At 31.1% G+C, this 144,179-nt stretch overlaps 2 protein-coding genes across 3 annotated transcripts; both read right to left on the bottom strand.

Moving 5' to 3' along the window:
• Positions 1-54,556: 54,556 nt before the first annotated feature.
• LOC111000972 (neuroligin-4, Y-linked) lies at positions 54,557-99,786 on the bottom strand. Of its 2 annotated transcripts, none has more exons than XM_022270601.2 (11): positions 99,600-99,786; positions 69,835-70,403; positions 69,329-69,546; positions 68,094-68,243; positions 66,840-67,040; positions 66,034-66,523; positions 65,584-65,674; positions 61,508-61,702; positions 57,439-57,590; positions 57,063-57,181; positions 54,557-55,507 (listed from the first exon to the last, which is right to left on the bottom strand). In XM_022270601.2, the coding sequence occupies exons 2-11, from the start codon at positions 70,329-70,331 to the stop codon at positions 54,627-54,629; spliced, it is 2,994 nt and encodes a 997-aa protein (XP_022126293.2). In that variant the 5' UTR covers positions 70,332-70,403; positions 99,600-99,786; the 3' UTR covers positions 54,557-54,626. The 2 variants fall into 2 exon arrangements, with proteins under 2 accessions (XP_022126293.2, XP_022126294.2); XM_022270602.2 differs by having other exon boundaries at positions 65,590-65,674.
• A 16,256-nt stretch (positions 99,787-116,042) lies between these two features.
• LOC111000970 (inactive ubiquitin carboxyl-terminal hydrolase MINDY-4B) lies at positions 116,043-131,360 on the bottom strand. The gene is made up of 11 exons (XM_045629848.1): positions 131,201-131,360; positions 127,217-127,305; positions 126,945-127,041; positions 126,476-126,608; positions 123,573-123,753; positions 119,845-119,915; positions 119,183-119,330; positions 118,703-118,840; positions 118,275-118,354; positions 117,786-117,920; positions 116,043-116,150 (listed from the first exon to the last, which is right to left on the bottom strand). Exons 1-11 carry the CDS (start codon positions 131,358-131,360, stop codon positions 116,087-116,089), a joined length of 1,296 nt encoding a protein of 431 aa, XP_045485804.1. The 3' UTR covers positions 116,043-116,086.
• Positions 131,361-144,179: the final 12,819 nt, after the last annotated feature.

Genomic DNA, 144,179 nt, shown 5'->3' with positions numbered 1-144,179 from the left:
AAACTGTCGTTAAGTTTTATCTATTGTTTCAATTGTGAACGTTGTGCTTTAATAAAAAGGGATGAAAAACTTAAACTTGTATTCTTTATTTAAACAAGCTGTCAGACAAAAGGCGGCAATTGTCAATAAACGGATTGGCTATATCAGTTGCTAGTCCTTGTAATGATACATTATTTGTAAATTAAAACAGGAGAGCCAGCGGCTAGTTGAAGTCAGAGTCAATTTGTTTTTTTTAAACCAAAACAGGTAATAGTAGAGAAGGATAAATAGTTAGTGTAACTTTCCGGTACCTAGGCTGCATCAAAGTCATAATATTGTGTGACACGTTGTTCCATATTTAAATTTTTGAAATAATGGTTACGTTTAAATAAATATTTGCTCTAAATTTAAAAAAATTGGACTTGGTTTTTATTTAAAAGGGTTCTCAATAAAAAAGGGTAAAATGCAGTTTCTGTAGTTTTCTGTCTCGTTATTATTACGAATATTTGCAATTTTTTACCAGCTAGTTTTATAGCCCCACTACGCCAATGTCCGAAGCCACTAGACGGATGTTCCGTACCACAGATTATTCCTCTATAAATATTCAGCATGTGAGCCGGCGCGAACAGCATTGTTCTATCTCTCTTACCTAATTTTGCGATGAATTCTTCACTGAAATATAGTAATTCTTCACTAATGATGATTATGATTCTATGGTCCAATATTTAAAGTCAAGGTTTATTAAAGTTTGAAGAGACTGTTTAAGACATGGTAACTTGGTAATGGAAATACCATAATGAAATTGGCTAAAACCACGCAAAAAAAGTACATTACGAATATAGTATAAAGCATAATACTAAATGCTTGCTTATTTGTATAGTGTTATTGTAAGCAGTTGCCAATCTGCGCATGAAATAATAATATTACTACGCAATACAATTATTGTTTCCAGTTGATAAAAAAATAAAACATATAACTTGATATCTGATATTTATATAGATATTGATAGATTATTTTTTTAATTATAACTCTGTGAGAAATCTTCATAAATTAGAAGGGCAGAGTTGCTGTTGTAAAAAAAAATATTTTACAAAAGCAACATTGCCCTTCCCAAGTTGGTTGCGCACGAGTGGAGTAAAATCGTATGGCGCTGCAAATATAAAACCTGCCGTATCTTGGCTTCTCCGAAAGTCAAGTGCCTTGTTTCTTAATTGTCATGATTTTGAAGCAGAACGAAAAAGGAATAAACATTTTCTCAGTCGTTATATAAAGGTTTTCTTACATTTCTGGAATTTCAAGTAAGTACCTACCATTTTATAAATACACTAGTGACCCGCCCCAACTTCGCACGGGTGCAATGCTGATGAAAAGCAGGTTTTTATTATGTATTGTTATTTCCGTCGCTGGAAAGCTCCGATAATATACGCGACACCATATAGACATATACACATATACATCACGACATATACATCAGGGACTTTTCTGTAGACCTTTTCAATGAGTACAATACTTAGTACATTATTTCGATAAAACTCGTAGGGTTCAGCCTGCGTTTGCAATGTAAGCGGAAAAAATGTAATTATTTACGACATCACATTAGAAACCTCAAAAATAACAGTACTTCTCCACTATTTAATGGATGTTATTATACATATAAACCTTTCTCTTGAATCACTCTATCTATTAAAAAACCGGATCAAAATCCGTTCTACTGTTTTTACTTTTAATATTTTAATATATTTCCAAATAAAGACAGGAATTAACGTGAACTTGAGAATATTATATACAATTTTTTTTTGGTATTTAAAATAAAATTCTTGAGTTTAATTTAAAAACTGCCATACGACTATTATATTTTCCATACTTTAAATTGCGGTCAACATCTAGTTAATAACTCGGTATGTTTTAATGTGGTTAAGCTAGTGTTACATAATTATACATTCAAACCCTTTCCCTACAGTTAAATAAGTTTATGAAAATGCGAAAATGTACCGTGACACCCGTTAGGGTTTTAAAGCAGTAAAGTTACGAATTTCGTTATGTTTTTGGTGAAACTTTTACATTCATTACTGCGTTGTACATTTCAAAATTATAAGTTTTAAGTACGTTCACTATTTATTCTAAAACTGTATAAAACAAAAACTATATTTCCGTATAATCTATCTCGAAACGACGATGCATGTTCTTTGTCAAAATGTTAAAAATGATTTGTTTAGTATATAAAACATTAAAAATTCGTAAAAACATATTTGTAGATCAATTAAAATAACATACAAATCTAATATAAACTTATAATTACAGGCAAAATTTCTTGGCTACGAAACATGCTAGAGTAGACATGGTTCATGGCAGCGGAACAATTGTTTAGATTGGCTATGAGCATGAATAGAATCACTAGCATAACCGCCGACAGTAATTGGAGAGGCACCACACGAGAGATAGAAAGGTATGCCACTAACTTACACCCAAAAATTTATAAGCCTCCCTTGAATCGTAGAAATAATATCGTAATAAATACGAACTACATACCAAGCCAGGCGACAAATTGCGTATACAAATTAATCTCAACATGGAAATTATTAGGTCAGAGACTCTGAAGATTTTCATTTCAACAACAATGCGTTCACATACGAATTAAGCAGCGGATGTGGGCATAGCGAAAATTCATTGTTGCTGCATGTGATTGTCCTCAAAACGTCGTCGCTCGGATTAAAATATGTATTATACAGTTGAGATTGCACTTTACGACCCAAATTTATAAATAGGGCTTAGCTAACTAGCTTTCGCGGCTGCTGTATATTTAAGACTAACAAATATATTTTATAGTCTCTCTCCCCTATTTTTAATCAATGACTTAAGTATAAATAAGATAATAAATATTCAAATGCCAGATTGCACCTGTGACATTATTAAATTAAAAACTTTCATAATTAATTTAAGACTTATCTTTATTGAATAGTCGGTAATTTATAGATCTAGAAACATTGTCAAATCAATATAATCATCAGTAGTAAATGTTTTAAACTAATTGGGTCAAAGAATGTTATTATTGCCATGTGTGTGTTCCAGTAAATTATTTCGTAATTCAGACATATCCTCCAATTCTGGCTATAGTTTTTAATTGTATTGACAGTTATAAATAAATAATACATGAATAAAAAAGCGACCAAGTTTGAGGAACGGATATATCAAACTCAAATCAAATATATTAACGCTTATTTAGTTTGCAATATCAATGAAAACATAATTTTCAATTATTTTACTAGACGAGACACTACGATGTTCAAGAAAATGAAATGCATTACTATTTTAGCATCGTTCACCAATATTTTATTGGTTAATATTTTTTCCTGTTACGCACGAATTCCGTATAAACAAAATACTATTGCGTTACAGATTACTATTGGCAATCTTGACGGAAAATACACAGAAATAGATTTTTTTGCTTTTCACACGTCCAACGTTTTTCACTTCAAGTCACTTTGGCTCACGTTCTTTCGACCGGATAACACTTCACGTCAACTCGGACGCTAAGTTATAGATAAAACACTTTTACCTATAAATCTCTAGTAAAGACATTTTTTAAACATTTATATACCATATATTGTTGTGACTGTTGAGTACTTGTTCTGCTGTGTATTACCTACGCAAAAATCTATTCGAAAAAAATACACTGTCTAAGCTATATCAATAAATCGTTTCAAATAAAAATTTCTAGGTTCCCCTACTGTTAGAAGAATGCAAATAAACGTTTGCTCGCTTAGGCTTTTACAATTACTCGCTTTCAGACACTTTTATCGATCAATGTATTCTTGTCTATTGTATTCTATTTGAATGCTTTAATATTCGTGCTATGGCACAATGGATTACCACGTTAAGTTATTCTATAGTAGTAGTTATAATACCCTGCTGTTTATTCATCAAATTATCATATTAAAATTTGCTTGTAAATTTTTATTTACTCATTTTCTCATCAAACTTATATTTAAATGATACGTTTCATTTACATAGTTAATAAGACATTTAAATGTAACATATATGTGTAACCTATTGTGGATGCATCCAGTGTGTTTTGTGTTTTATTTTTGACTTTGTTTTTATTATAAGGATGTTTCTGTTTGGTTTCCGAATAAATAAATAAATAAATAAAATATCTTTTTTTAAATCAACAGATTTGAACGTCAAAACTGTTGAAGATTTAACACTGAATTTTCCATCAGTATGTAGTATGTAAAGAGTTATTTGTGCTTATTCATCCTCGTTGCCATTATTACTGTCTAGTAAAGGATTCTCATAAGTTAATCTTCATAAAGACCCTAAAAACATAGCCGTATAAGCGATAGTGCCATGTGCCATCCAAAGTGTTACTTTTATAGGACATAATGAATAACTAAGTATTCATATAGAGTAAGAATGTTTTCGACTCACACACACAATGCACAACCTCTAATATTGTAATAAACATAATTAAACAAAGACTTTGTACGTTTTAATTATCTCGTGAACAACATTAATTAAGGCACAACCGCTGCACTACGACGATCGATATGTTTCGTTTAAATTATACTGACTTAGACCTGAAATTAAAATAGGTTAATTGCAAAGAGATAAGTAGAGATATTTTTGCTTTCGTCACTATTTTTCTTGAATCACAATGAATTTTTTTTTTCTATAGAATTCGTTCTACGACAGTTCTTGCAAATAAATACTAGACAACTAACTCTTTTAATCAGAGTTAATTGCCATGCAATGCCATTTCTGGCATTGCTTTAAATTAGTTCAAAGGTTTGATGTATTTAAGGATTCACTATTTTGTTGGTATAATTACAAAAGTAAATGAGAGAATCTTAGTTTTCGTAGCAATTTTATTAGCAAATCTTAGTGTTGATATTGAGATATAAGTTATTTTGATTGTGCAGTTATTTATATAAAAGTAATTATATAAGTAAAACACCTTTTTGAATCGTAATTGTTTAATGTTAATAAAAAGAACAAAAGGACACTTGACACTGAACTACTTCGATATCATTATTTACAACAAATGAATTGAAGAAATGTTAGTGTTGTATAAATTAAATTAATTACATAATTTGATTTAATTTATTCTGTATTCAGGTAAACCCAAAATATTCCACAAAGACATTTTCAGTCGTAATGAACATTCTTCGACTGAAACTTGGGCCTTTAATGAAGTGTAAGGCATAGTATGGGTTTTTATCTCGTCAAAATGTTTTTCTGTACCGCAAAAATAATTCAATAAATTGTTTGATACTGATAAATAATTCAAAGTCGCCATGGTTTGTATAATAGACCACACTAAATTATTAATAGGATTTTGAATCAATTTGTGTTTGTTGAACTGATAAATTATTCATGTTCAATTAACAACATCACCGAAACCGTTTTATGAATTAATTTTTGATTTTGTTAATAAACAGATTATTAGAAACAAATAATTACTAACAAAAATCAATGATTCTCAGTGATTTCGTAAGCTCCTTTATAAATTAACAAAACGATTGAACTAGTACATAAATATTATTGTGATAAGAATTCAAAAAGAAAGCCCTTAATTTTGTCCTAACCAACGACCATTTTCTTATAACAAAACCATTTTTTTATACTATTTATTACTTATATTTTAGAGAGGAAAGATTCGTATGAAAATATGTCTGTAAGGAATTTGCTCAAAAAGTACTAGACCTATTTTAAAATTATATAACAATATAGTTATATTATTTCACTTTTATATAATTTTCATTAATATAGTCTATTTTTAGTGTATGAGTTAATTTTCGCAATTAAACATTCATGTTATTTGCATTTTTTGTGTAAATCTACGCAATTTTTTTTCTTATAGAATAGTTTTAAGTTTTCAAACGATATACCGTAAATAAAAAGTGATCATATAATATAATCATCGCGTTCACATTAACATAAGGATCACATATGAACCTTATCAAATCTAATGGCGTATATTTTTCTTGTTTGGGTAGCAAGTACATAAAATAATAATATGAACTTGACACGTCACACAGGTCACCGATATTCGAATCGCCATTATTAATAATGATAAAATAATATTGTCCACTGTATCACTATCAGTACCACCAATTCTCTTCTATTAAAATTGCCCTCACATGTTTTATTAATTAATTTCTCAAAGAATCTATCTGAACAGAGAAACCATTTCCGTTAAGGATCTCACCTCGGGGCCACTTTAGCCGGTAAACAAAAAATATTTCTATCCTCATTGAATTTTATCGTCGAGGTACCTCGGGTTGCTTATAAAATATTCAAAACAGTTTTTGTGAAGTTGCTTACGATATTCTCTTTGATAGAACTTATAAAGAAAGATATTCGAAATATGCTGAATAATAAGGATATTTATATATATGTATTATACAATTATTATCATTCAAACTCTTGCTCGGAATTGAGAAAGGACTATTTATAACTTTTAATCTACTACCCACACTATAAAACACAATAAAATAATATGTGTCTGGGTCTCGGTTGAATATTATTTTAGAAATATTATTGCTAAAGAGAAATAATAATAGTATCGTTATTATAGCAGAATTTAATCGAAATATGTCCAATTGTTTTTGAACAAACATAAATATATGACATATATAACTCTTTTTTTTATTTTTTATATATTACTGTACTCCCCTGCCATCGTGTCATATATAACTTATTAACTTTTACTTTATAATCGTTTAAAGACTTGTTATATATTTTGCTAATCGCGTCATACCTTAAATAACTTACATTCTGTCCAATCATTGCCTGATTATAATGGGTCAAACATAAGGACGGAACGTATATATTTGTATCTGCGATTAGACTTGAGATGTTGATGACGAATTACAATTAAAATAAATTCGTCATTATTTTGTCATATTTCACTTTTGTAAATTTGTTCAAATGTGTATAAACTGATTTAATGTTGTTTGGTGTTGGTATATTGTATTTGAGTTATTTTATTAATACTTGAAAAACGCTCGCATTTCTTTAACTACATGTGCGTTTTTTTCAAAAACAAATAAGACACGAATTTTCTTCTTATAATATTCATCCATATAAAACTGTCAACAAGCATAAAAATAAAAAGGCAAACCATAGACAAAAGCTTCCATTATTTTTTACCGACCTTCGGAAACCGATCGTATTTCACCATTCCATTTGCATTTTCCTACATTTTCCAATATTTTCTCTTTTGATAAGTGCGGTCAAATTGTTGCTTGGAGATTCGGATCAACATAATACAGTTGTGATGATTTGACTCGTGAAGTAATATTTTAAGGCCGTATTAATTGCCTAAACAAAAATAATATACTACTTTACATTGTACTTCACTAGAAACAGCAACACAACAATGGCACTTTAAAGCTATACACCAAAGGAAAATGGCTTTAATGACATGCAGGATTATGCATTTTTGAGGCAAGTGATCCTTCCTTCTCACAAAAAAAAATATTTCGCCCGCTTATACGCAACCAACATTCGATCATAAATATGTTTTGATGATTTAACTACTATAAAATATTGAATAAAAAATTTATCAGTTCCCAAATCAATGACATCTAAGTATTATATATGTAAACTTAATTTAAATGTTAGAAAGAGAAACAATAAGAATACTTCTGCTCCTAATCTGTGAAGCTTGGTTACACGAGTTCTTTCAACGTGTGTGTATTGTTGCTATGGTTTGATTAATTTACTATAAAAGAGATGTTGAGAGAGATGAACTTATTATTACAAGTGTAACAAAACTTTAACTACTGCCAGAACTATGAGTATGACCTGAAGCATCAACGCGACAATCTCCCACAAATCACTGTGAAATTGTTATTTCCATAATTCGACTAACAGCTGACATGGGACAAGTAACACTCAATATTATATCCAAAACTTAAACTCTAGGACATCGCAATAAGGACTATAATCCCATACCCTCTATCAGATTTGTCCGAGTATAAACCTGGTAAATACATGTGTAGTTTCAGTAATTCGACTCTTAATGGTATGTTGGTGTGAACTCAAAATGGCCGCTACCAGTTTGCGTCGTATTTCATAGATTAGTTTGAAATTATACGAGTTAAGGCTGATAGCTTAATGTCCTATACCCCTAGATGGAGCAGGGCATCCACAGTGGGTCTCCACCACGTTCAGTCTTGAGCCTCGTATTTCACCTCGCTCCAAGTATTTCTCCAAGGCCTCTTCTGCAACTGTACGACACCAGATTTGCTTGGGACGTTCATGATTACGCTTGCAGATTCCAATCAAGCGCCTGCTTGGGAATATGATTGGGAACCCTTCGGAGTGTTTATGGCCTATACACTATTTGCGTCTTTTGATCTTCTGGCTGATCGGGGTTTCTCGGTAGCGCTCTCAAAGTTGCTCGTTAGAGGTTTTTTTCAGGCCAGTAGATCCCCAGAATAGCGCAAAGATAACGGTTGACGAATACTTGAAGTCGGTGCGAGATGTCTTTGGTGACCTTCCGCGTTTTGGATGCGAATATGACCTTGATTCGACTTGTTAATTTGGAAATATTATTATTTAGTTCTCCAAAATGTATATTATATAGCCCTGAAATACGTATATACATATGCATATGAAAGAGCAAGTAGAAATTAAGAAGCAACGATGTGTCGGCTCTGTATTCTTATAAAATAAGATAATTTAAAATAATAAGATAAAACTATCTGTGCATTGGAGAATATGGATATATATTTTGTGCTTCAACATGAAATGGTACTCAATCAATCAAGTTATCTATAATATTTCAAACTCTCACAAATAAGCTTAATTAAAGTTACAAATTTCGTTCACGAAATTCCTTTAAAGATAGATATTGTCCCGTAAAACTGTTCTATATTTCGTTCATAAATAACTCAAAATCTTTATAAAACCGAGCCTTCTATTTTCTCTATGGAGACAATAGAGTCAATCAGAGGCATACGCTTTATTTGCCAAACAATTTTGAAACATTGTTCAAAGCAGTAAAGTTGAAATTATTAACAACGCCGACATCGGATTAATTTTGGTATTGTTAAAATGTTCACTTTATAATTATGAAAGTTTAGCAATAATCGCCTTGTCGCAATTTCATGAATAATGGAATATTAATAAAGACGTAAATATTTATTAAGTAGCCTCACTGTATGACCGAGCTTAAATGGCTTTAGAATTTAAAGGAAAACTTTTAGAAAGCTTTTTAATCTGTAAAGTCACTGACAGAAACCATTACGAATATTATATCCATTTAATTTTTTATGCGTATAATATTATGTTTTAATTAGTTTGTAGAATTAGTAATATTGTAAAAAATAAATACGTCACCAACGTAGAGTATTTTTACTAAAGAATATTTCTTAAAAGATATTTTAAATTGTGTAGTTTAAATCAGTAAAAAACTCAGAAATTAAATGTGCAGTGGATCAAACGCAACAATGTCTACTAGTAGAGGTGCTACGCAGCATTCAATCCAATTAAATTAATTACTACGCCGTAGCCATGCTACGTTTTACGTCGCCGATAATAATGTTTCACCTACGACGGAACGCACTTAACTTGTGTCAATAATTTATGTGTTCCGAAAAATAAAAGGAAACAATTTATTACTGCCATATACAGACATTAATAATGGGATAACGTTCATTATTTTAAGCTATTTCATGCATTGATTGTCTTTTACTCCTGTACCGTACATTAGGACACGTAAATGAATTTTCAAGAATGCGCCTGCAAAACAAACCTTTGACAAAAAAAAAATTCATAAAGACAAAGAATAATCCATCTAACCCATTACGACGCATGATTTTAATTAGTTTTGAATCTTTCCTATTAAAACTCAACTTACATTTTGTACCTTATTATGACCTAAACTCATTCTAGTAAGTATTTTAAAATGGTAGCGAATTAATATATAACCTTCCCGACATCAATTCGCCGTATCGACATAAATAATTCAAATGTTAACTATTGTATTTATACATATCCTTATCTGATTCAATTGAGTCATATATATTTAATAATGCGAGAGTAGCTAGGAAGCATTGAAGAGCTCGCATAAACGAATTTCGATGTTTTCCAATAAGCTTAAGCCTATAAGGAATCGCAAAGAAATACATGTTTGTTTTGTTTTAACTTTATTTTGATGTATTTTCTGGTCAGATATATATTTGTAGTTAATATAACTTTTTCTTGGATATGTTTAAATCGGTTTTTTTATTACTGTAGCTCTTCAGGTTTTTAGGTTTACTAAGGTTATCAAGAAACCACTAACGCCCGAATCCAATAATTAATCCACAATCTCAGATTGAAAACAATCTGATCAGATTGTGACAGTAGATCGATCTTCTATCTGAATCCCAATAACCAAACCCTACGAAGACAGTCCATTTGGCGGCGGATAGATTGCAATCTCTTCGCTCTTTACACTCACATTTGATAATTATGATAAACCAAATAAAGTAAATAAAGCTGTACAAATAATATTAAAATAAACATGTCTATGTTTAAAGAATATCAAACAGCTTTTTGATTATTTTAAATACTGGTGTAGGTTAAAATATTTAAAATAGGATATAGGCACACTTTTATCAATATTTGGATTAAGATATCTATCTCAGATGGTCATAAATTTATTGAGATAGGTTATTGGGTTAAGGAGTAAACCCTTTAGGTGTAACCATTATTTATTATACCTATTCGTTAGAATATGTCGGAAGCTTTTTTCCTAATTAAATACAATGAATTGTAGAACTTTCAAAGCGTTAATAGATATTATTTCACTAATGGAATACTCTATTGCGATGAGAACAAACATCCTTTATTCATTATCCGATTCATTTAAAGCTTCGAGGAACATTTTGTTTTATATTTGAATGAATTAAGGCAAGTTATATAGCAACGGAAAAATATACAAATGCTATGAAATTATTAATTTGCTTTTATATTTTTATTATTTTGCTACAACATATTAAAAATATATAAAAGGAATGTTATAATCGCTTCGATTGATCGTTGATTTTTATTGTTGCCTTGGTTAGTAATATTTAATATTTTAAATATTTATGCTGCTTATTATAATATAACCTAAAGTGTCATTTGTACCTCTAGATCCTGTAAATCTAACATTACCTGCCCATATTGTATCCTTAACTTTCGTAATAATAAGAATTTAAGCAATGTTTTATTATTATATTTAATTTATTAATTAATATTTAATTAGTAGTAGTGTAGTGTAGATATTTTGATTATTTGTTTTTGTATGTGGAAGATATCCTGGTAATGGAAATTTCTATCACATTGTCTACTTATGCTAAGCGTTAAATATATCAAACGAAGCGTAGTCTCAATAGCTGCAGTTTATTACAATTTTATTGCAAACCAAAAAATTGGGCCATCAAAATGAGGAATGAAAGGTTTTATGCTACTTCTTCTAGCCTAGTATGAGAACAAACTATGTTTTTTTTTAATTTTGACGTTCATAAGTGTCCATAGTTCCCAATATAAAAAAAAAATTATACATCTCATTAAGCATGCATATTACAAACGTTTTGCATTACAAACTTTGTTTATTTCGAACATTCTGTAACTGAATGTGCTAGATGTAAAAAAGCCTAGCATTTATTACATACAGCCCTAACCTAGCTCTCCTATAAATCTGTAGCGATGTGGATAGGGTTTCTTCGCCACAAAGCCAATTAATTCCTGCCGCGGATCGAATTGGATTGGCTTTCAATCCTTTTAGCTATAACTTGATTAATTTAATATCAGATATTAAAATTGTTTTATAATATCTGGAGTAAAATGACGTTTTGATTTATTTATTAGTAGATATTAAAATGCCTGTTTATATACACTAATATTAATAGTAAACATTTGTTTCTTTGTATTAAATAGGCGTCACTAACTATATTAGAATTCTACATTATTTCTGAAGGTAGGAATCCCAATAAAAACTTCGAATAATAATCTATCTATATATGAGAAACTATTGCTAATAGAGAAAGGTATTGTAATACAGTTTTATATACGTAGAAGACGTTATCTACAATAAAATCCGTAGCACCGGCAAGGCGATATGTCTAATCTTGCCGTGCCAAGCCAGGACTGAACACTCGTTTGTAAAGTAAATATAGTTATTTCGTTTATTTATTAGCCGAACTGGGTATAAAGCATTAAATATGTTTTCCTTATGCCATAACGACAAATAATCATCATTTTCTACATTTGTCTTAATGCAAGTACTGCACTTAAATAAAACATGGTGATAAACAAGGGACACAAATGGTTGTTTTGTCCAGATGAATATTGCAAATACCAAATACGCATGCATTAATATGGCAATGTTTTAGTTAGTATCATAATAATAGCAATCAAATAGTATTACATGCCTATCTATGACTTGGGCTAACTTGTATATGTTTCTTTAATCATTTAGATTTTGTAGACGTAGTAGTAGTAAGTAGGTGATAAAGGCTTCTGTTTCCGTGACTCATCGATTTTCGATCGAGTAGGTGCTCGGTACATAGAAACAAAACCCCGTTGGGGCACGTTTAAGCTAGTTTTTTTACTTGAGGAAATGCATTTTACAAGTTCGAATTGATTGACGTGGAATAAGTGATACCTAGATGATCTTATGTTCCAAAATAAACGTATTTTATTTTTTTATTTATTTTATTTCATACCACGCGGCGCGTCTGCTTGGTGCGGAAGGGTTACGCTGGACTCCCGATTGTGCATAACTACCCCAGAAATCGCCATAGGCGGGATGCACTAACAGTAGAGCCTTATCCGCTTATCGATATGCGATGCGGCGGTTGCGTCCGCCTATCCATGCCCATAACTAGGGGAGATTAGGTCCAATACTTACAGGGATGTATCACCATCCCTTCTACACTTAAGCCACTGAACACACTAACACTACTTTACATTAGGTCTTAGCTAGATCTAATCCACAAAACAATTAATAACTTGATGTGACGTAACAATTAATAACTCGTTGTTGTTAAGCACTTTAAAGTTAAAGTTATATTTAAATCACAAGTTCTGTTATTAAAGATATACCATATACTATTATGTCTAAGCAATACCTGTAATTGACATTGCATGGGTATAAATTTAAAACAAAACATTTGGCAAGACGGGCAATAGCGGCCTTTGTCTCACGTTATGAGGACGATATATCTCATGCACTTGACAGGCCGCAAACCCGACTGTTCCCGCAGGCCATAGTTTACTAACACACAGTGATTAATCCTAGTAAAATAGGATAATGTCACATTGTCCTCACAATGCAAGAATGGAGATAGATAATATTTGATTAGAATATATTGTTAGTGCGTAGTAAGTGGTTTTTAGTTAACCTCGTAACATTGTATACTTAAAAATAACAATTAATAATCTTTTACTTTTAAATATTAATACGATTTCTGCACATTTTAGGTCTAGTCAACTTTTTCATGATCATTTGTTTTTTTTTCTAAGAGCCAAGTAGGTGATCAGCCTTCTGTGCCTGACACACACCGTCCACTTGATTCTATAACAATATTTTTGTTAACATGGAAATATTAACTGAGTTTCACCACTAAAAGTTCAATTAACATTAAGTTAACTCTAGCTCAGGGCTCACCTCAGTCTTAAATTGGGATATGGGGTGACATTTTCACGGCTTGTTTGTCGATAACTCCCGCCGTTAAACAACCGATATATGGCGGATATTACGCACAATTTATACGTAAATAAAGTCTTAACGTAGTTAATATTATAGAAAATTGTACTAAAATTTAAAAAAACAAACGAGGAAAAAATACTACGTATTGGGCAGAGGTTCTCATTAAACTTTTGAACGAACTATAAAATATTTTCATAAGTATCTGATCAAGAAAAAAATATAAAATGATTTAATATTTTTTTTAATGTAATGGTGTAACTGTAAACTTATAAGACTGCAATATCTAAAAATTACAACTAATAGATGCCATAAAAACAAAGAATAAAAACGTAGAAGTAACATATTTAATGTAAGAACTAATTAGAAAAAAAATCTAAAACGTAGTCTGGAGAATTGTTTTCGCTGATCCCTGCTGACCCGTTCCATTACTCTTACTCACACACTTATTCATTATACTATCTCAACTTTCCAAGTCGTAGTTTGCGAGGCCCATAAACTGATCCAATTCATTTTCTATCAAGTAGCAAAATTTTTAAGGATCGTTGCTTAAACCCATTAAGTACAGCAAACCAATAAAGTGTCAACCGTATGAGATACCGCGGTGCAAACGGTTCCCTGCCAACTGCACAAGATGGATCGCTCTTATAACTAAACTCTATTGAACTAGGGACACGAGGGGTTTTAAATAATAGCTTGTAATTTCCTCAATAATAAAAAAGAGTGTGTGTACTTATGTACACGCGTTAGAAGTTTGAAAAAAAAAAACTTAAATGCAGTAGTGATTAACGATAAATAATAAAATTAATCAAAAATATTTTATTTAAATAAATAAATAATTACTTAATACTACCGTCGTATATGAAATTGATTTAAAAACACCAAAATAATATTTATTAATTCACACTGCTTTATTGTACTGTTACGAAACATATGTTCAAAATATAAAAATACGAGAACATAGAACTTGAACATAGTTATCGATTTTCATGCCACCTAGACCTAACTTGACGATGTCGAATTCAGGTGTCGGCATGCGCGCGCATCGTAAAAATTCACTCATCACATCATTTTTCTCCATCGCCCCAAAAGGAGTATAACTTCAAAAGTTATGTACTAATAACAAGGAATATTCATAATATCGCAACGATTGTCATTTTACGGCATCGATCTCGCACCGACCTCAAGTCTTCGACAGTGTCAACTGTCCCACATACTCTGGGTACCTATTGGCCCAAGAAGATCTGCAACGTCCCACTCTTTGATGCCTTTGCCCCATTAAGTCAAGATTGTCCAATTACGTGCTGGAATTATTACTATATTCATTTTATTTTATGATCGTGGAACAAACTAGCCTACAAAACAAAATGGGTGCGCTGTTGACCTTTCAGAGAAGAAGATGCTCTTTTTTAAATCTTGAAAGGTTAGAAGAGACTTCCACAGGAAGTCTATTCCACAGCTCGTCAGTTCGCAAAAGGAAATCCCTAGAAGCGGACTTTGAGTTGCAATCACCGAGGTGGTACCGATAATACCTGGAATTGTTTCAGCTCGCGCAGTAATGAAACGAGCCAGCATGGATCAGCCAAAACAATTCTTCAGATAACTCTGCAGTACACTTTGTAATTAAGCCAGGAATGCTGCTGCGTTGTACGTTATTCGTGTAATCCACATAGCCAAAAGCAGATGTATGCTTTGCTACAATTTGGTTATTATAGGATTAATTATTTATTTTACACATTCGTAAGTAATTTTATTAATATGTCTAATTATGTAAATTAAAAGTATGTATTCTAAAATACTGCCTCGTAAAGATTATGGATAAAAAAAATTCAAGAGATTTTTCTAAATATTTGTAATTGAATATATTCTTTATAATTATTAGCGTTGTCCACATCATTTCTAGAAGCAACCTCTATGAAATTTTTATAAAAACCTTTTTAATAACATTTACTTCAACGTTGATTTATTATACCAAGCAAAATCCTTTTAAAGATATAAAAAACATGTCTTATGTAACATGACATGCTGAAAATCAAGAAATATTTCGTAGCAAACATTCTCGTTGTAAGATGACACTTAGCCAGCTAAGGAAGATTCTGGAAGGTTCTTGTTATCCATTACCAACGAAACGTACGCTAGGATTAAGACATGATAAATTGTATACTTATTTTAGTATTGTTTTTATTAATATACCTAAGTGAAAAACAAAATATAGTATCTAGTAAAACCTGATCTGTCGTGTTTTGTTATTTTTAAATAAAAGTTTAAAAACATTAATCCACAATAATAGCGACCTCATTAGATTTACAGTTGTAAAATAAACTTGAAGTATTATGAAAACAGGAAATTCGTTCGTTTGTATAAACAATAATAAATGGCCATTATGCGTTCCACTTAAATAATACACATTGAAATGCCCTCGCGTTACTATGCAAATATGAACAATAACATTATTATTTCACTTTGAAAGTAACTAATTGTAAAAATTAAACTTTAATGTTACGTGAATTAATTTAGATAACTTTTTTAATAAGAACCGAAGAAGTTTTAACATTTAAAAATCTAAGTTGTTTGTTATTTAGGACATATTTAAATTAGAAATGATAATTCAAAATGTTTCACAAATGATTGTTTACTTGTAGTCTCATTAGGGACAGTTAAATAATACTTTGACTATTGAAAAACGTAAAAAACTTAAGTTAAATCTGACTAAAAAATATTTAATAACAGTGCTAGTTGATTAAATGATACTACTTATTAATATAATAATGTAGGTTGTGCTGGCGGTGGATATCGTGCCAAGGTTGTCTGACATGAAATGTGGAAACGTGCCAACTATGATAATAGCATAAAATATTTTGTTTTGAATTGATCTACCTCAAGCATCGTAGCCCATACTAATATGAAAGAAAGTTTCATTTGTAAGTTGTTTCAGTTGTTATGCGTGCATTATTCATTCTCTGGAGTTCGCATACTGTAATACCTAATTTATCACAAATTCCTAAACACAACTAGTCTTAAATAAACATCAATCATACGCTGATCACTTACTGGCATGTTTCGTGTACGGTGGGAAACATTACATGCAGAAATCTGAAGTAAAAAGGCCTGAGTGCCATATTTTTATATGTAGGCACATAATAGTGCACTAAATGTTGTTAAGTACTAAACGACACGTTTCAGATAATTTTGAGTAAGCAATAATATTTTATCTCTCGTTCTTATGGACTAACAGCATTGTAGTTAGGTATTTGTGATCCACGTTTCTCCGTTTTAGTGTAATAGATTCTATTATGTGATGATTATGCTTTATCTAGTAGGTTTAAATTCCGCCGAAGCATGCTATAAATATGATTTAAAATAATGTAATAATAATATAAAATAAAATAATATAAATAAATATATAGGCCTTGAAAATCAGAATAAATTTACAAGGCCTATATATTTGCCAGTATATTTAGCATAAAATACTCTCCACTCAACTCTTTCATCAGGGATCAACTTAAAAAAAAGGAAATTACAAAAAAAATATATATACAGAAGTAAAATAAACTAATAGAACCCATTAGAACGAAGTATCAATAAAAATAATTTCATAACAATGTAATATAAAAAAGAAAACAATACAATACAAAGGATATTACCGTGTAAATGTGCTATTTGAAACTCATTGAGGTGTATCCTTTACAAACAGGTGCCAGAGGCAATTTACATAGATCATTAGTGGCCACGTCCTTTGATATCCTAATGATCATTCGGTAACAAAGAGCAGGTTTGAACTCATTGGTTTGAAGCTGTATTTGTGTAATGCACCCAAAAATCTACGAAATGTATCAGTCTTTCTAAAGTTTAAGCATTGGTGGAATCAATAAAAGCTGACAGCTTATAGCTGGCGAACCTTATAATAATAAGTGACGAACGACATATGATGTATTCCGAGATAACAGTCTAAAATTTGCTATATAAATTTTCAAATTCTTAAAAGCACGGCAACGCACTCGCGAGCCCTCTAGCATCGAGAGTGTCCATGGGCGGCGGTATCATTTAACATCAGGTGTGCCTCCTGTCCGTTTCCCCCTGTTGTATAAAAAAAAATGCGAAATTACGAAATCAATGTCTTTACAATTTACAAAGGAAATTACAAAAACATTGGTTTTGCTTTGGAATAATACAACATGTTCTTTATCCCTTATGTGTGTCCAGGGTAACTCTCTAGTTTTTCCATTAATTCACGTTTATGATGGAACATACCAAACGTTGGCCATAACAAGCTTACAAACGGAATATTTATGAAACGTTATTTTGCTTCCTTTGCCACTCTTTTACAAAAGCGTCTATCAAAGTACTATTTACATTTCGATACAGGTGGTTGATAAATACAAGCAATTAATCTTTAGTTAACAACTAGAGGTACACTGACATGCGAGAATTAATTGTTATATGTATGACGTATTGTATTCGTAAAATGAAGCCAAAATACTTGACGAAAAAGCTATGTCAATCCTAAAACTTAGAACGTTTTTTAGAAATAGAATAATGACCTATAAAGAAAAAACAAGTCTTAAATACGTATGTATCTGACATACCCGTTTCAGAAATAGGTAGTCGAACTCATAAATTTCTTGTAAAAACGTAACCCTTTGTTTACAACAAAAAAGGAAAATACTGGAAAATCTACCGATTAAGCCTACCTTTCAAGGCTACCTCAGCATAAAAGGACAATAAACCTTTCCGCTAAAAATTGTAAAGAAATGGCATTCTTGAAAGGAAAATGAAGGATTTATTAGTATCGGGGTCACAATGGGAGGAAAGTATGGGATAGTTTATCAAAGGCTCTATTATAGAGGAGGCTTGTATTATGTGGTGCAATGCGTGACGGCTTACACACTAAACTTTTACTACAAAACATAAATTTTAATAAACAATATTTATAAAAAAATATTATATATATTTTATAGATCAGGAGGCAAACGGGCAGGAGGATCTGGTGTTAGTTGTTACCATCGCCCATGGACGCGACGATTGGTTGGATGGACGATTCATTGTCGCAGAGCTCGCGAGTGCGTTGCCAGCCTTTTCAGAACTGGGCCGTTCTTTTCCTGTATGACCTTAAATCTATATCTATAATATTCCATAGCCTACCATACTATACTGAACCATATATCAGTATTTACGAACCAATTTGGGTTTTCAAGAAATTAGGGTTTCCTTTTTAAAAGGCCGTCAATGTATATACCCCGTGAGCTCATTGGCTTCTTGTTCAATAAAAAAACTTACTTGAATACATTTTGGTTTAATCGAGAATTGATCTCATAAACTCTAGTAGGTCTTGGAGGATACCTACAATTGAATTCAATCACAACATATATGTAATATTTAGTCGATTTTTGTCTAGCGGTGAAATTATAGACGTTTCTATAAAAACATCTACTGAATTGAATAGCCCATTGAAACTTATGACTTCACAGACAAATCTTGAAGGCCTTGATATATATTTAGAATTAATAAAGATGCATAGTGTGTAAACATCTGAGTGGACATCACGCGCTCAGTGATATGGGAATAATAAAATTTTATATTTACGAAATTGTTCGCTCGCTCGTAGAAATTTATTGGGTGGAGGAATCATATCCATTGCTCTGAGAATATATTTTATTATTGTAAGTACACTACAGTGAAGAGTAGAGACATTCCAAATTACAATTTGGAATGTCTCTATCTAGAAACTTAATGTCATGTGTACATGCCTCAATTTTATTGCCATATAAGTAATATATATGATGGTGTGAGCGATAGGAATAGATTACAGACCGATTAGAGAAGATTCACAAAATGAGGGCAACACCTAAATAATAAGTAAATGTACGAAATATTACAAATTTAAAACTTCCATAGCAAGCGAAACAACTTGTATTAGGCCGTTCACATGTTAAAATTGAAGGCTTCATTTCTAACAATTGGAAATTCTTACATTAACAAATATTGTTTCAAATCAAATTTACAGCATTTATGTTAGCTATTGACACTCTAATATATAACTATCTACTCTAGTAATTCGTGATTGTAGTCAATCCATAAAAATACTTCTTCAATTCGCATAGTAGTTATATACAACTATAATCAAATAACATCAAAAAGTTCACAAAGACAGGCATTTTAGGCTTAGGAAGCAATCACGTACTACGCACTTTTCCCGAGAACAGTGCGCTTAGTAAAGGATAATGATGAGATATTGTTGCGGCTTGTCACACTAATATTGCGATGGAATAGGGTCTCTTAAGATGTTAGCCTTCGTAAAGCTAAACTATGGCTTAATAACATTTTTATGTAAAATATTTAAATAGTAGAAACGTTTAATATTGGAGATTTATGAAGTAACTTTACTATTGAGTCGCTACTAATAAATAATTGCACATCTCTATTACATTACAACTATAGTACTCGTAGCACTAAAAATGTTGTCGTAGCCGTCCTGCTACAAACTTACACGTCTTGCCGCTGCACCACACATATATAAATTATTCTTGTAGTTTTTAAATTACTGTTCTTGCTAAGTTATCTTTTCTCATTATAAGTTAAAAACAGTTTGCCGAAGAGAGCTACCTTCAAAAAAGTAGAAGAAAAGAAAGAAAAGTAGCGAATTAAACGATACTATGAGTGTTTCTTATTAAGTTTCAAGCCAAATATGTAGCAAACGAAATTAGGATGAATTCATAATATACAAAGGTGTTTAAAATGTTATTATATTCCAAATATAAACTATTCAATTTCATGTATTCATTTACAATTCTATTTATATCCATTTTTTACTAAAGAAAAATAATTCAATAGTATCATTGACTAAGTAGGCCTCTGTTTTACATTAATGTATGTAAAATAGGATAGCTTTTAAAACTATGCAATGATAATGGTTCGCTTCCATTAGATGTAACCTTAATGTTTCTCGTATTATTGTCAAAGTAATATCCAACGAAGCCATTGTTTACTTCAATTAATTAATTCCCCAGCGGCTGTCTTGCCAACAATGATATTTCAATTTCTATTTTAAAAACATAGACTTTTAATACAGCATACATTATCCAGTTGTTGTTAATACAATACATTTAACAAGGAGACTAGATAGAGCGAGCGTATTTTTTATTGTTTTTAACTGTTCTAAGCAAATTTTTAAGGTTATGTTATTACACCACAGTTTTAGATTAAACTGAACTGTTAAGTCTTCCACTGCATAATATTCTGTTTACACTCACATAAAAGCTAACACAAACTTTAAAAATACCTAAAACTTTTATTTTTAGCATAGTGAACACATCTTTACTATTGCAATTTCTTCATCAGTTTTATAATATAATGATTTGGTATAATATATATATATATAGATATATATATATAGTATAGTATAGTATAGTATATATATACTAGCTGTCCCTGCGAACTTCGTTTCTCCTTAATGAGATTTGACTGAGCCTACCTGTTTAGTACATACCAACATAGAAATTTTGCTATGCTACCCCAGAGACTGTCCGGTTTTCCGGAATGAAATCTTTTTAGATTATTCTGTGAATTTTTCTCTATATAAACCTCAGAGTTCTCATCATAAGTTTTTAATTAAAAAATCAAAATAGGGGTTAATCGTAGAGAGTTGAAAATTAGGGGTTGTATGTATTTTTAATGCTGTATCATAAAAAAATAAAAAAAAGGTGAACTACCCTAAACATTTAGGGGGATGAAAAATAGATATTGTCGATTCTTAGACATACCCAACATGCACACAAAATTTCATGAGAATCAGTCAAATTGTTTCTGGAGGAGTTTAACTACAAACACCGTGACACGAGAATTTTATATATTAGATTTTAGAAGCGTATAATAATAAAATTTTACGTACTTCACAGACAATATTATTATTTTTAGAATTATGAGACAAAAATGCGTATCAAAAACTAAATGTTTAAAACCTTGCCTGTAGAATCGCAAATAAAGAATCTAAACAAGCTTTGTGGCTCGCAGGATAAGCTCACTTTGTACTTCCAAATCCTCTTACAGCTTGAGGTTACAGTTCGAGTTTTTGCACAAATAAATCTATTTATTGGGCGGATACAAAAGAATTCCGTTTTCAGCGGTCTTTGTGAAGTATTTACTTACACTCACAGTACGTCGGGCTGAAATTAACAACGTTGTGTATGCTGATTGGAAGCTATATTATCAAAATCAAGCAAGTTTTACCCTCCCTCTACATAACAATAATTCAAAGACAATAGTGAAAGCGATTGAGCCTTGGGTGTGTAAAACAGTATTTTTCTTTCTATCTGAGTCTTAAGTATATCATGAAGTAAACAATTGTGACGGAACTGGCATGTGTTAGACTCAATAACCCTTTGATTATTAAGTTGGTTTGTGTTTTGTTTCAAGTACACAAAGTTAAATATAAACAACGAACTATGTTTATTTATATGATAGATAATAATTAATTGAATAAAATTCTTACATTTTTTTCTATACAACATTTGAAACAAAGAATTTGATTACAGTTAAGAAGGTATTTGGAGACTGTTTTATAAGCAAGATAAAAACCTGTGATATAATCAAATCAAATCAAAATATCTTTATTCATATAGGTAAACTTTTACACTTATGAACGTCAAGAAAAATTTACATTTACATTTTCAACCAGTTCGCAAGTCAAAGGCGTAGAGCGGGTAAGAAGAACTGGCAAGAAACTTTCCGTCACTCTTTTCAATCGCCAAGTTTTTAATACAAATTGTTTGAACTGGAGCAAATCAATCCCAAGGATTAGGATCATATAAGTATTCGTCACATTTATAAAAGGCTTTATTAATTAATTTACTTTTAACAATGGCTTTGAATTTATTTAGTGACAGTTCTCTAATTTCACTTGGGAGTTTGTTGTAAAAACGAATACAATTTCCATATAAGGAGTGGTTTATCTTCTGGAGCCTGGTTGGTCGCACACTCAAATTATTTCTGTTACGCGTATTATACTGGTGAAAGTCAACATTTGTTTTAAAGTCGTTTAAGTTTTTTTTACATACAACAAGGCTTCAAGAATATATTGACCGGATAATGTCATAATATTTAGTTATAGGTGACCAGCAAATTCATACTAAGTCAGAACAAAAAGTACATACTTACATACATACATGGTGAGTAGACAAACAATTTTAAACCTTAAAAAGAACAAAAAACTATAAATATCATTGTAATAAAATAATTTGTATGTAACTTTGTCTTTATATGTACAGTAAATAATTTTGTATTTAAATAAATTCTGCTAGAAAATTTTCTCGCTGACTACGACGGCAGCAAATCACTTGAAACGTTTGGTAAATAAAGTAATAAATTCGTTAATATCCATTACAATATATATATAAATACACTAAAATGTTATAATAATTATTGTGTTTATATTTAAGTAGTTGATAGATGATTGTTTCGTATGTACTGACGGTAAAAAAGTTATACATTGTTTTAGCAGATTACATTTTCAAATACTTCCTACGGATAGAGAAATGTGAAAAACTATTTCATTTAATCAATCAAACCTCTAACTGGGACATCGCTACTTCAATAGAAAACTTTTCAAGTCACATCCGCCCGTATGCATTTGAGAGCTCTTGCCAAGAATCATGTTTGCTTTTATTATGTAAACCTAGTTTTTACTATATTTTCTGTGATATTACAAGTTAGACATTGTAAATGATGTTTCGTTATAAATGGAAGATATATACCAACATATATTGAATTTTAAATAAATATACTTAGTGGAAAGTAAAAGTGGTACATTCATATTGATTTACTATAAATAAATACTGCACAATCAGCCAAAAAGTAAACAATTAATTATCATGACGTCATAATAATAAGAGCACCTAATTATAATTGTTCTCAAAACTTATGGTCTAAATACTCATCCTACTACAACTACTTTAGCCACCACCACTGAGGTATATTTATTACATGTTATCATTTTTGTATGATTAGCAAATTAAGATCTAGCTTAGAATAATCATTACAATACAATATAATGTGAAGAAAATTGATGATATGAACTTGTCAAATATTATTCATTTCCGTCTATAATTTAGAATTGAGGTAGTTTTTAAAGATTGATAATGTATAATTTAGGCGTGGCGGCACAGTCGCAGACGTACGCGTTGGTGAATTTGTTAAAGTTAACAGTACGAGTATTTACTTCTCGTTCCTACATCGATCCGACGCGACATAAAACTAGGATAAGAGAAAATAATAAATAATTAAACTAGGCCCATGGAAAAAAAAAAGTTAATAGCTGTAAAACTATAATGTATTTGGCTGGGTTATGCCCATTTAATTATTTAATAGTATAAAACAAAGTCGCTTTCTCTGTCCCTATGTCCGTTTGTATACTTAAATCTTTGAAAATACACAACGGATTTTAATGCGGTTTTTTTAATAGATAGAGTGATTCAAGAGGAAGGTTTATATGTATAATAACATCCATTAAATAGCAGATAAGTGCTGTAATTTTTGAGGTTTCTAATGTGATGTCGTAAATAATAACAATTTTTTCCGCTTACATTGCAAACGCAGGCTGAACCCAACGAATTTTATCAAAATAATGTACTAAGTATTGTACACATTGAAAAGGTCCACAGAAAAGTCCGTGATGGTATATGTCTATATGGTATATGTCGCGTATATTATCGCGTATATATCGCGTATATTATATTATCTTCCCAGCGACGGAAATATCAATACATAATAAAAACCTGCTATTCATCAGCATTGCACCCGTGCGAAGCTGGGGCGGGTCACTAGTTTAATTATATATTTTACTTCCATTTTTAATAAGATTCGTGTCAAACATAATTACCAGTCACTAACGATGATTGCGGCATAAAACGACAAACTAATTTCATTCTAAGTATTATGTAAATATGGTAACAGTTGCTACTGAAGGCTTAGTAAGTACGACAGGGAGCGTGTTTTTATATTATGTAATGAAACGAAACGGATTTTATATGGGTTATAGTGTTTGTTTGGGCGCTAATGGGATTAAAGCAATTTTATATACGTAGTCTTAATTGGCTTTTTTGTTTGAATTTCGATCAAATACATTGTTTTGTGCGTATCAGGATTTTTAAAAATATATTGATATTTCTAACATGTTATTGTTATATGTTAGAAATATCAAATTTAGTTCAATGCCTTATGCGACTTGATATATTTTTTTTTATAGAACAGGGGGCAAACGGGCAGGAGGCTCACCCGATGTTAAGTGATACCGCCTATATATCGTAATCTTTGTTTATTTACCTTCATTTCTCGTGTATTATATCGTGTAGGTAAATGATACAGGTCACGATGCTTTCGTCGGGAATTATATTGTACTTTTTCATTGCTATCGCTAGTGCTGTGTTGCTGTGATCATCAACGTATAATGTAGATACTGTTACCAAATATTTTAGAAACTCCCAGTTAACGAACATTAATGAAATAACAAAATGCATGATTTCTACAAGGATTAAGTACAAATACAACTAAAATTAATAATAGTCACGATACAACAAAAAAATGGTACATGAACAATAAAAATTATGATTTTTTTTCACTCTAAAATTAGTCCCTTATTATATTTGATACCAATCACTAAAAGTTCGTGAGTCACTAATTTAGCTGGTATTTTATATAGCTTTCTTGTTATCTTTCGCATTAATATTTTAAAAAGCCGTAATTATAGGATGGATTAGTTATGCCCAAACTTAATTTAAACGTTACATTTGAATTTATTTGGTCAATTTTAACACTTTGTAAATCAATTAAAATACAGCCTCTACCCGCCAGTTAACACATGTGGATATTTTTATCTGGCTTTCAGTAACAGCCGACCCAAACTATTTTAATAAAACTTTACTATTGACTAACAGAACATTCGACGAGTTTAATTATTCACAAACGGTTCTTGTTTTCACCAATGATTGTTTTGTACTGCAAGGGACTGTGTAACTTATAGATGTAAATATAGAGTCGAGAATCATGTGTTAATCTTAATAATAACATGGTGTAAGTTGAGGAAAATATATGAAAGACCATTAAAAGTTTTGCTTGCAATATGGTGGCGACTTAAAACGTTGAGTGTATTACTGACTATGTTTTTAAATTATTTACCGATATTATTTAAAGTAAGAATAATTTATTGTTATTGAAATTGAAACTAGTATATGTAAAAGATTTTTATTATAACAATTATACGTAATTATCTTTTACGTGTTATAGTGACGGTTCTGGTATAAAAAACATACACACTACTAATATAAAATTCAATCGGTTTTAAAAGTGGTAGATACTTGTGTAATATTTTTACATGCCATGCGACGTGCTGAATATAATCAACAATAAAATTATTTTAATTTATATAGGTCTCTCAATTCCTATGATGTTTTTCTATTATTTTTGCGTTTAAGTCATATAGATAATTCTTCAATTTAAATCACGAAAATTAGCGCATTCAATCGTACTAAAGCTTTATTACAAGTATAGATGGTACTTAGCCGGCTAAAGTGAATGTGTATGGTTTTTATTTCCGTTATTACGGAAACAATGTACACAATAATTACATTTTCTAAATATGTTCCTAATAATAAACACACAATTTCGCGAAATGAAAATTATCTGTAAATAAGGTTAAAAAACTTGCGAATTAAAATTGATTATCGATATAAGCAAGCATCTGCAATTTAAAACTGTTTTCTCGTTAGGAAATGCAGAAATGCCGTCTGCATTTAGGAGTTTAGTTTACCGCCATTGTTGTATCTAGATTAATATCAGACAGGCTGCTTTTATAAACAGGAAGTAAACTACCACCGCTAAACAATAAAGCTAATTAATGCTAACCGAACAAGCTAACTTTAAAATTGTTTCTTTTAAAAAAATATCATGTTACAGATGCGTATGATGCGTATCTAAATTTATAGACTTTGTGTTTTTTTTCAAGATTTTAAAATTCTAGTTTCTTTATAAATAGTCCTATTACCATCAAGTTTAGATCTAATAATAGGATCTTGGATAAATTGTAAGAAGTGATACTTCATAATTTCAGTATTCATTATGATCCTCGGTGCATTAATTGTTTTCGGTAAGTGCAAGTTGTCAATGTCTAATGCTAGGACTATACTAATTCTTGTGCACAAAAGTGTAAATAAAGATCCATTTCTTGTTAATATAGGTTCATACGGAAATTTACAACATCAGCTTATAGTTCTTAATGGCCTACCATTTTGTCTATATATTTAAAACAATACCAAACAAAAAAAATTTGTGCGTATTTAACCATAGGTAATATATTCTATTGTAATGTATATTAATTGAATACTGATAGACATACACACTGTGCTTAAAAAGAATAAATTTAAATATATTGTTTTTAGGCACAGTGAGTGAGCCGGGAAGATAGTGGCAAGTGGCGGGAAATAACGAGTAGGTAACGCTTGGTTACACTTTGTGAGTTCATAGCGACTACATGCGAAACTTTGACCTGCGATACATCGTCTGTTAGCTCCACCCAACTACGGCGAAGCTTAGCTTGGTTTCAGCTATGTATTTTATGTTCGCTACTAACTCAGCATGAAACTCACTAAAGAATTGATAACAGGTTTAATATATTTTGTGTATACATTGCTACTTTTATCCCCCTGTACTAGGTGGCATCGCGAAATAAAAAAATATTTTTTTATTCATAATTTATTTTTAAACCTTAATGTGTAAAGGTTACTACACAGTTAATGACCATCTAGAAGATAAAAACACTTGGCAATAGTTCTAATTTTATTGTCATAATAATTTGTTTAGTTATCTTGGAAGTGTTGTGAATATGTATGTAATGGTGAATGTGGTAAATCACAGAACAGATTTTTATTTTATTTTTTACTTATGTAACTTAAATGACGTTGTGGTTTATGACAATTATTGTTATGTAGAGGGAGGGTAAAACAAGGCCTCCTCGTAGTTTTGCGAACGGACGGCGTAGTTTTGCTCTTTCGCGAATTTTGTAAATGTTTTTGATATTCATAAGCATGCCCTAAGACGCATCTAAATTGAATTAATGAATTTTCAATTTGATTTGATTTAAAAGATTATTGTTTAAAATTAAATTATTATAATATTTAAGGGTCATGATTTCACGTGAAATTATTATCGGGTTATTTATAACACACTGTATAGTTTAACGTGGTTTCTACTTCTTGAATATGGATATATTAACCATTTAGTAAAGCTGAATGTAATAATTTAATGCCGAGTGCTAAGCTCAGCGTTATTTTGCTCTCTTGTCACTTATCTATCCGTGCGTTGTCCTGTGTTGTTAACAGTCAATCGAAAGTATAGTTATATTTGTTTGTATATAAAAACTATTTATCTAATTGTGACAGCAAAAACATATTAAATGTTGTTCAGTCTAGAGATATTTTACAGTTAGAAATAACAAAATACTTCTACAATTTAAACATAAAAAGACTATATATATAACAATAAATCGAGGTATGAAAGAGACCGTAAGAATTCTTTCTAATTATAATTTCTCTGCCAGTTCTAATCGTTATTTAAATACTTTTTGCTTTAATGTTAGAAGCCTTTGCTCTACCCTTTTTGCAATTACCCCGTAGTTCTCAGAGGTTTTTTATGTTCAAGAAATACTTAAATTAATTTATTAGCTATAATAACGTCAGAGAAGTCCTTTGAGCCTCGGAATATAGCGTTTTTAAATAGACATCCTTTGCCAAATGGGATTAAAATGAAGTTTCCTTTAGAAAGTTATAAATAGTGACATACCGTAGTGTTGCATGAGTTTTTGTTTAGAATTCCGAAATACTTTATGTGCCATGGTGCGGCAATGACTAGTTAATCATATGTTTTATGGCGTAACATGGAAAGGAAGAATTATAAGATTCTTACTTACTTACTTACATAAAATACTTACTTACTTATCACTGATAAGTAAGTAAGTATCTTACTTATCAGTAGTAAGTAGTAGTGATAGTGCAAGTTTTTGAAGTCGTATTAGATATAAAAAATAATAAGGATATACACACAAAGCTTTAAGATTATTTACATAATTTAAAACCTTAATGTTTATCGTACAATGTGTAATAGAAGCTTTAATAAATTAACCACTAGCCTTAATAGATTAACTTACATCCACACAATCTTTATAATTTCGTAGAAATTAAGGAAAATAAATATTAATTTTTTGAACCGGTTAGGTTCTCGGGGCAGGATTTGAAAAGTCTACATACAGTATACGAAAATACGTTTATGATTTTGGCGAATCTGTTCTTATTACTCTGTTTATATAGAAAACGGTGAACTAATTAGATGCAGTTTAGCAAAGAAACGAAGCGTGTCTCAAAGCTTCACATGTTCATTAATTAGCGTTGCAGAGATCAGCTGTGTCTTTTGAGCTCAACTTCGCTTCAGTTATATATTCCTAGTAGCTATTGTTCACGACTCAAATAAAATATTTATCTGTAAAGTTGTTCAGAATGAGTTAGAACAATGTATATGTCTTGTTACCGAGGAACGTTTAGGAAACTCATTAAACGTTTTGTTCACTCACTTGTCTGACGGAACTTTAGCGAATTAATTAAATATAGGTCTTCAATTAACTGTCTAGAGATTTAATTAACTCTCTGTTTTAATTACTTTACTGCGACATATACTAAATTCTTGCTTGTCAGAAGATATGATAGAATGCGTAAGTAAAAACAAATGGGCACGGATGAAAACCGATGGAAGAAACATGGAAGTCAATGGAAAAATGAAAACATTTCACTTAGATGGATACATATTGACAAAAGAATCTGAAGTGAGTTGAATGTGAGTTCATTTCCTTTAACCTTCTGTCGTTTGCCATTTGGTGCACATATCATTAATTGAGCCTGTTCCATTTTATGAATTGGAATATGTTAGCGTCATCAAGGAAAGTACAAAGTTCTTAATTGTACAGAATACGCCAAACAATGATCTCGTAAACAGAGCCAAAGATTTTTCAAAGAATCTTACGCTCTAAAAGGAGAGCAAGCTTATGACTAAGGCCCCAGGTTTCAGAACTGTTAGTGAGCATTGGTCGCAGCACAGTTTTGTACAAAGTCGCGGTCGAAAATATCTACTAAGGCCAAAGTAGCAGCGATTTGCTATAATAATGCGTCTGCTTAAATCTGGACTGGGATGATAATGACTAAAATAAAATTAATAGAAAATTATTTTTAATATTTAAATTGAAAATATTTTTTATTTTAACGTAGATAGGAATTTTCCCAGTATAATGCAATATTTCGTGGAAAAACTTGAACTTGGAATTGTAATTAAAATAACCGGTTTATCGGCTCGAAATATAAGCTCTTTGCTCGTTAAAAATTATTTACCGTTCAGAATTGTGAATATACGAACGTCCTTGAGGCATAACATTAATATATTAAACCATTATACGATCGAGTATCGTATATACTAATCTTGGATTATGACAACATAAATTTTATAGGGTTGGACATTAAATTGCCAAATGGGTATGATAAGAGTACTGAGCATACTCTAGAGAGTCAAATTGGTATTTTTGCTTAGAAAAGCAAACTTAAATTAGCGTCAGTATGAACTCATAAAATTTATGATCTTATGTTGTTCTTTATTTACTTCTTTAAAGATATAGCACGCAAAAATATTGGGTCCACCATATCGTTTGTTAATTTTTAATATAATTATTTATTAAGACAAACATAATATGCTTTTTTTAATAGAATTAAAAATAGGAAATAAAATAAAAAGTTATTAAAAATAAGGAATTTTTGATGTATCCTAGAACAGTTTCAAGTACAAATAATATTAGGTATAAATGAAACTGGCCACTTTGACTTCAAATATTATATCTTTGTTTAAGAACTCCTTATTCAATTTTCCTCCAGCTCGTGAAGTTATTTTTCGAAAACCGTGATCCCTTTTTTTCCGTTTTAATATTATTTATTTGTGTCACTCTATTTATACAATGGATAATATGAAATATCGCATTATTTACGAGTACGAATTCCGTGACACCAGAGCTGCAAAAACGGCTCAAAGGATTATTGTATATGTATGGCGAAGCTTTCGCAAAAGAAAACATAGTGTGTTTTTGGATCCAACGTTTTCGTCCTGGAAATTGCATACAAGCCCCGTAGAGCGCCGGTGAACAAAGTTGATAACGAGGAATTGAAGGCTATTGTGGAAATGGATCAAACTACGTCTGAGTTAGCTGCAGGCTGCGTTGTTAGTGATAAAACTGTATTAATACAAATGCAGCATATTGGGAGGTAAAAAAGCTTGAAAGGGTAGCTCACGAATTCAGTAAAACAAATCAACAAACGCTCGTCGACTGCTGCATTACATTACTCAACCGGCACAATAATGAGGGGGCTTTAACTCGGATTATTACCTGTGATGAAAAGTGGATTCCGTGCGATAATCAGAACCCGCTTGAACCAGCCAAATCGTGGCCTAAGCGAAAATTCCATAAAAGTTTCTTGTGAGTTTTTTTTTAAATCTACTCATATAAGTTTAGTAACTGTTTTAATTTATTTTTGAATGCAGTAGAAAACGAAAACAGGTCGACATCAATGTTAGTATCAAGTGAAGTGTTAGTGTGTTCATGTCATGAGCATTGAATCATAGGAACTCCAGAAGTTTTAAAAAGTTATTTCATGCCATATTTCTCTTTACGTGACACAATCTAAATAAATTAACTTAAAGGTGCGCGTAAGGCGAACACCATATAAAAATATTTTCTAAGCTACTTCTTCAGGTCTTAAGTATGTATATTAAAGTTGAAAGTTTACACCGAAGAAACAAAGTTAATGAACAAAAAGAATTGAAAACACAGTTAGAGAAAAGAAAGCGTTTAGAGAAGAATAAATCTCAATATATATATAAATCTCCTGTCACGATGTGGCACACCGTGAGCAGTTTGGTCCAACTTAAGAGATAGGATAGCTGAGATCCTTAATAATAGTGGCAATTTTATTTTATTGCAAATTATTTGATATAATTCTAACTGATGGCGCTGTGTTAAAAGTACCAACGGTTCACATAAGCTATCTACATTTCACATCAGTTCTCCTACAGTTTCCCTTGAATAGCTTACTACTATGTAATATAACAAAAACCTTAGCCACAGCAACGCTTGGCCGAGTCTGCTAGTAAATTATAAAGGGAGAATTCGTAATTCGCGCGCACAGGTTTTAATTTCAAGGGTTCTAATTGTACTGTCCGCTGCTGACGCTGCCACTGGTCCAATAATCGCGTCTATGTCCACCGTAAAACCACCGACACGGTGGTAAAGAGGAGCGGTATTATTTGGTCGCCACAAAATAATTTTAAAAAAATTATTATTTGAATTTGGATAACCTTCTCGACATCACAAGCATGTGTCTGATACACAAATCAGGGAATTATATGATTTTCGGAAGAGATATAGAGATGTAGCCGCTTATTGATTTTAATACATTCCTAAAAACGTCTAATAGTGCACTCGCATGTACACGTCTTTAGTGACCTTGAAAGTGGGCCTTTCGACCACTTTCGCATCACACGGATGCATGGATTTTCTTTATGTGCGTGCGCAATTAACACCCGCTCGTACTGACCAGGAAAGTATCCGTAGGACCATGCCTTACACCCAAAAATCGACGGTTATGATATAATATATATAATAACGAATGTAGCGTCACTGGTAGTTTTTTGATATAGAAATTTACACATTTTATTCAAGTACGGTTAAGGTTTGTAAGGCATTTTATTGACTTTAAAATGTAGTTGAAACAACTGTGATTGGAGTTAAATTCAATTTAAAATTTTGCTATCGCCGACAACAACAAATTTAGCATCTACAAGTGAAACCTAAATTGCTTAATTTAATCACTTTTACAGCTAAAAAATATTCATCTATTGCTATTAAGTTCATAATGTGGACGTGTCAATTCTCAAACTTCTAAACAGACATTATGTGAAACCGAAAACGGTGACATTTTAGTCAGTTTTTTCACGTCCGTTCTATGGCCTTAATTTTATTTTTGTGTACATTATTAATAAAAAATATGAACTTTTTAAACACTGCAAAATAATGCAAATAACAGAAAAAGTTGCATCACGTCGGGGTCACCATTTATGGGATGTTCTATATTTATAAATCACAACCAATTTTATCTTTGTTAAATTGATATATTTCTTCACAAACAACGGTAATTAATTTATATTCTAATAGAAACGCTCAAAGGAAAAAATACATGCTCACTCATCTTAAAAGTCTGTTCTGAGTGACGTCTGTTTTCTTCTTTTCTAAGTGTCCTGTATTTATATTGCCACATACATCAAAATCGTATAGAAAATACTACACCATATAGTATGTATATTTTAGTGCGTATCTACGATACGCTACAAAGTCAATAAATGTCTTCTAGTCGAGTACTTATTTTCGAGATGACATAAAAAAACATGTGCAGCGCGACGTACAGACTGTACATCGAGAGCAAACAACGTACATATATGGCGAGAAAACGTTGCGGTATTTGCTACCACGGCTAATAAATAGTCTACCCAATCAGATAATAGATAGCCTAACACTAACCAATATAAACTCTTAATTAAAAATCTACTTTTACATGCATTTGTCGCGCTCCTAAACAGAACTACTATGGTTACATTAATACAAACCACCGCGGTTTTCTAAAGTAACATTTTGTGATATACTATATTATTTTGTAAAATAAAGAGAAAAAAATGTTATTAATAAATTATATATCAATCATACCAACCAAAATGATATACCACTGAAAGTCAAATATTTCTAGTGATACTATAAGTATAAAATATTTTTTTTATTAAAAAATCATAATTTAGAAAAACATAAAAAATATTTTCATTTCTACAAGAAGTTGAATGGATTTGGACAATATTCTCAATCAAGAAGGTTTAATTGTGGTTGGGGCGAGTTACTTAGAGTTTCCGGTCACGTCTGTAACGACCTCTCCAGATACGCTGCAATGACTAGTAAACTCTTTTACACTATGCTGTACGATAGTCGTATAAATAAGTCGTACATGTTAAGCTTTTGCATCATTCAAAATTTAATAGAAATAGACAACTATAAGTAATATTTTGTACTAACGAAAAAATGCACCCTAAAACGCATAATATTTCTTTATTCTGAGATTTTTAGCCTTATCTCTTGGTTGTGTCTGTAAAAAAATATAATATATGTTTGTATGAAAGAAAAAAAAATACTCGAAAATATAGGTTTTATTTTGATTATTCTATTATTAATAGAATAATATTCATCTTATATTTCTTATACTTTATTGTCTATGTATCACAAAGAACGGTTCGGTGGCCGTGGATACACAATTTTATACCAGAATAATAAGAAGAAAGCTACACAATTGCCAGTCGTAAAGTTTTCGAAATTATATTAGTTTAGAAACAAAGAGAGGTTAGACTGATACTGATACCTTGCCTCATAATAGTTTACAGTTTCATCAGCATCATAAAATTTTATTTAACAGTATATTTATTTCGAACAATCTAAATATTATAATTATATTATAATAAAAACAAAATGTAACCCTTGGTTATAAGACTAAAACAATATCTTGATTAGAGTTATAGGCATTAATTACATTTTCGTTTTTTAGTAGTTTTTATTTCATAATCGTAATATGTAAATGATCGATTTCATTTTAAGGAGGAGCGGACACTGATGTATTGAGATATATTCGCACAAAATTCGATTCGAATTCGAGTTAAATTCGCAGTTGAATAATGATTCCATTCGATTGTAACAGGTGCAAAAACTTATACAATAATGCTTTGGTTTAATTAATTACAATCAAACAACTGTCAAAAGGTACAATTTTGGGAGCAAAACATTGTGAACATTAGAGTTGTATAACTTTAGTTTTGGTTTATTTTTTTTTTCAAATAGTTATATTTTAGGGATATTATTAGTTGCGTGATTTATATTAGTACGTATTGATTAAGCCAAAGTAGAACATTATTATTAATTAGATTATATATACAGATACATTAATTAGATTTGGGAGGAATATTTCTAGATTGGCATTCATGCTTTTCGATGGCCTAAAACAAACCGATCGTTGTAATTTAGTTTAAAAAAATCATGAAGTAAAAATTTGTCTTCTGATATTTGGCATTATGTATGAGCAATATAACATTTAAAACAAATATGAAAATTCTTTTCTGTATCAAAAGCACTGATCAAATAATACAGACTTTATTTATTCGGCTGGTCATTTTCTTCATATAAAATCGAAAATTGGAACTCAATTATATCAGTGTAACGAAAGCTTTTTGCTTTTGTACGATTATTTGCTCAGATGATATTAAATATCATCGATAAGGGTATTTGGCTTCATACCTGTATAAGTTCATTGCACTTTTCAATACAATAAATAAGTCGCCAAAGCACTTATAAGACTTGACTTTGATTTTATTATATTAATTGCTGTTATTGCGTATTTCATTAATTACTGTTTATGTATGATTATAATTTAAAATACTAAATAGTGGCGCTACAACCATTTAGATCTGGTCCACAGAGAATTTGTATTTTCTAACTCTCTCTCTCTCTCTCTTGAGAATTCTCGTCAAGAACAGGTTTCTTGCATCGGCCATGTATGAAGCGGCGGTGTTTCGATTGTTTTAGTGCGTTGTTTGTGCAATTTTTGAGGGTAAAGGTGTTTTGTTATATATTATTATGTCCTGGTGGACAGAAAAACTGTGTCCAGTTTATGTTTCCACCATACAAACTTCTACAATTTAAGATTATTTATACAATAAATAAATAAATAAATAAAAATAACAGCAATTCGGCCTCAGCAGCTAGTCAGTCTTCCGCGTGAATGCCGACGCGTTTTGGGTCTAAGGTTACATATTTATTTACGATGATTTACTTCCCTGTTCGAGCAAGTGTTAGATGCGCACATAACTGAAAGTTCATTGATGTTCAACACAGGGATGAGAATCACACGCTGTAGCTACTAGACCAATACTATTTGCCATTGTAATATTAAGGTGTGTAGTGTGTACATTACAAATTAATTTAGGGTGTGATACGATTTCCTCACAACTTCCTTTTCGCTGTAAGTTTAATTCATCCATAGAAAAATTTATCTCTGCAAAGTCGGGATGATAGGATGTTATTAAAGACTTGAGTGAAATCAAAAGCGATAAATCGCTTAACATCGAAATACTCCAATACCATATTCAGAGAATTAACACGCCACACAAGAAATATCGTTTCATAAAGTTCGTTGAACTGATCATAATGAATTTATTACTTTCCCATATCAAACCCAATTTATTTTTCTTTCGCCTCAGTGTTTTTTTGTTGATGTAATTCGAACTGCCTTATGATTGGTACAGAGTTGACTCAGCATATTTAAAATAATATGAAATACACGTAAAAATGTTACTAATGGATGTGTAGAATTCTTAAAAGGCCGGCAACGCACTCGCGAGCCCTCTAGCATTGAGAGTGTCCATGGGCGGCGGTATCCCTTAACATCAGGTGAGCCTCCTACCTGTTTGCTGTTTGTTCTATAAAAAAAAGACAAATAAGAATTAATTCTGAAATCTGAGATGGTTCACATATAAAACAAAGCAAAGTTACGGCGAATTTAAATAAAATACTTTTTTTACCGGATTGAAGCTATGTATCATTGTAAACTTTTAGTTATTTAACATAATTTTAAATTTATCCGACGTTTCGCGTGCTTTACAGCGTGCGTGGTCAAGGTGACTTAAAAGTTACGGCAACTTCATCAAAAATAAGACGGTATATTAATTAAATGTGGTATGTAAAATGATATATTTTGTTACTAATGGCGACGTAAATATTTACGTAATTTAATAATATTCATATTATGTGAATTAGAGAGCGTGGTTAAGCTCTTAGCGGGGACTGCTAATGTGAGGTCGCTAAGTTTTGGCTTGTGGCCAAAAACACTCATTTAACAGCTTGTGGTATACACGTAGCATTTTCATAATAAACAGTAGCATAAAGCGTGTCTGAAGCACATATTGTCGTCCAAATTTAACGTCTACGTAGGCAAATCATTCAATATGCTTAGAACAGAGTTTCGAAATTTAGAGTAGGCATAAACATTATTTATTTTTTTTATTTAATAATTACGTTTAAAATCGACATAAAAAAATTATATTATCCTGCATAGACGTATAGAAAACCTGTAGTACAACAATTGATTCTATGTTGGAATAGGGTGAGTTTTAAATACTTAAAATATTTTTAAAATGCTATATTACCTTTTTTTGAAATATATGAAAAACCTGTTTTAATTTAAACGTTTCACATTTGAAAATAAATGTCACGAACAAAATCATCGCCTCTGCAAAATGAAACCATAACTTAGTTCGTGGACATAATTTAGTTCCCGTTGTACCACAAACTTAGCGGCGACAAATTGATGAGACTGCTCATGTATTCTCCTGCTATTTAAACTTGTTTCCACACTATTAACATGTTACTAACACTGTGTGTACTGTTTTGACAGCATATTATTTGTATAAAATGACCTAAAGTAACTTGCACATGTACACTATATAATTCAAATATAACTTACAAATTATATAATATAAACTACTCTGATATGAAAAAAATATCACACTCAAACGTTAGAAACCATTTATATGTAGGCAACTTACCAATGTAACCTAGGCATACGATCGACAAAGGAATAGCTGAGGCGTAATTACTATATTTGGTCTCGAAAACTGTATCATTTGGAACGATTATCTATTTAATCCACCGAAGCGCACAAATAAATTATTTTTATTAAAATCAGCACGCCGACTAGGAATCGGAAGATATCTTATAAATATATACTAGGGTTGCTTATTAAAACCGGCCTGTGATTTTCTTGTTAAAACCTATTCTAAGTAGCGAAGGTGCAGACAGTCGATACGAGATAATGATTGTTTATGGATTCGTAATATATCTAAATCAATTTAAATATTTTTATCTTTCAATTATTTTTTAAATTAAATACAACGTAAAAAGTAGCTGGAAGTAAGTTCAAATCAAAGCGAAAAAAACAGAATACAATTCTTTTTCAATTACACGGCTAGCTGTATTAAGTTTTAGAAGACAATGCGGAAACATCCTGCAAATAAAGCCTCCAGCACAAACGATGCCAGCGAGGCTACTTAAGTGCCTCAACTTAGACTAAATTAAACAAGTCTGAACTGCTGCCTGTGTGGCCTAATTGAAAATGCATATTTTATTCATTAACATTTCATATCCAGGCCTATACAATGTTAAATCCATTAACATCTCTAATAACAACTGTTCTATATTCTGCTCAATTGAGTTCTCTAAAACTAAGAAGTGACATGTCAAAATCTTCTTCATATATATAAATCTCGTGTCACAATGTTTGTCCTCAATGGACTCCTAAACCACTTAACCGATTATAATAAAATCGCACACCATGTGCAGTTCGATACAACTTGAGAGATAGGATAGGTAAGATCTTTAATTATAGTCGCAATTTTATTTTATTGCAAATTATTTGTTTATTATTTGATACAATTCTAACAGATGGCGCTGAGTTAAAAGTTAAAGGTAGTTTAGTTTAGGTCTGTGTCGTGGTACCAACGTTTCAGATATGTTCTCCTACGGTTTCCCTTGATTAATTTACTACTCTGTAATGTAACAGAAACCTTAGCCACAGCAACGCTTGGCCGAGTCTGCTAGTATTGTATAATGTTCATACGTAAAAGAGATGCGCAAAAGAACCTATGCATATTGTGGATGTATTGTCATGTTTTACCAGGATGCACGAATAATCTAGATGTTTAATTAATTCCGGCTGACAGTCTGTTCATTACAAGCTGAATAATTATAAAATGTCATTTATTTATTATATATAACAGTTTAGTTAGAAAATATGTAGTACTTAGTTTTACTAAAAACGTTCTAACTTACTTCGCAAAGACCAGAAATATTGTTATACGGTTTTATATTGTAAAACACCCGATTCAGGGTTACCCATTTTAAAACCACTACATATTATAAAACAAAGTCGCTTTCTCTGTCCCTATGTCCCTTTGTATGCTTAAATCTTTGAAACTACGCAGCGGATTTTGATGCGGATTTTTTTAATAGATAGAGTGATTCAAGAGGAAGGTTTAAATGTATAATAACATCCATTAAATAGTGGAGAAGTACTGTTATTTTTGAGGTTTCTAATGTGATGTCGTAAATAATTACATTTTTTTCCGCTTACATTGCAAACGCAGGCTGAACCCTACGAGTTTTATAAAAATAATGCACTAAGTATTGTACACATTGAAAAGGTCTACAGAAAAGTCCATGATGGTATATGTCTGTCTCTTATGGATAACCCACATTTTTATATACAACGTTCACAGATTTTCTGTAGTGTATTTAGTATCAGCATTGCACCCGTGCGAAGCCGGGGCGGGTCGCTAGTATATTATAAAGAGGAAATATTTAAAAAATCATTCTAATCAATCAAATTCAGGTTAATTTTGTTGCAAGAAGAATAAAACTACAATAATGGCTGCGAAAACTATTGCATAGAATACAATAATGTTCGACAATATTAAAGAACATATTACACATGACTAAAAAAAAATGTCCAACCGGGACATGCCACTAGTATATTATAAATTTTGAAGTGATGATAAAATTAAAATGTCAACCTCCTTAGTTATAAATGTTATTTCCACTCTTTCAGCTAGTCTATTTTTTATAATTTCTTGTCCAATTGTGTCACAACTCGCACTGTGATAAAAGAAGATACATGGACACTTCATTCATGTTTGAAAGTTTTTTTTATAAATAAAGTGATAACGATAGTATATGAAAGCGATATCAGCAATTATTATAAATATTAGTATCCTCTGATTAATCACCTCGCCATAGTCTTTAACGTAGACCACAATTACATAGATTCGTTGTGACCTGGCTTTGTGAAGGGGCTATGTTCAACCTGCTTCGAAACTTCGAGTCCATCTCAATTGCAATATTAATTTCGAGTTTTGGAGATTCTCAACAGGCTGCCTTTGAGCGGTGGGCATGAGCCCTTGTACAGTTACGCTTATTTGGATTATGAAGTTACTAATTAGGCAACTGTATGTACGTTTTAGTTTCAATATTCAATTTATTTATTTTATTTATTTAATACAAAAACACATACATTATCCTTACAGACTATGCCAATACGATAATGTCGAGAATAATTTAATAAAATATAATAAGTGCATATACATATAATATTAAACACATAATATACAGTACATGGATGACCGAGCCTTGCTCGGTATTTTTTTTTATAAATTGTTTTTTGGAAATTGTATTTAAGTACGAATTACATACGAATAAAATGATGAAATATGAATAATATTTTTCGATCTTACAAAAAAAGTAAAAGAGTAAGTTTAAGTTTTAGTTGATAAAACACGAATAAAATAACATTTTCTAGAAATGATTCCTAGCTAGAATGATTTATCGCCCCCCCGAAACCTCCCGTATACTAAATTTCATGAAAATCGTTGGATTGAATTCTTGTATGTATATATATACATACAAGAATTGCTCGTTTAAAGATATAAGATAATATCGCTACTGTGAATTCACTGTGCGAACATACAAATATGTCGATAGTGTCGGAGACAGCATTCAGTAGGCTATGTTCCTTTAGATATTCGAAAAAAATATTGAAACTATAATGACCCTTAACAATCTTGCAACCGGATTATGTTAAATTGCTGCTCTATGTGTATTTCGTATTGAGTATATATTACAAAGATGATGTAAAACTGTAGGTGATGGTGAACCTTTCAGACCACGATTTTCGCTCTTTTAGACAGATATTGGTAAAGTCGTTCTCTCTAGTAATATTTTAATTTCATACATGTAGCAATTTTACCTTTTTATTACTTTGCAGCTATAGGTATGCTAGGCTATGGTAAAAAAATACAATTTATTTAACTACAAAAAAATTTGATTTATGTATTATAAGTAATGCATAGTGTAAGGTAAGAAAACGTACCATACGTACTTATGAACGTCAATAAAAAAGCAATGCTTCCAAATTTACTTTGTACTATTGAACTGGCGGAGTTGTTAAAGGCGTAAATTGAACGAGAAATCCAATAAACTTTTTTTAAATCGCCATGGTTTTTTGTTAAAAAAAACATTATATTTGTAAACATCTGCAACTATAACATATATGTATCTTTATATATAGATAGGTGGTACGGCGGACACATTTGTGAACTGACACAAAAAAGCGTTATATTCTGCCGGGTATTGATATAATTAAACACGACCGTCGGTATAAATAGTATATTACTATGTATACCATAAACCTTTTTTCGTATTTAAATAGGATTTGGTATCGGTTATTCGAACTAGCGTAACCAACTAAATAAGTATAAGTAAGAAAATTTAATAATCATTTAAAAATTGTTGTGATTACGATCAATAACATTTTCACGAATACACCAAAAGTACATTTTATTGTCTACCGAAGCATAAAAATGAAATAAGAGTCTCCCTACGCATACATCGTACGTAGTACCCTTTTCAACTCAACTGGAATTCGAGCATTTCATATTCGCAAAATTTGCTAACGTCTCCTGATCGTTCCGACACCGAATCTACACTATTTCACCCAGACGTGAAATGGCCCCTCGATATTTTGCCTCTTACACAAGAATTATACTCTAAATTCGTCGACAGTTATCGAAAAGCGCTCGAATAAATTGAATTTTCGCGTAAGTTTATTTTAATACTCTAGACGGTTTGCTGAATTCATATCATCAAGAAAACACAGAATATTTTTATCAATAGACGAGCAATGTCCTCCAGAATTTTTTTCTCTTAATTCTCTTTACAGATCCTCTACAATCTGATTATGTTAATATTTTTAAATAACATTTTAACTTTTTATATTTTTTCAAACGGGCAGGAGGCTCACTTGATGTTAAGTGATACCGCCGCCCATGGACACTCTCGATGCCAAAGGGCTCGCGAGTCCGTTGCCAGCCTTTTAAGAATTTGTACGCTCTTTTCTTGAAGGAGGACCCTAAGTCGAATTGGTTCGGAATGACTTATACATGTTATATTTGCTACAGGTAGTGTAAAATCAATACATGTGTACATATTAATATTGAATATACATTACCCGAGTGTTGGAGATAGCAACAGAAAGACTATTCAGCATATACACTAATAATAATTGACTTTGGTATTATCAGTTGTGTATAAACAAAGGAAAACATAAAAACGTTACGATGACATTATATTTATTAAGCTTTTATTATTTTTTCCTCTCACTAGAGACATTACCAACTAACCGTAATATATTTATCCCAGTGAATTATCCCGTATATACATTACATCCTCAAATTATCCGCAGGGCAACCAAAGATTTAGAGGTCGGCGCGTCCTAGTGGAATAATTCGGATTAGAATAGTGACGAGATCGCTCACGTGGAAATCTCGCCCTCCGAAAGGTTTTGTTTACTAAAAATGATTTTACTGGTAACGATCTGTGTAATATTTGCTTTGCTTACAATTTAATTGAAAGTGCATTAGTAATAGTTTAACATACTACTTCTTCTTCTTCAAGTGCCTCTCCATAACTGCAGGTTGGCCGTCATAAAGCGTGTTGGTCTTCGGCCTTATAATATTATTCAAAACTTAAATTATTGTCCGTTTTGCCCATTCACTCATAAATAAAACAAAATCTTAAATATTTTCAACATCATTCTGAAACCTTGTTTTAGATTATCTATAGATAACAGATGTAATAATTATCTAATAATAAAAGTAAAGTTTAACGAATATCTCTCTCTCTTCATTCGGCAGCTCATGTCTGAGCGTCGTGGTCAGCAACGAAGCATCTAGAGCGGACTATCTGCTTCCATCGGTTTCTGTCCAGCGCTTCCCTTACGACACTGTATAGCTTTGAAGACGATGAGTCCTTCACTTGATGGGTCCATCTGGTTGGTGAACGGCCACGTGATCTTTTGCCTTCTGTGTTACCAACTACGATCTCCAAGTTCTCATCTTAACGAATATAAATGGGTATTTAATTATATATATTTCTAGGTTGTATTACTAATGCAGCCTGTGAATATTACACACGATGAACTTAATATAATTTCTGAGAAGCGCCTTATCATATTTGAATTTTAATAAAAAAGGTAGTAGCCGTTTCAAATTTGAATTTCAAAACTAATTATTCATAAATGCAGCTATGTGATGCAGATTGGGTGTCCCAGTTTGTTTTTAGTAATTTTTGCTTCAAATTAAAGATATAGGTCGACAGCACATCTATTAATTTATGTCACATGTCACCTACGTTCATTAATTTTTCTCACTCCATATTTTTAATAAACTTACCTTAATTTTGAAATGAAACGCTTTAAAAAAGTGTTATTTTTTTAAAACCCTAAGTGCTTTTTAAGCGTGACCCTTGCGGAAAATAATTTATACAGAAGCTAAAAATATTTTTTAACATTTGCATAAATTCCGATTAAACATAATATATATGAGGTAGATTAACAGAGTCACCATCATCCTCTTTATTTTGTCCATTTTTGGATGCAGGCCTCCTCCGTTTTTCTCCATTACGCCCTGCACTAGCCTTTTTGAATCCAGTGGGAGCTAACCTTCTTCATTCCATTTTGACGGCCGCTTTTGTACATTCGAGGAGACTGCCGGTCTATCGCTTCTTTTTCATGCGGCTTGCCCACCGCCATTCACATGTTGCGACAGACCTAAGGCCTCGTGATGGGCCTCGCGATCTCGAAGGGTGATGCGAAGCATTACACGCTCCACTGAGCGTTGTATGAGCGTTATGGTTTCGGCTCCATAAGTAACGACAGACGTATGTAGTGATTTCTTTTGAGTGAAATAAAAAAGGGCTCCAAATTGTCTCATTATTCGCTCCAAAAGCTGCATATTTTTACTTAAATATTTCCTGATCATAATCAATCTTTTTGTTCGTAATTAAAGTTATGAGCCATAATGCGTAATTAAGATCGCATGTCCTATATTCAGTTTGATAAAGACAGCTCGCCACTTAGGACTTTTATAGATATAAACAAAGCAAAAATTGATTTTCTTATGAGCAGAGAGACTGGAATGAGCTTTCTAATGGCAATGATACAAACATTTCACGAACTAATAAAAAATTATGAATCTCATAAGTACGTTCCACGGATCAGTTTCCTTCAAGTATAGTTGTCCTTTTAAGATGTAAAACCCGGAACATGTTCTTACAGATAATAGGCGGATGCCAGAGGGTATAAACTAACGATAGCCTGTCTTAGAGCTTAACGGCAGTCATTTATTGGACCCAACTGTAAGCTACTACCATTAATATGTGACTGGAAAAATTTGTTCCGTATACCCTTAGCAGAATATTTTAGTGGAACGTCCGGCCTTTTTGTTTGTGTATAAACTTTCTCTATCCTGAAAGTTACACAAAATTTGACAATTTACTTTATTCTGTAACATTAGCAAAATTTAAACATCAGACTTATCTAAGATCACACGCCCAGTTTTTGTGCAAATATTTCTACAAATCTACCTTTTTCAATGGAAATTATAATTAAAGTGCTTAGTCAATTAAGTCAGGTAAGCAACCTGCCCGTTTGCCTCCTGTATTAAAAAAAAATCGGTTGTCTGTAAAGTCGGTTTTCTGACGATAGTTGAACGTGACAACGTCATAAAAAAATACTGATGCATTTTTTAAATGAAAATTTTAATTCTATTTCTTTGATAGATATTTTGTATGGATATAAAGACGGAGGTAAATGGAAATCACAATTGAATTGATCAAGTTACATTTATTTGTACGCAAAAAAACACTTGCACTTCAAGCTTTAAATGGAATGCATCAGAGATAACGCCGCGCCGCGAGTTAACGCTGCATGAGTCATGTTTTTTCGTTTTCTTAGGCAGTTTTTGCCACGCACCACCAGTATGTGGGCAACTCACTGAAGTATTTCCTTACCAATTCTTGAAAGGCCGGCAACGAACTTGCGAGCCTTCTGGCAATAGTTCATGGGCGGCGGTATCACTTAACATCAGCTGAGCCTCTAAATGATCTCTTTTTTTAGATTTCTACATGTTTCCATTTACATTATACGTGATCCCATTAAAAGATATTACGAACATATGGAGGACAAGTAAGATCCCGTGTGAAACCCCATTACCTCTGTCATCCTTGAATCATACTGCTAATCGGCTCAGAACTTGTAACACCTACGATGCGCACGGTACCTGTCAAACTTTAACTTTCCCTTGAATTATACATGAGCCCCGGGCGTAACTTAAAAGAGTTTCGCGATATTCAGATATTAGTTTTACTATGTACGGATCATTTGACAGGCAAAAGGTCAGCCGATTACGGTTGAGATATATTAAGAATAAGGTATTACTCAATTTATAAAATTACGGCTACTATATACACACTAATAATAATAATAATAAAGCCTTTATTGTTGTAACAAGTTCTACACAGAGTAGTTTCGTGTGCCTAAAATTAATTTACTTTTAACTACTATCTAAAAAAACATTTTGACTATTAACTAGAGTTTAACTAATATACTAACAGTTTTAATATCTATTGATTTTTATCGGCAAACTGTAGTTCGGTTACAACTTGTCTTCCGACAATTCAGTATTTATACGCACTAAACATTCGTATAAATACTTGATCTGATTTTCTTTATGATATTTTTACGCTAAAAACGCAGAAAAGGTTTAAAGACTAAATGTTAAATAAAATCTTAGGTTCTTCGCTTCTACATTATAACTTAGAGAACCAATAGAGAGGTATGAAAGACTCATTTGCATTTTATTACGGCTTAATTCTCGACACTTGTTTGTGTGGATTTTCTTTATGCTTCACACGAATAGAGGAATAAAGCTTCAGGTAAAAGGGAAGATCATTGTGTACAAAAGATTTCTGTTGCTTTGAATTTTCATAACATTTCTCGATAAAAAGACTAAAATAATAAAATTATAAAAGATCTTTTTATGTTGTAGTGTGTTTATTTTTATACTTTTTAATTTTAATATAATATATAAAATACGCGTTACGTTGTTTGAATAACATAATGCAGGACGTCTGTCGGGTCCGGTAGTTAAATATAGTTTATACTTGTCGACTCTTAACATCAACATTATTTTTTCGTTATATTTTTAATTTATCTATTTTTAATCACTTAATAAATTAATATCTTAATATATATATTTCTTGTGTGCGTGAGTATGTGACTGAACTCCTCCTAAACGACTGGACCGATTTTGACGAAATTTTTTGTGTGTGTTCAAGGGGATCTGGGAATGGTTTAGATTCACAATTTTGTCCGCTGGGCAATGTTTTTTTAATTAATTTTTAATTTATTAGTAGTTGTTGATTTTGGAATGTTTTACATTGGATCCGACAGACGGCGCTACCATCGCAGTGTCAAATTTTAAATAATATTCGAATTTTAGTCTGTCCCGACAGTTAGCGCTGCGATCAAATTAAAAAAAAGTTTTGTTATCATTGTGTTATTGTAGACCATGGGCTGGATCGTTAGATATTGTCATAACATTTGAATTATAATTTTCATCAAAATGGTCCAGAATGTTTTAGCTTATTAAAAAAAGTTTCAAATTTTCAAATTAAAGACGTGTAGACAGGACAACGTCTGTCAGGTCCGCTAGTATGTATAAATATATATAAGTACTTGTTACAAATATGAATTATCGTATGATTATTATTGTTAGTTCATAAACCAGTGCGAATTTATATAAATAAAAGTACAAGTAGGGCTTGTCAAAATCAATAGTAAATAGTATAACAAAAACCCTAGGGCTTTGATACAATTCCAGAATTTACAGAATTCCAGTATTCTACTTTTATTATAAAATTTTTGACAACGGTTTAAATGAATAGAAAATATAAACGTCTAAATAATAATTTTTTTTCTCTAGTAATAACCAATTTTAATCATATTTTGTAAGCTGCAGCCCTGTTAACTTCACTTAAACTAGGTCAAATTCGTTGGCAAATGGGTAAATTTATAAAGTATACAATAATCTACCTTCGGAAGCTATAAAAGGTAATGTTGATGTAATGAAGACAGCGAGATAACATAATTTGAGTCTTAAAATATATAAAACTAAAAGTAAAAGTTTTAAGACGAGATTTTATACAGAAAGTATATAAATTTAATTTACACTTCTTCTTCTTCTTCAAGTGCCACTCCATTACTGGAGGTTGGCCGTCAGTTCTCTGAACCGCGTCTTATCCTGCGCCAGATGCAGCAACCCCTCCGCACTCGCAATACCTGTCCACTCCCTGACGTTGCGAAGCCATGACTTCTTCCTTCGGCCAACACGCCGTTTTCCCTTGATTTTACCCATTATTATTAGCTGAAGGAGGTGGTAGCGGTCATGGCGCAACACGTGGCCCAGGTACGCAACTTTTCGCTGCTTAATGTTTCGCATAAGTTTATTTACACTTACTACAATTTAATACATGCTTGTGTCAGTTAATAAGCAGCTACACACGATGCAGAAGTCGTGTTTTTACAAATAAATACTTACTTCATTATTTTAAGCATTTCATAAACTGAGATACTATAAATTTCGAACAAAAATGTATAATTGCATATTACAAACAATAAATATTTAATAATAGATTTCAAATGACAAGAGAACTCTGTTCTTTTTGGCGTGGCTGCGAAACATTTACAACTTATTACAACATAATTGTCGTCGTTTTGTGATAAACCATAACGTTCTTAAAAATGTCTAATTGAATTCTGACCTATTATTTCAAAACCTCTTTGACTAAACCAATCCGTAAAGGGAATTAGCAAATGCCACTATAAATCAAAATCAAAACGTATTGAAGTGAAGCCGAGCTAAAGTTTCATCAGCAATAAATCATTCAAAGCGAATATCGTTAAAACGTTGCATTCGGTGATTAGACGATATTTTAGATTTATTCTACCGATATTGCACTCAATCCTATTACTGTAATGGTCGCCATTAGCACTTGCCTGATTAATAAATGCGAATCTAATATAATATATAAACACGGGGCTGAATAGAATATATGACTAAAAAATACGCCCCTTTTTAATGATTAACCGCACAAGTGTGCGTTGAGATTTATATTACAGACAACATAATAGATCGTTAGCGGTGTATTTGGTAAAAAATTACTTTAATTATTTAAACGTCTTTGATCCACCAATTCATAAAATCTATTTCATTTAAATTACATCCATAATCATATTTAATACTTTCCCTTAGATAAGTATTTATTGACGTCACACGTGACGTCATACATTTGTTCTGAAGTGTAAATTGATTATTTGCTAGCTCTTTCCACAACAGATCCTTTACTTTACTGTAAAGTAAAGCATAGACAATAATAAATTATCGTAATGTCAGATTAAATATTTATTTATAGCCTTCGATACAATATATATTATTTAATTATTTATTGATTCCGATAATTCGTCTTGGATTAAATCATTGCAAAGTCAATTGTCATAATTTTTCGATTATTACTTGCCTACTAAACTGCCGCCAATGGAATTTATATTACAATGACATAACTTTACGCTTTGTCACGTGACTATTTCCATACAAATTCGTCAGGCGATAAAATTGATTTTTTTCTCTAGCCCTGTTCTCTGATTGTGAATCTCTTTTTAACGAAACGCCCGTATTCTAGAACGACAATTGACGGACGAATGAAGGTAACGAACGTATTCCCTGAAATCTGTTTCAAGAGATGTCAAACATTTTTTTTCTGCATGATGTTTGACTTATTTGTCAGCGCTAGAGTTATTATTATTATTTGTAAAAGGGTTTAATTCCTATCCAATAAATCTAATAATGCACTTTCTAACTTACATGGCTGACGCACAAACCATTCAGGCCAAGAAAGGAAAAAAAGGGTTTAAATGTAAAATGTGATAAAAATACATACAATATATTCACAAGCAAATTCCTAAGTTTAAAAAACCTTATCATGAAACATGAATGATGAATAAAAGATAATAATTTTTAGCCCTGAATGGATACACTTATAGTACTTATATTGTCTATTTATTTAACAATGTGATAATCTTTGTTTACAGACTAAAAGTGAATAGATTAAAGTAATAACTGTAAAGTCTATAAACGTAACATTTACTATACATCACGGTACGCTGAAGAAAAACATTGTTGAAACTTGCAGGCGTATCGTCCCATTTATGTATAGTACAGTTGTAAAGTCTTTTGTATCGATAAGACCTATATACAGAAGCTGGATATACATATGAAGCTAACTACAATATCCGTATGTAAATTGAAACCGCAAGCTGAATGTCGAAATAATGGTTAACAATATTCTCAGTAATAACCAGTGTACTGCTTAACCTACTTTCGAAATTATGTTTCGCGAGGGATGTTTTAAATTGGACGGATTACTCTGGGTGAAAATAACGAGGTTATAATGGGGAAATGCTGGATCACGCAGTATTTACAGGTGCTAGAGGCTTGTGATAAGTTATTAATATATTTTTTTTACATATCATTGCTATGTGGCATTATTTGGATATACTAACGACTATCTACTATAAATAGAGATTAGACTCTCTACTATTAATTATTATAAGTAATATAATTGTAGTCGTAGCGACGATGTCCTTTCAGCCTTTATCTAGTTTTTTTTTAAGTACGTCATTGACGACGATTTATTAATAATCCAATAACTTTAAACGCCATATGAGTATAAAATATTTCTTATAGACAAATAATCAGTCATGTTAGATCATCGATTTCTGGCTTTGCGCGATGCCCGTTTTCTCATAATGTTTACCTTCAATGTGCTATTTGCACACATACAAAGAAAAGTGTATAAGAGCACAGACGTAATTCAAACGCATGAATTCAGGGTCACACGCATATCGCAGGTCAACACAGCGCAATTAACGTATCAATAGACGTTATTATAACATGTAAATTGAATTAAGCTATTGGCATAAATAAATTAAAATATTTCTTCTTTCGGCGCAATATAATGGTTCTGCAAATAATAGAATTTGGATTCTATTATTTGCAGAACTATTGTTATCTAAATGTACTCACAATTCATTTTTATAGTTGGCACTGACTCACGTTATTAGGAAAAATCTCTAGCTTCAAATACAGTAAGAAAATATTCCACATGCTACGTATATGTTCAGTAATTTTTAAATACAGAATTATCTATGCATCTTACAAGATTAGCAGCATCATGTTTAAAAAAATAACACTGATGTTAGATAAAATCTTATCAACACTGTTAATTTTATTAGTTAGTTTTCTATACTTATTTTCATTCACATAAAAAAAGATTCTATATTTTTTTAAATTCGAATTTAGAATCCCAAAATCAGAGCCCATACCTAGAATAACCTAGGATATTTATACCGCTCAAAACGATTATTTGTCATATTATACGTACAAATTCAACTCTGCCAGTCATGGGCGATACTGCCTATGCAATTTAACGAATTGTTATAATGAAACAAACCATAAGATTATAATATTTTAGTCGTGAATTGTACCTTAATTGTTATTTTTATGATTCATGAGTAATTTTGTTTATTAGTACTAAAAATTTATATGTAATTGGTCGGTGAACCAATAAATTTAATACTAACCATTTAACTAATAATTGTTTGGTTTGGTCTTTTATACCACAAATTATAAATTGAAATACGACATTGTATTGTTAGAAAAAAATCTATTTGGTATTATTATATAAATATAAAATCAATATACATCAATACCTTTTATTATCTCGACTTAGAGAACTTCGTAAATTCTGGCCATCCCACTTAAGTCTGAATAAACATTGCTACAAAGAAAACACTTAGATAGTTCCTTTGAGGCCATCTCATGGAGCAATAAAGAAAAGTAGGAATGTACGGGCAGGGATTGCTCTTTTCCTTGAGGGATTAAATAGCCTTTTATCCTAATATACGTGAAAGTAAATAGAACTGCGAATTATTTTTGATGTTTATTTTACAATACTTTACACATGCAATGAAGACCTGCAATTATAAGCTAATTGTATTGATTAAAATGTTTTTTTTACGATTCGAAGAGATACCTATATTACCGGTTTAGTTCTAGGATGTATATATGTTAATGGAAAAGGTAGGAATTTACAAAAGGTAATACTTTCAGCATCATTATCGAGTACATGCAGTACTTTTAAGTTTACAAAGTGGTTCCTACAAAGGAAGAAAATCACACCAATCACAATCAAAAAATCGTAATTTCATTACGATTTTTAAAAGAAAGGTACCTATGTTAAAATGTCATCACAAATATTAAAATATTCTTTCTGAATAATTATTATGCAAAAATCCAATATTGCGGAATACGTAATAGGTATTATAATTCAATTATTCAGAAAGATTATGTTTTGTAACAGTAGGTTTTTATATTTTTAGTCCTTCATAATCGAATTATCATAAAATGAAATAAAGTTTAAATATTATTAAAGAATTGGCGCTATAACAATACTTAGTGGACTCAGACGATGTGCTTCTTTCTTAATAGGTAATAAGTAATCGTAATCCACATAAATATATGTATTTTCCTGAATTACGCCTTAGATTTTAATATCTATTGCATATTTTAAATAAAATACCATTAGTATGCATTCGTACAAAAACCTTAAGGCTAAAGGAAACGTGGCTGCCCAAAACATTTGCCACCAAAAAGCTTGGTGTACTTAGCAAGGTACTTCACTCCGAGCTACCACTTGCAACTGTATAAGCCGAAAATTTGGCCGCCACCTCTAACGCCCAATAAGCGAACACTTTTCTATATTTTTTTTATGTTTAGGTAAATTTTGCTATTTGTAGTACAACCCTAAAATCTAAACTATATAATGTAATGTACACGAGAGTATTTATTGCTTTATTATATATTGTAATCTCTCTCATCTTGCGTCTCAATTTATGAAGCGAGATCCTCAGTGTCACTTAATCTTGCCAGAGATTGTGATATGAAGACGACCGATACACGAGGTAGGGTTGGAATTACTTTTATACTGTATCGATAGTTGTGTGATTTTAGGCATGGTTATAAATTATATATAATTGTGATAAGGATAAAGTTTTATCATTTCACTTACGAGTATGTTATTAAATGATATAAGAGTAATACGTTCGCTTTCGTACCTACGAATAACATACCTACTATAAATAATACATATACATAATATATGCAATGAAACTGACCTGGCTTACCTGCAGTGGATAAAAGGAATCAGTGAATCGCTCGGCAATGATGCTCCCAACGAGCTTGGGAAGAGAGATTCCGGAATAATGTAGGCTGGCCCGTTTCCGCTCCTTCATGCCCTTACGCCAGATTAAATTGTATTCCAATTTATTAAGTTTAATTACTGAGAGGAAATTAATGTATAATTCTCTCATTTTTAGCCAATGGTTCTTTACATACATATATAAATTTTAGTTGTATATTAGTATATCAGAGATTACTTGTATATAAAAGTTATTGTTTCGTATAATTTAATACAAATGTAAATATATCTATATATGAAAATTTAATTATCGCTGTACAGTAATTATAAATATCGCATTTTCACTAAAGTTCATACCACAAATTCAATACTTCACGTTAACGTTAAGAAATAGGTCTGTACAAAGTTGTTTGTCCATAAAATCTGTCATAATACGCCAAACATTTTAGCGCGCCATAAATTTCTTATCGGATCATAAAATTGTTGACGTCTCATATATCGATAACTCGGAACTATTTTTTGTTGACACCAAGCAATGAGTTCGATAATCGTAGAGAATTTATAAAAGTTCTCTCAAGTTTAATATGATGTTTTGACATTGAGAAGTTTTTGAGAAATGATTCGTATGCCGGGATGAGTATTGCGAACGATCCGGTTATTGGAAAAGTTAGGTTATGAACGAATATATGAAAAATGTTTATGTAAGTCGATATAATATTTAAAATAAGCGTCTGAGCAACGCCAACAGTAGAGATGGAATAGCCCTGCAAATTATAGACCCTTACATACAGCAGAATCTTCAAATCAAATCTTCAACATAATCGATAATATGCAAACATAGTTCATATAAATTGTTTCATTTTTAATATAAAAGTGTTGCTCTAACCAAAGCAGCCAGAGCCATGTAGCGGCTAGGAGTTAATAAATTATGTATTAAGTTCGTATCCAACTAAGCTGATGGCGCTAAAAAATAAAAAGACAAACAATAAAGTGATAGTGGAGTGCCACATTGCACTGGAGGCAATAACCCTAACAAACAAATTTACCCAGCAATCCTTCGACAATGATGCAACCCGACAGCTTGTGACGAGAGGTTCTGGAATGACGGCTGGCCTGGCATTCCGCAGATAAGATTGTATTCCAATTTATTAAGTTTCAATATTGTATGCTAAATAATATGTTAAATAATTTAAAAAACCTGATCATGCAATTGCATTACAAATATATATTTCATATACTAATTATGAGATATTCAATATTTAACTTAACTTACGATAAAAAGTTACTAGTTGCTTGATTTCACTTTTTATTTAGTTTCGTTATTTAGTCGTAAATATCAAAATAGGTGTACATAAACGATCCCTTGATATATGATAAATAAAATAAATATTCATTCTATTAATAAATTATAAGCGGTACGCGTTAATAATCTTCCACTTAAGTGAGTGTAAAACGTGTTGGAATCATAAATTCCCGTTTGACGAAGCACACGATGAACGATATTACAGCAGTATATATTAATTGTCACATCACTATATACTTCGATTTAAACAGCGGCTTACGTTGTTTATCGTGGCCACAAGGTATTGTACGCAATATCCTACCGCCTCCAGTTAGGTTACAAAATTAATTGCAATAAGGTTGAATATCCTTTGAAAGTTGTCTACGTGACCTACGCCCGTACAATGTGATAATTTCAGTAAGCCGAGTTCGTATAGAGGTTGTGTCGAAATCTGTACCAGATTGTGAGAAACTAGAAATTCTGTGGCGTTTTCTGAATAAATTTATTGTTGTTAAACATACGTACAGATTTATGTTGAATTGTTTGTGCGTAAAAAATATTATTTATTTTTTTTATTCCATGGTAGATGGACCAGGTGCTGGTATGGGATGCAACCTATTCAAACACGCTGGCCCTTTCCCATCTACGTGGAACCAACAATAGAGTGGGTGCGGCTTGTGAGCCGGCTGAAAAAGCTTAAGAATCTAGGCTCCGAATATGATTTTGTCCCATTCGGTGTTCAGACCCTTAGTATGCTAGCGCTATAAGGATTTTTAAGAAAATATCAAAAGATACAGTCGATACCAAAGGTGACCGAAAAGCTGGCATCTACCTCGGATAAAAAATAGTCTAGTTATCCAAAGAACGCTGCCAGTCTCTTCGGAACCTTGCGAAAAGGGACTACTTTTAATAATAATATTTTAGTAATTATTCGTTAATTTCGTTAGTAAGCTTCGTTATTGGTTTTTGTTATATTAATATAAGTTAGCTAAAGGATTCCTTTATATACGTTAATGTTATTTAACTATATTAAAATATTAATAAACTAGATAGATTAACAGATGTTATATAAAAGTTAATTTTTAGTAGAGAGATGTACTAAAAATAAATAGAAAAATTGGATTTAACTCAACAAAATCATCTTAACGCGCCGTAAGAAATATTTATTTACGAATGTGTAAATAAAACCAAATCCTCATCTCTCATCGTTTAATAATCGTAATACAGATTAATAAAATCTTTAATTATTTACAATGTTTACACTGTCACACCCTCATTTCATCAATCGCTGCTTGTGGTAAGTTCTGGGGATGTATATTTTTGCCTCGTCTCAAGGTGGCATGAGAAACTCTTTCTTCTCTCGGTGAACCAGAACCATTACCGAAATGGCTGTGTCCAATATTTTTTGGCAACGTCGCATAACCTTGATAAGCATTTGGCAGCCGAAAACTACTAGCCCTGCTTCCTAATTTACTGGGCAACATCATATTATCTATGCTCAAAGTTGGACTAGGAGACTTTGCATCTAAAGGGCCCTTAAAATTCAAGTTGGACATGCTCTGGTCTATTTTCTTTCTACTTTGACGTTCAACATCCACGACCAGGCTCGGTGCAAGGGTCGGATCGATATGGTAATGTGAATGTTTACCGGATATTGTTTCGAAATGTTTTTCATTAAACCGCTGTTGTTTTCCTCGCGACCTCGACTTATCTCGTTGATAATACACTCCAGCAAAGATTAAAACATTGAGGATTAGCAAGGAGCACCCGATTGCTATGGTTACACTTAGTGCTGTAGAGTAAGCTGCGTAGCCAGCAGCTTCTAAGCTTGCAAGAGAGTTATCACTGCTATTAAATGGCTGAAGATCTTTGCTTGGTGCCATTGGGACACAAGTTGCAATAATTGTATCAACTGTTGTCAAAGCTGTATCAGGAGATGTGAAGTTGCGTTTGATTTCATTATCCGTACGAGCCAATGGGTCTGGTCGAACGATGCCTTCATATAATTCTTGATCGTTGTGATTTCGAAACAAATTATGACGCGTCGCGACATCTTCCATTCCCGCACGATGTAGTTCCGGTATAAGACGAAGCCAGACAGAGAGCTGATGTGCTCTGTAGTGATTTTTAAGACGTGGTTTTACACCTGCGAACGAAAAGAGTAATTGATAATTTATAAAAAGAAAAATAATAATGGTACGATTTTTGAGACGTTTTTGTTTCTTTTAATAGTAAATAAATGTAAGGATTGATTGCTTTTTATTTATTGCATAAATTATAAACACATATTCTTAATAAATATTCAAGAGTATAATTTCTTTATTTATAAAATATATATAAATTAGCAAACCTAGGTAATAATATTTTGAAATATGCTAAATTTCAGTAACATTTAGATGAAAATTGGTTTATTCCGTTGGATCATTGTTTACAAAGTAGAAGAATTAAAATAATGTTTTTCAATACATAAACAAAACGCGTAGTAAAAATATCTAAAATTTACAAATTCTAATCCTTAGAAATTTTTGTGAATTCAAGAGACGCCCTAATAATTCTAAAGTTCTTAGAGATTCAACTCATTAAAGATGAGAAAGTGGTGTTTCATTTATGAGGAAGCACGTTCAATTCGAGTGCATCAATCCGAAAGCCTTTTAGAATCGCTGACCTATTTCTAGATACTTGGAGTCAAGCTTCCTAATTTATTCTTGGAGTCGAGCCCTTACAATTTAATTGAAATGCACAAAATGAAAGTTCAGCTTGAGTTGACAGATTATGATTAAATAGTCTTTAAAAGCAGATTAATTATAAATACTAGTGAGTTCATGTACACAGTATATAATACAAGTATGAATTATTTAAGAAGGTAAAGGCGGTCAAAGTCTTTCCTAAGTAGCTCTAATGATAATAAATCAAATGACTTCTTTAAAAATGTGACTTCTCTAGTGTGTTTATAATATATATATACTTTTTTTTAGCTTAAAAAAATAAAATACGTTTATTTTGGAACATAAAATCATCAAGGTATCTCTTATTCCACGTCATTAAATTTGAACCTATAGGCATCCCTACTCATCGGCAAAGAAGACAGAGGGTGTAGGCCAAGAGAAAAAGCCGGCGTAAAAAACTCTCGGTACTCTTTTAAAAAAGGAACTCATCAAACAACACATATTTTAAAACCAATATAGGAAATTAATTAGAAGTAGGCCTTTTATCAACTAGATAATCACTAAAGTATGTTTTTTTACGCAGCTTTTCTTTATTACATTTTTTTAATTTATTAAAATGCAGAGATAAAAGAGCCTCTGGGATTTTATTAAAGAAGAGTATCCCTTTTCCCAAAAATGAAATACTAACTTTAGATAGTCTAGTACGGGGAAATTGCAGCCTGCGTTTGTTCCGAGTCTTAACATTGTGTGTATGTTCTATTCTAGTATACTTATCACTATTTGTGTATAGATATATCATTCATAAATATATTGCGAGGGAAACGTTAAGATCAAATCATAACCGTCATAGTTTGGTCTCTTCTTAAATGAGAGTTCTACCTACAGTCTCTTCGATCCTGGTACTTGTCGCGGGTAGCTGGTTATAAGTGAAGTAGAGTAAAAGAATAAAGTATATCTATGCTAACGAGATCTTAAATAAAAACTGTATAGCAGTGGAACAATACATGTTTTAATAGGTTTTGTTGTTATACTGACCTATTTCTAAGTACTTTTGATGCGTAGAATCGTATTCCTCCCAATTAATCCCCCGGAACTTGTTTCTCTCTCGGGAGGCCGGTAACAATGCCTCTTGCCGAGTGTTGTCGTTCGGGTTCCTATTATTTAATGGAATATTGAATAAATTTATCGATTTTAATATGCTTTGGACTGTAGTCCTGAATCAGCAAATGGTTATGGTATATAATCTAATAAGTCTTTGCATTTATATGCCGTTAATAAGGATCTACAATTGATGGCAACACTAGTTGTTTAGTCAACGGCTCATTTAAAAAAAAAACATTTAACGTTTTTTTTATTACAGTACTTAAAGGTATATTAATTATAGTAAATGACTTTTTATAAACAAACTTACCCATTTTTCACGAAGCTGGCGATAAACAACATCATAGACTCAGATAATGCTACTTCAGACTTGGTATAATTTTGCGGAAAATGCCCAAATCCCTGAACTATGGGAGCACCGAAGATATAAGGCAACTCTTCGCCATGAACTGCGCCCATTCTCTAAAAATAATAATATAACGTTATAAGTTTAGAATGGATTATATGTAAAATCTATAAGAAAACAAACATTATATTGAAAACATAGTATACAAATATTGCAAAATGTTTGTTTACGTAATTTAAATCTACAACTGTGGCGATATCCTATTAAGAGCTACAATTATTTAATCTGCTTTTAATAATAAATAATATACTTTACTACTATTATCCTTTACTACTTTTTAATATAAAATTCAAAGCACCATTTGAATGCGTTTACTTAGCAACGTATTTCTTTAGAGTAATTATAGGTATCAGTCTTGTCTAAATTTCAATAGGCGATTCAAAATAATTAAATATTTAGCTTGCACGAGCTTGTAATTGTTTTCTTTTCTATAAAGGCTAAAAAAGTCCCTATTATATAGACAAAGCCACTGGCATTACGTCGCCACCAATATTTATTTATGATATTACTATTTAAGTGGTATTAACAATATTATGTATTTTACAATAACATTTAACCTTCAGTGACATGTTTTCAGTATAATACTCAGAGTAAATTATAGTATAAAACATTCCACAACCGCTTTGACGGCATGTTTACATACATTTCCCACTTTCTTAGCTTTGCCTTGAGGCAGAGACTCTAGCTTTAGATAATATTGTAATGGTTGAGTTTGGTTTATGAACACGAATGACTGAGAGATTCAGTAAATATAAAAAAAATGTGAAATGAGAGACATTTTAATAAATCGGTATAAGTTTAGATAAATTAACAAGAAAAACACTAAATTAATAAGACACTACTCGTGTGGTACAGAGTACGGTCAGTATTCCTAAATATATAAAAAAGAGTGTGTGTCCTTATGTACCCGCATTAGAAGGATAGGATGTCGAATTTAGGTGTTGGTGTGCGGGCGCATCTTAAAAATTCACTCTCATAATTTTTCTCCATCGCGCCAAAAGAAGTATAACTTCAAAAAAAAACGTATCATACTATTAAAGTTCAAATATAGATTCATCAAAATTTATCTCTTGTCTGCGCACAAATATACACAGTAAGTAAAACCGTTTTTACTCGTAAACTACACCTAGCGAAACCTCCTCACAACTGAAATGACGTGATAAATTGAAAATGTGCTACTTTATTATTACAAATACTAACATTGCCAATATAGTAATAATATTAATACAAATGTTGATAAGTACAAAACTTAAATAAATATATAAACTTTGGTCCCTGGGGCAGTGTACCGTTAATGTTGGATACTTTTCTTCGCTGCATTGCGCTACTCAATCGTTCAGCCAAGTAAGGAGCTCTGGGAAGACCGGTACTAAGAATTTTTTTTTCAGACAGCAATAGGCAAGTTTAATATATTCACGTAAGTAATGTTAGGGAATACGATAATTGTTTTAAGCTAAACATTTAAATATTACAATTATTCAATTTATGAGCGTGGTTTGTGGTGAATTAAATGTAATAAAATTCCTAACATAGATTGAAAATTACTAATGTAGTTGTTGGTAATATTAATAAAATATTAGTCATTAGATTTAATCTGAAAACAAAGTTTGTGTCATTTTATACGTATTTGTAGACTGTTAAATTGTATGCTTTTGTCTTTTTTGTGTCAACGTGATTTGTCAGAAATGTATGTAATGTAATGACGTGTAATACTTATGTACACTACCTTGAAAGTTTAGCCTTAGTTACAATCAGTATTAATAATGTTACCAACAATTTTCTGTAAAGTAGGTATGTTTAAGCAAATAAATAACTTTTGTTTGATGTAACAGCACTTCGTGTAAATTGGAACAAGCATCAATGGTTCTATCCAAGAGCTTTTATAAATTAGCTCTATAAACTTACAACAGTACCAGCCATTTGTACTTTGGACCTTTGATTATACAAAAAATCAATTATGGTTAATTATGGTTTTAATTAGACACGTTTCACCTTTTAGAAACTCAAAGTTATAAAGGTGACATTGCAGTAACTTCTCACTAGCGTTTTCACTTCATATTATTATAAACTGAAAAGATATTTGTATAAATTTTATTTGTTCATGGTGAGCAAAAGCGAGGTGTTTTAAAACTTGATTAAAAGGCTTTCCAAGTGACATTACTTTGGTAATTAGAAATTGAGCCTTTTATTAATAATCTGATCTTTTTTAAAAATATATGTACTTTGAAATAAGATTACATTGTAAAGCCTCAAGTAGCTATTGAGTGTTTTTCCTATTAACTATCATAACATGTATTATTTCGTAGGTTTTTAGTTAGTTGGCAAAATGAGAATAACATACATTATACATATTTTTAGTTTTATTTGGAAAATAAATGTTAAAATAAACGATATGATTCTAAAATTTAAAATAATAAAACAGACTTGTATAAAAAGGGATATCCCTTTTTAAAAAATACATTGAACCAAAGGCTAAAATAAATATGATTAAATGAATTATGAATGCCAATGAATTTTCAATAATTTACATACAGTAAAATAATCATAAAATGTGGTTTACATTTTAATTCTATTAGACACGAAAACACGTGTTTACTATTTCGTTTAATTTCGAAATGAGACAATCAAAATGCAAAGCAAAGCCAGACATTAAAATTAATCCGAACGCCGTTAACGCTTTTAAATTAGTTTCAACAACCACTGTACAACGAAATGCAAGTTTTGTCTAACTTTACAACCAATTACGCAATTTTGTATGTTCAAAGCATTGGGTATATGATTTAATCAGTTTATAAATGTTTTTGTAAACATATTATTTCACTCCATGACATGTGGAACAGGGTGTCATAAGACCCTCACAATATCTGTTAAAATAAAATGGCGATTAAACAAAATGACGAAGAGCTTCTTGCATCTTTTGTTCTTGTATATTAAAAAAATATTAATCATAAGATGAATAAATATTTGGCTTGATATGGATAAATTAATGATTCGAAGAACAATCGAAGAACATCGTAATTTGGTTTGATATATATGAATTGGATTATTTAGCAGCTAGTAAGAATACGAGGGAAGTAAAAACAATAGACTCTTAAGTTAGTAAAGAGACTTTCATGGACGGCTTAACCTTGCAATATAATATTAAAAAAACATTTTTCTTTTCTTCAACATTGCAGCGTATGTGTGTGTTTATAACGTAGTTCTATTCATAAATTCATTGATATAAGAGGAACCTGTTGTAAAAAGAAACAAAAAGTACACTTAAAAAATCATATTAAGAGTTTTGTTAAATCTACTTTTACTTGAAGTTACATGTTAAAAAACAATAAACAGTAGTAAAAAAAATAGTAATAAAAAAACAAAATAAGTTTATTTATTAATATTTATTAAATTAGTACAGAATTTAAGAATGAATTACTGTAATATCAAAACGTAATGAACTGTAAAAGCGAATTGCAAAATAAGAGTTTAATATCAGTTGTTTCAGAGCTGGTTGAATTTTCATTAGCCTCTTAAGAATTAATTTATTTTTACAGCCTGTAAGCTCATTAAATATTTTTTCTTCCACTTAGCCTGAAATTGAGCGATACACAATATTTTTTGTGATGACAGAGAAATTATTTTGGATTATTTTCTTAATACACAAAGAGATATTCTTTTTCCTGTACTTGATTGTGTTTAGTAGATTTTTTCTTACTATTAAAATTGGAAAGATCAGTGTTGGCCTAGTGGTTTTAGCGTGCGACTCTCATACCTGAGTTCGTAGATTCGATCCCCGGCTGTGCACCAATGGAGTTACCTTCTTAGACCCAAAAAGTCGACGACGTGTGTCAGGCACTGGAAGCCGGTCATCTACTTGCATATTAGATTTAAAAAATGATCATGAAACAGATTCAGAAATCTGAGGCCAAGACCTAAAGAGGTTGTAGCGCCACTGATTTATTTTATTAAAATTGGATTACTTAATCCTCACCTGGGGATAGTAACCTTCCTTCGTCTGATAGTCAAAAACGTAGAAGTATGTTTTCGTAGGTCTGCGTGGGCCGTCTTCATCGCTTGGTGAAGGCTTGGGTCCTCCGCTGAGCAGGTCTCCGCTCTGCACAAGTGGTGCCACGTACTGTGCATCAGATAACGCTGATACAGTGGCATCGCGAGTGTTTATTGGATTCTGTAAATATGACGCGAATTTTGTCCATTTATCACAACTTAATAAATTATCTACTTTCAACCAGCATAGTAAAGAGTAAGTAAGAGAGTTGGTTCTTTAATTGCGATATTATATCTGTACCAGATTTCTTATTTAGCACAGTAGGCATTTCCATTGAATCATTTTATTCAAGTTCAATCAATATTTGAATAGTAATAGAGAAATACTATGGTGTACCAAACGCGCTCAACTTGCGTGGAGAGCTATACCCATTACGATGTTTCTTGTTATTAAATAATAAAAAATCACAACTATTTAGCTTTGCACATCCTCAATAAACATAAGAATCACGTAGTTAACTATAAAACATAACTAAAACATCTATTGTTTACAAAATAGAGAGATTCTGTAAGCACTTTGATATTCTCAAAGAATGTTTATTCAAGAAAAAGCGTGTTTATTTTTTTTGCCTTAACTGAATGTGAATGAAAATTAGATGCCATTTCAGCTGGTCGTTGGGAAGTGGCCGTAATATTTTGGAGCTAATACTGAAATAGTAAGGTAATTTATGATGGTTTGTTGCTTTAACAGCTAATTGGTATAGAAACAAATACATTTCCAAACATTATGACTGCTCTGAATTCACTCAAATTACACTAAAAAGAGAAAAGCTATTTGTAATTTTATTTCACAGTGAGTAAATTTAAAATGTCATGAAAAAATATAAAAGACGTTTTAATCAGCAAGTGATACAAAATAGAAATGTCAAAGAATATGTTGTAAAAATAACATACATAGCATACTTTGAAATGCGAAAAAATCTATCTATCAATATCGTTTCGCACATATCTATAAAATATTAGATATTATGATTATTATTAGATATGATTATTTCTGTGAAAATAAATAAATATCAAGAAATAAATCTTCTTAACTTTTCATTAAAAGAAATACATAATTCTTGTATTTTACTGTCAAATAAAACTGTCAAAAAATATTTTTTTTTATATTTATTTATTAACACTGCGTTACATTACAATATAAAAATTGAACATAGTTATATGAAAAAGAGAGTAACTGGCGGCCTTATCGCATTCAAGCGATCTCTTCCAGGCAACCACTGTGAGTGAAGGAAAAAAATATATATTTCATAAAATTATGTCTTTATACATTTTTGAAGTAAATTAAATCCGTGCTACCAATTCGTAAGATAAAATTAACAACCTTCTCGTACCTTACGGCAAATCTCAATAGAATTTGATAATTTTAACTATTTTACAAGTGGCTACGCTATATCTAACAACTAATTCTATTTTTTTATAGCCCCCTGGGCAAACGGGCAGGAGGCTAACCTGATGTTAAGTGATACCGCCGCCCATGGACACTCTCAATGCCAGAGGACTCGCGAGTGCATTGCCGGCTTTTTAAGAATTGGTACTTTAAATTAGCCCATTACTAATTCACTTCCATGGAAAAAGGTGTTACTACAACATATATGTACTAAAATAAAGAAATCTTGTAAACATTCAGATACTATCACAGATTATATTTGATCGAGGAAAATCCCGTTTATTTTTTACGGTGAATGTGAGGGAAAATTGGACTGGGCTTCAGCAGGTATTAAGGCTCGGATATTAATGGTGGCCGTATGAGCGGCGATAGATGGGAATGAATGTGTCATCTGTGCTACGTAAATTGTTTTTGTTTTTCTGCCCTCGCAAGCTATGTAAGGCGATGGTCGTCGTATTGTTATGAAAAATAGAATTAAGGAATATTCTCCACTAATTAAACTAAGAAAAAACAAAAGAAGACACATTTTGTTTGACTGTAATTGATGCAATCGCAGAAACCATTTTTCTGTAAAACCAATCACAATTAAAGGGAAGATTCGGAAGAACATTCGTTTACGTTTCCGACCTTATGTTATATACATTCTTATTTTACACCAATTTGCCAACTAAAATTAATACCATAACGGCTTTAGTTCATGCTGTAACATGAGAAAGTTCGAGAAGTCTTCTTCATGTCAAAACAGGATATCTACTTGAATATGATACGAGATGTATCGTACGTGGAGAATAGTATGTTTACTAAATTTTAAAATTATTTTACTTGGGTTACTACTTTACGTTTGGATATACGTAAGGATATATAATAATGATTTATTATAAGCGAGTTTTTTAAATCAATTTGATTTAAAATCCGAACAATCGCCATTTCATTAAATTCTAAATACAACGCTGCTAGCTATCCAAACTAAAGCTGAAATATTTGAAAGTTCAACACGATGGAGCTTTTAAGTATATTTGTTAAGTTCAACATGAAATAAGTTTGACCTATATTTCACGCAAAATTAAGCTTCAGTTACGAAGAAATAGCGAAGTTTTTACCGCATTTCTACGCGGAAATTATTAATTTCTTGTAATAATATTACGACTAACAGCTCGCGATCACTGACTAATTACTCTTAATTAACCGAAAGTCTCAATTTTCTTGTAAACAACTGTAAACTCTCTTAATGAGGTAATTAAAATATTACAGAGGGAAATACAGAAATGCTTCAAAATTTATCAAGACAAGACTATGGGACGGGATTACATTCATTCATCTCTTATAATTCGTCTCTGGGCTGTTCATAACAGCTTCATAGATATTGATGGCCTTTCACGGCTGTGAATTTTAATTCAGACTGTAATTAAGGTTTGCTTAAATCTGTCATTTTATATTGAACAGAATTTTAAACATTTTCGCTTGCTGAAGTTTCAGATATTGGTGGTGTTATTAAATAACGCTGACATTCTCTGTTTCAATAAGTTTTGTTAAGTTATGGTGTAACAGATGTAAATAATATTTTTCTTCAGACTGACAAATCTCAAACCCATAATGACATATGCCTAAGTATACGCTGCTATAACACGATTCCTAGTGAAATATTGGAACTGCCTATCAACAGATTCAAAACACATATTAAAAAACCTTAATGTGTAAAGGTTACTACACAGTTAATGACTACCTAGAAGATAAAAACGCTTGGCAATAGTTCTAATTATATTGTTATAATTTGTTATGTTATCTTGAAAGTATTGTGAATATGTATGTAATGGTGAATGTGGTAAATCACAGAACAGACTTTTATTTTATTAACGGTATGGTTTACTTATGTAACTTAAATGACGTTTTGGTTTATGACATTCTCCTTTGAATTATTGTTATGTAGAGGGAGAGTAAAACTTGCTGAGTTTCTTGCCCATTCTTCTCAGAACAAGGCCTCCTGGTAGTTTAGCGAACGGATGGCGTAGTTTTGCTCTTTCGCGAATTTTGTAAACGTTTTTGACATTCATAAGCATGCCCTAACACGCATATCAACTGAATAAATGAATTTTGATTTGATTTGACATTAGGGACCAAAATTCAAATTTCTAATATGTTGGCAGTTTTGGCTCCTTGGTGATGGAAAAGTCACGATATTTTTACGCATAATAAATATAACACCAACAAGATTAAAATAAATCGTGACAATGCCTTCTTTTGAATTTTAAATTACCTGCAAAAATCTCATATTGTTCGTTTGAATATGTATGTTTCTATAAAATCAGTTGTATTATAGTAAACAAGCCGCAAATGGGTATTGTATGTTTATCACCCTCGCGTCAGTTTAAAGGTAAATAGACATGAAAATCTCTTTTCGGGCCTGGTTTATAAATAAGATCGGACAGAGTACTTTAACAAATAAAATAACGTAGCCTTTGTGCATCCGTTGATTGATTTTAAGTAGACACAGGTAATTGATTCTTGTGTATATTTGAGGTCTACGAGAGTTCTACCAATCAGTACCAAATCGATTGCAAAGTGATTACGTATTCCTAATGCACTATACACTTTGCGTCTACAAATAAACAAACCTCTACCGTTCGTTCCCAGTCTGTGTACTCGTTCACTATTGTATAGAAGATTTCGCTCAAATGATATGTGTAGGAGTTTCTCACGTATGTCCTGTAAAGAGGAATTGAGTTTATTGATCGTCCTATTATACTATTTATCTTAATTTCAGATTCAAGAGAGTACCCAACATTAAAAATAACAAAACTTCAATTTGGCAGACTTGTTAGTCCATCCAACTTTTACTGATTATAAGAAGTAGAAAATGCAAAGGGATTATTTTACTGATTAACTAGATTTATAGTGCATACGAAAGTATGTAAACTGCACTTTTGATTTTAATAAAATTATAGAGTGATATCTTGGACGGGATCCAAGCGGGAAAATCTTATATTATCCGAACTGTCTCGTGAATCGAAAATAGGTAACTAGGAGAATACTGTGGGAAAACCGTAATAAAATTAAATATTTACCTCAGCATTCGATCCCTTTTTTCCGGTTCAATACCGTTCTGAATATCATTCGTTGAAAACTTCCATAACGCCTCACAAGTGACCACTCCAAACATCAAATCATATTTGTTTTGAAAGAGCCTTCTTCCACTATCACTTCTCTTACTATGCACGTTAGGAAACATGTTATTGAGCGGGCCAAAACTAGGGAAATCGCCTGAACCATGCACAGTTAGAAAATCTTTGGAAAAATCTGTCTTTATAACAACGCCATCTACCGATGGTCCAAACGCCGTGAGGAAATTTGGTGCTGATATGTCTATTGATAAGAGATCTTCTATAGGCGCTTCTCGTAAACAATCTACGATGATTTCGTGATCTCTTGCAAGATCTTCTGGTATGGAACAATTCATGTATTTAGCTAGTTTTAGGGAATAGTAGACTGGATCATCGACAATTGCCCAAGAACTTAATGCGGATCCAGAGAGAAGTATTGCACGGTGAAATAAACCTGTCGGTGAAAAAAAAAAGGCTTAATTCTCTATTTGTTGTTGCGAATTTTGATGTTTGTATGTTTTAGACTAGGGACTACTCAAATAATTCGGCGCTATAATATAATGATATCAATAGTTAAATAATTATAAACTATTAATTAAATACTCTTAAAATGAAATCTTAGAAAAAAACCGATAAATAAAAATATTTTACAAACATTTCATTAATACTTTCAGATTACTAGGTTAGAAGTTTATTTGTCTACCAAAAAATACAATTAGGTCGCAACGAGACTTTACATAGACAACAAAGATTCGAATAAAACGACAAACCTGGCATCACAGTTGGTGAAATCATCAGAAAGTTAATACAAGCTGCGCCTGACCCGTGACCCATTAGTGTAATGTTGGTCGGGTCACCGCCAAACAATGCGATGTTTTGTTGGACCCAGTGCAACGCTGCTATTTGGTCCATTAGCCCGTAGTTGGCGACCCGCGCCTTCAGGTGCGGAGCAGGGTTCGCATTTAGGAAACCTGTAATGTGTTCTTGCATTACAAAAGTAGTTTCATATTCTACTTTAGTGAAATTCTCAAAGAGATTTTATTTTCATTAACTAAACAAATATGAGTGTAATGCAACGCCTCGGCTACTCTTTGTCGCGTTAATTGACATTCTAACTACGTATTTATTGTCTCATGACACCGAACTCATATATCAAACATATATTAAGCAATAATATTTAAATTCCGTGTTAAACGCATTTCTCTCATATTCAACGAAAATCACTTAGGAGTCGCTAGCTATACGCTTCGATCGATCGATACCTAACGTAATACTTTCTGGGGTATTGGGAATCCTGCCAACTTAACTGATCCCGCAAATCGCGTATTATAACTATACTTCTATACTTAGACGTAGATAAATCTTACTGAAAGGACGTAAGTAATGGTAAATAGTTTGGACAATCTTGTGATAGTTAACGCGTTTGTAAGTTTTGTTTTTTTCCTATTCGTTTCTTGATCTGGATATTGTAAGCTATTTGGTGAAATTGTTTGTCACAACATCAATGATGTTTTTACGGTATTGTTAATTTTACTGACTTAATAGCATATAACTAGGTAAGTCTTCTGTATAAAGTTTCATAAAGTTCAAATTTTGTTTATGCTTTTCACATGGTATGGAGACGGCTGTGGGTGATTTGATATTGTATAGAATTATACCAGGCTGGCTCCATTATTAGGTAGTAGTTATTGTAATAAATAAAAATAAATAAAACATCGCTTGCTCTAATTTTGTTCGATAATGAAAATTTAATTAGGCAGCAGATAGTTCACTTCATTGATGTTTTATCTGGTAATAATGGACAATAATTTAATAAAAAAAGGTAATTTGATTAAATAAAACAGTTTTTAATCAAGCCAGCTATAAAAAAGGTATATATTCCTACGTAACATGGCTAATAAAGGAAACAAAATGCATTAATTATCGTTGAGAATGGATTTATTAATTTATCAATCAATTCCATATTTAACATGTCAGTGAGTTGATTGTTGAATAAAAATTTAAGCTTACAATTACCAACTTACCAAGAACTCCGAGTCTATAGTTAAGTGTAACAACAACAAGATCGGTATAACTGGCCAGAACTGCGCCATCATAGGGATTACTTGAGCTCCAAGAATAACTCTCTCCGTGTATATACACTAGAACTGGCAGTGCTAATTTTGTTTCGTCCACTAAAACAATAAACGTACGAATATAATGAATGTTTTATGCAATAACCATTTAGTGAAGTTGAAAGAAGCAAACATTATTTAGACCCAAAAATGTGTGTGTCAGATACAAAATTCTAAAAGTATACGGGTATGAAAAATACATAAAAGTGTGTCTACATGTTCACTTTAAATTTTAAAATATAGGTAATATTTACCGTTATTACCGTTATATAGAAATTACATAATGTTTTCTACCGTACATTTTAAAAGCTGATTTAAAAGACCCTTTCATAAACTAATTTACTTTATGTAGCTTTTAATATAGTATTGAAGATACACAAATTTTAACATACGATAAAGCACACAAAGATATAATACTTTACACTTAAAAGTAATTACGAGATTTTAAATTTGTTGAACTACATAATAAAAGCTATATTTTACGAGATTTTCATGTATGAAATACATGAACAAAGTTTAAAAATTATGTTTAAAACAGGTTAGGTCACTTTAATTAATAAATGTTAGATGATATGAAAAATACTGAAAAGTTTAATTAATCTGCACGTACGAGCTATTTGAAAAAAAAAAATTACTTTCAACATATTTGTATAACATTTTTTAAATTTTTCTTTAGTTAGTATAAAACGGAATTTTTTACTCAATTTTCGCTAATTTAAAAGGTTCATCAGATTTATAATATATGAAAAACTAATTAAATTGTGGTGACACTTCGAGTTTTGAATCTCTGAATAAGAATATTTTAAACTACCTAGTAGACTACTAGTGGATTTATAAAACCACGCAAAATAATATAATCAATATAATTTGAAAGTCAACGTATTGTAAAAAAAAATATTCCCCCAGACTGTACGCTTAGGGTAAGATTCAGAAGCGAGATTTAACGCTAAGTTTGATTCCAGTAGGTACATAAAAGTGAATTGGATTTGACATTAGGGGTCTTAGCTCACGCTAAGTCATGGTACTAAATCAAACAAACACAATTCCTACATATATAACTACTAGAAATCCTTCTCGTATGTGTATTATAATTTCAACATGAGATTGTGTTTATGTTGTGTGAGTTTCAGCGTGGGAGTACTTACTTTGTAATGGGGCAAATATATTTAAATAAAGACAATCTTCACTTTGGTTCTTAAGATACGGCATCAGTCTTTTAATATATTCTAGTCTCCCCTTTGGCATCTTCTCTAAGAGAATTCTTTCATCATCGAAGTCGGGCAACTTCTGTGGGCACGCCGCCCCTGGCCTGTCAGAGACACGGACCCCCTCCCAGGGAGACGGCGTTCTTGTTGGACTAAACCTGATAAACATTAATGGGTTGTTAATTATTAAGAAGGCTATATTAAGAAGGATTAATAGGAAGGAAACTTGGACCTTCTTCAATCGTTAAGCCTTCGATAAATATCTAAGTTTTAATCTAAGTTTTAAGTTTGTGTGATATGCTCGTTTTGTGATGATGTTTTAGTATGTAAGTAAGTTTTCTCTTGTCAAGAGAAAAAGTAGTACTTTATTTTAAAATATGGAATTTGATTGATTTTTTATGGCTTAATTAAAATCTTAAAAATGAAAACCTTAATATTAGACTTACCGATTTGAACCCACTGGTGGAGTAGCGTAGGGAACACCTAAGAAAACTTCAAGTGGACTCAAATATCTGTGTTCATCCATTGCAAGCACTATGCCCTGTAACTTTCCGTATTTAGTCTGAACTATTCTACTACTAATTTTAAACTTAACTTTCGTTTTAGGAATCGGGTTTGATGGATTTAAGTAATACCGTTTATAATCACCATAATTGCTATACGAATTTTCGTGCCCATAAAATTTATCTAGGAAGTCTTCACTATTGTAATATGGATTATCAAAATTGACTTTATACATTGTTTGATCGTAATCACTCGGTGCGTCGTTTTGTTCACCTTGATCGTTCATATTTGTTGTATTTGAATTAACCGATTGTATTAGAAATATGATAATGAGGTAATAGGTATTGAAGAGTTCTGTTCTTGTCTTAGTTTGTTTTTTATCACTACACATTTCACTAAATTTAGTCCGCGCCCTGTGAAACGGTCTTGGCGGGAACATATTTTGTCATATTTTCATTTTTTGTATTTGTTTTGCCACTAGAGTTGCTATTGATTCAGCTGTCGCCGTCATCTGAAACAAATGAATATTTTCAATGATTTTGTTCGGGAATGAATAAATTGTGAACAAAATTGTATGAAAAGCCATTATATTTTTGGTTCAAGTATTCGTTTCGTTAACTGAAAATAATGAGGTTTAAATTTTTGGTTTCTTCAAACATATTGTTCGTTGAAATAATAGTCGTTGAAAATACAATATTTCATGAATGGTACATTTTCAGATTCAATAATATTTAACTATATTTGTAAAAACTTCAATTTAATTACGTTAACCTCAAAGAAGTATCTGAAAATGTAAACAGTATAAAATTAAGTCAAATTTCGGTTAGTTATTTAACCTTGAATAATAATACAAAACAAATGTTAGTTTAAACCAAAAGGAAAGGTGTCTCATTACGCAAATCCTTCAGTACTGCTTAGTAGAGATCTTGGGTCAAATATTTTAGGATCTTCAACTGTGTAACGTGATCCCACTTCAGGTCTGAGAATCGTTAGTTAGGGTAAAATATGTACTTGTTATTTAATATAATAAATATAATTTTTATATATGTAACATAAATTGTAATAACTAAGGGTGTCTTCTTATTTTTCCACTATCAAATCTTTAAATTAATTACGTACTTAAAAGCCGATAATGTAGTTCCTCGCCAAGCATATGATAATGATCATTTTCCTATTTATTCAATAATCAAAGTCGTGTAATAAATATCTAACTCAACAAAAGCTTAGTGGCAAAGCGTCCCCAGTTCAAGTTAATACAAATATTTTAGGCAATACAAGAATAAGTTAGAGAATCACTCTTCCAGTGTTCTTTTTATGTCACTTTGCAGGAAAATCTAAATGGAATGAAGTCAATTTGTTGAAAATTTTCTTTGAAACAATTTCAACACTAAAATGTTGCCGTAAAATTCTTGTCATTGTTATTATGTCTTTATATTCTCTTACGTTCCAGTAAATATTTTACTTGATCTTAAATAAAATAAGTGCTTCGAACTATATAAACCCCAATTAAGGCACCGGACGAACATTAATATTTCTGATAATTTTTTTGTTTTAGGTTTAATTTGTAATAACATATTTTAATTGTGTTAGGTTTAGGATTATTTATCTTAATAAATCGATCACGTATAAAAGTTTAATGGTTATTTATTTAATATATGTTATTTCAATCAAATTTACACACCGTGTGTAGTTTGATCTAACTTAAAAGATAGCTTATGTATAACTACATATATATTTTCCGACCGACAGCGCCATTTGTTTATTTTTTTTATAGCTATGCATAAAAGACGTTGAACTACATATGTAGTCGAACTGGGTTTGGTCGGGGAAGGAGTACAAGAAATGTCACGGGACTTTATAATCACAAATTCGGGTATACAGGCACGGGTGGGTGCGGTCTTCAGTTCGATTAAACATTCGACCGTTCGACCGACCAGGCTTTACAAAATAGACTGACCAATTTATCATAACAAGTTTTAATAATATTGTGGTCGTAATTTCTAGTCATATTTAGATTCTCGTTTGCTGTTTCAATAATCTGTTCACTCGTCTGCATTCCGCCTTGAGACGTCATTATTAATATAATTAATCTGCATTCTGCCATACAGTTTGTACTCATTATTAAGGTGCTGCTCTATGCCTGTTTTACTTAAATGTATCACGCATAAGTTTCATAAAATGTATCATAGTATTAAGATAAAAGTTTTAATTCTTTTCTTGTCTTGGCTATGACTGAATAAGCTCGCCGAGTCATAAATGCGTTGATTTTTCTAAGTCTTACTTGTCTATTAGACAATAGCATCTAATTCTACGTAATAAATATAATATGCTTTTATATTATGCAGTATATATTATAGAATATTAATTTTAATACTCAGAATTTAATGGCCCATTAATTTCTCATTAACCCACTAATATAATAATTTTCATTTTAAACGGAAATGCAGTAATGTTGCTAAATGTATTTCGAAATTATATAAATAATGTTTTTTGAAGGGCAGTAAGTTTGAAAATAACTTATAACAATAATACTTAAGATTTTTATAACAAGAGTATTTTGTTAGTAATTTTCAAAGATCTGACATGAAAGATTTTTTATTTATGTGTATAAGAGTCGATCTCTGTACAAGACTGGACCAATAGAAAACTAATCTTAGAACGTAATATATTGCCCGAGCATTGGCACGTAGGAGGTAATTTAATATAAACCAGTAGATTTTATTTTTCCAATATAAATTTGCGAGACAAGTTTATGTCAATGTTACCACTATATATTTTTTTTAAATATCTTAAGGATATAAGGGCGTATTGGAAAGTGTTTTTATTTATAACCTACACGATTATCTAAGTGGCAGGGACTTTAAATTAAATATTATCTTTCTTATTTTATAAGAAAATCACCAATGTAACCTATATTGTTTATGCACAAAGAAAATACAATCTACCGAATTAAATACGATTATCTGCATTTTCCAAAATTTAGCTATAACAGCCACCTTAAAAAAAGCACGCGTTAGCAACACATACTTAAACTCTCTCATAGTTTTTTTTAATTACAAAATAAACATAATTAATTAATAAATTGTATAACTAGTAATTCTATGAAGAACAAAAACGATAAATAATAATGTCTCTTTTTATATGATAAGCGGGAAATCGACCCTAAGGAGAGGCTATAAAAGGCAGCTGCCGCATCCCAAGAAGACTTAAGGTACCGGGTGCGTTGCAGGCCTTTATTTTATATAATTAGAGAGGCCTCTTATACCCTTTAAACATATACACGATATTTTCCTTCACCGTTCGAGCAAATGTTAAATGCGCACATAGATAGAAAGTCCATTGGTGCACAGCAGGGGATCGAACCTACGAACTCAGGTATGAGAGTCGCACGCTGAAGCCACTAGGCCAACACTGCTCTCTAAACATAAATCAAAAATATATTTTTGAATTGTAAGTCACGCTAGTTTAAATTTATGCCACACCTATGAATTATCATAGAAAAAATACAGCTATAGCCAACCCATTTCCCATCTTTACATCATTTTACGCGTTAATATATTGGATACTGATTTAATACTTAACGTGTGTCAAAGTTTATTTTTTAAGCAATAAATTTCAAGTGACATCACAATCTTTGCAATTTCAGGACGTATTTGGAACTGACGTCACATCATCTATTATGTAAGCGTTATCACGATTTTCCCTTCATTTGTATGCATAATACAGCGTAATATCTTGACAGAATCTACATAGCTGAGTAATACCATAAATAATTCTAAGTATTTCAATTTATTGAAATGTACAACCATTATTTGACTGTTGAATACTTCTTTGGCAATTAGCAGTCAGATGATGACACGGTAAAGAAATATAACTCTTCCAGCAATTATGAATCGGGCTCAAATCTTTGATCTCACATCATAATCGTAGCCTCAGAAAAACTATCTTGAACTAAATTCCCTAATTTTACGTAGGCGTTTGAATTCCATGACAAAAATGCCTTGACGCGGAATCGGAAAATTTGTTTATGATACTATTTGCGGTGCCGATAGCATGTGGAAAACCATTTTCAATCTCTAATAAGTTAAAAGAAGACTGGCTTCTAAATTTCCATGTAACGAACCATACAATTTGTCTTTCAAATATAATTACTACAAATTCATATAAACATTGAAAGTCCCTCCCTCGCTAACCTTCCTCGGGCGATTCATATATATGTGAATAGAGATACGTTTTTCAATACGAGTGACATATGTGAATTATTAATATGGGCCGTCAATATTCTATACAGTACAGAGTTAGTCAATAATTTCGCTATGGACTAGCTATGTGTGTACTGACACAGATAATTACGAAAAAGATTTCATTTTATTACTTAAAGGTCACTAACCTGTTTGCAGGTATATTAGAAAATGTATTAAACATCGTTTTAATGAGCTCTAAAGAAATGTGGAAAAGCCAGATTATTACAAATTATTATACGAGCCGTAAGCTTACTGTCATTTATATATTATACTTTCCAGTGTATTATTATTAGATTAAGGTACGTAAGATAACAATTGAAAAGTCTCAAATCTATTTTCAATATCGCAAACTTTTGTTTGTAATTTCCACTGCAAATGACGGTCTGAGATACAAAAGAAATATGTAAATTCCAGAAGAAGTGTTTTGTTTGTCTCAATGCGAAAAACTTGAAAATAATTATTAAAGAAATGCATTGGTATCGCACTCAGTGATACTAACAATTACTGAGATTTATCATTTATAATATATTTAACATTTACATTAATACCCAAAGCCAACCTATAAAATAATAGTTTGGCTATGGGTATATATCGTATAAATTTAATAAAATAAATCTATTCTCATAAGAAAGCAAGGCTATAATTATTTTATTAAAACCGACAAAATTATATTGGTAGTAATAATAAAAAGGTAATAATAGTAGGTAAGGCATTCGAACTTATAATGTAAAGTATGCTTAGGAAATAGCACTCAAATATGAGTATATTTGCGTTAGTATTCGGAGCCCGTACTGGCCAAGTCCCGGATATTATACCGTCATTGTACAATTTGTGAAACGTGGTAGCGTATAATTTTGTCGAGTTTGCACACTGATATTAAGAATAGGTATTTAACTAATAACCATAAGTTCTAAGTGTTATTTTACTCAACTATTACTAGGCTCTCTAAACACGGAATAAAACGCACTTATTAATTAAACCTGTGACGTATAAGAATTACGAATTTATATAAATACAAATACATATATGATACAAAAGTAAGCATTTGGAGGTAATACATTTTAGCCACATTGCCCGTAACCCTGATAACTTAAATGCCAGAAAAAATAGAATGAAAGGGCGACGCAGTTTAATACGAGAAACCTCTCACAAAACCCAGGCACTAAAGTCTTTGACGACATGTACCAGGGAGCAGTTTGCTAAAGCAGATGAATTAAAATCTGTTTCAACAGAGTACGGAGCAATCAAGTGTTCTGGGGAGGTATAGGCAGTGTTTATACATTGAAACATTATACTTTTTGAATAGGAAACAAAAAGAAAAAAAAAGACTTTTCTATAATAATTAGTTCGAGCTAGGCTCATATGTAAAAAGTACAAAAAGTTGCGTACGCTAAAATAACTTCAAATATTCCAAAACTTTCTGAAATGCATTTATTCGTAGCACGTTGCTACGGGAAATTTACGTTACAAGTTAGTAAGTAAAAGTTAGTTTTAAACATGTTACCATGCACTTTGCGTGGATCATAAATCAAAATGTGCGGGTTTCTTTTTCTATCTCACATTAAACGAAGTATTTTTATAATCTATGCCTATATAAGTAAATGTAACTAAAAATGAGCTACAACCTCAAAATGTTGGAATTACCTTATAAATTATTTAATTTTGGTTTTGTTAATGACATGACACATTGTTGGTCGTTGATTTTTGGGAAAATACTGATTTTTTCCTCGCCTATTTCAAGGTCAAGTGTACAAAGGTGAAGGTGAAATCACACCTAGCAACTATTCACATTGCTCTTGTAACCCATATCTAACAGAACATTTGGTTTTCTTGGCCATAAAGTCAATCCAATATTTTTTATATTTTATTTCCTACGTGTGAATTAATAACTGCCGGTTACGTGTAGATTGTATAGAAGTAAAACGGATACATTCTATTGTTTCCAAAATATGTCTAAACGATGACATAATTAAAAGCACCGTAAAAAATCTTTGTAGTTAAATTGTTTTGAACTAGCTCCATAATTAAAGCAATCTTCTCAATACAGACCAATTTCCGAGCTACAAAGAAAACATAATTTTCAAATGAAATTAACTTAATTACAAGAACCCTTGGAAGGTCTCCAATGGTATTTGGTGTTGAGCCAGACGCTAAAACTGCTGATGCTAACTACTGTCATTAATTCTTCTATTTTACATTAATTAGGGTTACAGAAAACAGCTTTGCTTTATTTATCACATAATTTAACTTGTTTCTTCGATAATTATTTTGTCCTAGATTCATTAATATTTAGTTAATGTTTAAAACTAATGAAGTCTGTTAAGATATTTGCATTTATTGTTGTAATGATAATGAATATTAAAATTCAACATATTCAAGGTTTCATCACGATGGCTGAAATCCTGAGGACGAGATTCCCTGCGAGATACGACGATAATACTCATAGTGAACAAAAAATTATACTAGTAAAAGGCCGGTAACGCAACCACTAACATAACTGTCCAAGAGCTAACTACCTCTTATGGCTATATTTGCCTACCATATAACAGAACGTAATGTTAAATAATTTTTAATTAGAAAACGTACGTCCATTCCCTGGAAAAATCAACGGTTATCAAGCAAACTTATATCCTATAATGTGCAAAAAGTATAATAACTTTACATATAAAACTTTATTTATACGAAAAAACCATACAATTTCATATCAAAATCAATATTAAAACTTATATATAATTATATCTCGGTTTGGGTATAGACCATCACGTACATACCCACACTTTTATACACCATCACACAACACAACCAGTTAAATGTATTAAATACTTTTTGTTTGTTTGTCCCCTTTTGTAAACCATTTTGTAGTAAAATGTATCATGTATTCCATCTTTGGCTATATTTTCAGTGTAAATACACTTATACTACAAACAAATGTTTGTTATTATACATAATTTATGTTAGCTGTAGGATTACGAAATAAATAAATAAAGAGGCCTGCATTCCTCTTTAAAAATAAACGCATGATGCAAAATGTTATGTATTTAATACAATTAGAGTAAAAAATTCTTTTAAAGTCATTTTTGAATGACGACAATGTGGAAGATTTCTTTATACAAATTTACTAAAGACTGATTGATCTCCGTAACTCTACACTGTATCATTATTGTAAAGCTTCACTCACGAATATCTCAATATAAGGGAACACGTATCCCATACATCGTATTAACTGAGTAAACAATGGATCGTGTTTGCGATTAATTCCCTGACACACTCCTAAGACCCCATCTATGTAATGTGTCCGTTATATAATCGTTTTTATATTTACAAGACTGATATTCCGTAATTAGACATTTCTAATATGAAATTTAAAAAAATACAGGCTACACCAAACGTCACAATTGTATTAATTAATCATAAAAATCGAAACCATTATAACTTAAAACCCTTAAAGTATTAAAATAACATAATAAGTCATCCTTTTGTAGTTTAGACTAATTGTACCCAGTAGGTGTTTTAGAAGATCTACAGCAGTAGGGTCTGATATTAAACCCAGCAAGTGCTGGGAAACGGCACAGGAAGCGTTGGAAGTTTGTCGTAGTTTCTAAGGACGTTTATATTTAGATATTTTATAATAATATAATTTATTCTTCTATTACCAATAGAGACTCAACTCAATCTATCATCAATATCGAAGAAATTGTTTGTATGAACAGTGTAATAGTTGGGGAGTTATGTACAACCATAGCTCTCTGTGTTTGTAACCAAACTCTTCAAAATTGTATGTTTTTGATCTGGGAATAGCCCGTTTTTTGGTCAGATTTTATGACTAAGTTACATATTTCTATGGAGTCGGCTGCACGCATGAAAAAACATGACGTATGCGGTGTTACGCTCTGAGGCGTTCTATTTTATGCTTGTAGTGCAAGCGAGAGCGCGGAACGAGCGACAAAGAGGCACAATCTGCCTCCGAGATAGGCGGCATTCGACATCTGTCTCGCTCCTACTTGGCGGCCAAGCACCTAAACTCGGTACATGTAACTTGATGATGATGATTTAAAATTTTCTTTCGAAAAATGCAACCATTCCATCAGTATTTTCGTATGATGTTGTCACGTTTAGCTATCGTCAGTGAACAGACAACCGATTTTTTTCTGCTATCCGAATATAAAACTATTTATTTTCACCCTTCAACAACATACTTCATTTATTACAGTCATATTAATTATATATTAAAATAACATGTGTTTGACATTACAGCTAGATATAGATAGATATACAACCAGCTATATAGAACCGACAACAACCAATGTTTCATTATGATAAAATCTCTGTATAGGCCTTAGTATCACACCGCAGTCTTACGAAGTCAGCGCTTAGATGCCGCATTTTAATCAAAGGCTCTATTTTGTTACCAATAAAGACCTATTATGTACTAAGACGGCAATTAATATTATTTAGTAACAGGATTATACGGGTTAAGCTTCTGATTAATTGAGATGCCTTATATTTGTACAAAGGAATACATAATATATCATACTATATAGCAATGTCGTTTGACATTAGTAACACGTCCGCAGCTTCGACTATGGTAATAAAATCTATAGTTTTATTTTTAGCTTGTTTAAATGCAATAAGATGACATCATTATACTTTGTATCGGCACACACAAAATTGTTGTTTTTTTTGACGTAGTATTCTTATTATTAATGTAATGAAATGAAATACGTTTATTTGGAACATAGGATCATGATGGTGTAACTTATTCCACGTTATTAAATTCGAGCCCGTTAGCATACCTACTCATCGGCAAAGAAGACAGAGGGTGTTGGCCGAGAGAAAAAGCCGGCGTAAAAAACTCTCGGTACTCTTTTTACAATTAAACCAGAGATAAAATAATGTAAAATGTATCTGAATAAAGGCTATTATTATTATTATTATTATGGAATAAAATATGCGCTTATAAACAAACTAAACATATAGCTAAAAATAATCTCTTACATTTAATTACGATCAGAAATTTATGGCATACACAGTAGAATTTTTTTAAGAAGATATCTTTTTTTAATATACCCTACAATAGGATAACCTATTATTATAATAAATAATTATTTAATAATATTTTACTGATAACATTTCTTGGAACTTACGTCAAAAAAAATCAGTGGCACTACAATCTCTTTAGGTCTTGGCCTCTAATTTCTGAATCTGTTTCATGATCAATTTTTAAATCTAATAGGCAAGTAGGCGATCAGCCTGCAGTGCCTGACACGTCGTCGACTTTTTGGGTCTAAGACATGTCGGTTTCCTCACGATGTTTTCCTTCACCGTTCGAGCAAATGTTAAACTGAAGTCAAAAGTAGAACAAAAAGTAATTTAAATGAATCTTTAAACGATCTCATAAAAGATAAAGTTGAGGACCTTCATAATTAATGTACGTCTTAATAGTCAATAAATGATTATGATTATCTGCAAAGGCTCAATTCTAAGTTGCTATCTTTTGAAAACAGGCGCTACCTTAGTAAAGTGGCTTATTATGATTATGTTTATATACTTAATAATGTCTCATCCTTGCAATATTCAGCTTAACAACCGCAAACAAGCTCTAATACCACCATCATATAAGATAGATATTCTGCGTAATTAAGAACGTATGTCATATCGAGTTACAGTACCACGTCATTCCAAGTTGCCAATATTAGATCAACTTATATTGAAACTACAATATTATTTAGTTTAAATATATATACGCATATGTGGCTTACAGGGTGCTCATGGCGTATAAATTGAGGTAATTTAAGAATTCAATTTAAGTCGAAACCGTAATATGTATCAAAGATTGTTCTACTAATGTAAACTTTCAAACTTTTAATCAAACTTACTCCTAAATAATAATTGTCCAATATCAGTTTAAAAATTATCCCTCAGGGTGTTGTACCTTTTATGAGTAGCAGTTTTATTTCTCGCTGTATTACGACACGTATTCATTAAAATAGATTATATTTTTACTAAAGTAATAAATATAAATCAAATCAGTGTTTTTTAATATTGCAAGAGAAAATACTACTCTTTATTATTTCCACGCGGCAGCTGATAAATTCAATTGGAAGAAAATCTACGATTTTCTATAGTAAATTATCATTTATGAGCAGCGTTTGAATACTAATAGGAAAGATTTTAATTTTATATTCCGAAGTCGGAGTTATGAATGCATTCAAGTAATGGCTGCTTTAATTGATAGTGCGCGGTTCAAATTTGTTTTATGCGAGCAACGTGCATAATCTAATGCACTTTAATAGAATTTTTAATAAGATGAGAAATAATTTTTTGCGCTAATCAAGTAATATTTGGGAGTAAAATTATTGCCTGAAATGTATGTAAGCATGGACTTTGAATAATAATAAATTAAACCGTATTTTGAAAAGGGAATGGAAATGGTTCACAATTGTTAGTGATAAATACGAAAGCCTACAACAATGTTTTTTGTGTGTTCATAACTATGTTTTTAAAAGCGTTCTGAAGAAAGTATTACAATTAATATAAAATCGTCAAATAAAAAAACTCTTAATATCTCATGTAATATGTAAGTTTGTTTATTTAAACCCACTAACCTGCAGCACCAAATGTAAAAATATATGTTTGTAAGCGTTGTTGCGGTTGTAAATTTATCGAGAAAGGCATGACCGAATTTGGCAGCAAACTGAGGGTGTCAAAGTCTTCATTCCTAAGGATGTAAGTTTTTCGCACAAATCTTAGCACTAGTTGATCCACCAACAATAGTGTGAAAAATAAAAAGATATTTAAGAAAACCAATTTGGATAAAACAAATACAATATTAAAACCCCTTATAAATCAATAGCGAAATCAGACCGTTGTTACGAAACTGTAAAAGAATATCCGCTGAGCGGTAGCAAAAATTGTATTTGTATGCAAATATCCCGGCTTCGATGCCATTGGGACCAACTGCATTTCCAATATGAATCGATTCTTGCAATACTTTCTTATATTTTCAACATGTTTCTCCTTTGACTAATGAGCACCTGAACTGAACTTCTGGAAAGTTCAAGAACGCAGTTGTTCGTTTTCCTCTTGATTAAACTTGCGCAATTTTTATCACCAAGATTTGAAAAATTTGTATAAAAAAAATGTTTTTATTTTTTATGATACAGCATACAGAAATACATATAAACCATCATATTCAAGAGTTTTTGTTGTTCTTTTTTACTTGTTAATTATAAACCTATGCCTTGAACTCTGAGGTTATAGAGAAAAATTTACAGAAAAACCTAAAAGTTTTCCTTCCGGAAAATCAAATAGCCTCTGAGGTAGTATAGCAAAATGTTCCATGTTGGTATGTACTAAAGATTGGCTTAATAAAATCACATTAAGGAGAAATGAACTTCCCGGGGGCAGCTAGTATAATATAATATATACAACTACATGATTTGAAGTTTCGCGAAGAAGGGTGCTACCATCAAATCAGTACGATTTTATGTTTCCAATGTTTCATAGTGATTGATAGTAGATTGATCTGGTGTTTTCCGATTTACTCACTTTTTTTACCGCTACTCATTGTGTATGTGTTACTAATATTTTCCATCTAAAATTATTCTTTTTATCACTTAGAATACGTTTATATTTTTGATGATATTATGAAGGTTTGCTATAATTAAGAGCAGTGTCAATGGTTAGCATAAGAAAGCCTTACCTTTAACAATATAATTAAGAAAATACTAGGAAACTTATGTAAACTATACAATGATACTTGGTATATTCCAAGTATGAACAAGGAGTTGTGTTCGGTCGTTACCTTATTATGTATGGTCGAGGTTATAAAACTTCAAGAACACTTAGCTAAAACTACAAACTTATTTCATAACAGTACAAACTTCAAAATACGTACAATTTATCCAGTTTTGTAAAGCGTAAAAAGAATAAAAAAAAATATAAAGTTAAAAAATTCAGAAGAAAACTGGAGTTCGTAAAAGTTGGACGTAAAGTTCTCCACTCAGAGCCGAATTAAAATTTCAGCAAAAAAACTAAACAATTTGAGGCTAACCGAGGGAATTTGGACGAGTTTTATTTTCGCATTACTTTGACATTGAACTAATATTGTCGCTGTTAAAATGCTTGAGGGAATAACTTTATGTATTATCTATTTTTAATATGTATTTTTAGGAACAAAATTTTTATCAGAGTGATAAATAGGATTTTAGAACGTTTTATATTCTATCGTAAACATGATTCATCGTTTGATCATTTGTAACATAATCTTCTATTAGCTATTGTATAGACATTCAGAATTGTATTTTGACGTGTGGTAAACATAATAAAGTAAACAGTCACTGTAACTTGACTGGTACGTTATTATAGTCAAATCAAATCAAAATTCATTTATTCAATTTAGTTGCGTCTTAGGATATGCTTATGAATGTCAAAAACGTTTACAAAATTCGCGAAAGAGCAAAACTCCGCCATCCGTTCGCAAAACTACTAGGAGGCCCTGTTCTGAGAAGAACGGGCAAGAAACTCAGCAAGTTTAACCCTCCCTCTACATAACAATAATTCAAAGAAAAATGTTATAAACCACAACGTCATTTAAGTTACATAAGTAAAAAATAAAATAAAAATCTGTTCTGTGATTTACCATATTCACCATTCTCTCTCTTTAGTCGGCAGCTCATTTCTGAGCGTCGTGGTCAGCAACGAAACATTTAGCGCGGACTATCTGCTTCCACCGGTTTCTGTCCAGCGCTTCTCTTATAACATTGTATAGCTTTGAAGACGATGAGTCTTTCACTTGATCGGTCCATCTGGTTGGTGAACGGCCACGTGATCTTTTGCCTTCTGTGTTACCAACCACGATCAGCTTCTCCAAGTTCTCATCGCCTTTGCGCATTGTGTGGCCGAAATACGATACGATTCGCTGTAGGCATACGGTAGACAAGCGAGTTCGTATGCGAAGTTGGGTCAGGATTGATGTGTTGGTGCGCTTTCTATATATATTCACCATTACATAAGTCATATTCACAACACTTCCAAGATAACTAAACAAATTATAACAATATATTTAGAACTATTGCCAAGAGTTTTTATCTTCAAGGTAGTCATTAACTGTGTCGTAACCTTTACACATTAAGGTTTTTTTAATATATGTTTTGAATCTGTTGAAAGGCAGTTCCAATATATCACTAGGAACTTAAGTTACAAACGAGTGTTTATCGGTTAGAATGAGTAGGGAATTGGATATGTTAAATTTATGTTGCTCTATTTTTAGATATATTTTTTTTAACAAAATATGATTACATTACCATTAAGTTCCGGAGAAAACTGTCACAAAACTGCTAAATCATCGTCGAAATTGAAAGTGGCCCAAAATTGCGGAGAAAAAACGTTTTCAAGCGGTTAAGTGAAACTGAAAAAGGGTAATGGGGTGAATGGGAAGTGGGAATTTATTCACCGTTAACCTCCCAGAGGTCACCGAATCGTTGGATGGGTCATTGGATGAGCACAAACGATGTCGCAATAGTGCGACGTAGGTATTAAGAGATTTTATACCAATAACAACTCTTAATACCTACTCATAGCAAAGAGATATGAAGTAAACATAGAGAACGGGTTGATAAATTGAATTTGAACAATATTTTATTGTAAAATTGTAATATATTTTAAAGACATTATATGACAGGCTGTAATTTATTTTTGAACGACATTCTTTATCGCGCGTTGCGAAAGAGGGGTTGAAGGTAAAAAATAAGACGAAAAGTTGTAACCACGAAGCTAGCGACATCTCTATGATGGAACGGAACTTTTTTGTAAAAAAAATTACATAGGTGTCAATAGAAGTCAAGTCACTAAGTAAGTCAATTACTAAATTGAGCCTACTGATTAAGTTTATATTAAATTTTATTTGTAAATAATAAAAAAAAATATTATAAATTTAAAAAAATATTACAATTCCTCCCTTGACACCTCTCAGGTTTTATTTTATTTCTATATTTAATAGTAACCTTTTTCAAAACCTTATCAAAAATACAATATATGTATATATATAAATTGTTTTTGATATAGATAGATGTCTCACACAATAAACGCAATGTATAATATGAAAAAAAATTAATTCAAACATGACAAAAGCGCTCTAAGCGTAGTCTTAAGTGCGCATTAAATAAATAAACATAATCTTCAACCACACGAATAACATTGTCCATCTAGATTGCGATTGTTGATTGTTCTACTTGAAAACAACCTATTCACGTTCTTAAATTATTACTATCAGAATAAATCAGTATAAATCATTTTTGTAAAATAATCAAGCATAAATAAACCTTTAAAATGTGATTTTCAGTGTATAAAATATTTTATGTATCAGAGGGCCATTGATTTCCGTCATTTTCGGACGCACCAATAAAGTTACAATGGCGTGGACTTTCAATAAATGCTTTATGTTTTAATTCTTCAAAGGTCATGAAGAGAACATTTTTAATCGGTTTTCCACAGATCATAATAAATGTAAAGGTATTATAAAATTCACTTCCTATAAATAAAGTTAAGGTCATCTCAATATTGAAATAAGTGGCAAAATGAAATTATTATCGTTTCATTACATTTAAATACAGGATGTTTTAACGGTACATTATTCTAATTTGAATTGAGGTTTTAGCCAATAATGCCCTAGAGGACAAAGGGTAAATGAAGATGAAACAATAAAAAAGGTAACGAAGATGTACGATTATATAATTAAAGGGAGCCGTCAAACCCCTCGGACGATGGGCAATTTTCAGGAGTGCCTCAGGGGACTACTACGGCCCGGATAGCTTAATTCGTTTTCAAGTTAATGTAATACGTAATGTTATGCACTATACCTGCTATACTACATTTATAAAGTACATATATAAACTAAGCTGATTGCTTGTATTTTTCTTTTCTATTATTATACAGCTATTACAATTGGTACAGTTGCGATATTCAAGTATTATTAATATATAGCAAACAAAATGTAACTGCGCAGAAAAATACATCCTATATCTAATGTTTTATGGTTTCCTGGCTCGTTGAACGGAAATAATATTCTGAATAAAAACACAATTTTATGAAATGTTATTTTATTAACATGATGGGTGAATGCCCTGAAAATATTTTACCAATGAATTGAGCTTTCGACTTCATCATATTATGATTATTGTACTTTAGTAAATCCTAAATAAAATATGCTAATCAAATTCACTACATACACAATAATATAAACTAACTTATCTTACTGTCTTAATATTTAACTCAAACTTAACTAGTTAACATAATAAATAAATATATCTAATATATATAAATCCCCTGTCATGATGTTTGTCCGCGATGGACTCCTAAACTACTTAACCGATTTTAAATTAAATTGGCACACCGTGAGCAGTCTGGTCCAACTTAGATCTTTAATTATAGTCGCAATTTTATTTTATTGCAAATTATTTGTCTATAATTAATTGACAGTCACAATTATCTGTAACCCCAAAAGATTCTAACAGATGTGTTATTGAGCCTAAAGTATAAATTAAATTTATTTTGTGAAACGAAGTAGAAACGAATTTCGCGGGGGCAGCTAGTATAATCTATGCATATATTTATAATAATAAGAAAACTAAAATAAATTAAAATACGAAGCAGCGTATCTTTAATGCTGGCAGAATTTATCAGTGATTCCTAATTACCCGAGCAATTTTATATGAATGTATACGTCATACTGAAAGTAATTCGTTTTGTAAAGGTTAATGAAACTCCAATCAACGAGAAATTTATAAGCACACACATACAAATATATGTATATAATACACAAATATTTGTTTTAATTATTTCTTTGCAATTCAAATATTATGTGTTTAAAATAAAAGTCACTCGATAACAGACATTGCATAAAAATTGTTTTACTTCTACCTATATGTAAGATATGGTAATTTGTAAAAATAATAATACTGTTTTCAAGAGAAAAAAAGCGCAAGTAATGGTGTAAGCTATACTACATTTTACAACAAACATAAAAAAAATTGCATTGATCTCTGAAGTTTTTTTAATACCAGGTCGGCTTTTGGTATAAAAACAGAGATTTATGGCAAATCCGTGACACATATAAAACACCGGCGGTTTTACGACAACACGGCACGGGATTTTATCGTAAACAATGCCAGAGTATTGGGAACAGTTTCGAGTTTAATCTTAAAAACATCAGATTTAGAGTTCGACAAGTATTATTTGTAAACATATAACTGCTAAGGACCAACAATATTCTTATTCTCCCTTTTTTTCATTTCAGCAGAGAAATGTGAGATATAAAACCCGTTATAATCTTGTAGATAGTTTTCATTTACTGAAATGCCTCGGAAAGCATTACTTTTAAATTTTATTAGTATAATAAATATAATTTATATCTTCACTATCTAGAAATAATGTTTACATTATCATAGCATCAAACAAAATTACAACAAACAATATAATGTGAAAAACGGATAATAGGTGTTCATCTCGTTCGGGTCCCTGTTTACTGTTTCTGGTATCCTGTGGTAGATAGGCTCCAAATGTGTCGTGTAAACTTGATTGATGCTTTTCCGTGACCACATCAGGGCCAGGGCATACCTTTAAATCTCATTTTATGGAGTCTTAGCTGAGGTTTTGAGTTATAACTTTTTGATTGGGTCATTTCGTCAAATTTAAATTTATTCGCCGTATAGCAAAGCTTAAACGTATAATTTGTTTTCCATTTTGTATAGCATAATTTAATCACTAAATTCATATACGATTTTGTAACAAGATATTTCGACAAAGTGAACATAACAATAAAATAAACACCTTTGCCCTTTTCCAATTTTAGAGGCTTAAAATGGTATTTGGATTGAATATTTTTCGGTTCGCAGGTGTTTGTGACACAAGAGTTCGGCATTCGATTTTATTATTTTCAGGGCTTACAGACGGGCCCTTCGGAATTTATTACCTGACAGGAACATTTGACAGGCCTTGAGTTGCAATAAGATTAAATTCATATATATTTCCTTTTATTCATACTTAGTACGTAAAATTATCTCCCTTTAAAACATATAATTATGTAGACAAACTGTAACTTAAAAATAATAAGCCGAATTAGTTAATAAGTACTGCTTATTGCTTCTATAACAACTCTTTGTGAAGGATTTTTATTTATTTCGTTTCGTATTCGTTACCTTAAACATAATCATATATGAAAACAAAAACAGGTTACAAACATTATCGGTAACAAGGAATATCTTATATGTTTAGGGTACAAGTTCATAGATTCTAAGTAATGTTGTATGTGAAACTTTATAAATTAATAAGGCAAATATTATGAGCCTCTGAGAGCTTTATCTTTGTAATATTTGTGGTTTGAATGTACAGAATAAATATATATATTAGAGAAATTGTAATCGGGTATGATATAAATAAACCTGTAGTGGTTGCTTCAGCGCCTGACTTAGGATTATATATTATGTACGAAGCAAACATTTGTAGTAGTGCATTATGTGTCATGAAACTTTACGATATTTATTTACATATACATTCTAACATAATGTGTATGCATAAAAAATACAAGAAAATATGACATCACAAATTTAATACACATAAAAATCAATTACATTAGATCTTAAGCAATATATCAAAGGAAAAAAACTAAAGAATCGACCACGTTGGTAGAATGTTTTAGAACAGAACAATATTTCATCAATTTTCTAATAAAGTTGTAAGAGAGAGATAATATATAAGCTTATTAGTAGAGCTATCTCGCTCTCTATATATAATATAAATAACACAAGTGTGCAATTACAACCTATACTAATGCTATAAAACTAAGAAGTTTTTCGATTGAATGCGCTGAAATAAAGAAAAATAAATTTGTTTTCAACAATGTAAAAACAAAAGAAATTATATTTATCTAATTTTTAGTGATATATAATCATCCCGTTATGGCATTAAAACCAATCGACAGGATATTGGGACAATCAATGAACATTTACTTCCAAATAAAATGTATTTTTAGCAATCCTTTCAATTTTCAGTTTATTAACTTTATTGAGTTTAAAAATAGGACGTATCTTAAGCAGGCGAAGAAAATTGTCAATTATAATAATACCAGGGCGAAATCCCCGAGACAATGTCTTTGTCACAAAAGCTATTACTCAGAAATTCGAAGCGTTAGCTGAATAAGTAGAGATACTCCTTACAAATACAGTATATCTTGGTTTCTTAGTTTGGTTTTGGACATCTAAGTAAAGTTTGGAGACGGACATAGTTGCTAAGATATATATACATATATATAAAAGGTATATAATATATTTCTTTATAATGATGTTTTTATTGCTCATTGAATAGTTCTACTATCTGATAGTCAAAAATGGATTGAGATGGGGTTTGGGCGTTAGTAAACGGCAAAAACACGAAATGATTAACTATTACGATGAATTTTGTAATGGCAATCAGATTTTATTTCATATAGAGCTATGTTACATAAAAATATAAATACCGCAATATAAAATTATATAAAAGAATCCATTGAAAGGTTGATAATGATTATAAATATACAATGTTTGCGTATTACGTAGTACGATTTTTATTTCTCTAAAAAGTTTTAAAAACAGAAAATCTCTAATTAAAATAATTGTTTCAAAAACATTGTTCTGTATTAATTATGTACCAAATAACTTGGCACGAAGTCCTTTCGTGGTTTGGGTATTGTTTATTTGCTTTGTTAGGCTTTTACTGTTTGGATAAACAAAAGTCTGCCATTAGCTATATGTTACAATAAATTATCGCCAAATGTCACTAGTTTGTATTTCTAGTTGTTAAAGTCCTTTGTTAAGTTTGTATACTGTTTCACGTACCATTTATCACCAATATTGTTGAAGCGAACTTCAAACGCGTGATATTTTAATAACTGATGTATATAACATTGCTTTGGGATTCTCTGTTGTTTTATATAATAATTGCGGCCTATCATAGCTTAGCAACATACAATTGTATTTACATAAATAAAAAAATATTAACAATCTTTTCAACCTACATGGTAATTATAAAATAATCAAAAATTAATTAAAAAAATTAAAACAAATTGAAAGAACCCCCCTGTTATTGATGTGTGACCGAATAAGTTTTGGTATTGTAGCCATTGCTTAGGGTAAAACGCATTCTAATGGCAAATTAATTTTTATAATTATTACGTTTTTTGTTTTGACGTACTAATCCTACTATCATAAACATATTATGCACACAAGCGATATAATATTCCAATAATGAAGGATCTTTAAAGTTCGATAATGAACTAAACGCTATTGTAAAATACATCGGTGTTATAATAACTTAATGACAAATCTAACATTGCATTTGATACGCATCCGTCAAATTAGAATATTGTTTTGGGTTGTGTCAAAAAGTTTCCTCCGTATTTAGGTGATGTAACAGACTTTGAGACTAGATTTGAGTGATACAAATGAGCTTTTGGAGGTCTCTAGATTTCCATACTAAAGCTTCGAGATTTTAAGGTACTTTGTAACGGTTTTCATGGATAGCACTGAATCTCACGATTCATTCACTCATCTTCCGGTAGCGGTATGAAGTGCTTATAAAGAAGCTACTTATAAACCAAGATAGCTCACAAAATAATAGTATTAATCCCATAAGCCGGACTACGCCTTCATTCAACAACGTGTAATGTAAAACAATATTTGCATTCAATAATTATAAATGCACACCTTGTGCCAGCGTCACCACACCGTTGACAGGAATTAATCCCTGGCTTTTCGATTTCCTGTAAGTTATATGCGTCGATATTTAAAAAAAAATTGTTGTCTTTGTTCCTCTTAATTAAAAATGCTGTGTCGCGAGACAATAGACTAGCCATTGTTTTCTGTTTTCCTGACAAGGAAAAGATATCAAGATTGGACACCCAGCTAGGCTTGTTGTTTAGAAAACGTATTCTTAAAGCGTGTTTCAGTGTTATCTTGTTTTATCTATTGTCGTATGTGATGAGACGAGTAATTATAAAAAAACAGGGTCTCTCCTTGTCAGATTTCTTTAAGACTAGATCTGTATACTTTGGTCGCTGTTTCATACTTACTTTGAATTTAGGTATTTACAGAAAAATCTGTGATTATGTGGATGTCACACGCTGCCGTATTTTTCGATGTAAGGTGTGTTAGTTTTCCCACGACGTTTTAACCGTATAAGCAAGTCATAACTGGGGCAAGATAACACAACTTCAGAGTTAATAGCCACGCCCTTAATATAATTACTGATTATTTTTGCATTAAATATAAATAAAAATAAGAATATAGTTATCGGCCATATACTTATATATATATATATATATATATATATATATATATATATTTTACAGGGAAGAAAGTCTATAAAATATTATTTAATGATTTACATCACAAACGTCTAAGTACCATATTACATGAACAATATTAAGATGTTTTTGATGTAAATGCCGTGTAGACTATACAATAAAACAAAGTTTACAAATAAATATTTATATTAAGAATTCTCTCATTAAGAGCAGTAAGCTATTTGCATTATTTTTAATGGAAAACAATCGAGCGGCGAAAATTGTGGCTTAATTCTAATTAACACCCAAAACTGCTGACGCAATGAAGCCATTTTCGCGTTCACTTCGTGGTATTATAGCAATTATTTATTCTACTCAAGTGTTGCCTCTTTTGGGATATTACTTTAGGCACGAGGACATGGCTCTGCATTACATTACAATAAAATATTATACACAACTTTTTCTTGTATGCTATGTTACATAGGTTAATTAAGAGCGCAAATTATTGTTTCGACTAAAACTCCATCGATTAATAACCTCTGTAAAATTCTTATGTCAAACGAGCATCACTCGCTTAATACTCAATTCAAATTGAAAACTTCAGGCCGAACGTGAAATTACACAAAACTATTCAAACAATTCCGACTTCGCTGAGTAATATGGCAGCTTGTTGATTCAGTTAACAAGTTACATAACGTAGTTATATAATGTAAATACGGCTATAGTAATTGCTATAACGACGTTAGTTCCGTTATAACGTTGTGTAATTTAAACCTTGGCATAGCTATTTATGGTTAAAATATATTACAATATACTGTACTGATGTCTGTTATTTATTACTTGATTATTATTTTATTAGATTGGTAGGGGAATCATTGATTGTCCGGAGATGTTAGCTCAGCTTGCGAACTGACTTAATATGGTTCAGACCTCTTTTCAAAATGCCTCCAATTAAAACCAACTATAGGAAAAATGCATTCATGAGTCAAAGTGTACAGACCTACAACCAATATTCAACCCAGTTTGACATCGTTCTTTTCCGTTCATTCATTGACTCAGTCAGACGCACACTCATCTCTAGCTAATTCCATTAGAATAGTTATGTTATGAATTTAAATCTTCATTCTTAATCTTTTAATTGTTTCGTAGTTTAATAAATCCATCATTGTTAATTTTATTCTTCCTATCTCCCTAAGTTATTTATGGTTTATCTATAGGTGGAGATTTGTAATTAGTATTGTTTCTATTCTATTGTTATCATAATTTACATTCTGTTAAAATACTGTAAATCTTCCTAAAATGCAATAAATAAATAAATATATAATTTAATAATCCTTAAAAAATCGAATGAGCATGTTATGTATGTTATAGCTTGCAATGTTGCTAAATGATTTTTGTATCTTTAAGGAAAGCTACGGTTATTTCTTTACACATTCACATCGCCTACTGATGACGACAACTAGTTATAACTGGATAAAATTGTGTTCCGTTTAAACATAATTTATTTTTTTATTTTTTTTCATTAAAATGAAAAAAGAAACTTTTATACTGTAAGTGTGTATTTATACCTACGATCGCTTTTGGCACTTTGAGCTTATGGACTTTGAGCTTCCACGAAATAAGAGTATTCAACGAAGAGGGGTTCGAATCGTCGACGACCGATTCCTCTCCGAACAGCTTGATCCTATGGCGAGTTGAAATCTTCTACCGCTATTTACCATGGAGAGTGTTCAGAGGAATTGTGTGAATTGTTCAGAGAAACTTCTTGCACTCATCATTTTTTTATTTATTGTTTTCTTTTCTTACTAGGGTTGCCTGGAAGAGATCGCTTGTTAGCGATAAGGCCACCCGTTGCATCCCTTGTAATTTATATATATTGTGTTATTTGTGTTTCTTTCTAGCAACGAAGTGTGAATAAATAAATAAATAAATTGTTCGGATTCTTGTCTTGCCCTTCAATAAAAAGCATACCAATTCTAAAAAGGCCGGCAACGCACTCGCGAGCCCTCTGGCATCGAGAGTGTCCATGGGCGGCGGTATCACTTAACATTAGGTGAGCCTCCTGCCCGTGTGCCTCCTGTTCTATAAAAAAAAAACAGTCCGTCTCTAGTCTCTAGTCTAATCTCCGTCACGACTCAGAGACCTACAAGAAATGACCGTACCATTCCCTGATAAGTCGGCAACATACCACCAGCATAACACCTGCTGCCGCTCGCCGTTGTGAGTGCCTCCTTTACGATCGGTCCCTTGAAATAAAAAATAGCAGCAGCTTTTTTTATTTAGCTCATCACACGTGCATTATCCTACGCTAAATCCCAGGTATACGAACGAAATAAAAATTTATTAAATAATAATTTTATCTTATCATTACGAAGTAGGTATATAACATTACAATGTTGTATAATTGTAAGTTGTTATTATTTATTTTCTAATATACATGAAGTTTCATTGTAGCATAAACTAACCTAACTAAAGGTCTGCATAATTAATTCAGTCAAACACCTGCTTTATTAAAGCGTCCAAATATTTTGTTTTATTTGAAGTGTATGTTTTTGTTGTTAATATCAGGTTTACTATATTAATATATATAAATTATATAAATTACGTGTCACGTTTTTTGTCCGCGATGAACTCCCAACTTCCGATCCGATATCAATCAAATTTGCACATCGTGTACAGTTTGATCTAACTTAAAAAATAGGATAGCTTACATCTCAATTTAATAATATTATGTTTGTTTGTTTATATATTATTACAAATATTAGTTTTTTTATTTGATACAATCCTAACAGATGGCGCTATGTTAAAAGTACCAACGTTTAACATAAGATATCTACCTTTCACAGAAGTTCTCCTACCGTTTTCCTTGAATAGTTTACTTCTATGTAATAAAACAAAACCTTAGCCACAACATCGCTTGGCCGAGTCTGCTAGTTTATTATAATATACAAACAAGCATTATTAACTATATCTTTATATTAATATCAGAGCCAACATGATAACTTCCGATTCGGAACTTACTTCGTTACATAATTAATTAGTTTCCGTTTCCCAATATTTTCCGAATTGATTTTCGTTACGTGAAAATATTATTTGTTATATTTAATTTATTTCTGTTATATATATTTTGACATAACCGAAGAAGTAATGCTATTAGTAAATTCATTGGGTCTATGTGGGACTCGACTTTTTTCTGGCATCCTGCCATCCGACACAGGCCGCAACCCTATATTGCATATCCGCATGAGGCATAACAAAAGAGAGAAGAACTGAAGAAGAAGAATCTAAGAACTGAACCCCTAATGATCCCATCCAATATTTGAAAGCATAGATAGCAATACTGATCCCTGAGGAACCGCAATCAGTAAGTTTATGAATATGGAGAACCATCTCTCCATATTTATTAATAGCTGAAGCTGCTGAAGATACTTTAATAAGTATGATAACGTGGGGTCTCCAATGTTACCCTAATAGTTAAGGCATTAGCTAACTAAAAAAAAAACACCTAACGCCTAAGGAAAAAATTGATTTGTCTATAGTGATTTTTTTTTCCTTTACTATATTTTTGATAATTTATTGCGTTTTGCTAGCTTTTCTTAAAAATTATAAGCTCGTGTGAATTGAAAAAAAACAATTTCGCTGAAAGCGTGGCCCTATATCTTATCTATTCACATTTATTGTGTTAAAGTTCAAAATAGAGTTGAAAACTTGCACAATACGGAGATTGCGAGCAAACTAAGCAAGAAGCGAATGTAATGAAACATAATACAACTTTGTTGGGAACCTGATGAAAAGGTCTATCATACTAGATAGAAATGTCTTTGAATACGTTTGAATTAGAAATTGTTTCGAAACAATGAAGAGTTATGCTGCCTCATAAGACGTCTAAGCCATGTTCCGGGAATGCATAGTGAGATTCTTCAATGACATAGTAAGCATATTATTTAGTGCAAGAAATGGCCGAGACAAACCAAACTATTCATACATAAAATATAATATTCAATATGGGAAAAATAAACCTGGTTTGTATGTTTGATTTTAGGAATAAAAATATCCTTAATTCCGAAATGGAGCTTGAGCCAAAAAAATATTTACGCCTGTTTGATGTATTCATTGTTCTTTTTTATTGAATTTAATTTACACATACAATTATGACTACGTTATTCGATTTTTTTGTTGCAATTTGCAAGAGAGAATCACTTTAATAAAAATATTAATAATGAATATTTAAAATCAAAATTCATTGTTTTAGGAGTTCAGCTACATACTATTATTATGTAGAGGAAAATAAATTCAATTTTTTTTTAAATTGAAGTGCAAATAATGAGACAATTAAAACAAAAATGTAGCTCAACCTACGAAAAGTTATTTTTATAATAAACGAACTCAAATTCTTTCAAATCAGTTTAAACATTCATACGACTGAATAATGATGGTGCAACTACAGGGCAGAGCTAGTAATATACTATGTGTAAAGGTATATTTTAACTTAACATTACAATTAAAATAATAATAAAAAAACATAAAATTGTTAGTGGTTTGGAACAGTACTTTGATATTCAATAAGTAAAGATAGTTCAAGAATCTATGTACATTATATCGCTTAGTATTGTAATATTCAAATCAGCCATGAAAATATATTCCATTTTATAACGTACTTAATTTTCTGTTGGAATGAACTATACGTCATGTACTTCACACGCGAGATTCAGTTTTCAAGCAAATGCAATATTCCAAAGAATAAAAATATGTAAATTCTGTATTGTTTAAAAAAGTCATAACTAGACGAAGCTTTACTCAAGCGATCCGTCAAAATCCTTTTGATGTCTTAAGAACACACCTCGGTATAAGCAAGATTTTTCCATTGAGAAAAATGAAGTCTAAGTGGCCCATCTTAAAACAGCAGAGAATTCCCAAATATTTTCCAGACTACTGTGAATGTTCTTTGTGTCAACGACCCGGGTCTAGAATCAGTTTGATGGCTTGTTCTGAACTGAGTCGAGTGGAAAATTGCCGCGAGCGAAATGTCAACAATAGCGAGAGAAATTTTAAATAGTATAATAGTTGTTATATATTCTTAGCCTGGTATTGTTCGGAGTTAAGAAAACTTATTGGTTTTGACTTTATATAATCAGCAGACGTATTGTTGGTTAGACAAGAGGGCTTGATAAGAAAATACTAAAAAAGTTAAGGTTTTACTTCTTTTGGCGCGTAAAGGAAAATTAAGAAGATATAAGAAAGTAATTTTTTTGTCTTTTTCTGCAAACGTAGAACAAGGTGGTGGATATTTTTTTATCTTGTAACACAAAATAAGCATAAGTTTTATCGCGTGTTGATAACATACACGCTTTTTTTTCATTGGTTAGGTAGATACGGCATTTTATTAGTTAGTAATATTGAAACAAGCTTAAAATTACTATATACCATTGAAACGCGTTGAAAATCTTAGAAATATCGGGTTAAAATATAAATTATAAAACTGATCCTATAAAATGATTATACGTAAACGGTGTTTCATTTTAATTAAACATTAATTAATAGAACCCAACAAGTTGTATGATCACTTCATAATTACAACCTTCTACTCATAATTAGAAATATAACAAAACGATACTATACCTAATCACATTTGGCTCTGGAGATGCTCGCATATAAAATGGATAAACACCAACATTTATAAAAAACAATTCTTATTATTGGCTTTAGAGTTCTGGTTTTTATAATCATTGTTTATAAGAGATTCGCCATCTGTGCCTAAGACAAATCTTACAATTTTGATCGGATTCTTCGAGAAGTTCATGTTTCTCCTAAGAATAAGTGTTAATTGCTGTAATGAAAAATTATTTGGTAAGTAGCAGTGATATAAACGTACGACCCCGGGAAATAAGTTTCACCTTGACGCTTTGACCATGAAAACAGAGATCATCATATTTATGGATAATCTGGTTTATTTAAAATCGGTCCGTACCCTTATAAGATTTCTCTCAGGCTGACATACATAAATTGATGGAAGGATAGCAGCCATCTTCCCAACAAATTAAAAAGGAAAATAATAGGAAAAGGGAAAATAAATCGCATTGAATAAATCAGTGCGTACCCAAACATACTATCAAAGTGGTCAATGTAGTGGGAACAACATCTAGTTTCCGTTCGGTTTTAAATTCTTGATGAAAAGGCCGTAAAGTGTTGATTGTGCGTTTCATTCTAGGAATTCACTTTATTACTTTTTCAATATTTAAAAACACAATAAAACAGATCCCGAATATGTCGGCATATATAAACTGAGATGTATTGGAATACAAATTCAAATTTGGAATATATATTCCCTTCAAGTAAAATTCAAATTAAGAATATGGTTAAAATTTTAAAAAATAATTCGAAAGATGGCCGTTACGTTTACGAATAGTAGAAGTATGTATGGAGTCGATACATGTTTGTGATTCTTAAATGTTTATACCATAAACGCCGTATTTGCAATTATCAATAATAATGGCGCTACAAACCTTATAAGGCCTCAGATATCGGTATATGTATAATTGATATATCTGTCCTACGTCCCTGTTATAATATTATGTTACGCGTACAAGCGAGTGTTGATTTCGCAAAAACAATAAAAATACGCATGTATTGGAGGTCAAACAGAGAATTATGTTTTAAAAATTAGGCCAATGTACTGTCTGTTACAACTTTATTTTGAGATAGTAAAAGCCTTTTAATTCCTTCATTATAAACATAAATTAATAAAAGTTACTCGTTTGTGTAAATTATTTGTCTAGAGTTTTACTAATTTCAAATTTATTGGTTATTTAGCGCTATGCCATATCAGCCTTTGGATGTTATTTTTTCCTCGCATGAATCACCCTTTGGCGGGTAAAGGCCAATACCAACATACCATTTCCACCTATTGCGTTATGATTCTCTTCTTAATTTCATAATAAAATTCCGAAAATAATTCATATCAATTATTATCAACTTAAGTTACTTTCTTCACATTCGGAAATCTTATTTATTAGGAGACTTTGGTGCTGGGACATTTCAAGCATGTATTATCAGTTATGTAAGCGTAATTTGAATTTTCCATGTTACAATCTATTACGAGGGGGTGACTATCCTGTTTACATCCGACACCCTGAAAGCGATAAAGCATTTAAGAATGACTCGCGACATTTATGGCAAAACTTTTCCGTTAGTCGTAATATGCTATTGTTTTGCAGCTTTTAATAATTAAAACTGTTAAGGGCACCATGGACAGAGTAGTAAGAAATAGTATCACTTTACAATGGGTATTTAGTTTATACAAATCTTGGAGAAAAGTAAAGAATTTTACATAGCGTTTAAATCTAATCAAATCAAATCATTTGTTCCAATTAGACCACTTAAAATGGCACTTTTGATGGTTAAATAAAATTTAAAGGTGATTCTAATTGCCCCTTCCAAAAGGTAGTTTCGTGTGGAGAAGACTGGGCAAGATACTCCACAGTTACCCTTTTAAAATAGAATTTAAAATATTTGTTTACATTAGTAAAATAATTATATGTGAAGACAATGTACTCCCAGAATAAAATTACTAAACAGGTCTATTATTGTATTTTAGTATGCATGTTTCTCACATATTTACAAATATCAAAACCGTAGAATATTATACATTAAATATTAATAAAAAACAACAATAATGTGTAAAATTAGATCAGCAACCAATTAATTTTTGGTTTTAGATTCCATTTTGAATCTGAAGTTAAGACCCAAAAGTAAACACGTGTATCAACCGTTCAAGACATGATAAAACACCTGAGAATATTCTAATTCCGTAAACATTTATTCCCATTCATTAGTTATTGTATAGGTACGTAGATCATTATGGTAATGGTTTAATGGCCTATAGAATGTAATTTAATATTCAAACTTTTAATTGCACTGCCTATATAAATAATAATTTACAATATACAAAATTCATTGGTTCTCTGTACTCGATATTTCGTTTTTGCATTGCTAATAAGTAAATTTACTTAAACCTTATTTCTATAATTACAAAAACTTAACAATGATTTCAATGAAAATAAAAAATAATCAACACCTTTCCATTTCCGCATTCTTTGCGTGGGTAAAAAATTTCTACAAAAGCTCATATAGCGAAGGAATAACTCACTAAGGATTGAAATAATCTGACGTTTTCATGATTTGTGCCATTAGCGCGCGTTTGACCCCTTTCTTATATGACGAATAACGCGGAAATATAATCCAACTACCCTCATTTCATTTCGGAATTGACTATGTTATGTCCTCGATTTATTACTGTTTGGAATTTATTCACATTCTGGTTGCTCATATAGTTTATTGTAGGGATTTACAACTGTCATATATATAAAAAAAATATTCCGTAACATTAAGGTCTTAACCATGATTTGTTATTTAATACGTCTTACATATTTAGTTCTAATATTAATTTACATACTATATCGGTTAAATTAATTTCCAACTAAGCTTCTGCAATCGTATATACTCTATTTCGGAATCGTATTGTAATTTTTTTTAAATCAGTAGTATGAATCGTAATATTCACACAAATTACATAGTACAATTTGCTTATGTCCGGAATGATATGATTTTACGACTAAAATTACAAACAGTAACCTAATGTAGATGATAATAGTAGCGTTGAAATTTGTAGTAAAGCGTAAGAAAAGACGATGTCGTGTGTGAATTCCATAAGGGGTGAAATTCAATGAGAGGGTTAGCGAAATGTAACACGGAAACGACGTCACTTTGTCAATCTGTCTCTAGAAAGGAAAATTCGAGGCATTTTCAGTGCCTATAAATTTTACGTCCCAGTTGCCTTTTGATACAAATAAGATATATCAAAGAATATATGTTAATTAAATTGAAACAGAAACACTAAAACAGATTCAAGAACGTGAAAGGCTGCTTGATTTCCCTTTGAAGATTGCGTTGCCCATTTCTCAATTAAAAGACGAACTCTACACAATTGCTTAAGGCTAAGTCCGCAAACTTTCTAATTAATTTTTTTTCAAAGGGATCTAGATAGGATCAAAAGAGCTTCACAAAAGTCAACAAGCAATTACAAAGGGCAACTGTGAATACAGCTGCAATTTACTCTAAGCGACCTTTTCTTCTCGCAATACATAATTACCTTGCAAACATTTTGTTTTACGGGGACATCCGACTCCTAACATTATCACAACTTAAAGTCACACAAGGTCACAATTTCACTTTTTACTGTCAGAGGAATAAATGAATCGTCTTTCGATTTTCAAATTTTCGAGCGTGGGTTGAATTCTCGCAATTGACCGTATACAAGCTGATAGTACCGCTCCCAACCGTAGCTAAGGCGCGACTGAAGTCATAAACGCGTTACGTACGTACGCCGTTACGCGATACGTAACATGAACCTAATTTCACTGTAGGGGTTTAATATCGGTGGCTGGATTGCGCCCTTAGATGATAATACCTTTCCTATGTGGAAGATGGCGCTTTACACATTTATCTTTTAACAAATACATTTCATTTTATTAAAATTAATGTCCAGGTAGATAAAATATTCAAAGAGTTTAATAAAAGCTTTGCTACAGCTGATTTAACGCGCGATGATAAATTGAAAACAGCGTCTATTCAATAGGGTTATTAAAATCAATTTTTAATTTAAAACTAAAGAAAACTATTTGAATAATAAGAACTAAAGAACAATGCTTGTCATTCAATTGAATATATTAATAAAAACATGAAGTATTAAAAAAAATAAACCTATTATTTTTATGGCAACGCCTTCAGCAATAATTAAGAATTAGACACCTTTTGTTGTTACGGGGTGCCCTTTGGAATGCAAATTGAGATCGTTTTTCACGTTTTGTTTGAAAATTGTTCTCTTTGGTAGTATTTAATGACTTTTGATTCCGAGCTCTCGTACACTTTAGAATGAAGGAAAACCTTATTATAAACTAAATTAAAACATTTTCTTTGGTAAAAATAATTAACGCGTTTGTATTAACGGGAAATGAGTTAATTCAGAGTGTATTAAACGCTGTATTAACTTTAACAAACATTACATACAATATTAAATACATACATATTATTTTGGCGTGATTTACAGATCGTAAATTTTTAAAATAATTTAAATTATAATGCGTAAGTGATTTTAGTTTAAACGTTTTATATACTGCAAACTTATCCTTATAGATACGGAGAATTTTGAAGAGTACACGGAAAGAAAGATGACTGAATTTTCCTACTAGATCGCATTGACAACTCCGTTTCGAAAAATACTGACTATGATCCTTCTTACCCTGCATCCATCATTTGTTATCATAATTATCATAAAACAAATTAAGGCATCACTAACTGTTGTGTTTTCACCTTAGTGAAAATATGATCGTAGCCAAATGTTTATATAAGCCTTTCTCGACAGATAGATTGACTTCCTCATATAGGTAATTTGTTATTTTATTGAATTTAATCGATTAGTTTATAAGATAAGCGCATCTATCACAAGTTACTTAGTACTGAATAATACAAAAAAATAGTTTTTACTATACATTCCGCTTATTTACAGCCCCTTAAAATCGTGCAACTTATAAAGATCCCGTTCTGAAAAATAGCGAGAAAATAGTAGAGATAAAGTGACGAAGCTACGAACACAGACAGCCTTTTAAAGCGCCGGAAATACTTTGAAATTTGAAGTTATTTGCACTTTGAGTACTACTCACCACTGAATGTCAAAAATGAGCGCGCATTTGAGTACTGGCTTTGATTGATGAGTGGTCATAGTGTTCAGGTTTGTCAGAGTCAAATATGTATTTTATGATAAGATTAATGCTAATCACATTCATTTTTTATATACCTATAGAAAAATTGTTACTATCTAACATCATTTTTTATTTTTTTTTTATGTTAAAGTAGGCAGACGAGCAGGAGACATTCGCACTGCCAGAAGGCTCACAAGCAAGTATGGCTAATTAACTCTATGTTGCATTCAGTTTTTATTATAAGCTCTATACTTCCAGGTCGTAGTTCTTTAGGCTGGGCAGTTCTTGTCAATAGGATAATACTAAAGATCAGGTCTGCCACGGTTAAGCCACCATCGGTGGCCTATCAAAAGCTTCGTCAGTCATGTTGTATGTTTCATGGCTCATGATTGTAACAGACACAAAAAATATTTTCTGACATGATAAATAATATAAAATAATCACTGTATATATGTATAAAATAAATGTAAAGTTTTATTGGTAAAAGCTCTTCAAAAACAAATATGTAACTTTTTATCTTCTAGCATTGATGTGAATTTGACTTACTATTTTTAACTTAAGAAAATAAGCTTCCAACAATATTATTTGGATTCACATGAAACGCGAGGCTCAGATGTTTTAGTTCTATCAGGTCTCAAATCACGACTTATGCCTTACAAACTAAACAAATCTTTTCGAAATTGAATCTTATGCCTCTAACATAAGGACCGAAATGTTAAAACAAGAATAATCCTTTCTAGACATCGCAGGCATTCCTTGTCAGGTATTAGATATATGAATTGTGGAAACGTAGAATTATTTTGTTTACAGATTCCTTTATTTGTTTACATATTTAAGTTTATATGGTGTATCTGATTTCCGATCATTTGATTTTTTAGTAGCCTGTAGAAGCCTGACAGAAGTCGTTGGTTTTTGGGTCTAAGGCACACCGGTTTCCTCATATTGTTTTCCTTCGCTCAACATTCAGTATTAAATGTGCCGGAAAATCTATTGGTACTCAGCTGGGAATCGAAATTTATTCCTCGGGGATGAGATGATCGTGATTAATTTGAGGTAGTAATCACTAAGAAAAAAAAAACACTGTCGTGTATTTGAAGTCATGATGATGATGGAACGACCTCCTCAGTAGCCACGCCTTTTAAAAACAAAACAAAAATTTTTTCGATGAACAATTTATGCATCGATAATAGAACCAACATGTTGTATATACGAAATCCATTAAAATACTAATACAATAGGCATCCTTCATAGGCAATTTATTTAGGATTTCCGCCATTAGGCTATGGAATAAGCTGCCCGACTCTAGACGATTGGCTTCCTCCCTGTCGTCTTTTAAAACTCTTCTATATAAACATTTCCTATCATATCCTGATCAATCGTGATCGACGTATAATTCACGTATCTCCTCTTCTTTTGTATTACATCGCTATTAGCTATTCTTGAATCCTTAAGATTAGCTTTTTAGTTTTAGTAAGTTATTAATATTGTTTTTTTTATTTTCTCTAGATTAAGATTCTATAGATTAATATAAATATTTTTTCATATAACTTCTGGTTATGCACTTCTTGCACTCATCATTTTTAATTATTGTTTTTTTTTCCTTACTAGTGTTGCCTGGATGAGATCGCTTAGCGATAAGGCCTGTTGCATCCCTTGTTATTTTTATGTATTGTGTTATTTGTGTTTCTTTGCAACGTAGTGTGGATAACTAAAATAAATAGTGATGTGCCAAGTTGTTATTATAAAAATATTTTTTACAATAATCGAAAAATAAAAACAAGAAAGATACGATATAAAAACTTTCTGTGAACTCTTAACTAAATTTAATTATGCAATTCAATGTAAATAAACTTTCAAAATTAAATTATTCAAAATGAATTTCTATGTTAAATACATTATGAAATATTTTCGCGTAGTCAGTACATAAATCTAGACTATTTTCGCGAGCCTTTTATGTATGGTGAATGTGTGGATTTCAGTAGAATTTATGAGCAGTCCCTTTTACGCTCGGGCTTTGAATTTCTTCCATTTAAGTTTATATAGTATTCTAAAAACATAAAATTAAATAAAGTTGTAATTACTTTTACGACGTTGTAAAGTTGTGTTTAATAAGGTTTCTTATTTAATAGGTTCAGTAAATTTTAATTTTATGTATTATATTATGCAAGTAGAAAAGTCGTCAGTCTTCTACCTTATCAAAATTAACATTACTTTTAATTTACTAAACCAAAATTTTCAGCTATAAAGACCATTATATTACATATTTGTTTATTTATTTTATTTATTTATGAACATTTCGTTACATTACAATATAAAAATTGAACGTAGTTAGATGAAAAGGAGAGCAACTGGCGGCCTTATCGCTTTCGAGCGATCTCTTCCAGGCAACCACTGTGAGCGAAGAAAAAAAAAGTATTAAATTACATAGGGTAGGCAAGAAGTGCAAAAATACATTCTATATACAGTTATTAAGAAGAAACTTAACAGGAACAAAATAAATAAACTCAACTAACTGATACTGGATCGGTGAAAAACAAAAATAAAAAAGAGCACATGAATCAGGAAAATCTAAATCAAGATCAGTCTCACGTCAGTTAGAAGTTAGTACGAATGTTAGTTATACATGAGTTAACTAACTAAATAAGTATGTTAAATATACATTTATTATTATTTAAATACCATTCTCTTAATAAATTGATAAATTAGCAATATAATACAATGCACAATATTTGCTATCATCGCTTCAAGCTGAGCTCTGAATCCGTCTGTCACGCAGCTTATCTGTATTCAAACTATAGCTCGACACTATTTCCTAATCTAACAATGATGTAGAAATTATATGGAAATGAACTTTAAATATTAAGAAATTATCAGTGCAGTGTTTGGCTATAGGTAACTGTTTGCTAGAATTTTTTTTTAAATCATTTATTAATGTAGGTAGAATAATGTACAATTATGATCGACAAAAAAAGAAATATACATAGATGAAATGATTCAAATTTTACATTAATAATACATTTTACTGCCAGTTCTCAAATCAAGAGCGTAGAACGGAAGAGAAGGACTGGCAATAAACTCTCCACCACTCTTTTTAATCGCAATCTCTTTTTTATTTAACACAGCGTTTGTAAGGAGCAGCAACCATTACACCATTTTCCATATGACATCTTGAGTAATAACGAATAATGAAATAAATTAAAAACAAAGATTTGCCCTATATCAGCAGGAGGCATGGTAAAATAGGAGCACGCACATACTCGTGGGCACAACGCAAATACGTAGTAAAAACAACTAATATAGCATGGCCAGCCATTGGCCCCCTCGCCATATTTTAGGAAGAGAGACAACCCGACGCATGGACGCCGCCACTAGCATGTTACAATGTTAAGCATTTTTCCTTAAAAACAATCAAATATATATAGATTTATGGTCCGAATAGGTATCGATAAGTCATCTTATTCCAGAGCACATTTAAATACATTCCTGACGTATGTAATTGACAATATTTTGACGTATCGTAAATATCTGTAATTATGTATACCATTTAACATTATTATAAAAGAAGGGCATCAGGCTATGTCTTAACTGTTGTTTATAAAAAAATATATGTTATTAAAATTTACTCTAACTTGAATTTGAATACGAAATTACCAATTCCGTAAGCTTATTTAAGTTCCATCTTATCTCGATTTCACTGTGATCAAGCTTGGTGCCTGAAACGATAATCTTTTCCGTGATCTGATGTGCAAATTAGCTTTGTATGGAAATAAGATTATGGTTACGTTTTCATAAATATTCTCTTAAATTGGAAGGAGTATTTGTTGTATGAAAGTTGTTACTGTTCTTTATTGAGCTTTATCAATAAAACGAGTCATTTTTCCTTTAGATTGCCTGTGCATTGCTTCATATACATATTTCTGAGTTTGTTTCATGGGGCTTTACCAGCCGAAATAATAATTATGTCAACGAAAAGAGAATACATAATACGGACGGTAATGAACTATTAATTTGTTTTACGATTAACTTTTTTTTTATTTATAACTATTTAAATCTTTATTATTATATGAATTAGAAAAAATATAAATTCACATACATAATTGATAAATACATTAATATAAAGAAAAAAATATCTAGAACTTTACACCAATGTATGAGCAAAATATAGCATAAACTTCGATATTTAATCCACATCGACAAGACAAACGATTTTAAACTTTAGCTGAATAGCAAAGCGTGTGATTTTAAATAAACATTACTCATGCAATGCAACAATTCAGCACATGATGCAAATATAAGCCTTTTGTATTCGCAATAGGGTTATATTTAGATTGTTCTAATATGTTTTCTGGGTTAATTGGCATAGATTAAGATGCGATCAGACCATTAACGTCTATTTTAGATTTCGCACTTCAGTTTGCCTTTATGTGACTAAATTGTTTGGTTTTGGAAGCAAATTTGCTGAAGACGAACCAAATTGGACTCTAAACAACATTAAAAACTTATTTATATTTAATGTATCCAATGAAAAATTTGGACAAATTATTAAAAGACTGTAATGAGAATCTGTTTTATATTGATACTAAAACTAATTATGAAGATCTGTTGTCCCAATATAATATAATTAAATAAAAGTTTAAATATACGAATCATCAACTTTTTTAGTAGTTAGACTGCAATGTAAAATACGTTTGTAATTTAATTCTATTCCTGTCAAAATAAAAATTGTATTAGGATTGATGGCCCTCCGTTATAAAAATTATTAAGATAAATTTGTTTGCAATGCACACTAAATGGGACCTCTAAAATCTGCCAGCTTAAGCTGATTAATAATAAAATATATCTGCTTCAACCCGAAATTCTCTTTACGCTCTTATATACTTTCTTCATTCTTATGATCAATTCCCTAGATAAACCATTATTCGTCAGTTGCCAAGTTGTAAGTCAAGGGACAAACTTACAAATTGGAAGAGTCGAACAGATGATTTGCGACTCAACCGAGTAACTACAAGTTAGACTAGATTACAGTTCGCTTACTACAAATTGCATCAAATTTGTCTTCCGGTCTACAGCGAGATTGTAAGGTATTGTTTTCGAATTTAGAATAATATTTGTTTTAAATTTGAATATTCAGTCTAGGTAAGTCAGTGTTAAGTCTACGTAATTCATCGAATAAATTGTTCTCATAATTGTCATAATTCTCGATTTTTGTGATAAAAATTTTTTCACAACAATTATTGAAATTTAAAAAATTGTTGCACATACATATAATATCGTAAACTCTTTCTTCATTTTATTATTTTAAGCATTGTTACTAACATTTACAGATAAAAAAAAATATGTCTCTGCATTGAATATTTGACAGAAAATTGTCATACAAGTGACGTGCCATCCGCTTGATTAGAACTACGAGGATTTTACCATGTTAGTCTTCTTAATGTGGTTTAATAATTACTACACAAATTTTGGATGAAACATTTATAAAAAGGAGAGTTATAAGAGCACTAAACCTGATTTCTAGTCTTAAATTATTTATAGAAAATAATGATTTTGCACTTATAAACCTAAGCTCTGCCACTTATACAAAGTAAAATCTTCCAAAGATCACGTTTTGTAGTGACTTTTTATATTTCAATGCCTTAAATAGATTCAGTAATTAACAAAGAACTGCTTTGATATCTTTATATATAACAGAATTTATCTGATTAAAACAAGTGTGTAGAAGATTGAGGCTCTACTAATATTAATAAAGCCTTTATTGTTGTTAACAAGTTTTACACAGAGTAGTTTCGTGTGCCTAAAATTAATTTACTTATGACTACTATCTAAAAAAACACATTTTAACTATTAACTAGAGTTTAACTAATATACTTCCAATTTTAATATCTAATGATAATTGGCAAACGGTAGTTCGGTTACAACTTGTCTTCCGACAAAGGCCTCCTCTAAAGCTTCTTGTCTTTCCTCAATTTTGCTCTGCGAGTCTATATTAAAACCGATATTTTTTTAACGACATACTCCCCTCTCTTAGCCTGACTTTTCTGATAAGTTTTGTCAAATTTTCTTGATTTTCTCTCATCTTATACCCTGTCCAGGTCATCTTCAGCTGTTTGTATGCTGCGTATGAGGCTCTACTATCACTCTTCAAGTATTTCAGTACCTTGGCTGTGTAATGAGCTTAGATATAGAGTTTACTATTTTAATTTCTCTATTATTATACACGATATAATATGTGTATATATCATGTCATATATGACATGATATATATACATATTCATACACCGGAGCTCCAATCTTTTTGTCTGACTATTTATAAATTATTGAGAAAAGCCACTTACATCATTTGTCGCGTGTGTATAACGTATACCAATTTAAAAAATAATTTATTTATAATTTTTTTATCATTATTACTTATCCATAGATGTTTTATATGATCAGTGTGTCTACGTTGTAATTTATGTAGGCCACTTAAGTAATTTGAAATAAAGCCTTTACCGTGAAGCATAAATAATATTCTATCCATCTGGATTTCATATAAGCTCTCAGCCACAAACGATTCTCAGCGCAATCATTCCAAAGCTACGGTTGCACAGTAGAACAAAATACGGTATTCTGAACAATGAGACCCAAATATATTTTAAGCAAACAAATATTTATCTGTAAAGTAGAAGACGCATTTGAAAGATGACATACAAAACAAAGACATACACAAAAATTTTACAATATCTATACAAAATTTTAAATGACTACATACACACTAACATTACATTCACTAAATCAAATTCAAAAGCGCAGTTCACGACGCCCTCATTATTTAATTCTACCTAAGTATAGAACCAATTACGGCAAAAAAACATTGAGCGATGAGGGAGTACTGCGGTATATTAGACTCCCACAAAATATAAAAAGTGCAGGCAGCCTAGCAATATTTAAATTAAGATTAAAAGACCATCTATTGAGTGATCCAAATATACAGAAATGAAAGTGTAGAACAAGTTTCTTTTTTTTCAAATTGTAACGTTAGCATATAAGTATTCTCATGTAAGTGACTAATGTCTATTATGAGAATAAATGTCTTTAAACCTAAAAGTATTCCGAAGTAGTCCGAACAGCATCTGAGTTTTTTCATCGAATGTCGCCAGAACACGAAATTACACCCGTATCATCTCAATAACCGTCGTTTCACAATTGAGAGATTTTAAGACAGTTTTTGTCATGCACCAGCACTATATGGAACCAGCTGCCTAATTAAGTATTTTCGTACCAATTCGATTTAGTGTTAGTAGCGAAGAGAGACTACCAATTCTTAAAAAACCAGCAATGCACACGCGAGACCTTTGGCATTTAGAGTTTCCTTAGACGGCGATATCACTTAACATCAGATGAGGTTGGCGCCTGTTTGCTCCATTCTATGAAAAAATATATAGATGAACTATCTATAAATGCAGATAATAGATAGGTCTACAAAAATATATGTGACCTACTGTGTTTGAATAAATGTTTAATATGGTACGCAGACCATTAACGATTCTACCTTGTAGTATCCAATCAATTCAAACTTTTCAATTCATTTAGACACTGTTCGACGCCTGTCCATTTATCCGTTGCTGTTTTGTTTCATTTTATTCGGTTAACAATTTTTTGCTAAAAATGTAAAAAAGTATTGAAAACGGACAATTTTACGCCAATTTAATACACGAGTTAAGCTGATTAGGCATTTTATGTGAAATGTGAAAAAGAACAGTCTTATTTTTGCTTTATTTTTTCTTTACTATTAATATTAAGACTTAAGACGGCTTATTTTGACTTACCTAAGACAATTATTTTTCCATGAGTCGAAATCCGGTCATGTCTCGAATCTATAGCGTAAGAGAAATAAACATTTTGCGAAATAAGTTTGGTGTTGGCAGACATACAAAATGCTAGTTCGTTAGTCATAAGGTTTATATAGACTGAACCAATTCAGAGAAATGCAACGTTCATTTCATTGCCCTCTATTTTTGAGTAAGGACATATTTCAGTATTTTATATATCTAACTGTTGCAGTTCAATAAATACTCAACAGATGGCAGGTAAACAAAACTATATGAAATTAAAAAGTTCTCAAACTTCAAATAATAATCCACAGATGGTGCCAAACTACTAAAATATTTTAAGCAAAAACATAATTGTACCTAAACAAAAACTTAGAAACATACACTGGCACACTTTTGCACCCTAATCTTAAACTCCGCATTAATATCGGCCTTCGCTGAGGAATACCCCTTTATGTGTCCTTTGAACTAAGTAGCCTTGGACACCATGGCTTCCTTCGAAATGATATTAAACCATATCCCTAAAACCACTATACATCTCATCCCGTTTCTTTGAGATTTCTAATCTTTCCGTAAAATCATATCATATAACGAAACTACAGTCTCTCCAGCTCTTCAGTTATAGTACAATATCACTTGGTTGGACTGATTCAGTTTGTATGAATCAAGGGAAAAATGTCTATTGAAAAATAATACTACCACCATAATTATTTATATGCAAATTGGACAATCCATAAGTCCGCAATGTGTATGGTGAACATGTGTTAATTAGCCGTTTTAATGCACCCAAGTAACTATAATTTTTATTAAGATACATAAATAGCACCATTATATAAGATATAAATACCTATTAAGAATCATATCAGCGTTTGTAGATTTTTGTATAAGACATTCAAGTTTTTTCATAACCAAGCGTCTTAGCTCAAAGAAAAATTCAATTGAAAGGTTGTTAATTTTCCTCCAACCAAAAAGTATCCTCAACCAATGTCCAACCAATGATTTGTAGCCGAAATCATAGCCGACTACACAGTTCATTATAAAACAATATTTTTATTTTATTTTATTTTATTACGAATTCTACTGAAAATATTTTGTAAAATCTTCTATCTAATATATAAGACAATATATTATGTAAACATAAGTTTTACAAAAAATAGTTATTAAAAAATAGTATTGTATAAAAGTATTTTCTATATCTTGTATATATTATGCAATCTAAAACTAAAGAACTTAATAATAATTGTTTCGCTAGTGTTTCTAGAAAATGTTTTTAATAAAATACGTAAAAAGGACAAGAGCCCTGCTTAACTAAGATTGTTAAAGAAACAGTGTCGCAGAAAGCGTTTTCCAAGAAATAGATTGCGCTGCACAATGTAACAGCAAAGAGCATTTTAATTAATTAGAAAACTGGACAATCTACTGTTTTTATATTGTTGTAATGAATATGGAATTAAGTTACTATGAAATAAATACAGCATTGTAATACTTTGTTTTATTAGCCACACGTAAACTTACAGAAAAATAATAGTTTATAATTGTTTTGACTGGGTAGGTAAGAAAACGACACAGAAAGCCAACAATCTTTTAAACTATTGCCGGTAAGTATGAATTCTGAAAAATTAGTATCAGGTCATAAGTAGTATTTGATAAATGTACTTTGGTGGTACTCTAAAATATCCAAAAAACTCCTATTTCCAAAAAAAAAGGAAATTTAACTCCTTTTATATCTGTATATTACATACATTAGCAATCCTGAATTAATTGTTGAATCCTTGCACTGCATTATCCCAACTTCAACGCGACGAAGGTTCAACACTACATGTTTTCCAAACATTTTATATTTTTGTGGAATTCAAATATAACCCTTACTTTAAAATGATCAATAAATCTGATACAGAAATGCGCTATCCCAATACTCCAATAAATAAAAATGTAAATGAAATCAGTGGCGCTTCATCATACTCAGAGGCGGTCTTGGCCTCAGTTTTCTGAATCTGTTTCATGATCATTTGTTAGTGTAATCGGTTAACTGCGAGCGAATGTTGAATGTGTACATACAAAGAAAGTCCATTGGTAAGAGGGTTTTGAACCTACGATCTCGGATGAGAGCCGCACGCTAAAGCAATATAACATAAAGCCCTTAGACATTTGACTGATGCATTTAAGCTATCAAACTTTTCGGAGAATCACCTGAACAATAAACAAGCGCGGCGTCATCCATTCAGTTCGAACTTTAACCCGTACAGTAATTACCGAAGTTAGAACAGTATTCACGCTGAATGTCCAATTGTAATTGATGTACGACTAACTTAAATAAGATTATATTGTACGAGTTCGCTTGCCTTAGGTGAATTAGTTTTTAGTGGAAAACGGAATCTGGAACGTTTTTTTTTCTATCTCGAATTACTATGTATATATTTTTATTGAATTCTGTGTGTTTGAGAGTACGACATACATAATACTTAACAATTATTTAGATTATCTACACATATTAAAATAGCGTGAAGCACTGGCACAAATGAATAATGGTCTATACACTACACGGACAGCTGCTACGAACTTTGTACGACGCCATATTGGCCTTGGCTGCTATGATGTCCTTTCACTTTATCCCTACTCCACGGCCGACCGTCACGCGACATGCGCCACACAGACCAAAAAGTTTGAGACGGTGTAATAAAAGTTTCACTTTAAAAATAACTAAAGATTATGCAGCGGTTTGGTTAGTCTTTTGAAGTGGCCTATTCAATCATCAAAGTTCAGTGAACGTCACATACATTCAATGGTTATGTGATCGATTTTATTTATTCGCCCGAGACGGCACTGCGAAGCGCAGTTGATTTTTACAAATTGCCAGGCGCTTCTCGCCTCTGGAAAGAACTAAACCATAGTAACCGCTCCGCTGATGGTTACTAATACATTGTGTACCGTTTCACTAATGCATCGAGTTGCCATCTCCACAAAATCACTAATTTATGTTGAAAATATTGAAGGTTTTCAATTAAATCTTATCGTACTAGGTTTCCTCATATGTTAAATATATGTTTGACTTTAGCTCAACAAATTAACGAAATTAATTATAACTATTAAGTTGCTTTAAGGAAATGCATTTCAGCAAATCTTAGATTCAAAAAATTAATCAAATCAATGGTAAGGATGATCGGACAAAACTTATAGTACTTCTTGAGTTTATTGACCTGTTTTCTACAAGCTTGACGTTGCAAAAATTATATTCGTCTTGTTTAAAATCCTTGCTGTTTCATAAATACTATATATCACTTGCATAATATTTGCTCCTTTGTCTGCTTTACTATGAGAGTAGATATGTGCCAATTGAATTTCCGAAGCCGCAGGGTTTTGTAGCATCATATTTTTTATCGTCCCTTGTGTGTATTTAGCTCCGGGCGAACATAGTTTTTCCTTTATTGCTTCAAATTTCGGACAATATTGGTCTTATTTCTTTTGTTATTGCGGGATATTTTTCGTTAAATGTATTTTAATTTTATTCTATACTCATAATATTATGATAAAAGGCTATCTCTGCATATGAATTCCAATGGGCGTAAATTTTAGCTAACAATATGTCACAAACAGATAGCGATCATTGATTTAGGCTGTCACAAATCACATTCATTTTACAAATTATTGGACTCAGCACTTGTATCTGAATATCTAATTCAATTGAATAAAACAAATAAAGAATCATTTATCAATGATATTACCGACACATCATGTGTCGTCATCACTAAACGTAGATTATTATTATAGAGTTGTGGTTTCTGACTGCATATTTAAAAAAAACAATTATTTTACCCATGTAACTAGTGATGCAATGAAGAATGCATAACGTGATTGGCCTTTGTTCCCAAAAAAAACAATATGATATGGTTAATGACAATATTAAAAATGTTTATATAAGTTTAGAATATTTGATTACCATAAAAAGGTTTTAGTAAACATCAAAAAGAAGCTTCTATGAAGAAGTTACTATGATCGCAACCAACGAAACCAAACAATCATACTCATCATACTACTATTATAAAGGTTTAATTATTTTATGAAAAACACAAAGAAAATTAATAATTCCACATATAAATCACACACTCTTAGCTAATTAATGCCTCTAAAGTGTGTGGTTAAGTAGTTTTGGGTCACAATAGGTCATACCGATTATCCCAGTTTTTGTTGACTACTTTGTGCCCAGTATCTTCAGTATTAGGGTTGTAACTACTGATATTCGTTCATTAATTCAAAGCATTAAATACATTTACAAGTACATTTTAAAAAAAATTCCCTGACATATTATTAAAATGTTCATTTAACTTTTGAATTTCTTGTGTTTTAAAAAAAATCATGAAATATATTTTAAATTTCTACCACAGAAAGCAATATAAAATGAGGTTTTTATACAATCACCAACGAAGCTGATTTAATTCACACAAAGATCGTAGTAATGTTACCCTATACAATCATTTTTAAGTCAAACCCAAGCATATACCAAGCCGCACACATGAACTAGTTTAGTCACGAAATTACTCATTCATTCGTTCATTCGTTCGCCAATCAACCTCTAACAGTCATAACTCTGTGTCAGTGCCACACTGGCTAATTGCCACTGCTCATAACAGACAAGATCGGTGCCTATAAAATTTTACAGGACAATTAAGCTGGTTTAATTTATACGGAGAATAATTACGGTTGTAAAGATAAATTGTTTGGCTTAGTCTTTGATACTATACTTAAAATGAGTGGCTTGGCCCTGGTCTGAACTGACAATTCAATTTTCAAGATAAATTAATATGAACCGGTATGTTTGGATGTTTTACACATTTATAGCGTGTCTGTGAAAATACATAGCACAACTTCTGTACTCTATTAATCAAAAGCTGTTGTGATCTCAGCTGCAATGTTATCTATTCGTACCACCGAAATGATCTAAACATCGGGATAGGTAACGCTTTTGGAAGTTATTGGGTACTGACGCAGTTCTAATTATAATTGCTTAATTACATATGACTTTGTCGAATGTTGAATATGAACCAAAAAATTATTTATGTTCTCAAATTTATGTACAAGATTTTCAGACATTCCAAAAATAATATTCGTATGTAGAGCTTTATTAAGGGAATTTATTTCTAGAACAATAAAGTACAGAATTCTCTTTGAAACTTGAGTTATATCTTAACAGAGTCCAAAATTAGTTCATAAGGAGATATTAGATATGGCATCTAAAAATAATAAATTATATCAGTTTAACGGTCGTTGTTTGAAGTTAATTTTCTTTAAATTTATTATAGTTATGTTCATTTTAGGAACCTTCTTACACTCATATTCCCTCACTCCGATTAATGGGCAAACGTACGGAGGACAAATATTACGTTACTTATAGGTAGCAAAGTTTACTTAGTCATAAATAAGGACAAATATGTAGTTGAGTTATTGCTACGAATTACATTGTTTTTGTGTTAATAGGGTTTCACCTGCCATTCGTTCATGTAAAAGCGGTTATATATTAAATAAATAAATAAAAAATTACGCTCAGTAAACGATGGCTAGTTATGTACAAGGTAACGATATATTTTAAATTCATACATAAAAATCACTAAAGTCAGAAAATTTAACTGGCTTGCTAATACATATTACTTATTATTATTACTATTTTTTCTTTAGATTTCACTTCATTTTATTTTAGTTATAGTAACGTGTTATTTTGAGTTTTTTGTTAATTATTTATTTATTTATTTATTCTACCCTTTGTTGGTGTTTTTTTTCTTTGTTTCACATTAGAGTCACCTGGAAGAAATCACTTGTAAGCGATAAGGCCGCCCGTTGCCTTATAGCTTTTGTGACCTGTTTTTTTTAATATTTATGTTCTTGAATAAGGCTATAAAGTATAAATAAATAATATCAGCTTAGGACAAATATCTCCTTAATGTTTTAAACATTTCTTTGAAATATTTATACAAAGTACATTTTTCAATTAATAAAAAGTTCACTTAAGCCTTCTTCTAATTTTTATTTTAAAACCACGCAACACATACATTTTCTTGCATAAGGTATTTATTAAACATAGCTAGGTAGCAGGAAAATGAAGGAAATTTGACAGGGATATGATGAATTACATTTTATTATACGCAGACCATTCATCATAATTAGATTGATATTATACTTTCTTTTATACGTTTGACTATTTTTTTCATAAAAATCCCTCTCAGCCAGTACATTCTTAGAACATATTAGCGAACATAGTTTCCTACTAGTATCATTCCCTTCGTATCCGATACTTGCCAAATTATCCAATAGAAACTTTAAATAAAAAAATGACCTGATTACACGATTGTCATGGAATTTCAGTCATACACAATGACATAGGAGATCTATGTTAGAGATGGAGTAAGGCTCTATGTATACTAAAATGTGAACTTAGGCAGTTTTTCTCTATGAATATTGCAAGTTTTAAGACTTTATTAAACCCCTATTAATTAAAAAGCAATACTATTAATAATGTATATGAATTAATTTAAAAAAATTAAAATACTGCATATGCTAATTATTTTATTTGCAATACTGAGTACATATATATAATATACAACCAATTCACGTAACCTACGTTAAAAGTAATAGTAGTATTTTGGTACCTTATCATGTAAGAAATTAATTCTAATATATTTAATTTATAACGACTAAGTTTATGGGAAATCGATCTACAAAAGATTAACCTTGTGCTAAATCTTTTAACAGTTATTTTTTTCAGTTGGATCGAAATCTGGTTGACGAACAAAGATCGTATCAAGCAAAACATCGACCTAATGGATTTTTCACTCTCTGAAGAAGTTCAGGAGCTGTCAAGCTTTAACAGTAATTACAGACTCCGGACACCAGTCAAATGGTATAAACATTCTATATACTCTATATCATTGAAATTCTATATAAAGGAAGTATGAAAGGAAGATGGTTCTATTGATAACCATATTACCTTTTACAACTGCTACAATTATTGACAAAAATAATAAATTTTCTTACGAATAAATACGTTTTTGACTTAACAAATACCTAAATAATATTTCCTAAATCGGAGAATCAGCTGTGTATGGTGTGGTTCCCGACCAAGTGATTTTCGCATCTTGCCATCTGTAAAATAGAGAAATTGTTGGTAATAACTTATACTACCCGCCCTGCATTGGTTACAAGGGCGCAAACCTTGACATATAATATAATATATTCCATGTTTTGATGAAAACTTGAAGGTGTTATACCTTTCCAGTACATCCCAAACAGATAGACCCAGCTAGCCGCTGGGTGCGGCAAATGGACCATTTATTACGATTGCCTCAATAAAAAAGGCGAATGAAAATACAACAATTGATTGTTTATTGAAAAAAAAAATTCTTAAATAAGTATAAGTTCACAACCAAAGTTCAAGTTTCGTCAACCAATTGTCATATTTATCCCTCGTGTTATTTTAAAACTAAAAACCCGCTATTTAGCATTAACAACACTTGGTTAAATCAATGAAATATTAAATAAAAACAAATTTGAATAAACGTTGATTTGTATATATTAAAATGTTGGAAAATGAGCGCTTCGTGTTAGTGTATATACTAAATGGAAACAAACAAATGTTAAAACTATTCGTTCGTCATTTTACTTTATTAAATATGTATCTAATATTCAGTATGAAAAATATTATTCTATGGTTATAAAACCCAGTGGCGCTACAACTTTTTAGGCCTGAGCTTCAGATTTCTGTATCTCTAATTCTAATAGTGTTTTTTTTCTGTGCAGTCGGCGTTAGTAATTTGCATCTTGCCTCACGATATTTTCCTTCACTGTTCGAGTGAGTGTTTAATGCGCACATAGATAGAACATCCATTGGTACACAGCCGGGGATTGAACCTACGACTATAATTATTTCAGTTGCACGCTGAATCCTCTAGTTCTATTATTAATATTATTTTTCTGTACACTTTTTGAAAGCTTATTCTTATTCATGTTCCATAAAAAACCTATGAAAATGAATGTAGCTTAACTGATAAGTAATAATTGTTTTATTTCTAAAACATTTTTATATTCTTTTATCACATGAAGTTAGGTTAGTATGGTTAACGGAATTGAGGAAATGTTTAATAATTTAAACACTCATTCTGCTTTCAAAGGCAGTTTGGTTAGTGAGGACAGAACCGTAGACACCTTAATGTAGCATTTCGTCTGGGGATTTGCAGCGACGCAGTTGCCAAATGTTTGCAGCTACCAATTACAGCAGAATTGTAATGGGAATACACTGTACTATCGCTGTTTTGAAAGGTTATTTGGTGGTGATGAGAGTGGTGTGTCTGTATATGAATACACCCATCTCGACGTTTCATCGCTCAAAAAAAACTGATAGTATAATGTTTATTAAAATGTGTAGTTCTTCTTGTATTTGAAGGTCAGGCAGTCAATTTATCGTAATTATGTTGAATTATGTGTGTATGTTTTAAAACTCATTTTGACTCATTCAACAAAATGAAATCCAGTTTGTGCTAATTAGTGAATATTGTAAATACAGTATAGATTACTTTTTACCAATCTGTTAGCAGTGTTATTTTAACCGGCTACAAAATGCCGGAAAGAAGAGCGACGTGTATATTCTTTTAATCCTCCATTATCACTTCCACATCCTTCGATGAGTTCCGGGAAGTGATGAAGTATTTCCATACATCTATTCCAGAAACGGTTTCATAATATGTAAAATTTACAATACTATCATTGATATAAAGAGCTTACTTGGTGTGAATTAGTTTTTCAAGAGGAGTGGCGCTGATGTCGTCATTTCTTAAAGTACCGGCCTCTTCATGAGCGCGTGTGTCAACATTGAGTAGCACGTGACATCCCCCACACGTGTAGTAATGAATGTCAAATCTATAACAATGTTTTTACAATAAAATTAATTAGTGTATTAACATTGTCACATTTTCAGATTTATTGAGGTTTGGATTGAAATGTAACGGACGTTTGTTATCATATAATATTCTAGCTAGTAAAATCTTCAATAGTAATAAATAAAAACTTCAATAATAACTAAAATTTATAAAATGAGCTAAGTAGAAGTATAAAAATTATGATTTGAGTATATAATTATAGTATAATTTTTAAAATAAAATACTTTAAAATTACCTAGTGGATGAGAATAACACGCATGGAATAAGCAAATAAAACGTTTCTGTATTTTAAACAAATGATAGTGAAGTATAATAGAAAAAAATATATAAATACCTTCGTTCGGCGTGATAATTTCGCAACAACTCCCGGTTTGTATTAAAAAGTACCCCAAAATGTCCAGAACAGCTTGTTACCTAAAAAAATAAATATATAAAAATGCATATTCAAAATATGTATCAATTCTATGACGACAATTTTGAAAGTACTAAAGTGTTTTTTTGTATGTGGTGTTAGCGTAAGGCGTAGGCGCCAAGACACTCCGGTTATTCTGGTTATATACAAAGCGTTATTAGCATAGCATAGTTTAAAACAAAATTAAATCAGATATTTGATTTAAAGTCCAAATTTATATATTATATGTTATAATAAATTAAAACATTATTTGTAGGTGGCAAAGGTTAGCAATTCATTAACATGTTACAAAGTTTCCGATACAACGATGAAACAAATACTAAGTTTTATATCTGTTTTAAAATAGTTACCCAAATAGGCAAAGCTGGTGTCTTCAGTCTGGATCCAGGATATTGCTTCGATACATGGCCGGTTGTGTTTTCTTCTCCGCCATACCATACAAGAAGTCCAACTGGGCTGCGGGATAACACCCCAAATTGTGGCATTGCCTAAAATCATAAATATGTTATCCTGAGTCAAGTTTAAGTTTAATAAATAAAGTATCAGCCCTATTTTTGGGTAAAAAACAGTGAACACAGAAATAGATATACCCAATTACATTATGGGGATTTATTTGTATATTGTTAATTATTATTTCGTGAAAAATGGTAATATAGTTTTAATTCGTACTAAAAAATGATAACAGAAAGAGAGAGAAACTTTTATGTGACATTAAAAAATAAATCGGTAGGTGTCTTTTAAAATTGAGTTAACAAAATATGTTATTTAGGGTACTGAGCGAAGATTTAATTAAGGTATAATGTTTTTATACGTTAATTAAAAGAACGTACATAATGGTCTTCATCCCCTACATACTGCACTCCATTATGAAGATATGGGGTCGCACGTCCGGTCAGCAACAGAGTGGTAACATTAAGAGACCCCTCCACTTGAGTGGATACAAGGTAGTTCAATTTTCCATCCAAATCCTTCTTTATACTGAAAACCGAGAATAGATTCACAAATAAATAACGCAATGTATACCACGATTAAATATAAATTATTTTGTTTGTCTGCTTAATATATACAATACAATATTTATTATTTGAACTACACTCATTCACTTCTTTAAATTATAGAATTTAAAATATTAACACTAAATTACCTAACATTAAATGCTTATATAAGTAGTACATATAAGACCGTATGTACATAAGAAGCAATAGTTATTAAACGCTGTATTAAAGCAGAAAAAGTCACGGAGTTTAATATACAATAAAAGATTGTATGATATACATATATAACCTATTTATGTCGTGCATATCTCACAAATCTATGTTTTTCAATAATAATTTGACATACTATTTTTGCTTATTTAGTAAGTGTCATTTTTGCTATTTAATATAAGATTAATATTTTTCCTAATGGTTATTGCTCAATGGCTTAAAAACTCGTTAATAAATCAGACGTTTTCTGACCGTTAATTATAAGTTTTTCTTTCATTTTCACTTACTTTTCGCATCCTCTCGAGAGAATAGCTGAGTACAAAAGGAGCAAAGCACCTGAGCCATCTTCCGACTGAAACTAATTGATTTATTTATTATGCATTGAAATGAATATTTTCACTTAACAAGTATTTCATTTTTTATTTATTTAATATATTATGCAGTTATTCAGAAATTTGAATAAGAATATACATAATTTTATACATTCATATTTTTTACTACATAATTTTCTAGTTACGATAGTGACGATAGTTATATCTCTGTATTTTATAGATTTGTTTGACAATTTAAAATGTTTTATATATTTCAAGCTTCTTTACTAAAAAAAGGAAAATGTGCCTTATACTAGTGAAAGTTTCTTGGAAAAGATTACATATTAAAGAAAAAGTCGTCAGCCACACCGTCTCCCACGCGATATTTATAATATGTCTTATAATGTTAGTGTAAATCAGTGGTAAATTTATTTAACATTCGTACTAACTGATGTGAGACTGATGTAAAATTATCGTGATTCTTAATCATATTGTCCTTTTTAGATTAGCTTTAGTTTTGTACTATTTTAGTTTTGTGTAGATAGCTTTGTATATTATGTAATTTTGCACCTTTTCCTTGACTTATCTAATTAAATTTATTTTAAATTTCTTTTTTTACAGTAATTGCCTAGAACAGATCGTTCGAAAGCGATAAGGCCGCCAGTTGCCCTCCTTATCATTTAATCATATCAATTGAATTATGTTTCTGCAGCTAAGTAAAATAAATAAATATATACGTAAATCGAACTCCATTTTACATATTGCTTCGAGTGATTATTCCCAGGGCAAATTGCAATATAGTAACAAAATAACTAGATGATTATTTGATTACCAGTAATTTTATCTGCATTTATAAAATAAAAACTTTTATACTCAAGTACTTATAAGAAAATTGTAAAACATTTTGTCACTTAGGTTTAGAACCTAAATAAGTACTTTAAGTCCAGGTCTAATCGAGACGAGGCATTTATCCTGGGCTATGATGTTGTAAAAACTGTATTTTCGAAGAAATATTATTTTATGTCTATTATTAAGTCATAGATCAGACAGTGATAAGTACATTTTTGCTCAGTATGCCTTATTTTTCTTCAAGATTTCTTAATAATTTAATTGATTGTCGTGTAAATTAATGAAATTGCATTTGTCATACTCTTACCTATGGCCACAGATATTTATGGTTCTCAATTTAATAGTTTATCTATATTAAGAAAAGAAAGCAATTCTCGTAAATATTCATGACGTAAGTTGCTCGACTTAGAAACTTAATCCTATATGCTCCGGCATTCGGGTGTGACACTGAATACGGTTAAGGATTTAGGTCTAACCGTATTACAAACGAATTAAGTGGAATACCAAGACGACATAAGTTAGGCAAAAAGGTTTTTCTACGAATTCAATATCCAAATTAATAATCAATTAGAGTACATCTTCAAATAAAGATCCAAAGTTATATGACTGGAGCGGTTTGTTTCTTTTGAGATTCTGTCTATTTGCGCAAGATATATTTTAATTAAAATACATTATTTTTTTTACGTAGAGATAACGTTGTTAATGCCAGCTGCCATTGTCATGATAGAGCTCAATTAACAACGTATACATTACGTATAACGTAATAGTGAATAATAATATACGTACCTATAGTATTACATCCAACAATATTGAAAAATCAAATAAAATAGTAGTAATGCTAATTTATAATGTGTGTGACATGCAATGGCGAAGGCAGTTAAGAAACCCTATTGTTTCGACATATTCTGTTTTATTGTATTACATGTACTAAATAATAAAAGAACTATGAGCTTATCACTTACTAACACCAGTAGACTTTAATAATAATTGTCTATGATATAATTTTGACCTTACCAATAGACCTTTAAACGAAAAATATTTTCTCATCCCTAATAGAGAATATTCAGTAGAAACGCTTTCACGAAATTCACCCAAATTACGTCTACATAAACTAAAAGCATCGTAAAATATAACTTTGGGATTGAGCTCGGCAAAAGTTTACGTAGCTGTTGACAGGACGACAACTTGACTGACGAGAGGAATTGAGCCTAATTGTACGTCATAAATCTTTTAGTAACTAATCGTATTTTTCATATACACATTCTGGTAGTCATTAACAACTTATTTGTATCGAAGTATTTGTGATTAAGCATTAGCTACGTTGATGATTCTTTTGATGTACTCTTATGATATAAATGATTGAGGCTGAGACTGATGCTAATGCAATGATACATATTGAACTAATCATTCGGATACCGACAACGGAACTAATGGAGACATTACATGGCCTGTAAAAACTTAGAAAAAATTAAATCTTAATACCAATAATTCTATATGAAATGACAATCTAACGAAATGCCTTACTAATTCCGAAAACTATATCCTTGAAATCCCATCTCATAACTCCTCCTTTCTTGGTGATTCCTTTAAGGTTTCAGCAGTTAGGCTATGGAATTCACTTCCCTTCACTATTCGCTTAGCTCCTTCTCTATCTTCCTTTAAGTTTCTGCTGTATAAACATTACCTGTCCACGTCATATCACTAACTACTAACTGACGTGAGATCGATCTTGAATTAGATTATCATGATTCATGTGCACTGTTTACTTTTTGTTTTTTTTTATGTATCCTATATCAGTTTAGTTTATTTTTGTTTCTTTTTGTTTTTGTTAAGTATGTTTTTTATTAATTTTGCACTTCTTCCCTACCTTATTTAATATACTCGCAGTTTGGTTTTTTCCTTTACTCACAGTGGTTGTCTGGAAGAAATCGCTCTAAAGCGATAAGGCCGCCAGTTGCTTCTCATTAAATTATGTTTAATATATTTTTTTTTACCTTTTATGTAATGCAACGAAGTGTTAATAAATAAATAAATAGATTTTATATTCAGAGTTGCTCTAAAATGTTCTAGTTATAATTGATATTCTGAGTTATATTTTCTTTAATAATCGTTCTATAATTTATATTATTATTTTTTCTATAATTTCTTTAATAATAATAATTCATAATAATAATAATTTCTTTAATAATAATAATTCTTTAATAATAAAAGTAAATTTTATAATAGTTTTTATTTAATATGGTACTTACTAAATAAAGATATCGCTTTATAAATATTTGTAGATCCTCCAGGCTTTTCAACTCGAACAAATGCAGCTTTAAATCATTACAATTATCTAATTACTTGATAATAAATCAAATCTTCTATTGAAATTGACTGTCATTGTATAACTTCTTAAAAACAAATATTATAATGTTATTTAGTGTTAAATGTTTAATATCGGTTCAATAGTTGACATATGATGGGCTCGATCCTCGGTTAAAAAAAATGTGTCGCACAAAAAAACTCCTAATTGATTAGACTTATAGATGTATTCAGCCCATCACCCATCTGCGTTAAACAATATCTTTAGAAATGTTTAATGATTGCTTGTCCGCTTTACGCCCTTGACTTGCGAACTAGTAGTGAATGTAAATAAACAATTAATTTAATTTTTCGACCTTGATAAGTGTACTTGTTTACCTATATGAATAAAGATATTTTGAGTTTGAATTTGACTGACAATACTAAATCTAAATTATAACGAATCCATGACAAACGTATGTATTTTGTTTGTTCCTTTCCTGTTTTATAATTGCATATTTAGTAGATTAATAAATAAATATATCCTAATATGGAGACCGATTGCAAAATACCTTCTCAGTGATGCCATCTTGGTAATAACTCGAGCTGTGCTGGACATAAGTGTTATCTGTTGGCAAGGCAACCACGGCCTGAGGGTCTGAAGCAACGGCGCCAGCTGCACAACGCCATATAACTTCACTGCAAGCCCGCCAGAGGGCCTCTTCCTGCTTCTCTTCAGAGGGACGTAAATAGCTGAAAATAGGCTTTGTTAGTTAATTTTCCGTTGGATATTTTGTCATATGAATTTTAGTTTATATATGAAGACAAACAAATACGAGACATAATAATTTAGATGTGTGATGTTCGTTTTATTAAAATTAAAGAGCAATGTTTCACAATCAAAATTGGATCAGTTTAGCAGTTTAGGAAAACTAAAACTAAATTTCAAATAATATGATTTACAAAAATCAATCACCAAAATAAATAAATTACTTCCTCGTCGACTCCACAGTAAATAATATTTGTTTACCGTACTGGGTAATAATTTAACGTTAAAAAAAATTGCCTTGCATTGCCATGTTATGCTTGCTTTAATAAAAGTAAGAAGTTTATATGCTCATTGACTATCAAACAATCATATCGTAAGACTCACAATCTCATCTTAAGCTGATTTCATGAGAAAAGTCTATCAAATTTGCTTAATTCCATATGTAATTAAGATATATCGAACAGGTGATAAACTAAAATTAATAATTTTGAAAATTTTTAAAGCTTAAATCATCCACCGACTTTTTTGGTCAAAACTATGGTTAAAATCGTCTCGTACAAAAGAGCTCGTGATAGATAGAAGGTATGAAAATGACTAGACGTAGTATCGCCGTAGATTTATGCCCCAAAACACCGCATGTACGAGAAATATGACAGGCATTAGGGCGTTCGTACAGTGAATATTATGGTGTACGGTAAACGAATGGCGGAGCAATGATAACCCGGAAGCTACACAATGTACAAAAAAGATAAACGAAACTATTATATTAACATCTTTTAGAGTGTTTAATCTTTATGCCCAAGTTTCACGGGGCTAGTTTTTCAAGCTAGTATCAGTAAGCTAGCAAGCTAGTACTTCTGGCTTCGTGTAGACAAAACTAGCTTCATTTCTGAGATAGTAAGCTAGTTTTCAAGCCAGGACAGTTTTCAATAGGATGAAGTTCTATTTTTTAGAATAGTAGCGCTCCCCACTACTAATTTTACTATCCTGGCTTATGTACTAGCTTCTTGTGGCCTGCGAAGCTAGTTTTCATATGGCTAGTAAGCAAAAACCATACATTCTGTTTATTTTTGTTACCGCGACGTGTTTTTGAGATTAAAAGATGCCCAAACTAAGTATGGATATTAATTTAAAGATTGTACTGTGACCATAAATTTCTGTATTTTGAAAGTTATAAAGACAAATCTAAACGTTATTTAACACTACAAAAAAATTGTTGCGAATTAAAGACGGTGACAAACAGACAGTTTTGTAACTCTTCTTCTAATTCGTTCATCAATTGGCACTGTTTGTGTAGTAACAGCTCATTCAGTCAGCTAATTTCAGACGTGTGGTCACCTCAGTCACTGCAATAGTACTGGCTAAAAATAATCCTAGCCTCATGTAAACAGAACTAGTATGATCCAAGCCAGGACAGTACTAGCTTGCTATCCTAGCTTGAAAAACTAGCCTCATGTAACTCGGGCATTAGTCAAACTTCCAAAGTCAAAGTCCTTCTTGGTAACAATTCACTTAGTGACGACATTTTGACTTAAATGTCGGAGTATTGGCATTACTACCAGCTACTATTGTATCACGTATGTAACAGAGCAAAAAAAATTACAAAATCAAACTCAAATTTCAATGCAGTTTCTAATCTTTTGTTCTCATTCTAATCTCAGTTTTTATTCGTTTTTTCGTAGATTATCTTTGTCATTCTTTAATTTCTTATTCTACTTTCTTCGTTGTCTTTATTTTTGTTTAACGAACGATTTAAATTATAACCTGCATTGAATAAAGCTATTTAATCAATTAACTTTAGGTATCCTAGTACACCGTTTATATAATTAATATTTAAATTAATGGATATACTATTATATTACTGAACGTTAGGTTTTATGTTGGTTATTTGTGAGCTGTATCAGTAAAACCAAAACGACCTTTAAAATAGTTTATAGATAAACTCTATAGTAAAAGTGTTCGAAATTCAAATAACTGCATATCATCGACTCATGTTTTAAACTTCAACCATATTTCTACTGCTTTTATATTTTGACGTTATGTATTATATGTTCAAAGGCTTCTGCTTATTCCGTCACAACACTCAGGCTATCGCTACAGCCACTCGCGGTAAAATATTGGCAACATCGTTAAAACGTGCGAATAAAAGTTATTCAGTTTTCTGTTTGGGCAAATGTTTTAGCGTGTAGTTTGTGGATTTTTGTTCGAAAATTCTAAAAAATCGTGGTTTTTTATGTGCTAGTAGGTGTCAATGTAAATGACGCTTCAGACTTTTGTTTTAGCCTACAGTTTTTATAAATGGGGGTGTTTTTTGTTCCTCGGTAGTTGCCAATTTTGCTGTGTAATAATAACAGTATTTTTTTTTTATTCAGGACTAAACACGTAAAACAATAAACGAAACAAAAGCGCGTTTCATTTGTTTGTATTTGCTAAAACCAAGAAAACATTGCGTCTGGTGTCTGTTGAACTAGATATGTTCTGGACTATTCAAAGAAAATAAATCATGATTGACTTTTATATATACCAGACACTTTATAGTTAAAACTATAACACATAAAATTTTATATGTACGGTTTTTGAAGTAAAACAATAATTAATATTAATACTAGCATTTTTTTATGGATGTAATAAACTTCTTTAAAAGTCCAAACAAATATATTTTAATATAATCTCCAGTTTATAATTTGTTATAATTGAACTTTTAACCTGTCTGGATGCTCAGTTGATTTGTGGTCTTTAGTTACGGGACGGGAATCGAATAGCAACCATTTGATGATGTGAGCTTGAAGACCAGAGAGCAAAGATCTGGTTCCATTTCGCTGCGCTGACAGGCCATAACCTATTGACAAATTAATTTTTATACAACTATAAGTACGTAAAAAATAGGCAAAAGGATCACTTTATGAGAAATTAAGTAATAACATCCCTCATGACACAAATATCTTTATTTAATTGTAAGGAACATAATTTTCAGTTATAAAAACCTAAATAATAATTTCCTTCGACGTTTTGTGCTGTCTTAATTGCAGATCAATTATCTGCAATTAAGACAGACTTAATCCAATTTATAGGCCAAATTCATTATTAATCTTGTTGTTATGATAATTATCACCTAAACAGAATAGATATATCAGTATAACTAATGACTTTATTCTTAACTATAATCATCATGTACCTAAAGAATTCTCCGCCGGACGCATTACCAGCGGAGTGTGAATCCACTCCCCACGTGGTGGACATGCTGCAGTGCCAAATGCTGTCATCCGCAATTCCTGAGCACAATTTTTTTAATGATAACTTTTATAAGAAATCCTTCTTCCTCAATAAGAGTTTAACTCTATTCAAATATTTTTTCACTGATAATTATAATTCAATGTTAAAGTGCTTAATATACAAATAATTATTTGAAATTAGTCTATTGCATCAATAGTAACAAAAATAGCTTACCATAGCCATTTCTTCAGTGATGGGAGTACCACCCACTACAGCAGGCCTTGCTCCCACCAGGATCCGGTTTCGAGCATATAGCACACGTTCTAGAAGAATATCCAGAAAAATATTTGTAGAAATATACAAAACACCAAAAACCTAAGAACAATAATTTATTATGGCGTCAGGATTTTAAAAACTAACTATTTAAACTGTAAACGTGTTTTCTTAAAATAGTTAAAATTAATATAGCTTTTAGCAATTGTAAAAAAACATTAGTCCACAAAACACACACCATAATATTCTTCTTGAGGCGTGCCCAACATATATTTTCGTAGCATTTTCTTTGGAGTATCGTGAACAACATACTCCGTATAGACGTTCATTAGCATTGCTATCAATTTCAAATAATTATTTTTTTTAAACTCTCAACATATCGCCGAAACATCAATATCCAAATTATTAATTTAAATAACTTAATAGTAATAATAATAAGTAAGTAACTAAGTAGTAATAATAATTTCACTAAATATTTATTTCAATAATAAATTCTTTGTAAAACTCTTTTTCGCATTTCAGTTTTAGTAGGGAGTGGGATATATAGTTTAATTAATTCAATAATTTAACATTAAAATGAAGTTTAACTGCGAATCACAAAGCTGTTGTGGCGAGTTCAGAACCTCTGCACTCACTGCAAGGAAACAATTGAAACTGGAACGATGCATTGATTTGAAATAGAACCAATTGACGCTTTCGTGCAACTTGCATGTAAGTGATTTATTTTAAGCGATGGTGATATTTGAACACTACACAGGGTGTGTTTTCTCACCTCGTACAGTTTATTGAATTTTATGTTGCATATACGAACATATAGGATAAATTTAAAAAAAGTCGAATTGCATTTGATGATGACATATTGGCCTATAATTGCAATTAAGATACTACTCACAATCGAAACGGAAACTTAATAAATTACAAGAGCAGCAGACGAGACAGACAGAGAGACAGAAGAAAGCATTTTCAGGCAACCTTCTTATCATACTATATTCCTTACACTATCCATAGTCCCTATATAAATAACGCTTTCTTTCATTTAAATAAAACTAATAATAATAATAAGCCTCTTATCCTGAACAGTTTTCTTCTTTCTTTGTATAGTGGTGTCTGTTTATTTATAAAATATCTCTTAGTTCAGTGTGCCTCTTGGCAAAGGCCCCCCCCTTACAATTTTCTTTTCCTAAAATATCCCATTTTATTTCCATTAATGCTTCTTCAAGTTCCAATAAAGATTCTGGTGTTCGTAAGGTTCTGGTATTTAGTGTTGCTATGTATAACTTGTTTTCATTCCTTTTATTTTTTATTCTTGTTAGAGGGTGATGGTCTTGATCTTCCGCGGGGACCAGCCGTGGTGGAAGATATTTCGTTGATTGTTTGTGTATATAATTCATTGTTGGTGTATTTATCATTTGATTCCGGTATAAAAGCTATATAATCCTAAATAAAACTATTAATATTTAAATATTCTCAGTTTTTGTTAACACCACGTATTGTACTGCAATAACCTTTAGGTTTCATATATGAATGGTTTAAAATAAACTTATTTTAAGGATTAAAACCACTATGTTTCCAATAATTCTAAACTTTAATTTTGAATTGTTGTAAATTTAAATTTACTTACAATTTAATAATTTTAGTTGAGATATATTACATAATTTAGTATTGTAGAGACAATGAAGGGTAACAAAAGGTATCTGTAACACTTGGTTTATCCTTTGGTGTTTGGTGAGGTTTTTAATTTTTGAACTTTAAATCAAATACAATAAAATCGTTCATCCAATTATACCTATTTTCCGACAAATCATTTGTATTGAGATCTAGATGCTACATATAGCTTAGTAGTATACAATTATACAACAAACATTTTCCTATGTAAAAATAGCTTTCTATATAAAAAAAACTCAGAGCTAATCCTCACAATTACATCTTTAAGCTTTTAAAAACCACAATGTTTAATTTTATTGATTTTCAGGATTTCTTTTTACAAATATCCAATTAAGTACGATAAAACGATACTAATTAAAACACGTACCCATTTTTCAACCTTGAAAACGATTAGCAATTACCAAGAAATCACAGCACTTAAAACGTCAGAACACTATACTAGGTTGGAGGCAAGTGAGGGATTCCATGTATGCAATCAGTTTCAAGGGCGAAATGCAACGTGATTAGGGCTAATTTATGAGGTGAAAATAGGTAACACCGAATAGCAAATGAGAATTTTTGATAAGCACAATTTAGTTGTGTTGTGAAGTAATGTAGTGAGTAATGCAGCTTATTGCGATATATTTTTAGATATTTTTTTTATTAGAACAAATAAACAAACAAGCAAACGGGCAGGAGGCTCACCTGATGTTAAGTGATACCGCCGCCCATGGACACTCTCAGTGCCAGAGGGCTCCCGAGTGCGTTGCCGGCCTTTTAAGTATTGGTACGCTCTTTTCTTGAAGGACCCTAAGAAATAGAAGTAACTTTTTGTGTTTTTTTTATCTTCATGTTCAACTTTGGCCAATATATAATAACTCGTTATTAATATATACACACAACCGCTGAAAAACATATATTATTAGATATAACTAACATATATTGTTAGTTATAAGATCAAGGTATAAAAGTATATATTTTAAAGGATTTTTTATGTAAAATAATTTGTGTAGCTACTACTATTATGTCGTGGTAATGGTGTGGAAGTAAATAATTCAGTAAATAATAATAATTCTTCATAAATTTTCTTAGGTCAAAGTACATTTTTTCGTAAAGCTATTTTGCTTTCGTTTTAATAAAAGGTATTACAAGGATAAGTTTCCGAATTTTTAGTTATTAATTTTGTTACAAAATACTTTTGTAGAGGTTTATAATTAGGGAAATTATTGAAATCTGTAACCCTTCATGCAGTGAAAATAATATTGCAAAATACATAGAGAAGTATTAAATAAACCTGCCAAAATTTCATCACCAGTTATCACAGACGAAACCATACAAATCACAGACATTGCGTCTATAAATCACGCGCCAAAACTAACGTCGTTTTTAAAAATCGAATACCACCATTTTGAAATACGTCTGCGGTTTATATTGCAAGTACTCACGAATGCGGGTGTCTATAAATAAAAGAATAATTTCATATAAAGGTGTTGATATGACACGATGAAGTCGATGTAACAATTTTCTAGTCAAATTGGATTCTTGTAATAGCGTCATATGTTGGAACCCGCTGATATTGGATAAGAATTTTAACTTTGATACTTTAAATTTGAAGAAAATATTTTAAAATTTAAAATACTGCTCAATTTAAATAAATTTAAATAATAGTCGAAACAGGCAGTTATATAAAAAATAAAAAGGACAATAATAATAATAATCTGATAATTTTTATTACTAAATGTATTATATAAAAAATGTTAAATAAATAATTGGGCAATCAAAAACAGTTCCACCCATACGGTCATCTGAAAGATTTTTAACTATTCAAACGCTATTGTAACGTTTGGCACGATGCCAACCTCTCAGCGGTGGTCAGTAGGGATCACGTGACGACAGGTGGTTTGGATCTTACATCCAGTATGCACGAGAGTACTCAATATACCTTTAGGGTGCATAGATAGACGAAGTACGTAGTTAGTTTATTATAAGTCCATTTGGATTGTTTCACAGCACAATATCGTATTAGCAAAACTAAGATCATACTTAATGCACTGTCGTAGTTTTGGTCGATTGTATGAATAATCTCCTATAATAATAGTTCTTCAATTCGCTTTAGAAAAACTTAGACTATTCTCAAGAAGTAAATATATTATAATATGAATTAAATGTAAAAATTGATTCGAAATAAATTTAATTTAAAAATTAACCAAAACAATCGTCATTGAAAAACTATCCTCTTATACATAATGTTATTATAAAAAACACTAGACAATTAAATTTCTTATCCAACCCATCACTTACCATCAGCCATCCTGTCCAAAAGTGGTGACAGCAGAAGATCTTGTTTATCCCCTTGCAAACTCTTTTCTCGTTTCCTGTTCGTTCTTAATGCTTCACATTTCATACTATTTCGTGAAGTTGGAGTTTTATTGTACACAAGAAAGTTTGTTAATTGATCCATTTTAAAGCCATATCTATAAATGATGTATTTACAAGTGTGAAAATTATTATTATTATTAAATTTTAACCATTAAACGATGATAAGCTGTGATTATGATAAGCGTTTCAAGACATTTAATCACCAGTTATATTCATTTTTTACTCTAATTGTTTTGCTCTAGCACGAAAGGGATTTTTAGTGTTAATGTAGTCATAAAAAAATATTTTACATTGAGTGAAGCTTGTATATACAGATTCGTGGAGTCTTAATATCGAGAATACAGAAAACTATTTCTTAACTAGGTTCAAAATCGATACGGAGGTTTGTCATTCACTTAATTTTTACACTTCTTCTAAGTTAGATACACAACTTTTTTTATAACGAGTGGATTTAAATAAAATTATGATATTGTATTTACATTGACATTTAAGTAAAATTTATCTGTTGTCAAATACACAATTCATAGCTATTAAAACTTGTTCGGTATAGAATCGGAAAAAACTAAGCGAATAAAACATATAAATAATAACACTACCCCTTTGTTTTTGTATTACTAGAATTACTATTGAATAGTGTTATATACTTAGATCTAAAGATGTATTTACAAATACTCAGCAAGCAAGTCAATGATTTCGTAGCACATACTACTCTACGTAGACTGCTACATTACGTAGAACCAACTACGCAGTCATGTAAACACACACTGCTACAACCAAATTCCAATGATATGTTTATACAAATATATGTTATTTATAATGATACATATATATGTTATTAATATACATAACTTGTAAGTTAAACTGTATGACTATTGTGGCGCAGAATAAGAAGAATTTAATGTTAAAACTGTTTATGCTTGATTGTGAAAAAATAGTCTGTCTTAAAAATAACGTGTATGCAAAAAATATTTTATATTTAACTAGCAGACTCGGCCAAGCGTTGCTGTGGCTCAGGTTTTTGTTATATTACACAGTAGTAAACTATTCAATGGAAACGGTAGGAGAACTTATGTGAAAGTTGGTACATTTAGAACAGCGCCATCTGTTGGAATTGTATCAAATAATTTGCAATAAAATAAAATTGCGACTTTAATCAAAGATCTAAGCTAACCAATCTCTTAAGTTGGACAAAACTGCTCACGGTGTGCTAATTTAATTTAAAATCGGTTAAGTTTAGGAGTCCATCGCGGACAAACATCGTGACAGAAGATTTATATCTATTAAGATTTATAATAGAAGTCTACGGTGATTGCCAATCAATAATTTTTGTAATGAACAAATGAAAGTTGAAACGTTTGTTTCCTTAGTTACTATAACGATAATCATTATGAATACCAAGATATAAAATTAAGTAAATGTTGTCCAACCTTATATACCGAGCTGAAGCCCACGGCTCCTAATTTAATATAACAAGAATGTTGCCACTCTATTAATAAAAGAAAGCTGCGGAATTATCGCTGAAAGAAATCTTTTCCTTCCAAAAAATACTCCGTTCGCAAGTTATTTATTTCACCATAGGATAATACAAGGATTTCCCATAATCGCGTCTATTTCGACCCTTCTGCCTTTTAGCTCGGGGAAAAATATTATATTTCATTTTGTTCTTTGCAACAATATTATGTAAATCAACCGTTTTCACATTATATTCTTTGATTCAATTCAGGAAAAGAACAATGGTCACTTTTTTTAAGAAAAGATTTTATTATTTTCAAAATATGTTTTCACGGCATTTTCATTACGTACCTTCTATATCATTCAAAAGTTTTTCATTTCATTTATATCTAATTATAAAGAATATAATTTAGTAGCAAAAATGACTACACTATTCACTAATAAATAAATATAAATTATACACGATTTAATAAGCTTCAAATGATCGAGCGACTGAAAGTCGTTGACTCTAGAAATTACTAAGGTAAAAGTACAGTTTATTTATACTAAGTAAAACATTAAAGATTTTGTAAAAGCCATTTTTCGCAAAAGATTTTTACACCGTGTTACATCAGCTTAAATAAAGTTTTTGAAAGATCTGATATTTTGAATGTTCTGAAATATCTTGTAACTAATAATAAAGTTATTCTTAACGTCACGTCTATTTTATCTATATCTAAACTAACAAAACTGTACTGTCACGAAAGCACAAAAGATTTTAACACCATGTACGTATATTAAATACATTTTAAAAATGGAAGTAATATTTACTGAATAAAAGTCTAGAACTTGTATACTAACTATAACTTTATATCATAAGCATATGAATTTCTAAATTCCGATTAAACTGTTTCCTTTAGTAAATTAATGATTTTACAGTTCAACAAAAAAAAATCTTTCACGGACTGAGTTTATAAAGCTACAATACAGTTAAACCAGGTTTTGTGTAGGTATAGTGTACTCACCCGTACATTTTTTGATTACGGTATCACCCAATAAATTTATCTGTATATCATTAACATTCTGCGCCACAATTTTCCACAGATTACTCATAGTAAGCGTGAAAGCATTTTGACGTACTGTTGTATCTGTTTGAGGTGAATTCGCCGAACTGAGAACTTTGCAAAGTGTTCTTGTTATATGTAGTTTTACACTGTGTTAAAATTTCTTTTCTTTTTATAATACTGTGACTGGTTAGTTCTGATACTATGTATATTTACGTGCTATGCGTATAGACTAGTTTAAGAATGCAAGATAATAGAGTGAGTTATAAACTTTCAATTGCAAAATAATGAAAAAAAAAACAAATTTAATAAAAAGTTTTTAATTGTTTGAATTTAAATTAAACTCTTAATAGGTAGGAAACTAAAATAATTTCGGAGGTTATTTGTCATTGCTTTCTTGCATTATTCTTTTTTCTAGTTTTATCAAACAAGTTAATATTTTTGATATATTTCTTTATTTACAGATAATTAGAAAGTGTTATTTGAATATGTTTTGAAATATATTAAATGATAGACTTATGTTAAATTCGTACAACGATTAAAACTACACAATCCAATATCGATCCAGGTGTCGTATAAGCGGTTTATGATCACTTGAAGGTCAAATTCCCATTATCACGACCGAATTGTGTCTAGTCATTAGTCACCTTCAATCAAATGCTTTGAGGTTTTGGTGATGGATGGAACCCTCGGCAAGTATCAAGACTCATCAAGTGCTTTATAATTGGATTTTCTATGCGGTGAATACTAAAAAAATGCTATATTCACTGAAACTACGAAAAGGCAAAATTTTATTTACTTCTTTTATCAAGTATATTTTAAACTGACTTTAAGAGGAGGACGAATTTATGAATAATAAATAAAATAAAACCTTGTATTTTAAGATTACGCATCCATGGCTTAAAATAAGTTTTTATGAATCATTTCAGGATTTTATCCATTACTGAAAATGTTTATCCTATGGCCCATTGTAGGTTTTAGATGGGAGAATATGTACAAAACACATTGTGGCATGTACAATTTTTTTCTTAATTTATATGATCTTTTTAAATATTTGGAAGAATAGATGAGTTTGTTATCAAAGAAAATCTCAAATTAAAATAAAGGAATCTACATGTAAAACGATACATACAAACGGTAAATAAATAAACTCGTACACAAAAAAATATTTACCTCAATAAATTGACTCTAAATTAATTTTTATGGTTGGATATTCGAATAAAATTCTTAAAGAAGTATTTTACGTTATTTGCAATAACTTCTATTATATTTAATATTCTAGAGGGACACATTTCACGCGAACGAAATCGCGTGCAACAGTAAATCTTATGCAACTAAATAAATACGAAATTTATTCCATCGACGTACTGATACAATGTTGCTTATATTATATGAAATAAAAAATAGATTTTTACCAAATCAAATATTAAAAAAACAAAAAGGCTTAAATTTTGGAGAACAGGAATAAAAACAGTAATTATTCCAATAAATAAAAGAGAAAAAAGTATGGTTAGTGACTATATTATTTAAATAGTACTTTCCATATGAAGAAAATACTAATGATTATAAAAACCGTATCGCAGACAGAAAAATAAGCCGAATCGAAGATGTAAGAAATGCCGCTACTGTACTTAATAGGTGTAATTCTTCAGGTAACTAATAAAGTGTGCCGTGTGCCGAATACAAGCGAGGTGTATAAATGAGAAGGCTCGATCACTGTCGCTGTTTATTAGCGGCCTTTGAAATCAGGGCTGTCACTACTTTATAATTTCCCTAAAAATATATTAAATAAGTCCATCCATAATATATTAAATATAAATCTTAAATATATTAAATATTGATACACCAACTTGACAAATGAGAACACCAATGGCGCTGAAATCTTTTAAAACTGTGCGTTTGATTTCACTGTTTCGCGATCATGTTTTTTTAACTGAACTTTTTTTTTTTAATATATATATATAAACATACAGTATTACCATTGAAGCACTGCCGAGATGAGAGTCTCACGTTGAAGGCACTAGGCCACTGCTGACAGATACATTGGTTAATCTGCTGACGTATAAACTTAGTCTATCGTTTAATTATTTAATGTGTTTATCAGTTCTTCTAACGTTGATTTACAGAACTTCTTTTCTTCTTCTTTCTTTCTTACTCAATTAATAAAGTATTTATTTATTTATTTACTTATTTACACTTCGTTGCTAAAAAATACAAACAACACAATATATATAAATTACAAGGGATGCAACGGGCGGCCTTATCGCTAACAAGCGATCTCTTCCAGGCAACCCTAGTAAGAAAAGAAATAAATAAAAAAAAATGATGGGTGCAAGAAGTGCAGAAGTTATATAAAAAACAAAATAAATTTATATTAATATATAGAACCTTAATCTATTAATAACTATATATATTATAAAATCTAACTAAAACTAAAAAGCTAATCTTACAAATAGAGAATTACAAAACGAACAGGAGATACAAGAATTACACAGGTAACGATTGATCAGGATATGATAAGGTTAGGAAATATTTATATAGAAGAGTTTTAAAAGACGATAGGGAGGAAGCTAATCGTATAGACTCAGGCAGCTTATTCCACAGCCTAATGGCGGAAATCCATGGTGTCTAAGTTCCATAAAGTGTTACCATATTAACGCTAACTATTGGTGGGAAGCTAGTATGTGAATTTTTCCGGTGGAATTTTTTGTTTATTGTGTCTTGTATTTTAAATTTAGGATTTATCATTAATTATTAGGTACCCCAACAATTGAAGAATTTATGTCCGTTATTAAAGTTTTATTTGAACGTGTAGTGCTCGCAAACCTTACCCACTATACTTTATTGTTAAGTTGGACAACACTAACACTGCTTTGCAAACATGCTTGATAAAGTCTTATACATAGCCTTTTATAAGGTTTAAAATCGCTACGGACTTAACATCGGTCGAAGTTATTATTATTCCTTTAATTGCTATATTCGTACTCGTATTACGTTAAAAAAATATTAACCAATATATACCTATTACTACTACCATGCTTATAAACTGTGGAAAATCAACGATTTTGGGATAACTATACTGTTATAGGACATAAAGAAGATACTGTACTGGGCACAGCAACACCTGTACTTTATATAAATTTTGTACTGCAAATGCAGAATGCTTAAAGTAATATAAAAAGTATAAACTAAGTCTACACTCACTCACTCACACACTCACTCACTCACTTACTTACTTACTCACTTACTTAATTACTTACTTACTTAATTACTTAATTACTGAATTACTGAATTACTAAATTACTTAATTACTTAATTACTTACCTACCTACCTATTAGGTTACCTACATACCGTATTAAGTCTTCAACATCATATATACTATGAAATCTCCTGATAATTTTATAAAATCTTCAACCTAATAATATGTACGACAATATATGTAATCATAAGTTTTGCAAAAATTGGAATGAAAAAATAATAAAAACATAAGCAAGATAAGACAAATACACAATAAAATAAAATTATCAAGAATTTTGGTACTTAAAGCAGAGAAAAAAAACCATGAGCAATACAGCGAATTAGGTTCGAGAAAGGCACCTAACAATGCTTTTTCTAAAACCGATCAGCCCACTACCGAATATATCCAGCTCCAGATAAGCTGTAGAATATGTTCATCATAAAAACGTAAAACCCTATAAAATTTCGACCCATTATATTTAAATTATTAATTTATAAAGCAATTCCCGCTAAGTGTTTATCGTTATCATCTGGGGAGGCTTTTATTCAGAAATCCACTTCAAGTTCGGCTGTGAAACTGTTAATTAACTGAATTTTACTATACTTTTCGCTTCCGAAACTGCTTTTAAAGATCCGGGCAATTTTAATATATTTAAAATGCATACATACAAATATTCGGTTAGGTATATTTCGTATAACTTAGAGACTATTGTGAATATGTGAAATAACGCGCACCAAATAATAATTAAATTAGTTCGTATAATTGACATGTTTACATTTGTTTCTTTCTGTCAAATTCTGTTTACGCTGTTATGAAGAAGGTTTTAGGGACATTAGGGTTTCTGATTGATTCATAAACTGATTATGACTTTTGAATCAATTATGCAGATATTTATCGGTTTTTTAAAAAGAACAAGGTTTAAACAGACCTTCTGATACTAAGCGATACTGCTGCCCATGGCCACTGGCATTTATGCCAGAAGGTTAGTATAAAGTTTATTTTATATGTAAACAAGAAATATTCAATACATCCTTGCTTTAGAATTCAGTTTAATCTAAAACTACTATAGCCATACCAAAATTACTATTCGCAGCTTAAACTTAATAAAGCTTTCCGAATACCAAGCGGGAAGCTTTACGATCTATAAACACTCGGAAATTGTGCCAATCCACTTCACAACGCCAATGGACATGCATTAGTAAAATAGAGCATTCGAAGATCATTCAATAGTTTAATTCAAATAACTATTTACATGATGTAATAGTTTTAAGCCTATATATTTTAGTGTGAGTAAAAGTGTGGGTAGAAATGGTATTTATTTTAATTTAGAAATTTTTAGATGATTAATATAAACGTATAATCAAGAATTTTAGCGCGATTGAGAGTGTGAGTAAAAATGTTAGTTTTTTTTTTAATTTAGAAATTTTTAGATGATTAATGTAATCGTATAACCAAAAAGCACGGCCGACCCATGCTTTTCTTAAAACAGCTTAGGACATTTTCGACCGCCCTATAACGTTTCGTTAAAGATGAAATTGGAAAAATTAAAAACTATGTCTCGCAACTCAGTTCTTCTACAGAGACATAACATCAAAGAGAAGTTATACATCTTATTCTAAATTATTTAATTTATTCAGTCCTACTACATTAACCTTCCGTCGTAAGTAATTAGTTAATCTAACATCTTTTACTGATTATATCAATATTATAAATCGTTTAAAATGTATAAATTGACTTGGCAATCTTACTAAACAATCTAATTTAATATATACATACTAATTAAAAAATATTTTTAAATAATAAATATCATTATAAATTATTTTATTTAACATACCGGCTGCCCACTGGTAAACTTCCGGACGAATTCGACTTAGGGTCTTTCAATAAAAACGTACCATTTCTTAAAAGGTCGGCAACGCATTTGCGAGCCTCCTGGCAAAGTGAGTATATCACTTAACATTGAGTGAAAAAATTATACACATCACATAACATGGTGGGAGGGGAGTATCGTCAGATATCAAGTGACACCGAGGCTCATGGACACTTACTATGGCTCGCGTTAGCGTTGCCGGCCTTTTAACATTAGCAGCGCACTAATTTTAAGATTAAATAAATAAAATACTTAAATTTAGGATTTTCTTAAAGGGCCTAAATATGTTATGAAATACTTTATTTCAAAAAAACCGTTACATACTATGACATAGTTGTATATAGTCGAAACTGTTTCTTTGTTTTGCTAAATAAATAATTGGAGCACAGCAATCCCATTCAATCACGAGGGAACAGAAGATATCTCAGTTAAAAATTGCTGTCTCCAGTGAGATTCATCTCGTCAGTTATTATTAAAAGAGACACTACATCAAAAGAATTACGTAACATTCATATAACAACACAAAGTCTTAAACTCACACTCCAAATAAAGCGGGAAAGCATTCGCAAATGATACATTTTACGAGTTAAGACCCATGTATAATAGCAAGCGATATTACACTGAAGATAAGAAATAGTACCTGGATGATATTTTTTTTATAAATTGTGTTCTTTGGAAATTATATTTAAGTACGAATAACATACTAATAAAATGATGAAATATGAATAATATTTTTCGATCTTATCAACAGAATAAGAAATAATATGAACTGGTTATTGAAAGCAAAAAAATCATAAGTGCAATGCAATTAGTTTAATATATATGATATTAATATATAATAATAATAAGAATTAAAATACATAATAAAATGCCATTTTCTAGAAATGATTCCTGAACGCCCCCGAAACCTCCCGTATACAAAATTTCATGAAAATCGTTGGATCCGATTCCAAGATTCCATATGTATACAAGAATTGCTCGTTTATAGATATAAGATAGAATGTACAATATTGTCTACAAAGAAAGAACAGTTAATTTTATTCATATATACAGCATTAAAAATTTTCCGAACCTAAATAAGAATAGTAATTAAAAATTTATAAAAATAAAATAAAGACAAATTTTTAAAAGTTTAGAACTGTGGCACCATTAACACTGGCAGCATTTCCTCGCTGTTTTGTGATATCTATTCGTTGAGCGAGGACACCACTCGCTAGCTCTGCGGTGACTGTTACTATCTACCAGGCGCCTAATTAACTTTTTAATAAACGCCTGTGAACTTAAACCCCACGGTCCAAGTGTCTCTACTGCAATGGAAACGAAACAAAAGTTGAAGGAAAGACTCGTATATTTGATCCATGTATTATTTTCCACCTCTGCGGCCGCACCAGCTTTTTAGCTTGTCCGAGGGAATTGAGACAGGTGAAACGTATCCTGTTTGGACACGTTTCACCTGTCTCAATTCCCAGTAGCATCCATTACCAAAGCCCGTCCCATAGTCCAATGGTTCAACGACATCCCATCCTCTTGCAATCGTCTCTAGCGATGCCTGTTGGTTCTAAAATGGCTGGAAAATTGACGTTGGTATTTTAGGTTATTTCCACCGACCTGCCGACCTGTGATCTTCATTTTATACTATGTATACGTATGTCTACTCTTTGCTAAAGACATAGATTCTTCTAACGCTCTTCATTTCCTACTTGAAATAAAGATTTTGGTGATTAATAATCGATTAATGTAACTTATATTTCTTTATATAACTCAAACCTTAGTGTAATGTAACCGTAGATACCGAGGTCTACCTAATGGCACAATTAAGGTGACATCGCTGCAAATTTTGACTGCTTTACGACTCACCCCGGAATTTGTGTGTTTTCATAGCCGAGTTTTTCTTTTATCGCCCCTACTGTGGGGTGCAAACTGGGCCTCTAAATGCCTATTGCTGTCATATTGTTGTAACAAGAGAATAATCAGAGTTATTAATTGTCTTTGAGAGATTAAAACAGGTACGGTACGGTTGAATTGCAAGTATAGGCAAACACCCGCCTTTCTAGATATAAACGAGATTTCAATACAAGCTAAATATTGAAATCGTGTAGTTGGAGATAAAAAGGTTCTAACTCTGAGTAGAACTTTGAAGAAACTATATATATGTCGGAGTAATGGCGCTGGTATCAGCTACCATTACTTGGTCAGATAAATAACTTTTAATAATAATTATGACTATGGAGTCATTATTATTCTCTACACTTGAATAGTTGTTTCGAAATAAGCCATTCGTTAACGGTTATGCACTAATTTGGCTTTGACATTATTACATGATAATGACGCAGCTGACACTAACGCCATTGCTTGAACATAAGAAATAAAGACTATTACATTACTACAGACTATCAAATAGTTTGTTAATTTGTAAATCTTATATGATTTTAACCAATTCGTCCACCGTTCCACAACTGCGCGTTTTTCTGGGCAGTTTTTGCCACGCACCACCACTTTGTGGAACCAGCTACCGACTGAAGTATTTCCGAACCAATTCGACTTAGGGTCCTTCAAGAAAAGAGCGTACCAATTCTTAAAAGGCCGGCAAAGCACTCGCGAGCCCTCTGGCATTGAGAGTATCACTTAACATCAGATGAGCCTCCTGCCCGTTTGACCCTGAAAAAAAAAGTTATTAATTATTAAAAAGAATCACTATTTCATAGACTACAAAGGCATTTATCTAAACAAACTCTATTAATAGTTAAAAACTTACCAAAACTACAAAATAATAACCTAATTTAAAAGTCTATTAATATTTATACCCTAACATTTTGTCACATTCTCTACGAAATAGAGCAAAAATATGTACCGAAATTTCTCCCTTATGACCACTAGATGTCAGCTCATAATACTATCCCGAGTTGATGAAGGGATCTCATTAATAACCCAGGCTTCGATTCCCATGACAATAACTGACTGGCAGGGTCGCGATACGCCGCTATTTATTTGAAGGACACGTAAGATGTCTTCATTACATATTGTGTATTATGGAGTTGAGAAAATAGGTTTTAGTTCAAAGGAGCGTGTGAAAATATTTTGTTGGATAATATATGACATTCTTTGAAATAAATCGTTTCAATGAGTACGTTATTTCATTTACAGCAGTCTTGAAGTAAGAAAACGATAAAAAAACAAAACAGTAAATTAAATCTTAGGACCTATATATATATACCATATACCGACGTCTTAGGGTACCACCCTAAGAGGTCGATATCTTAGAGGTTGACCTTCCGTAAATTCGGCCCTGTGGGTATCTAATGATGAAAAGCTGGAGAGACTGTGGCTGCGAGTGCCCAATAATCACTGAACTCACCAATCAGGGTGTTGTAAGCGATTGCAATTGCTAGCAGTGCCGCGAGTGCGTACAAATTTACTTAAGAAAACACCATTTACACGCGTCTTGCCCACCATTAATACTATTGCATCTGAGACTGATATATTTAGTTTCACACTGACTGACTTACAAGATTTGCATTATCCATAGACCGTTGTTAAAGGGTTCTGTTTTATGTTGTATTGTTCTGTTTCTGTTTGAAATATTAAGTTCTTAGTTTAAATTTTCTTTTTTTAGATTTTTCTATTATATTACTATTTAGGTACTGTAAGATTAGAAAATAAATAAATGTTGTTTCTGAAGGACCTAGGACCAAAAAGTGTGATTGCAACGTTTTAACGAACGTAACTGTCTCATTGAGTAGTATAAAAAGAATTTATGAATAAGCGGTATGTATACTGGTATTTTGAACCTAAATTCTAATAATAATATAAAACCGGTGTAGTAATTGAATTATTGATATACTAAAGCATTGTATTTACTTTACACGATTACTATACATTTAAATAACATGACTTCTGATATGAATTCGCGTTATATCGATCGAAAAGCTTTATTAAAAAAAATTGCTTTGACATAAAACTTATTAACTCTCACTATTTAGGCTAGTTCAAATTCAAAATCATTTATTCATATAGATAACAAACTGTACACTTATGAACCACAAAAAATAAATATATATGAAATGTTGCTAATTTTACATTTACTGCCAGTTCTCAATCTTTTTAACCGCCAAGTTCTTTGTTTGTTACACCATATTCCACATGACGCCTTAACTAATTAATAATAATAAAATAAACGAAAAAAAAACAAAGATTTGTCCTCTTGCAGGAGGCATGATGAAACAGGAGCGCGCACTTACATTCTAATTCGCAATAGTTTCTTTATAAAAATCGCTATCACAAACTATATCATATTAGATATGCTTCATGTAAACGCAGTGAAGATATATAACTACTCTAAGACAAGTGCAAAATTAAATAAATATTGTAGCAGATATTAAATTGTCGACTGTATAAAGATCTAGATAATATTTCACCTGGAGTCGTTGTGGGTGCCCAGAGAGTACTTTAGCTCCGTATACGCGAAGGTTACGGCGTATATAGTTTGATTTAACTCCTTGAGAATACATAGTTTTGGAAATTAAGTAATTTTATTAAATATTTAAAATGCTTAATTAAGTCTCTTATTATGGAGGTATACTTGTTGGCGGCGTGGATTGTATCTTTATACCTATTAAATTACTTACGGCAACTTAATTTATAATAGGTAACTGTATTTATTTAATTTATGAATATTTGGAATAATTCCCAGAGAAAGAAAGAAAGGAATCGGCACAGTTCAACCTTGTGGCTTCCTCCCGTGGCTGGATTCCTTCTTCTTTTAATTAGTTTAAACACTTCACAGAAGTAGAACAAACAGCACTATATAAAATTATTTATAACAAACAGCAAGTTTAAACGTTGTAAGTTTCAAACTTATCACTACATATTATTATAAAACAAAGTCGCTTTCTCTGTCTCTATGTCCCTTTGTATGCTTAAATCTTTGAAAGTACGCAACGGATTTTGATGCGGTTTTTTTTAATAGATAGAGTGATTCAAGACCCGTGCGAAGCCGGGGCGGGTCGCTAGTAACTTATAATATTAAAACCGTGAAATATATATGAAATTCTCTTAATTTTAAATTCACTACCAGTTCTCATATCAAGGGTGTAGTTTATATGCGTATCATACAAAGTATGCACATACATTTACAATTAAATAGTATCAAACAGGTTTTGTGGTGCAATAACTATAACTACGATTACTTATAGGGTACTTGACGATACCATCCAAAGTATGTCTGTCACACACGATAAAGTAACAGTTACTCCCAAGTTAATTCTACGAAATTAATAAAACCTGTTTTCAATCTATAA

This window comes from Pieris rapae, chromosome 10 (assembly GCF_905147795.1).
Source record: "Pieris rapae chromosome 10, ilPieRapa1.1, whole genome shotgun sequence".
Classification (NCBI taxonomy): Eukaryota; Metazoa; Arthropoda; class Insecta; order Lepidoptera; family Pieridae; genus Pieris; species Pieris rapae.
This window is presented reverse-complemented; position numbering and strand designations above follow the sequence as displayed.

Coding starts and splice junctions, on each gene's coding strand:
- LOC111000972 (XM_022270601.2), bottom strand. CDS start 70,331: ATGTTCCCGCCAAGACCGTTTCACAGGGCGCGGACTAAATTTAGTGAA. Junction 67,041..68,093: donor CTATAGACTCGGAGTTCTTG/GTAAGTTGGTAA, acceptor AACACATTACAG/GTTTCCTAAATGCGAACCCT. Junction 66,524..66,839: donor TTCACCAACTGTGATGCCAG/GTTTGTCGTTTT, acceptor TTTCACCGACAG/GTTTATTTCACCGTGCAATA.
- LOC111000970 (XM_045629848.1), bottom strand. CDS start 131,360: ATGGATCAATTAACAAACTTTCTTGTGTACAATAAAACTCCAACTTCA. Junction 117,921..118,274: donor AATTATCACGCCGAACGAAG/GTATTTATATAT, acceptor ACATTGTTATAG/ATTTGACATTCATTACTACA. Junction 116,151..117,785: donor GAAAAACTAATTCACACCAA/GTAAGCTCTTTA, acceptor TCTATTTTACAG/ATGGCAAGATGCGAAAATCA.